The following is a 115,172-nucleotide window of genomic DNA, read 5'->3' on the forward strand; positions in this document are numbered from 1 at the left end:
GTAGAAAAAGGAACCCTCCCCCAAAGCTGGCAAGAAGCTTACATAACTTTGATCCCTAAAGGAGATAAAACAAATGATCAGGTGGAAAATTTCAGACCAATATCCTTATTGAATACAGATTACAAAAATTTTGCAGGGGTTTTAGCAAACAGGATTAAAGGGGTACTAAATAGAATAATTGGAATGAATCAACAGGGATTTTTACCAAATAGAAAAATGAATAAGAATATTCGGATATTATTGGATTTAACAGAATATTTAGATTGGAACCCGGGACAAAAAGCGGCCTTTATTTTTTTAGACGCGGAAAAAGCATTTGACCACGTGAATTGGAAATACATGATTGGAGCGTTAGAACATATTGGAATAGAAGGTAATTTTTTAAAAGGTATACAGGCAATTTACAATAAACAAAAGGGCAAATTAATAATAAATGGGGAAGTAATAGAAGAGATTGAAATAACAAGGGGCACACGACAAGGATGCCCGCTTTCACCCCTCTTATTTGTATTATCGATTGAGTATTTGTTAAAAGAAATCAAAGACGATGAAGGAATAGGAGGCATAAAAGTGAGGGGAAATGTTCATAAAGTTATGGCATTTGCTGATGACGTAATTATTACGTTAGAAGATCCCATAGATAACATTCGGAATCTAGAAAAGAATTTGGATAGGTATGGAGAAATATCGGGCTTTAGGATAAATGCAAAGAAAACGAAAATAATTGTTAAAAATATGAGGAAGAAAGACGAGGAAGAACTAAGCAAGAAGATAAATTGGGAGATTGTTAAGAAGACAAAATACTTAGGAATAGAGGTCACGGCCAATAATGTAAATTTATTTGAAAATAATTATGGAAAAAATGGAGAGAAATCAAACAAGATTTAGAAAGATGGAATAACCTAAAATTATCCTTCTCGGCAAGAATAGCAGCAGTTAAAATGTCGGTGCTGCCTAAAATGCTATTCCTATTCCAAATGATCCAAATTATAGGGAAGAGAGAGACATTTGAAATGTGGAAGAAAGATCTGAGCAAATTTATATGGGCAGGAAAGAAGGCAAGGATACAATTTAGATTACTAACTGACACAAAAGAGAGAGGAGGCTGGGGAATGCCGGATCTTAAATTATATCATGCGGCAGCGGGGATTTGTTGGATTAGCGAATGGATTAAATTGGATAATAAAGAATTGTTAAATGTGGAAGGCTTCAGGAACAATCAGGGATGGCACGCTTATTTGCTGGAGGAGAAAAAGGGGGGATACAAGGAGTTTACGGACCACGTCATTAAAAAAACCTTATTAAAGATCTGGAAGGAATATAAAGAAATTTTAGAACCAAAAACACCTAAGTGGGCCTCCCCCCACTTGAGATGACATCTTTATTTAGTAAAAACAAAGAAGGGAAATGGATGACGTATCAGGAGCTCCTAATAAAGGAGAATGAACAATTAAAATTAAAACCATACCAACAAATAAAAAAACATTGCACAACCTGGTTACAATATTGTCAGGTGCAGAGTCTATTCCAGAAACATAAAGAGATTGGGTTTCAAGAAGGGAATTCGAAATTGGAGGAGTATTTGATAGTAAACAAAGAAAAATCATTAGCTAAAATATATAATTATCTCTTGGAATGGTTGGTTAAAGCAACTATGATAAAGTGGGCACAAGACATTGGGAGACCCATCTATATTAACCAGTGGGAAAGATTGTGGAAAGAAGGGATGAATTTCACGGCATGTACGGGAATAAAAGAAAATATGCTAAAATTAATGTATAGGTGGCATATCACCCCAGAAAAAATTGAAAAAATTTATAAGAGAAATTCAAACAAATGTTGGAAATGTCAAGAAGAGATTGGAAATTATTATCATTGTTGGTGGCAGTGCAGTAAAATTTAAAGAATTTTGGAATCTGATATATGAAAAGTTAAAGAAAATGTTAAAAACAACATTTGAAAAAAAACCAGAGATATTTTTATTAAGTATGACACCTGAAAATTTCCCTAAAGATAGAGAAAATATCCTCCTCTATGCGGGTGCGGCAGCCAGACTCCTGATAGCTCAGAACTGGAAGGGGGGAAAAGTCCCGACAGTATTGGAATGGCAGGAGAAATTAGTAGAATTCATGAATCTCTCCAAAATGACATCAGCAATCAGAAATAAACCCAAACAGAGTTTAAAAAAGAATGGAAATATGTTGAGGATTATTTAAAAAAAGAAGGAATGAATATTGATTTGGTGATCTGCTTAGATTGAAAGATATGAAGGGGAATATAGGAAATGTAGATAGGATATTAGGTAAGCCAAGAGAAAGAAATTTAATAAAGGAAAGCGGTGCGCAAGCATTAGGAAGCAACTACTAGTAGTATCACCATGTTTGTTTGCCTTTTTCACTTTTTTTTTCTTTTCTTCTTTCTTCTTTCTTTCTTTCCCCCCCCACCCTTTCTTTTGCTCTCTTTTCCTTCCCTCCTTTTCTCCTTTTTTGGTACTTGAAGAGGAGTATTTGTATTATATTATGATTTGTATGGTTTATGTTTTTGTGTGTGTGTGTGTGTGTGATTAGTTTGATACAATTAGTTTGGTTCATTTAACTCATTTTTTGTTTGTTGTTACGATTATTTTGTTTTTATGTATCATTTTAAGAAATGGAAATAAAGATTGTTTTTTATATTTTTAAAAAATGAAAGTAATGGAAAGTGGATTAATCCGTTCCAGACAAAGAAAAACACCCCCTAAAACAGCAATTTAACACAAATTTTACTGTCTAACGAGACCATTGATCCATAAAATGAAGGCAATAACCGATGTACAGTGCTACCTCATGTTAAGTACTTAATTGGTTCCGGAAGTCCGTACTTGACCTGAAGCGTACTTAACCTGAAGCAAACTTTCCCATTGAAAGTAATGGAAAGTAAACATTTCTGGGTCTACAGAGTACTTAACTTGAAACTACTCAACCTGAAGCGTACTTAGCCCAAGGTATGACTGTACTGTCTTATTTATTTTATAGTACAGTGCATTTATAATTGCTTTCATTTTATGAATAAATGGTCTTTTTAGATAGTAAAATTCATGTTAAATTGCTGTTTTAGGAGTTGTTTTTAAAAGTCTGGAACGGATTAATCTGTTTTGCATTACTTTCTGTGGGAAAGCACGCCTTGGTTTTGGAACACTTTGGTTTTTGAACAAACTTCCAGAACTGATTAAATTTGAGAACCAAGGTACCACTGTAGTCAGTTTCTTCAGTCAGTCCTCACTGACTATATACCCACAATGGGTTACCTTTCAGTTTTTGTGTGAACGTAAACAAAGATCCTTGGAGACTCAGGCAGAAGTTGAACAAACAAGATTTTTTTACAAAACAAAGTTGAAAAAAGCAAAGGATGTGTCAGGGGATATGTTCTTTCAGGAAACAGTTACCTTAATAATAAATTCTACTAAATTTAGTGTATGTTACAGGCTTCTAAACAAGGTAGTAAACGCACAGCTTCTTTTAAACTTCTGTTGCTTCTTTTAAGTTATTTCTCTTCGATGTTACAAGTGTGTAGAGAGGATGGCCAATGCTGAGCTTATTTCCAGTTATTTCACTTCAGCTCCTTAACTTAGCTGTTGCAGCTTAATATTTTGATTCTTAAACAAGGTGGTACTTTCTGTCAGTTTCCACACTCCTGCTGTTCTGGCAGTATAGCAGACCAGGGGTCACCACACCCTTCATAAGTGGTTTGGGTTTTTTCTCTTTCCAGAAGATCTTTCCCTTCCTGACTGAAATGAAACCCAAGTAGACAGTATCCTCACAGCTTCTCCTTCTCCTTGCTTCCAGCCTTCCAGTTCACTCTTGTCAGAATACTCTCACAAGACACTAGTCATTCTAAGCTCAGAGACCCTTTTCTCTAGCTTTGGATAATTTCCTCAGAGTGGATTTCATACACAGACCAGAACCAACCCTCCTTCCTCTCCCACAAAACTTTCCCTCCGCTCTCTCAGAAACTGCTCATTTTATTTTCCCTCCAAAAGTGCTGGCTCCACCCCCTGTCTTGGTAGCCGATCAGAGAGAGGCTCCAGCCCTCTCATGGAATTCTGAAGGCACTGCACCCCCTGACTCCAGCTCAGGTGCCCATCACAGATAACGTCTACAATTACTAATTACACACAATCAACAAACCTTGGCTGGTTTGACGGTTGATTCAAAGCAGCTAAGAAAGCTCTAGCTAAGACAAGACATAAGAATCCATCAGAGGAACCCATGGAATATTTGATCAAACGTAGGTTGGAATACAAGAGTGCTCCACAACAAGAAAGTTGAAAATATGAAACCCTTGGGACTAGCTAATGGAACAGAGGGAAGACAAATGCTGGGAGCTGGCGGCCCAGAGTTAAATTTAAGACAGATCATAAGAGGAAGCCTGAATGGCAACCAGTCTCCTGTAATGAGATGAAAACCCTCATTTCTTGCCTGAAATCAAACACAACATCCCCATGAGGTCATGGAATGGTGGATAGAATAAAAGGTGGGGAAGTGGGAAAGAAAAGAGGTAAAACAGATTACAAAAGCAAAACACTGTAGGTCATAAGATGGACTAATCCTAGCCTATCCACTAACAATATAGTATTTCAAGCACATTAATGAGCAGCACAGGGAATGGTCAGTTTCCCAGTGGTATGGAAGATGCAGTTATGGACCCCATGGCGAGGGTCAGTGGGGACAAAGCTGCTTGGGCAGCTGTCTTGCACACACACCCAGTGACGGAGCTTCATGCTCTGGGGTTGGGTGGGGCTGGTGTGCGTCTTGGGGGCATGGCATGCCACCTGTGGGGCGCGGTGCCCAGCGCAAGCGGAGGAACAGCTGCGATACAGGGGCTGCTTTGCTTAAAGGAACGTCTGATGGAAGGAAACCAAAGCCTTTATTTCATTCATATATATATATATATATATATATATATATATATATATATATATATATTCTTGGGTTACAAAAATACGTGCATTGTGTCCATTTTCAGGTTGTAGAGTCTTTTCTACAGAGCAGTTACATTTGGTGGGGGAGAAATCAAGGCCTTCATCCACATCCCTCACCGAATGACTCAGAGACTTCTCTCCCTCTCCCCCTCCCTTTCACATTCCTCAACCCCTTTCACAATTGTCCCTCAGCCCTGATTTTTTCACACCTTCCTTTAGAACAGTTCTATGACCTAAAAGATGCAGAAAAGCACCTTCATTGGTCACCTTCCACGTATGTCACAAGCTTCTATTATTATAACTATTACCCTGCCCTTCACCCAAAGGTACCAGGGTAGGAAACTAAAGCATTTGAAAGTTTAAAACAACTCACAATCGCAGAAAAAGGAGGGTCCTTAAAAAAATACAGCAAACCCACAATTTATGCTCACGTTTACTTGTACGATCGCTACCTTCCACAAGCAACCGGGGGGGGGGGGGAACAAATTTGAAATATGCAGGGGGAAATTCAAAATATATACAGTAAGCAGTAGGAAAACATAAGGAAGGGGATGAGAGAGCAGGAAGCAACACTTTTCAATCCTATCGCCCACTGCACTTGCCCAGAGAGAGGGTTTGGGCGTCATCTGAGGGTATGAGTTGGCAGAGTGAGATTGGGCCTAGCAGGAGCACACAGAGCGAGGGAGGAGAGGGGATCCAGAATGAGAGGGAAAGGTGGTCTGAGTGAGCACTGAGCAGAGGAGGTGTGGAGATGGTTCCATCTGAGAGCATGGCCCCAGAATGCAAGGGAGGTGCATCCCCACCCAGAAACATGTGTTTGCACCAAAATGACTTTGCTTGCACCAAAAGGCTCTCTCGAGTGTGGTGTAGTGGTTAAGAGCGGCAGACTCGTAATCTGGTGAACTGGATTCCTGTCTCCGCTCCTACCCCTGCAGCTTGTGGGTGACCTTGGACTAGTCACACTTCTTTGAAGTCTCTCAGCCCCACTCACCTCATTAAGTGTTTGTTGTGGAGGAGGAAGGGAAAGGAGATTGTTAGCTGCTTTGAAACTCCTTCGGGTAGTGATAAAGCGGGATATCAAATCCAAACTCTTCTTCTTCTTCTTCTTCTTCTTCTTCTTCTTCTTCTTCTTCTTCTTCTTCTTCTTCTTCTTCTTCTTCTTCTTATCTTCCACAGCCAGTGAAGAAATTCAAAGCCAGCACCTGTTTTAAGAACCGCTTCAACCACAAGAACATGCACATGTCTGGGGAGGCTGCATATGAGCACAAGCAGGAGTCAAATACATCCCCTGAGCACTTAAAACAACGGATAAGCAACGAGGGATATGTGCCAGAACAAGTTCTTAATGTCGGGGCTTGTCTGTGGGGGGAAATGTCTAAATAAAGCCTTGTAATACCGTGTTTCCCTTTAAAAAAAAAGGCGTAGTCATAAAGTAATCCGTAGCAGGCTTTTTAAACATTTGTTAAATAGAAGACACCCCCTGGAAATAAGCCATACCTCCGCGCTGCGCTGTGTGAGACCGCGAGCGCCCAGCCAGCCAGCGGGACCCAGCAGCAGCGCTGTCCTCGTCCTCGTCCTCCTGCTGCTGCTGCTGCCCGGCTGGGCTCCGGCTGTCCCCGCCCAGCCTCCTCCGCGACCCCCAGGGGGCTCGCCTCCACCTGGACCGACCGACAGCAGCAGCGGGAGGACGAGGACGGCGCTGCTGCTGGGTCCCGCTGCCTGGATTCCTAGAGAGGACAGGAAGTGGAGGGCGGGGGAGGGTGAAGTCCTCCAGAGCAGAAGCCCTCCCCTGCCCAGTCCCTTCCTGCAAGCAAAGAGGAAGCTGCTTTCTTCTCTCTGCTTTGCAAAAACTTCCTCGGTGCCCCTCGTGGAATCTGGTGAGTCTCTTCTCTCTTCCCCTTTAGGGTGCAACTGGGAGAAGGGCGTCCCAGGGCTGCAAGGGAGGAGGGAAGGGCCACCCCCCCGTTCAGCTCATGCACGATGTCTTTTACAGCGAGAATAGTCATTTTGTAACAAACTGCAAACGCTAGTCACAAAAAAATAGGATTTTGGGTGGGGGTTCAGCTTTATAGTTATAGTTTGAGCAGGGATGGAGTCTTGGTGCCAAACTGCAGCTTAAGAAAGGTAAATAATCCCTTTGCCCAAGAAACTGCGGTAGGGTGAATCCCCTTACTACCACATTCTTTTCAATGAAACTTTGTTTTTTCTTGCTCCCACACTGTCTTTCTTATTTCCCCAAATTTCAAGTTTTCTTCCTGTGATGTTTCTTCTTCTCCCCTGCCTCGTTCTGTGTTAATTCTTATTTTCTCTTCCCTCTTTCATTTCCTTTCATTCATTTTGGGGGTGGGAAGTATGCTGGATGCTTTTGGGGGGGGAGTCAGAGCTTAGAATAAACCCCACTTACACTCCCATATTTTATTTTTCCCCCCCATGTACACATAAGAGTGTAAAAAGATGGTGACTTACAGCACCATCCTATGCTTGTCTACTCAGAAGCAAGTCCAATTCAGTTCAATGGGACTTCTAGATGGGTTGATACAGGATCTCACAGGATTCAATCCCACGGACATGCTTAATTGGGGCTGAGGAGCTCAATGGGACTTACTTCTAAGCAATCCTCTATGCACTTTGGAGTAAGAACCACTGAATTTCATGGATCAGACTCCTAAATATATATGCATATATATGCATAATTAACCAAGTAATGTGGAGAAGCAGGGTTTGAACTCTCTAACCCCTACACTAGCTGTCCACATAAAGTTATTTACACTCTCAACCATTTATTTGGAAACCTGAAAGTTTAACTTAACTGGGAAGCTTAAATGGGACTGACTGAGCTCAATGGGACTTATTTCTCTCGCTTTCCTTCTCCCTCCCTCTGGCTTCCTTCCTTCCTTCCTTGGGATCAGGGCTTCTCCGGTAGGCAGCATGAAGCCTCCCTTCACAGCACTGTGGTCAGGGAAGTTGGAGGCAGCCCAGAAGCTGCATCTTAGAGCCCCTGCACCCAGAGGCGTAGCAAGACCAGGTGGTACCCTGTGCGATAGGCAGCTCAGGGTAGGCTTGGGAGTCTTGGGCGGGCACCAAATGTAACCACCACAGCGATGATACCTGGGGTGGTCCAACCCCCCCCCTTCCTACACCTCTGCTCATACCACCACTTGCTGTGTCAACAAATATGACAGCACCACTTCAGAAGGTTGCAGGGTGCACATTACAGACTGAGACTTTAGTAGGTAATTGTCAGGGTCGAGACAGATGAGGAGGAATGGTGGCACACATACCCTGGCGAGGAGGTACCCGCAGAAGAATTTGAGGAATTCCTGCCTGATGAAGACTGGAAGTGGCACTCCTCTGAGGAGGAGGAATCTGACAGAGGGGGGGAAAGATCAGAGCTGGGAGAAGTTGGGTCAGAAGCAGGTCCCAGTCAGGGAGGGAATCAGCCGGCCCCCTCCATTCGCAGCTCGACAACGCAGAGCAGAGAAAATAAGACTGCAATTAGAAACAGCTGCAGCTCGTAGAAAGCGTGGGAGCGAATCAGATACTTAAGGGGAGGTTGGATGCCCCATTTTTCAGCGCCTGCAACTGCCGTGCTGAAGGCATAGTTGAAAACGCTCGCTGTGTGTTTATTCCTGTATTCTGACTCCTGGCTAACCCTGACCTCGGCTTCCTGACTGAACGGACTTTGGCTTTATCTGACCCTGACTGCTGGCTTTGACCTTCACCTGGCCCTGACTGCTGCTCTTCAGTGCACCAACTTGTCGGCGTCCTAACAGTGATGCTGATTTCCTACTTGCAGGGAGTCATTTGTTTTAATGATTTTAAAAGAGAGGGGAACATTTCGTTCCTGCCTGCAGGTTTCCCATAGGAACTGGGTTGGCCACTCTGAGAACAGGATGCTGAACTAGATGAGTCTATTGCCTGATCCATCAGGGCTCTTGTTCATCAACTCTGGCATTTTCAGTGAGGGGAGAGACTCCATCAGGCAAGGCCTCCTTCCACCTGCCTTGCTCTACCCTGTAGTCTCTGCTTCTCAATGTGTATGTTGATATTATTGTTTTATATTATTCTAATGATTGTTGTATGTTATTTTTTGATGTAGGTTGCCTACATGAAAAGGTTATATTTTATTATCACATTTTTGTATTGCATTAGATTGTTATATTCTGCTGGAAGCCGCCCAGAGTGGCTGGCATATAAATAATAAATTATTATTATTATTATTATTATTATTCAGTTAAAAGGATCAGGTGGTAACTAATGGAAAATACTCTGCCTGAGAAAGCTATTATCAGACAGACTAGACAATAAAGGGCTAAATGGACAAAGAGTAGTATCTAGTAAAAACAAACAAACAACTTTCTTCACTTTATTAATGCAATACTATGGTGTCAACATATTATGAAGTTAACCATTCCTGGTAACAGAGGAGTGGGGAGAGGAGTAAACAGAGGAAATTGGAACCACTAGAAATATTTAGAAATGGGGTTTCTCTTGGGAAGGGGCTGCCCCATTTGTGCTTCTCCAGGGGCAGGAGAATCCCTGCAGGGCCTCTGAGAATCCCTTTGCTTCTTCCTCTCTCCCAGGACCCTGCAGCTTGTTTTGGCTCCTTGACTCTTCAGGAAGGATGAAAGAGATGGATCTTGCAAAGGTAGCGAGGATGGAAGGGGGAAGATGGACGGTTGACCTGATCAGGTTGTCTCCTGCATCCCTCCTCAAAACTTCTGAGTGTTCCTCTCTAGGGCTCTCAGAGAGATCTGGTGAGTTCTAGGGGAGTGGAGATGGGGACATGGAGAGATGGAGCCAGAGAGGTATTGGGGCTTGCACAGTTTGGGTTTGGGGGGAGGCAGGCAAGCAGATAGAGATGGAGAAGGGGGGCACTCTTTTGGGCTCCTCCACCTGCCTGCCTGCCTGCACCTTTGTCATCTGCAGGCAATTTGAGCTAGGAATACATGACAGCTCCTCGGCCACCACAATGTATTGGCGGCTCAAAATATCTAATACCAGTGCCGTGATCTGAATGCCTTACCAATGTCAGACAACTTACCGCTCCATCACACAGCAGTAGAAGCAATGACTCTTTAAAGTAACGTGATCCTGCTTTGCAGTTTGAATGCAGATAGGGCCTCTCTGTGTTGCCATTTTCTTTTCTTTTTGGAATAACTTTTTATTTGCTTTTTAAAACAAGGAACATATTGTGAGGGACAGGGGATATCGCGAAGTCCCTCCCCTCCTGAGTTCAAGCCCAGCACTGACCACAGGGGAAAGCAGAGGGAGCTCTGATTCCAGTGGGGAAGCAGGAAGTCGGGTCCGAGGCTCAGGCAAGGTAGCGGAGCCAGGGTCCCAGGTGGGACAGGAAGGGGCAAGTAAGGGGGGGGAGACCCATCCCTCCAACGCCAGAATTACGCAGAAAGAGGAGGGGCAAGAGAATGGGGCTTCCGAGGCTTTTGTGCTGGGGAAAGACGCGCCAAAAGTCATTCGGAGGTTCTGATACCGACTGACCACATCACTCCGTGTAAATAGCAATGACTTCAGCACTGTAAATACGCAGCACCAATAAAAGAATAAAATGCAGAGCTGCGTAGCGTCGTTACTCTGAAGTAGCCTACTCCGGCCACTGTGACAGCAACCTCCGAATCTTTTTTGGGCTACTTTGGAGTTGCCGGGATGAGCGTGTCAGAGGCGGAGAGATGGCGGCAGATCGCGGAGCAAGCACAGGAGGAGCTGCAGCAGCTGACGCTGCAGGCACAGGGAGAATTAAAGGCAGCTAAAGAAGAGACTAAGAAGGTCCAGGAAGACCGGCTACAACTTGCGGAACAGGTGAGAGCGCTTCAGGAAAGAGAGCAGCAATTAAGGGCGGTGGCGGTAGACCTCCAAAGCAAGCTGGATGCAGAGAAAGACAAGGCGGGAGGGGCCCCCCAAGTCCAAGTGCTGCCAGGAAGGAGAGCCGGGACCCTAGTAAGCAAGTTCAATGGAGACCCGAGGGAATATCATGGCTTTGAGACTGAGATCGTGTATGCTCTTGAGCTGCACCATAATGAGTTCCCCGATGATGAGCACAGAGTAGCGTTTATTGTGGAACATCTTACCGGAGCAGCCAGGGAGTGGCTAAGACCGTTAATCGCAACCAAGAATCCTTGCATGAAAAATGTCCAACAATTTCTAGAAGGTTTGAGGACGATGTATTCGTCCGATAGTCATATGGACCAGACTAAGGAGGAACTTCATAATTTACGCCAAGGAAATATGACAGTTCGCGCATATTGGGCGAAATTCACCATGCTGGTGCACAGACTGGGGTGGGTTTTGGAGTCGCCTCCTATGCAAGCGGCGTTCTACTTGGGTTTGCATGAGGAGGTGAAGGATGAGCTCTCGAGAGGTCCAAAGCCCAGTACTATGGATCAGCTGAGCAAAGCGGCTCTGGCGGTGGGGGTGAGACAGGAATCCCGGTGGAACGACAAGCAAGCGGCGCGCGCAAAGCGGGCTTGGTTCCCACGGTCGCAGGAGAAGCCACTCCCTCAACAACCCTTTCAAGCCACGCCTGGGGCCAGCCAGGACCAGGAGCCCATGCAGATTGATAGCGCGCGCGCGCGGGCTTTTCAAACCCCAGCGGCGCCAAGACGCAAGGAGGGAAGGGGCGGGAATTGCTTTCTCTGCAACTCCCCCCAGCATCTCGTCAGAGACTGCCCACATCGCAGGGAGTGGCAAGGAAAGGCGGGAACGGTGGTGCCCTCCCCCACTGACGCAGCACCACAGCAGGGAAACGGGAAAGCCTGGCTGCAGGAGACAAGGGGCAGCAGCCAGGCACAGTCAGCAGACAACAGCCCCAACCCACCCACCCGCACAGAGAGGAGCAGAGCCAGCCCACCCCTCCCAGAGCAGGAGTGGTTCTAGAAGTCACGCTAACGCTCCCAAATGGCTATCCACTGACAGTCCTAGCCTTAATTGACAGTGGTGCCTCAGCCAACTTCTTCTCGAGAAACTTTGCAGAAGAGCACCAGATCCAGCTTCTGCAGCTGGATTTTCCTCTGCACGTGGCAACCATTGACGGCAGAGAGCTGCTGGGAGGGGCCATCACACATCAAACCCCCCCCATGAGAATGACTGTGGGAAGGCACTCAGAGACACTGGCGTTCAACGTCACCACCATCTCAGACCCCCCCATCGTCTTGGGTATGAGCTGGCTGGCGCGCCACGACCCCTCCATCAGTTGGCACCAGAGGTGCATCACGTTTGGGTCGGACTTTTGTCTGGAACATTGCATGCAGCACCAACCAGGGGAGGGGCCTCCGATAGCCACGGTGGCCACCATGCATGTCAAAGGGGGTGAGGCGATACCCAAGCCGTACTGGGACCTGCAGGAGGTCTTCAGCGAAGCGGAGTCCGACCACCTACCCCCGCACAGGCCTTTTGACTGCCAGATCAACCTGGTGCCAGGGGCGACGATACCCCCAGCCAAGCTGTACGCCATGTCAGACCAGGAACTGGAGGATCTGCGCGCTTTCATCGACAAGAACCTCAAGCGGGGGTTCATCAGGGAAAGCAAGGCAGCAGGGGGCAGCCCGGTCTTCTGGGTGGACAAGAAAGACACGCAACAGCGCCGTCTTGTGGTGGACTTTAGACGGCTGAATTCGGTGACAGAGCCAGTGGCTTTCCCCATGCCCAGAGTGGACGATCTCCTGACAGCGGCACGCAGGGGCAAGATTTTCACCAAGCTGGACCTATGGGGGGCGTACAACTTGATCAGGATCCGGGAAGGCGATGAATGGAAAACCACGATGTTCACGCCTCTGGGCTCTTTTGAATATCTGGTGATGCCCTTCGGTTTGCAAGGGGGCTCAGCATGCTTCCAGGCCTTCATGCACCACGTCCTGGGGTCCCTCCTCTTCAGGAAATGCTTGGTCTTCCTAGATGACATCCTTATCTATTCAAATGACCCAGTGCAGCATGTGAAAGATGTCAGGGAGGTGTTGCAGCGCCTGAAGCAGAACCACCTGTATGTGAAGCTGGAGAAGTGCAAGTTTCACACCAAAGAGGTGGACTTCCTGGGCTACAAGCTGTCAGACAAGGGGCTGGCGATGGACAAGGACAAGGTGCAGGCCATCCTGGACTGGCACAGCCCCAGGACGCGCAAAGATGCCCAACGCCTACTAGGCTTTGCCAACTTCTACAGGAAGTTCATCAAGAATTTCTCTCGCGTTACGGCTCCCATCACTGACTGCCTGAGAGGCAAGCAGAAGTTCAGGTGGACACCAGAGGCGCAAGCAGCGTTCGAAAGCCTCAAGAGGGTGTTCGCCTCAGACCAGAACCTGTTCCACGTGGTTCAGGACGCGCCCCTACGCGTGGAGACAGATGCTTCTGATAAAGCTGTGGGCGCCATTTTGTTGCAACTGGACGCCAACAGGGAGTGGAGACCCTGTGCCTTCTTCTCCAGGAAGCTGACACAGCCTGAACGCAACTACACAGTGTTTGATAGGGAACTTCTCGCGATCCACGCTGCGTTCCAGCACTGGCGACACTTCCTGGTGGGCGCAAAGCACCCCATCCAGGTGTGCACAGACCACAAGAACCTGGAGTTCTGGAGAACTGCCAGGGTGCTCAACCAGCGGCAGATACGGTGGGCAGAGTTCTTCTCGAACTTCAACTTCTCCATCCACTACATCCCGGGAGAGCAGAATGTCAGGGCGGATGCCCTCTCCCGCAAGCCAGAGTACATGGAGGAGGAGGCGCCACCAGCACCCAGGCACATTTTCCCCCCGTCAGCATGGTCATGCGGAGCAGCAATGGTGAGCGAGGCAGAACTCACAGCATTGACGGCAGCGGATGAATTTGCCAACCGCATCTTCAGAGAACTGAGAGGGGGGAGGGAGCAGGCAAAAGACTTTGCAGAACGCAGGGGGCTGCTTTTCTACAAGGGTGCACTGTACCTGCCCACCACCCAGCTGAGACGTACAGTCCTCAAGCAGATGCACGACAACCCAACGGCGGGTCATTTTGGAAGGGACAAAACCGCCCACCTAGTCATGAGACACTTCTGGTGGCCAGGGGTGCGGGAAGATGTTCGAGACTATGTACGGGGCTGTGACACCTGCCAGCGGGCAAAGGTGGTCAGAGCAGCGCCACCAGGATTGCTGGAGCCCTTAGCCACCCCACACAGGCCATGGGAAGTGGTGTCCATGGACTTCATCACAGATCTGCCTTCTTCCAGGGGCAAGACCGCAGTGTTGGTGGTGGTGGACCTCATGTCCAAAATGTGCCACTTTATACCGTGTGCCAGGGCGGTCTCGGCAGAAGAGACAGCCAGACTGTTTGTGGACCACGTATTCCGACTGCATGGCTTACCTTTAAGAGTTATTTCGGATCGTGGCCGCCAATTTGTTTCCAGGTTCTGGCGGCGGCTCATGAACCTCCTGCAGGTGGAGGTCAGCTTGTCGACAGCTAGACACCCGCAGACCAACGGACAGGCGGAGAGAGTCAACGCCATTCTGCAGCAGTACCTGAGATGCTACGTCAGCCAGCGGCAAACAGACTGGGTGGATCGACTGCCACTGGCAGAATTTGCCTACAACAATGCGGTGCATGTCTCCACAGGGGTGTCACCCTTTAAGGCCAATTACGGGCGCGACCTCAGATCTTTCCCAGAGAGGGAGGGGGAGGAGGAGGAGGAGGGCCCACAGGCTGAGGATTGGGCAGAGGAACTGGAGACGGTGCACCAGCAGCTCAGAGAACACTTGGAGAGGGCCAAGGAAGCGTACAAAAGGGGGGCAGATCGCCACAGGCGACAAGGGGAGGTCATCAGGGTGGGGGACAAGGTTTGGTTGTCCTCGGCGGGCCTTCCCACCAGAGGGAGGTGCAAAAAGCTGGCGCCCAGAAGGCTGGGTCCCTTCACAGTCACGCAACAGGTCAACCCGGTGGCATACAGGCTGGCACTGCCAGAGGACATGAGGGTGCATCCAGTGTTTCATAGATCGCTGCTGTCGCCGTACAGGGAAAGCAGCAGGCTCCGAGACAGCGAACACACCCCCGAGGGAGGGGGGGAGAGGGGAGGCAGGGAGCAACTCAATGAAGCCACGGCCATCCTTGATTCACGGAGGGGGGTGGGGGGCCTGGAGTACCTCATGGCATGGGAGGACGCTCCGCCCTCCCAGAATGAATGGGTCCCCGCCACTCAGATACAGGAGGAATTCTTGGTGGAAGAATTTCACGCCCTCTTTCCCCACAGACCCAAGCCCTGGCACATGGAAAGGGAGGGGGAGGAGGAGGAGGCACGGGAGAGCAGCTCACCATGGCGCTGGGAGGCGGAGTTTGAGGAATCGGGAGACGAGAGATGGGTGTCACCAAGATCCACCCAGTCAGAGGCAGAAGCAGATTGGCAGCACATTTTTACCCCCACCAGCTCAGACGCCACGGACTTTTTGGGATTCCAGTCCTCCCAGGCGGAAGGGGGGGCCTCGCAGGACTGGGCGGAGGTGTTCACACCAACGGGCTCGGAAAGCACTGAGTTCCTAGGCTTCCAGTCGTCACCGACACCTGGGGGGGACCTGGGGAGGGGAGAAGGGGAGCTTGGGAGGGGGGTGGATGTGAGGGACAGGGGATATCGCGAAGTCCCTCCCCTCCTGAGTTCAAGCCCAGCACTGACCACAGGGGAAAGCAGAGGGAGCTCTGATTCCAGTGGGGAAGCAGGAAGTCGGGTCCGAGGCTCAGGCAAGGTAGCGGAGCCAGGGTCCCAGGTGGGACAGGAAGGGGCAAGTAAGGGGGGGAGACCCATCCCTCCAACGCCAGAATTACGCAGAAAGAGGAGGGGCAAGAGAATGGGGCTTCCGAGGCTTTTGTGCTGGGGAAAGACGCGCCAAAAGTCATTCGGAGGTTCTGATACCGACTGACCACATCACTCCATGTAAATAGCAATGACTTCAGCACTGTAAATACGCAGCACCAATAAAAGAATAAAATGCAGAGCTGCGTAGCGTCGTTACTCTGAAGTAGCCTACTCCGGCCACTGTGAGACATATGAATAATAAATGATACAAACAGGTAGACCGGGACTTCTCATGTCATTTGTATCTCTCAAAACTAGCAGAATATCTATAACATGGTTCATCATTAGTTGGCAGTTTATGAGTTCTTGGTTCATGAACACATAGCTTGATGTCTATTAAGGAGCTGTTGTGGTTGTTGTGCTTAGATTAAGTTTGAGTAATAGTCAGTTTCCCTCTTCTGTTAGCAATGAAACAATTCAGAGTTGCTCTCCTCAAGAACATGGGGGGGGTTCAAACTGAAGAAAGTGATTTACATCTAAATTTAAATTTACACTAACCAGATTGAGGTAAATGCTGATGGGGAGTGTGCAAGTGATGGCGTTGCTGTTTCTTTCAAAGACAAGACGTGGACATTGCTGGATCCTGACCAAAGAACTCTGCATAAGGAAGTCATGGAGGAGAATAGTGGAATCATGGACCCTCTAGGTAAAACTCCCCTTTGGATCATAAGATCAGTTTTTAAATTCCATACATACCTCTATGTGATGAACCTCCACTACTTGGATAGAGACCAACAGCATCTGGGATTCTTGCATCCCCACTGTGAGCCCTGAATGGAGGGATATCAACTCTTTTCTCTGTGAATATTCTTTGTCTAGTCATCCCTTTCTAAACAATGACCAGACTTGTCTGAACTGCCCAGGCCTTCTTAAATGTCGGCTTGAGAGTTTTTTGGGAAGTTGGAAGTAACTTCTGTCAGGTTTGTTGTTTTTGCTTTTGCTTCTGTCTGCATTTGGTTGACCAAAGAGATGACTGACCTTTCAGATGGAGTGGACTCCATGATGGAGCCAAACAAAATCTATCCTGGATGAAAGCCAAGCAATATGTCAGTTAATACCACCAACAAAGGCAGTGAAAACTATAGTAAGGCCTCACCTCTAACTCTCTTCAACTCTTCCTCTATCATAAGTGTCACAGTGGCCGGAGCAGGCTACTTCAGAGTAACGACGCTACGCAGCTCTGCATTTTATTCTTTTATTGGTGCTGCGTATTTACAGTGCTGAAGTCATTGCTATTTACACGGAACGATGGGGTCATTACGTTGCAGAACCTCCGAATGGCTTTTGGCGCGTCTTTCCCCAACACAAAAGCCTTGGCAGACCCATCCTCTTTCCCCTCCTCTTTCTCCGTAATTCCGGAGTTGGGGGGATGGGTCTCCCCCCCTTATTTGCCCCTTCCTGTCCCACCTGGGACCCTGGCTCCGCTACCTTGCCTGAGCCTCGGACACGACTTCCTGCTTCCTCACTGGAATCGGAGCTCCCTCTGCTTTCCCCTGTGCTCGGGGATGGGCTTGAACTCAGGAGGGGAGGGACTTCGCGATATCCCCTGTCCCTCACATCCACCCCCCTCCCAAGCTCTCCTTCTCCCCTCCCCAAGTCCCCCCCAGGTGTCGGGGACGACTCGAAGCCTAAGAACTCAGTACTTTCCGAGCCCGTCGGTGTGAACACCTCCCCCCAGTCCTGCGAGCCCCCCCCCTTCCGCCTGGGAGGACTGGAATCCCAAAAAGTCCGTGGCGTCCGAGCTGGTGGGGGTAAAAATGTGCTGCCAATCTGCTTCTGCCTCTGACTGGGTGGATCTCGGTGACACCCATACCTCGTCTCCCGGTTCCTCAAACTCCGCTTCCCAGCGCCATGGTGAGCTGCTCTCCCGTGCCTCCTCCTCCTCCCCCTCCCTTTCCATGTGCCAGGGCTTGGGTCTGTGGGGATAGAGGGCATGAAATTCTTCCACCAAGAATTCCTCCTGTATCTGAGTGGCCGGGACCCATTCATTCTGGGACTGCGGAGCATCCTCCCATGCCATGAGGTACTCCAGGCCCCCCACCCCTCTCCGTGAATCCAGGATGGCCGTGGCCTCATTGAGTTGCTCCCTGCCTTCCCTCTCCCCCCCTCCCTCGGGGGTTTGTTCGCTGTCTCGGAGCCTGCTGCTTTCCCTGTACGGCGACAGCAGCGATCTATGAAACACTGGGTGCACCCTCATGTCCTCTGGCAGTGCCAGTCTGAAGGCCACCGGGTTGACCTGTTGCGTGACCGTGAAGGGGCCCAACCTTCTGGGTGCCAGCTTCTTGCACCTCCCTCTGGTGGGAAGGCCCTCCGAGGACAGCCAAACCTTGTCCCCCACCCTGATGACCTCCCCCTGTCGCCTGTGGCGATCTGCCCCCTTCTTGTATGCTTCCTTGGCTCTCTCCAAGTGTTCTCTGAGCTGCTGGTGCACCGTCTCCAGTTCCTCTGCCCAATCCTCAGCTTGCGGGCCCTCCTCCTCCTCCTCCCCCTCCCTCTCCGGGAAAGATCTGAGGTCGCGCCCGTAGTTGGCCTTAAAGGGCGACACCCCTGTGGAGACGTGCACTGCATTGTTGTAGGCAAATTCTGCCAGTGGCAGGCGATCCACCCAGTCCGTTTGCCGCTGGCTGACGTAGCATCTCAGGTACTGCTGCAGAATGGCGTTGACCCTCTCCGCCTGTCCATTGGTCTGCGGGTGTCTAGCCGTCGACAAGCTGACCTCCACCTGCAGGAGGTTCATGAGCCGCCGCCAGAACCTGGACACAAATTGGCGGCCTCTATCCGAAATAACTCTTAAAGGTAAGCCATGCAGTCTGAATACGTGGTCAACAAACAGTTTGGCTGTCTCTTCTGCAGAGACCGCTCTGGCACACGGTATAAAATGGCACATTTTGGACATGAGGTCCACCACCACCAACACTGCGGTCTTGCCCCTGGAAGAAGGCAGGTCTGTGATGAAGTCCATGGACACCACTTCCCATGGCCTGTGTGGTGTGGCTAAGGGCTCCAGCAATCCTGCTGGCGCTGCTCTGACCACCTTTGCCCGCTGGCAGGTGTCACAGCCCCTTACATAGTCTCTGACATCCTCCCGCACCCCTGGCCACCAGAAGTGTCTCATGACTAGGTGAGCGGTCTTGTCCCTTCCAAAATGCCCCGCAGTTGGGTTGTCGTGCATCTGCTTGAGGACCTTACGTCTAAGCTGGGTGGTGGGCAGGTACAGTGCACCCTTGTAGAAAAGCAGCCCCCTGCGTTCTGCAAAGTCTTTTGCCTGCTCCCTCCCCCCTCTCAGATCTCTGAAGATGCGGTTGGCAAACTCATCCGCTGCCGTCAGTGCTGTGAGTTCTGCCTCGCTCACTACTGCTGCTCCGCAGGACCATGCTGACGGGGGGAAAATGTGCCTGGGTGCTGGTGGCGCCTCCTCCTCCATGTACTCCGGTTTGCGGGAGAGGGCATCTGCCCTGACATTCTGCTCCCCCGGGATGTAGTGGATGGAGAAGTTGAAGTTCGAGAAGAACTCTGCCCACCGTATCTGCTGCTGGTTGAGCACCCTGGCATTTCTCCAGAACTCCAGGTTCTTGTGGTCTGTGCACACCTGGATGGGGTGCTTTGCGCCCACCAGGAAGTGTCTCCAGTGCTGGAACGCAGCGTGGATCGCAAGAAGTTCCCTATCAAACACCGTGTAGTTTCGCTCTGGCTGGGTCAACTTCCTGGAGAAGAAGGCACAGGGTCTCCACTCTCTGTTGGCGTCCAGTTGCAACAAAATGGCGCCCACAGCTTTATCAGAAGCATCTGTCTCAACGCGTAGGGGCGCGTCCTGAACCACGTGGAACAGGTTCTGGTCTGAGGCGAACACCCTCTTGAGGCTTTCGAACGCTGCTTGCGCCTCTGGTGTCCACCTGAACTTCTGCTTGCCTCTCAGGCAGTCAGTGATGGGAGCCGTAACGCGAGAGAAGTTCTTGATGAACTTCCTGTAGAAGTTGGCGAAGCCTAGTAGGCGTTGGGCATCTTTGCGCGTCCTGGGGCTGTGCCAGTCCAGGATGGCCTGCACCTTGTCCTTGTCCATCGCTAACCCCTTGTCTGACAGCTTGTAGCCCAGGAAGTCCACCTCTTTGGTGTGAAACTTGCACTTCTCCAGCTTCACATACAGGTGGTTCTCCTTCAGGCGCTGCAACACCTCCCTGACATCCTTCACATGTTGCACTGGGTCATTGGAATAGATAAGGATGTCATCCAGGAAGACCAAGCAGTTCTTGAAGAGGAGGGACCCCAGGACGTGGTGCATGAAGGCCTGGAAGCATGCTGAGCCCCCTTGCAACCCGAAGGGCATCACCAGATATTCAAAAGAGCCCAGAGGCGTGAACATCGTGGTTTTCCATTCATCGCCTTCCCGGATCCTGATCAAGTTGTACGCCCCCCTCAGGTCTAGCTTGGTGAAAATCTTGCCCCTGCGTGCCGCTGTCAGGAGATCATCCACTCTGGGCATGGGGAAAGCCACTGGCTCTGTCACCGAATTCAGCCGTCTAAAATCCACCACAAGACGGCGCTGTTGCGTGTCTTTCTTGTCCACCCAGAAGACCGGGCTGCCCCCTGCTGCATTGCTTTCTCTGATGAACCCCCGCTTGAGGTTCTTGTCGATGAAAGCGCGCAGATCCTCCAGTTCCTGGTCTGACATGGCGTACAGCTTGGCTGGGGGTATAGTTGCCCCTGGCACCAGGTTGATCTGGCAGTCAAAAGGCCTGTGCGGGGGTAGGTGGTCGGACTCCGCTTCGCTGAAGACCTCCTGCAGGTCCCAGTACGGCTTGGGTATCGCCTCACCCCCTTTGACGTGCATGGTGGCCACCGTGGCTATCGGAGGCCCCTCCCCTGGTTGGTGCTGCATGCAATGTTCCAGGCAAAAGTCCGATCCAAAAGTGATGCATCTCTGGTGCCAACTGATGGAGGGGTCGTGGCGCGCCAGCCAGCTCATGCCCAAGACGATGGGGGGGTCTGAGATGGTGGTGACGTTGAATGCCAGTGTCTCTGAGTGCCTTCCCACCGTCATTCTCATGGGGGGGGGTTGATGAGTGATGGCCCCTCCCAGCAACTCTCTGCCGTCAATGGTTGCCACGTGCAGAGGAAAATCCAGCTGCAGAAGCTGGATCTGGTGCTCTTCTGCAAAGTTTCTCGAGAAGAAGTTGGCTGAGGTACCACTGTCAATTAGGACGAGGACCGTCAATGGATAGCCATTTGGGAGCGTTAGCGTGACTTCTAGAACCACTCCTGCTCTGGGAGGGGTGGGCTGGCTCTGCTCCTCTCTGTGCGGGTGGGCGGGCTGGGGCTGTTGTCTGCTGACTGTGCCTGGCTGCTGCCCCTTGTCTCCTGCAGCCAGGCTTTCCCGTTTCCCTGCTGTGGTGCTGCCTCAGTGGGGGAGGGCACAACCGTTCCCGCCTTTCCTTGCCACTCCCTGCGATGTGGGCAGTCTCTGACGAGATGCTGGGGGGAGTTGCAAAGAAAGCAATTCCCGCCCCTTCCCTCCTTGCGTCTTGGCGCCGCTGGGGTTTGAAAAGCCCGCGCGCGCGCGCTATCAATCTGCATGGGTTCCTGGTCCTGGCTGGCCCCAGGCGTGGCTTGAAAGGGTTGTTGGGGGAGTGGCTTCTCCTGCGACCGTGGGAACCAAGCCCGCTTTGCGCGCGTTGCTTGCTTGTCGCTCCACCGGGATTCCTGTCTCACCCCCACCGCCAGAGCCGCTTTGCTCAGCTGATCCATATTACTGGGCTTTGGACCTCTCGAGAGCTCATCCTTCACCTCCTCATGCAAACCCAAGCAGAACGCCGCTTGCATTGGGGCTGACTCTAGTTCCCACCCCAGTCTGTGCACCAGCATGGTGAATTTCGCCCAATATGCGCGAACTGTCATATTTCCTTGGCGTAAATTATGAAGTTCCTCCTTAGTCTGGTCCATATGACTATCGGACGAATACATCGTTTTCAAACCTTCTAGAAATAGTTTGACATTCTTCATGCAAGGATTCTTTGTTGCGATTAACGGTCTTAGCCACTCCCTGGCTGCCCCGGTAAGGTGCTCCACAATAAACGCTACCCTGTGCTCATCATCAGGGAAGTCATCATGGTGCAGCTCAAGAGCATACACAATCTCAGTCTCAAAGCCATGATATTCCCTCGGGTCTCCATTGAACTTGCTTACTAGGGTCCCGGCTCTCCTTCCTGGCAGCACTTGGACTTGGGGTGCCCCTCCCGCCTTGTTTTTCTCTGCATCCAGCTTGTTTTGGAGGTCTACCGCCATCGCCCTTAATTGCTGCTCTCTTTCCTGGAGCGCTCTCACCTGTTCCGCAAGTTGTAGCCGGTCGTCCTGGACCTTCTTGGTTTCTTCTTTAGCTGCCTTTAATTCCCCCTGCGCCTGCTGTGCCAGCTGCTGCAGTTCTTGCTGGGCTTTCTCCGCGATCTGCCGCCATTTCTCCGCCTCTGACACACTCATCCCGGCAACTCCAAAGTAGCCCAAAAAAAGATTCGGAGGTTGCTGTCACAGTGGCCGGAGCAGGCTACTTCAGAGTAACGACGCTACGCAGCTCTGCATTTTATTCTTTTATTGGTGCTGCGTATTTACAGTGCTGAAGTCATTGCTATTTACACGGAACGATGGGGTCCTTACGTTGCAGAACCTCCGAATGGCTTTTGGCGCGTCTTTCCCCAACACAAAAGCCTTGGCAGACCCATCCTCTTTCCCCTCCTCTTTCTCCGTAATTCCGGAGTTGGGGGGATGGGTCTCCCCCCCTTATTTGCCCCTTCCTGTCCCACCTGGGACCCTGGCTCCGCTACCTTGCCTGAGCCTCGGACACGACTTCCTGCTTCCTCACTGGAATCGGAGCTCCCTCTGCTTTCCCCTGTGCTCGGGGATGGGCTTGAACTCAGGAGGGGAGGGACTTCGTGATATCCCCTGTCCCTCACAATAAGCATTCATTAACATTGTTCAATAATCTGGAGCTCCATTTCTTCCTGAGGCTCTAATTAGCTTCTCTCTTCATTGCAGATGGTGATGAATTGGAAGGGAAGAACAAGGGGGACCACAACAGAATCCACATAGCGGAGAAGTCAGATAAATATTCAGAGTGTGGAGAGAACATCCGTCAGAGCTCCCAATCCACCTCCCATCAAAGAAAGAGCTTAATTAAAAGGAATAGTCTCACATCACACGAAAGAACACAGAGTAGGGAGAAATTGTATCAGTGCAGAGTATGTGGGAAGAGCTTCAATCGGAAGTATAGTCTCACTTTGCACCAAAGAATTCATACAGGGGAGAAACCTTATCAATGCTTGGAATGTGGAAAGAGCTTCAGATACAGGGCATATCTCATTTGCCATCAAAGAATTCATACAGGGGAGAAACCCTATCAGTGCTTGGACTGTGGAAAGAGCTTCAGTCACAGGAACAATCTCACTTGCCATCAAAGAATTCATACAGGGGATAAACCGTATCAGTGCTTAGAATGTGGGAAGAGCTTTCGTCTGAGTGGTGATCTCACTTTCCATCACAGAATTCATACAGGGGAGAAACCCTATCAATGCTTGGAATGTGGAAATAGCTTCAGTCACAGTAATAGTCTCACTGCCCATCGAAGAATTCATACAGAGGAACAACCCTATCAGTGCTTGGACTGTGGAAAGAGCTTCAGTCAAAGGAGCACTCTCAAGACCCATCAAAGAATTCATACAGGGGAGAAACCCTATCAGTGCTTGGAATGTGGGAAGAGCTTCAGTAACAGTGCTATTCTCACTGCCCATCGAAGAATTCATACAGGGGAACAACCCTATCAGTGCTTGGACTGTGGAAAGAGCTTCAGTCACAGACACAATCTCACTTCCCATCAAAGAATTCATACAGGGGAGAAACCCTATCAGTGCTTGGAATGTGAAAAGAGCTTTAGACGCAGCCACCATCTGACTTCACATCAAAGAATTCATACCGGGCAGAAACCCTATCAGTGCTTGGAATGTGGAAAGAGCTTTCGTCAGAGTGGTGATCTCAATTCCCATCAAAGACTTCATACAGGCGGGAAACCGTATAATTGCTTGGAATGTGGAAAGAGCTTTCGTCTGAGTGGTGATCTCACTTCCCATCAAAGAATTCATACAGGGGAGAAACCCTATCGATGCCTGGAATGTGGAAAGAGCTTTAGTCTCGGCCACAGTCTCACTTCCCATCAAAGAATTCATACAGGGGAAAAACCCTATCAGTGCTTCGAATGTGGAAAAAGCTTCAGTCAGATCCACAGCCTCACTTCCCATCGAAGAATTCATACAGGGGAGAAACCCTATCAGTGCTTCGAATGTGGAAAAAGCTTCAGTCAAAGTGCCCGTCTCACTTCTCATCAAAGCATTCATACAGAGGAGAAACCCTATCATTGCTTGGAATGTGGAAAGCGCTTCAGTCGGAAGGATATTCTCACTTCCCATCAAAGAATTCATACAGGGGAGAAACCCTATCAGTGCTTGGAATGTGGAAAGAGCTTTCGTCAGAGTGGGGATCTCACTTCCCATCGACGAATTCATACAGGGGAGAAACCCTATCAGTGCTTGGAATGTGGAAAGAGCTTCAGTCAGAAGAATAGTTTCACTTCTCATCAAAGAATTCATACAGGGGAGAAACCCTATCAGTGTTCGGAATGTGGAAAGAGCTTCAGTCGGAAGGATAATCTCACTTCCCATCAAAGAATTCATGCAAGAGCGAAAACGTCTTAGTGTTTGCAATGTGGGAGAAGATTCTGTCATGGCCCACCAAATACAGGGTTGAAAGCATATCAGCACATGGAACGTGTATAAAATTTCACTTGTTAAAAAGTCAATTTAAAATTTCACAGCAGGGTGAATTATGAAATTATAGATTCAGAATCTAGTCCAACCCCCTCCAGAAATTTCATTTCAAGCATCCATGACAGATGGTCATCCAACGTCTTCTTGCAAAACTCCCAATGAAGGTCCACCCCCTTCTGATAGAGTTCCTTTTCACTGTCAGGTCTTACTATTACAGATAAAATATTAAAAAAGACTTTGGAGAAGACTTCCGGTGTGATGGCCTATGGCGTTTGACTGCTTTCCTAGGACACGGCACCCCAGTCGTGCAATTAAACAATGTGAATCTGGGGGTAATTATCCCTGTTGAACCCCGCAGGGACGGGGCGAATGTGCCTTCATCCGCGGGGTCGTCCGATATCTGCTGCTTGCTACAATCGAATGCAGGGGCAGGGGCTCTGGATGTTTAGCATTGCACCAATTGGAAACTCTCCAATGCCAACGCCATGAGCGGGAGCATTCCTGTTTTTCAATAAAGATTTGAATTCGGGCTTTGACAGGACTTTCATCGCTCTGCTACAGAATATGTGATGTGAACGTCTCATTTTTTTTATACTTGCTACTGTTGGGCCAATGCCCTCCCTCACTTGTCTGAATGGTGAGGAACTTAGCCTATAGTAGCAGAGTACAGCAGAACCAAACTGTCATTGGAACGCAGTATCAAGATTTATTTACAAAAGAAAATAATAAGTCAACAGAACGGGGAGCTGACTCACACACCCATATACTTCAGCAAAAGCCAGGTGCAACCACCAGAGGGGAGGAGGGCAACGCCCAGCGGGGAGAGGGAGGAGATATATAATAGCTCCCATTCTCGCACAACAATATATTAGGTAATTAAAACAAAACAAAAAATGAGAAAAATATCCTTCCACTTGCACCTTAGGGACCAACTATGTTTGTTATTGGTATCAGCTTTTGTGTGCATGCAAACTTCTTCAGAAGATTATGCAATCAGGCAATTAAAGGCAGCATGTCACATTATGCAATCAAAGAACGAAACATTGCAATACTGACAGCTACTTCATGATTTGGCAAGCCTCATGGAGAAAGATTCAAGTAATTAAATGGAATGCAAGTGAAACTTTATAAATAAATTGAGAATTTGATGTTTAATGGCGCGATCCTTTGTGGAGGGCTCTAATTAGAAGTGGCAAGGTATCAACTTGTTTGAAGTTATGAAGAGACTTTGTTCAAATACATGATTAAATATGTTTTCGGCTGGGAATGATAAAATGGCACAAATGATGGTGCATTAGGAAAAAAGGAGCCCCTCTCAAAGGGGACAGAAGACAACCAACAAATTACAGCTGGGGAATATTTCACACAAGAAACCACATCTGCTCGCATGGACTTTTGCCATATAAGGATTTATAAAAGTGAAGGCCAGTCTTTGATCTTTGGAAGGTTCCCCTAGGGCCCGGGGGGAGCAAACCTGAATTGTAGAGGAACCAAATAATTATTACCGGTGACTGTGAAATATATCAAATGGTATGGGCTTTTAAGGAAGATTCTTCGGTTTGGGAAAATATCAGTTCGTTAAAAGACACGAAAGACCGCTGTGTCTTAATTTTAACTAAACCAAAGAAAGCTGGAGGACAGCCCAGAGTCCTGGAAGAGAAGACGGTGGAATGAAATAGGGCCTCCTGAGGAGGATTTGCACCAAAAGCAATTGATGGACAACAGGAAGAAGAACAAAATTTTACTCGAACATGTTAATTTGCATATAGATATGTTAAATATGATGAAAGTCGCAAACCAGTGGCTGTCAAGATAAGATAAAGGATTAAGGTCAGCTTAAAATCTATTTGAAATAAACAACAAAGAGACTTGAAATCATTGGCAGGATTTGAATAAATGTACACAATTTTATTAGCACAAAAATGAATTGGAACAATAGGAAAATAATATTTACAACTGTACAACATGCAGAAACTGATTTATTAAAACAGTTAAGGGAGCAGGGGAAACTGTGAGGGGGGAGGGAGGGAAAGGGGGGAAATGTAATTGACTGCACTGCTGATAATTTGTATGGCTTTTGTATTTTTTTTCTTTAATAAAAAACTTTATTTAAAAAAGATTGGTATGATATTGGGTATAAGTAAGAGAGAGAAAAGCTGGAACAAGAAATAAATAATAATAATTCTCCTGGCCAGCCAGAACATTATTTTATTGTCATAATTACAGACATACTTACTGGTTTGGACGGAAGTGATTCTTATTCCAGGGGAAGTGGTGACTGTGAGATGACAGGTGCTCTCGCCAATATTGTCCAAACATCCAGTAAATATTTGACACAGCAGACCAATAGTTTACCCGCTGAAGTAGGTGTATTGGGAGGTTAGGTTTAGGGCCGTGTGGTATTGCTTTATTGTATGTGGGATCCCTATAAAGGGAACTTCTTCCTCTAGGTGGGTGGGAGACTGGTCAAGTTACCATCAGTTGAATGCAACATTTAAGTTAGACCTTAAAAAATGGATTTGCAGAACAAAACTCACTGTTTGAAAGGGAGCTATTAGGCTCCAGGGTTAAAACGTTATCTAAAATGTATAACATATTACTTGAGTGGGATACAAAGAATGAAATGTTGGAATCATCAGTGATAAGCTGGGCCAGAGATGTAGGACACAACACTGACTTTGCTTTATGGGAACAGCTGTGGAAAGCAAATTTAAGATTTACAGCTTGCTACATGCTAAAAGAAAACTTCATGAAGGTGATGCGGAAGAGGTCAACCAAGATGATCAAGGGTCTGAAACCAAGCCTTATGAGGGGTGCTTATAGGAACTGGTGGAGGGGTGGGGGTGGGGGTTCAAATCTATTTTAATATACAGTGGTACCTCAGTTTTCAAGCAGCTTAGTTCCCGAACAACTTTGAACTCGAACGGTGCAAACCTGGAAGTCAGTGTTCCGGTTTGCAAACTTTGCTTTGGAAGGCGCACATTCTCCTAAGCTTCTGTTTCTACTACCGTGTTTCTCATATTATAAGACATGTCTTATATTTATTTTTTCCTCCAAAAAACACACTGTGGCTTATTTTCAAGGGATGTCTTATTTTTTTCCTCCTCCTCCTGGCGCGGCCGGCATTGCTGCTGCGCCTATCACTATGTCTTATTTTCGGGGTATGGCTTATATTCCTTGAATGTTTAAAAATCCTGCTATGGCTTATTTTATGGGTATGTCTTAAAATATGAGAAACAGGGTATTGCGCTGCTAATTTGCACCCCCCCATTGTAATCAAAGCCTTTTTCCTCCCATTTGTCCTGTTGTGATGCTAATTTGGGTGTCCCCCCCCCCCCGCATTGTATTCAAAGCCTTCCATTTCCAATTCAGTGTTCTGAGTTGATATTTGGAGCTTCTATTTGGTCCTTTTTTCGTTTTTGTGACTGTGGCTTGTTCATCATTTTTGATTGATTGTGTTATTGCGGCAATGTATAAAAGCGGCCCCTCCAAACAATGGCTATCATGAGTGCAGGTAAGAAAAATATTAATTTACAGTAGTGTCTTTATTTTATAGTACAGTACATTGATTATTGCTTTCATTTTATGGATCAATGGTCTCGTTAGTAAAATTCATGTTAAATTGCTGTTTTAGGAGTTGTTTTTAAAAGTCTGGAACATATTTTAAAAAATTGCATTACTTTCTATGGGAAAGCACGCCTTGGTTTTGGAACACTTTGGTTTTTGAACAGACTTTCAGAACGGATTAAGTTTGAGAACCAAGGTACCACTGTAGTCAGTTTCTTCAGTCTGACTATATACCCACAATGGGTTGTCTTACAGTTTGTGTGTGAACATAATCAAAGATCCTTGGAGACTCAGGCAGAAGTTGAACAAACAATATTTATATCACAGAACAAAGTTGAAAAAAAGCAAAGGATGTGTCAGGAGATAATGTTTTTTCAGGAAACAGATACCTTAATAATAAATTGTACTAAATTTAGTGCATATTACAAGCTTCTAAACAAGGTAGTAAACACACAGCTTCTTTTAAAGTTCTGTTTGCTCATGTGAACTAAGGCTTGACTTCACATTCCACACATCCAACTTGTTTCTCTCCTGTGTGAGTTCATTTATGTACTCTTAAGTGATCGACTTTGACTAAACCCATTTTCACATGCCATGCATTTAAATGTGTACAGTGGAACCTCGGTTTATGAACACCTCAGTTTACAAATTTTCGGTTTACGAACGCCGCGGCCCCCTCTGGAACGGATTAATTCACTTTCCATTACTTTCAATGGGAAAGTTTGCTTCAGTTTATGAACGCTTCAGTTTATGAACATACTTCTGGAACCAATTACACCCATGCTTCGGGTTAAGTACGCTTCAGGTTGAGTACTCTGCGGACCCATCTGGAACAGATTAATCCACTTTCCATTACTTTCAATGGGAAAGTTCGCTTCAGTTTATGAACGCTTCAGTTTATAAACAGACTTCCGGAACCAATTGTGTTCATAAACCGAGGTACCACTGTATTCCTCTGGTGTATAGTAAGGTTGTCCTTTGATCTGAACTACGTTCCACACTTCACACAACCCTAGAATACCTCTTGAACACTGAACAGATCTTTATGGATCAAAAAGGAACACATATGTTGATATACAACCTGAGGCCACTGGGTACAAGGGTGAGGCTGCATATGAGGGGCAGGAGGTGTGTGTCTTGTATTAACATTTTTGTACATTTTTAATGCCAATACAATAATATATATATATATATATATATATATATATATATATATATATATATATATTATATAAAGGTATTTGTATGCCAGTGATCTATATTGGAATCATAGAATCTTACAGTTGGAAGGGACACCCAAGGGTCATCTAGTCCAACCCCTGCAGTGCAGGAATCTCAGCTAAAGCATCCATGACAGAAGGCCATCCAACTTCTGCTTAAAGATCTTAAAGACCTCCAAGGAAGTGGAGTCCACAACCTACTGAGGGAGACCAATCCACTTTCGAACAGCTCTTAGTATCAGAAGGTTTCTCTGTATGTTTAGTCGGAATCTCCATCCCTGTAACTTGAAGCCCTTGGTTCGAGTCCTTGTTAACTTGGGGGTTGGACTGGATGGCCCTTGTGGTTTCTTCCAACTCTATGATTCTATTGAAATAGGAATCGGGGTACACAATCCAGGTTTAAGGGGTCCAGAAATGAACAGAGAGGGGACACACTCATTGCCCACTCAGAAGCCATATTTTTACCTGACATCGGGAATCAGGTCAAAGGGGAGACTGCCTGAACCAAGGGAAAGAATAATCCCTTCTTGCCCCAGACTTGCCCCAGGATGCTCTCCACCCTAGTAAACATTCCACGATTATCATAAACCCTGCTATCAACACCCTAGAGGGGCACACATAACAAAAGTCAAGTCAGGATGTCTGGAATGACAGCTATCACGATCGTTACACAAAATCCCGTTCTGGCTGCTGACGAAGCGTCTCCGTCTCCCTCCCAGAAGAGATTATCGGTTCCAGGAAACGCAACCGATCCTGTGTTAATAAACTATGTCAATTGAAAGGATTAATTGTTTTATACTATATAGCCAAAGCCTTTTCTCCATGCCCTCTCCTAGGCTGAGATTTCGTTGTATTTTATAACCATGTTACAAGCTGTCAAAACGTTCCTTGAAAATGTCAATACGAAGCTGCTATGTATCCACTGTGTTCCCTCCTTCCCGCTACAATAATTGTATAACTCCTTCCCAGAACAGCCCTGAAGTGTAACTTTTGATACCTTTCAATTGATATTGTATCCACTAGACAAAACGTTCCTGCAAGCTTCATTTCTATTAACTTTGTATATTCCGTTGCTCAGTATATGTTTATGGACAAATTTATATGAACCCCTATATACCCTATGGACTTTTTACTCTCTACGCTTTCCACCTTGTCATTCCTTATCCCACACTGCCACCTAGCCAGTCTTCGACAAAATGACACTAATACACAAGCTCAAGGAAGAAAAACAACTTTATTTAGATTTTTGATATCGCTGACGTCTGCATCAACTGGACTATCACCAGGAACTGTCACCTTTTGTTTTTCCTCATCAAGGACTATCAACTTGTTTGTCCTCACCGGATAGCCCTCCTCCCAAATCCATTTATCGCCTTTCATACAATTGTGTAACATGTACAGAAAAACCTATAAAACTGTAAACCTTCCTTTGTTCTGGGTTCTTCACTCCGTGCTGCTGCGTGAGCGAGGAACCCTGTTGCAACAGTTTTTTTTAATTCTTTAATAAACTGTACTTTGCTTTTGACAGCCTTAGTTTGGTCTCTGTCATTCTACGGCCAGCGGCAACATCGTGCCTGCTTGCCTGGATCCTTGGGCTCTCCCTGGGTCAGGATCCATTTCTCTGGGTTCATAGGAACCAGCTTAAATTTTACAACAATTTGGTGACCACTTCAGGGACCCAGTTTTTCCTTGAGCCCCGGACTTTCTGGGGAAAGGAGACCCAGCGCGCTCCTGCCTCTTGCAGGGGGAAACCCGACTTCAGGGTCCGGAGCTCAGGGGAGTGATTGGGAGCCTAGCGGGACCAAGCCAAGGCAAAGCAAAGCTTTGGGAAGGGTTGGTTTTTTTCCAGGAACCTGATCGTTGAGGAAAACCGAAGCTTCAGGAGTCATTCGTTGTGAGTATTAAACAGGGACATTTTGGGGTGGGCTGATTACTGCAGCAACTAAAAATCTAAAACTTCACTCTTCACTGTTCTCTCCTTTTCTGCTTCTTATCTTGGGCTCTAGTTGCAGCTAAGCTGTAAAGGCATAAGGGATAAAGAAGAATTGGAGCCTTTTGGGATCCGTCCTTTCGTTAAAACGAAATCCCTAGAAGGACGGACCCAGCTCGCTCCTGCCAATCTGCGCAGGGGTTCTGAGCAATCTACCCAACCTTATTCCGTGTTCCTCTGCTCTTAATCTTCGGGTGAAGATGCCCCTCTGCCATGGCGACCCTTGTTGGGTATGACCCATGATCAGAGATTGCAAGTGCGCCCATTCCTTTTCCTACTTTGTATTCCTCAGTTCCGACCTGACATTGCGTAGGCAAGCGTTCAGTAGGATCTGAGTCTAGTGTGTAAGAGGCAGGAAAGTTGCTGCAGGACCCTAGGCAATTAATGACCAGGAGGGGGTCCTTAGGTATCTAGCCACACCAGCCACTTAGTTAGCAAGTGCACGCAACAGGTAGGCAGGAGACGGTATCGTCTGTTGAGTGAGTCCTTAGACTCAGGAGTTTAAGGTATAGAGTGTCCTGGATTGGAGGGTCTTCTGCCCGCACTGTAGTATAAATAGGCCAGAGAGTTGAACATGGGCACCCAATCTTCTAAGGAATTCCTACCCCAAACTCCCAACCGGAGCAAAGCACAGTGGAAGCTGGTAGGGACTTTGAGGGAGAAACCCCTTTACAATTTGTCCTCCAAAGTTGGAGTGATATCCCTGGAGCAGACAAGCTAGACAGAAACCAATTGCAAAAACTTTGTAAGAAAAAAACATTGGGTCCGATTTACTATGGACCACCCAGATGAGGGGAAATGGCTACCAGGAGGTTCCTTTAACATACAGAGAATGTCCACTTTAAAATTGACCCTGGAAGACCAGTACCCCCTTCAGAATGTTTACACGTTACATGTTGTCTGTTATGTGTGTTGTCTGTTAAATGTATGTGCGTCTGTTCCTTGTGTCTGCTATAGTTCGTTGTTTCCCTTAAAGTAAATGAGAGATGTAATCCAGGTTTAGAAAATTAGGGGTTTGTGTTTAAAATTTGGCCATGACACCCACAGACTGCCTTTTTAAAGCACGCATAGTTTAAAATAATATAATAATAAGGCAAGCTTGCTTAAATAATCTTATGTAAGGGCTTGATCAACCCAAAAACAATGGCAAATATTTAAAAGAGTGGAGGTAGTGTGTAAAGGTTTGTTTTAAAGAGGCTGTAGAAGGCCATTTTTTCCTCTCCAAAAGTAAAAAGAGGGGGCAGGATGAAGGAAAATAAAGAGTTGTAAGTTTGAAAATGCTTGCTCAATGCTTTGAAAATATTTTGAAACTTGAAAATGTTCACTTCATGAGGTGTACAAATGTTTGTTATTGAGAGAGGCTCCAAAGGAGAGTCTTTCTCCAAGTGACTAGAGGAATATTGACTAAAGGAAAATTGAACAGCTATTCCTATAAAGGTGAATTGTCTATCTGAGTCTAGTTTTAGCTTCAATTGTGTTGGACAGAAGGGTTATTGTTGGGCTCCTGGTATCAGTCTCTTAAGGAAAAAACTCATCTGCTAAAGGGTTCTGTATAAAGTTGGTATTTTCATTCAAATCTTGTGAATCCTGTATCTTAGAGGGTTAGACTAAATGACCTCAGGGTCCCTTCTAACCCCCATTTTAGAGCTATGTGAAAGGCAATGTGTCTGATGTGGTGATGGGTTGAAATTCAGCCCAGCTCTGCTTTCTGGCAAGGAAAGATTATTGGTTTTCCGAGTTGGAACAAGAGTGTCATTGTTGTTTTTTATGGAGTGATTATATAAGTTTTTATCACTTTGTCTATTAAGGTTTAAAGTTTAAGCACATATGAAAGTCTTGAACATTTCCCAATCTTTATCCAATCTTAAGGTTTGCTAAAGGCTTCTATATAACGTTGGTACTTTTAATCTTCCCCTTCCTTATTTTTCCCTTAGTACACACGTGTGCTTCCGTGATAGGGCATAGCCTGTGTTTCCTTCCCAGTCAGGCATCTGTACTCAAATGTATGTGTATCCTAAGGGCGGTGATAGTGTTGAGATCCCCATAATTCAGAAGGGGTGGACTAGATTACTCAAGCACTGAAAAGTGAGTTTAAACTCTGGTGGCTTAGTGAAATGGCCTGAATTCAGTCAAGCTTTACTCTTTGGTGGAGAAAGATGGAAAGATAGATTTTTAAAGTTTGGCATGAAGAGTTTGAGCTGCCACTTAGAAAGAGGTAGAGATGGTATATCATACATTGAAAATATCTGGTGTTTCCCCCCCCCCATATTGTCAGCTATTTTTTTAACTGCAAAACTCCAGCCAACAGTTCAAGCACATACAAATTCATAATCAAGCAGAATGAGCCTTGACCATCCCTGTAAATAAAGGGCCAGAAATTTTTGTCTGGAATTGGTAAGGCTGAAAATCAACGAGAATGCAAAGGATTTTATGAATTCTGGCTCTATGGCCATTCCCCATACATAAGGGGGCAGAGAATTTAGTCTGCCATGGCTGTAATAAATTATTTAAAACATCTACAGGTTTACCACTCCCATCAGCCCATCACCCATTCCCACCCAACCCCACCACCCTCTGTATATATATATAGGGTCTGACACTTCTGTTTCTAGTGTATCTGAAGAAGTGTGCATGCACACGAAAGCTCATACCAAAATATAAACTTAGTTGGTCTTTAAGGTGCTACTGAAGGATTTTTTTTTATTTATTTTTTTTGCTTTCTATGGGAAAGCGCACCTTTGTTTTGGAACGCTTTGGTTTTCGAACAGACTTCCAGAACGGATTAAGTTTGAGAACCAAGGTACCATTGTAGTCAGTTTCTTCAGTCAGTCCTGACTGACTATATAACCAGAATGGGTTTTCTTAACAGATTTTGTGTGAACGTAAACAAAGATCCTTGGAGACTCAGGCAGAAGTTGAACAAACAAGAAATATTTATTTTACAGAACAAAGTTGAAAAAAGCAAAGGATGTGTCAGGAGATAATGTTCTTTCAGGAAACAGTTACCTTAATAATAAATTGTACTAAATTTAGTGCATGTTACAGGCTTCAAAATTAGGAAGTAAACGCACAGCTTCTTGTAAACTTCTGTTGCTTCTTTTAAGCTATTCCTCTTCGATGTTACATGTGTCTTCAGAGGATGGCCAATGCTGAGCTTATTTCGAGTTATTTCACTTCTGCTCCTTAACTTAGCTGTTGCAGCTTAATATTTTGCTTCTTAAACAAGGTGGTACTTTCTGTCAGTTTCCACGCTCCTGCTATTCTGGCAGTATAGCAGACCCAGGGGTCACCACACGCTTCATAAGTGGTTTGGGATTATTCTCTTTCTAGAAGATCTTTCCCTTCATGACTGAAATGAGACCCAAGAAGACAGTATCCTCACAGCTTCTCCTTCTCCTTGCTTCCAGCCTTCCAGTTCACTCCTGCTGTGGCAAGGCTACCTGAAGAAAGCATGGTTACAGGTAGGTAGCCGTGTTGGTCTGGATCGAAATAAAATAAAAAAATTCCTTCAGTAGCACCTTAAAGACCAACTAAGTTTTTATTTTGGTATGAGCTTTCGTGTGCATGCACACTTCTTCAGATACCTGAAGAACTTAACCTGAAGAACTTCACGTATCTGAAGAAGTGTGCATGCACACGAAAGCTCATACCAAAATAAAAACTTAGTTGGTCTTTAAGGTGCTACTGAAGGAATTTTTTTATTTTATGAAGAAAGCATATTATTGTACCTGTACCTCACAATCTGGTGCCTTATTCCTGAAACTAACTGTATGCTTCAAATTAGTGTCTTGTTCAAAAAGGCAATAATCGCTGTGCCTAACTGCTGCATTAACAGAGAGCATATATCTAGCCGAGAAAACATACTGAGAGAACATATATATTTAGCTGTGTTCACAGTCTGCAAAGGAAGGCATCCATCACCTAGTCACAAGATGTTTGGCAAAAACGATGTCCAAGTTGAAGTTGGGTGCTTTCCACACAGGTTGTCTGATAAAGATAAGGGGCTTTTTGCCTTGCCTGCCAAAAGGGGATTTTTGGCTATGACTGTGTATACCATGAGGCCTAAATAGGGTAAGAGTAATGGAAATGCTGTGCCTTGGCAGAAAAAATCAGAAGTAATCCTAAAAGGCTATAGGAAGGGCGATGTCCAAGCTTATTGGTTTAATTTTGCTGCAATATATGAATATGCATTTCTGATGTTGTATGCTGAAAAGGTATATACAGTGGTACCTCGGTTTATGAACACAATTGGTTCTGGAAATCTGTTCATAAACTGAAGCGTTCATAAACTGAAGCGAACTTTCCCATTGAAAGTAATGAAAAGTGGATTAATCTGTTCCAGACGGTCTGCGGAGTACTTAAACTGAAGCGTTCATAAACTGAAGCGAACTTTCCCATTGAAAGTAATGGAAAGTGGATTAATTCGTTCCAGACGGGTCCACAGAGTACTCAACCTGAAGCGTACTTAACCCGAAGCATGGGTGTAATTGGTTCCGGAAGTCTGTTCATAAACTGAAGAGTTCATAAACTGAAGCGAACTTTCCCATTGAAAGTTATGGAAAGTGAATTAATCCGTTCCAGATGGGTCTGCGGCGTTCGTAAACCAAAAATTCATAAACCGAGGTGTTCATAAACCAAGGTCCCACTGTACTGTAAACTCTGGGCACTGTTGCCCTGGGTCCAGACTTTGGGAGAAGACTCCTCTTGGCCTGTTGCTGTTAGGAATAAACTTACTTTCTATTTCTCCAACTGCTGCATCTGTGATCCTTGAGAGGCCTCATACCTTAGGTCCCAGGTATCCCAGCAACACTGTCTGAATACTCTTACAAGACACTAGTCTTTCTAAGCTCAGACCCTTTTCTCTAGCTTTGGATAATTTCCTCAGAGTGGATTTCATACACAGACCAGAACCAACCGACCCTCCCTCCTCTCCCACAAACCTCTCCCTCCACTCTCAGAAACTGCTCATTTTATTTTCCCTCCAAAAGTGCTGGCTCCACCCCCTGTTTTGGTAGCCAATCAGAGAAAGGCTCCAGCCCTCTCATGGAATTCTGAGGCACTGCACCCCCTGACTCTGGTCCAGCTCAGCTGCTCATCACAGATAGCTTCTACAATTACTAATTACACACAATCAACAAACTTTGGCTGGTTTGACGGTTGATTCAAAGCGGCTAAGAAAGCTCTAGTTAAGACAATTAAGACATCAGAATCCATCAGAGGAATCCACGGAAAATTTGATCAAACGTAGGCTGGAATACAAGAGTGCTCCACGACAAGAAAGCTGAAAATACGAAACCCTTGGGACTAGCTAATGGAACAGAGGGAAGACAAATGCTGGGAGCTGGTGGCCCAGGGTTAAATTTTAAGACAGATCATCCGAGGAAGCCTGAATGGTAACCAGTCTCCTGTAATGAGATGAAAACCCTCATTTCTTGCCTGAAATCAAACACAACATCCCCATGAGCTCATGGAATGGTGGATAGAATAAAGGTGGGGAAGGGGGGGAAGAAAAGAGGTCAAACAGATTACAAAAGCAAAACACTGTAGGTCATAAGATGGACTAATCCTAGCCTATCCACTAACAATATAGTATTTCAAGCACATTAATGAGCAGCACAGGGAATGGTCAGTTTCCCAGTGATATGGAAGAAGCAGTTATGGACCCCATCGCGAGGGTCAGTGGGGACAAAGCTGCTTGGGCAACTGTTTTGCACACACACCCAGTGACAGAGCTTCATGCTCTGGGGCTGGAGAGCAGGCAGGGGTGGTGCTGGTGTGCGTCTTGGGGACATGGCATGCCACCTGCGGGGTATGGCACCCAGCGCAAGCGGAGCAGCAGCCGCAATGCTTTTCTTAAAGGAATGTCTGATGGAAGGAGACCAAGGCCTTTATTTCATTAATATACCGTGTTTCTCATATTTTAAGTCATCCCTACAAAATAAGCCATGGCAGGATTTTCCCGAGTTGAAGAAATATAAGACATACCCCAAAAATAAGCCGTAGTGGTGGGAGCAGGTCTGGATGGCGCCATGGAAGAGGAAGATGCCTGTCAGCGCCCGGAACTGGCTGCTGCTGCCCCTCCAAAATGTCCAGCAGCATGCACCGCGCCAAGCGCTGACCCGGCGGCGGGACTTGCCAGAGCCGCAGTGCGTGCTGCTCCAAGCCCCAACCCGGCGGCAGGACGCAGCAAGAGCCGCAGCGCGCGCTGCTCCGAGCCCCGACCCGGCGGCAGGACCCGGCAAGAGCCTCAGCGCGCACCGCTGCTCCAAGCCCCAACCCGGCGGCGGGACGCAGCAAGAGCCGCAGCGCGCGCTGCTCCGAGCCGGGATCCGGCAAGAGCCGCAGCGTGCGCCGCGTGAAGCCCCGACCCGGCGGGACCCAGCAGCGTGCCCTGCTGAAGCGCCGACAACGCGCCCAGCAGCGCAGCAGCAGCCAGTTCCGGGTGCCGAGCCGCGACAGGGGAGGTACCATACTGTAATTTTTTAAAAAAATAATAAGACACCCCCCGAAAATAAGCCATAGGCTTATTTTCTTGAGTAAAAAAGATTATAAGACATGACTTATAATATGAGAAACACGGTATATACAGTGGTACCTCTACTTACGAATGGAGCTCCGCCCGCCATCTTGGATGAGGTTCAGATAGGATTTTTTCTACTTACGATTTTTTAGATAGGGTTGCTTCGACTTACGAATTTTTTCTCCCAATGCATTCCTATGGGATTCGACTTACAATTTTTTTCGACTTACAAATGTGCGTTCGGAACGCATTAAATTCGTAAGTAGAGGTACCACTGTATATCTATATATAAAATATTTTCTTGGGTTACAAAAATACATGCATTGTGTCCCTCAGCCCTAATTGTCCCTCAGCCCTTATTTTTTCACACCATCCTTTAGAACATTTCTATGACCTAAGAGATGCAGAAAAGCACCTTCATTGGTCACCTTCCACGTATGTCACAAGCTTCTATTATTATTACTATTACCCTGCCCTCCACCCAAAGGTACCAGGGTAGGTTACAGAAATTAAAACATTTAAAAAGTTTAAAACAACTCACAATTACAGAAAAAGGAGGGTCCTTAAAAAATACAGCAAACCCACAATTTATGCTCACTTTACTTGCACAATCACTACCTTCCACAAGCGACCAAAAAATAAGCAAACAAATTTGAAACATAAAACTTTTTTACTTCCAGCAGCACCTTAGAGACTGCACCCCAATTTCCTGTACATAAAGGAGGCAGTAGTTCCCAATTTCTTTCCCTGGGTTGCAGATATGTTTATTTGGTGCATGGTCATTTCACTCATATAAGAGAGTGGATGATTTTCCGCTAATGACCAGAAGGAAAGCACACAAATAATAATAATAATAATAATAATAATCCATATTTGTGAAATATTTTTGATCAGAAATCTGCACCCCACAGGTGCTGTTGGAAGGATTTTTTTTATTTTGTTTCGACTATGTCAGACCAACATGGCTACCTACCTGAAATTCAAAATATGCAGGGGGAAATTCAAAATATATATAGCAATCCGTAGGAAAACATCAGGAGGGGGGTGAGAGAGCGGGAAGCCAACACTTTCCAATCCTATCGCCCACTGCACTTGCCCAGAGAGAGTGTTTGGGCGTCATCAGAGGGTCTGAGTTGGGAGAGTGAGATTGGGCCTAGCACAGGGGACCGGATGTGGCCCAATTGCCTTCTAAATCTGGCCCACAAACGCTCCGGGAATCAGCATGTTTTTGCATGAGTAGAATGTGTCCTTTTATTTAAAATGCATCTATGAGCAAGTTTGCAGATGACACCAAATTGGGAGGGGTGGCTAATACCCCAGAGGACAGGATCACACTTCAAAATGACCTTAACAGATTAGACAACTGGGCCAAAGCAAACAAGATGAATTTTAACAAGGAGAAATGTAAGGTACTACACTTGGGCAAAAAAAATGAAAAGCACAAATACAGGAAGGGTGACACCTGGCTTGAGAGCAGTACATGTGAAAAGGATCTAGGAGTCTTGGTAGACCACAGACTTGACATGAGTCAGCAGTGTGATGCAGCAGCTAAAAAAGCCAATGCAATTCTGGGCTGCATCAATAGGAGTATAGCATCTAGATCTAGGGAAGTAATAGTACCACTGTATTCTGCTCTGGTCAGACCTCACCTGGAGTACTGTGTCCAGTTCTGGGCACCACAGCTCAAGAAGGATACTGACAAGCTGGAGCGTGTCCAGAAGAGGGCAACCAAAATGGTCAAAGGCCTGGAAACGATGCCTTATGAGGAACGGCTTAGGGAGCTGGGTATGTTTAGCCTGGAGAAGAGAAGGTTAAGGGGTGATATGATAGCCATGTTCAAATATATGAAAGGATGTCATATGGAGGAAGGAGAAGGATTGTTTTCTGTTGCTCCAGAGAAGCGGACACGGAGCAATGGATTAAAACTTCAAGAAAGAAGATTCCACCTAAACATTAGGAAGAACTTCCTGACAGTAAGAGCTGTTCGGCAGTGGAATTTGCTACCAAGGAGTGTGGTGGAGTCTCCTTCTTTGGAGGTCTTTAAGCAGAGGCTTGACATCCATATGTCAGGAATGCTTTGATGGTGTTTCCTGCTTGGCAGGGGGTTGGACTGGATGGCCCTCGTGGTCTCTTCCAACTCTTTGATTCTATGAGTTATTTGTGGGGCATAGGAATTCGTTCATTCCCCCCCCCAAAAAAAAAATATAGTCCGGCCCCCCACAAGGTCCGAGGGACAGTGGACCGTCCCCCTGCTGAAAAAGTTTGCTGACCCCTGGCCTAGCAGGAGCACACAGAGCAAGGGAGGGGAGGGGATCCAGAATGAGAGGGAAAGCTGTGAGCGAGGATAGGAGGTCTGGAGATGGTTCTGTCTGAGAGCATGGCCCCAGAATGCAAGGCAGCTTCCTCCTCAACTGGTGGGAAGCTAAAAAGCAGGGAGGTGCATCCCCACCCAGAAACATATGTGTTAGGGCAAAATTCTGGGTGCGAGAATGCTCAGCCACCCAGCTCATCAGGCAAGGGCCTGTGGTCATTGTGGAATATAAAAGGAAGGAGTCCAGCCACGATCTGGAGCAAACAGCAAGGTTTATTACTGCGCAGCAGGTTCAATGCCAGACTGAACACCGTGAACAGGGCTGCAAGAACTTTTAAAACTTCCCACCACCACCCCATAATGCACATCGAAAGCATCATACATACATCACTTGTGACAGGGTAAAACGTCAGAAAAGGGGAAGGTGCAAGGGGTATTAGCATACAGGTAAACAGGAGGTAAACAGGATTAACATAAGGTAACAATGCACGATGTTCCAGGACATTGATAAGCAAGTACCAGTAAGTATCTGGGAGGGGATCCTTGAGTACCTGGCGGGGAAAAACAATGGGTCCAGGTGTGTGCATTGCCTCTGGCTTCGGAGGGTCGGGAATTGCAGGAGATGGTACCTGAATGTATTATGGATATGCAGAGGAGCACCACCCTGGCTACATGACCTCTTGCTTAAAGGATTATGGCTGTTCCCTGCACCCCTGGGAGCCCTTGGCCAGAGTTGCAAAAGGGGGTTTCATTTAGAAATACAGATACAGTACAAGGTATTCATTCATAAAGAAATATGGTTACATAGAGTCTCAGGCAACAGAGAAAGGGTAGGAAAGGCAGCCTTTATTACACAGGGCTTGATCTTGAGGGGTTCGTGTTGGTGCGATACTAGAGTGGTGTTGTAGGATCAGACGGGGTCCCCTTGAGGGCATTTGTGCCAATCTTGATTTCCAAATGAAGCCTCGTTTGGGTGCCCCCCCCCCTATAAAATTCCCTAACAATGTGCTTGCACCAAAAGGACTTTGCTTGCACCAAAAGGCTCTCTCCAGTGTGGTGTAGTGGTTAAGAGTGGTAGACTCGTAATCTGGTGAACTGGGTTCGCATCTCTGCTCCTCCACATGAAGCTGCTGGGTGACCTTGGGCTGGTCCCACTTCAAGGAGGAGTCAAATACTTCTGCTGAGCACTTAAAACACCGGATAAGCAACGAGGGATATATGCCAGAACAAGTTCTTAATGTCGGGGCTTCTCTGTGGGGGGAAATGCCTGAATAAAGCCTTGCAATAGGTGACTGAGTTGCCACTTCTTTTTAGCTACTGACGCCTAACTTGTAATTGTATCCTGAACTGCAGAATCTTCTTGTTTGGTGCTGTGATTCTCCACGTGTTCATGAAAATGCGCTCTGGGATTTTGCAACCTTTAGAGAACCTCTTGCTCTTCATCCCTGGCACGTTCTCTTCTGGCGTAGCCAGGATTTTTGTTTGGGGGTTTGAGTGCAGAACCTCAGTTTTCAATGTATTTTTCTAGTTTTTTATTGACTGGGGGCACCTGCCCCCCGTGTGCTCTTGAGAAGGCTGCTTTAACATTCAGTTATTTAGGGCTCCAGATGTACACTGCAGAACAGTAACGGGAACCCCCTTCTCCCTTGTATTTAGTCTGCATAAGATTGGGGGGGGGGCCTTAATGCAAAGTCCTTGGCACAGATGGAGAAGGGAGGGCAGCCCCTAGAGCGCAGGCGCAGAAGCAGGAAGCCGGCAGGCCGGGAGAGGGAGGGACAGTCTCGGTGCCCTCGGCTTGCCAAAGGTTAAAAGGAGCAGAGCTGGATTCCTAGAGAGGACAGGAAGTGGAGGGCGGGGGAGGGCAAGGTCCTCCAGAGCAGAAGCCATTTCCTGCCCAGTCCCATACTGCAAACAAAGAGGAAGCTGCTTTCTTCTCTCCGCTCTGCAAAAACTTCCTTGGTGCCCCTCCTGGAATCTGGTGAGTCTCTTCTATCTTCCCGCTTATGGTGCAACTGGGAGAAAGGGGTCCCAGGGCTGCAATGGAGGAGGCGAGCCCCTCGCCCCGTTCAGCTCATGCATGGTGGGGGGAGGGAAAGACCCCCAAGTCAGGGACAGGGAGCAGAGGGTCCTCCCCCAATTCCTCTCTGCCAAGCCAGGGAGGGGCTGAGTGTCCAGCAGGTCTGCAACTCTGTTCTTCCTTTGGACGGAGATGCTGCCTTCCTTTTTGGGGAGGAGTCTTTGGGGCAACAAAAACAGGGCATGGAAATAAGCCCCCTTCAGATTTAGAGGAGAGTCGCCTTTCATAACACAGATAAGCATCCCAGGAATCCGAGGGAGGAGAAGCCCTGTGGGGAGTGGGGAGATACAGCCCCCCCCCAAGTGTGGAGACTGGATGGGAGACACTCTCCCACCATCTACTCAACTACAATTCCCAGAGTTCCCTGGCAAGAGAATTGGTGACCACTCTGGGAATTGCAGTCTTTGGACAGCAGGACTGAAGGGGTCTCCTTGTCTTGGGAGGAGTCACTAGGGCCAGGTGAGATCTGGTTTCCAACCTTGTGATGGATCAGCATGTGCCACTCTCTTGAGCAATCCAGTCTTGCTCAGCTAAATATTTTCAGGAAGACCCATGCCCCTCCTGCCCTGGCACGGCACTGGGGGGAAGCTGCCGCCGCCATCAGCATCCTGGGTGAATAGTAATATGTTAATAATAATATTTACCTGCCATCCATCTGACTGTGTTTTCCCAGACACTCAGGGCGGCTTCCAGCACATATAAAAATATAATAAAACATCAAACATTAAAAACTTCCTGATACAGGGCTGCCTTCAGATGTCTCCTAAAAGTTGTGTGGCTATTTATTTCCTTGACATCTGACGGGAGGGTGTTCCACAGGGAGGCAGAATGGTAACTGGTTTTTGCACCAAGTTCTGTCCATAAGCCCCACTGAGTTCAATGGGGTCTACTCTCAGGTCACTACTGTGCATACCATGCTAGCCTTACGAAGTGGGGTGAGGCGCAAACGGATGAAATTGGAATCACGGGGGATGTTTAAAATGGGGTTTCTGTTGGGAAGGGGCTGCCCCATTTGTGCTTCTCCAGGAGCAGGGCAATATCTAGGGCAGGAGAATCCCTGCAGGGCCTCTGAGGCTCCCTTTGCCTCTTCCTCTCTCCCAGGACCCTGCAGCTTGTTGTGGCTTCTCAACTCCTCAGAAAGGATGAAAGAGACTGAATCTGTAAACCTAGCAAGAATGGAAGGGGGAAGATGGACGGTTGACCTGGTCAGGTTGTCTCCTGCATCCCTCCTCACAGCCTCTGAGCGTTCCCTCTCAGGGACTTCTGAGAGATCTGGTGAGTTCCAGGGCAGTGGAAATGGGGACATGGATGGATGGAGCTGGAGAGATATCGGGGTTGCTCAGCTTGGGGGTGGGAGGAAGCAGGAAGTCAGGCAGATGGAGATTGGGAAGGTGAGCACATTTTTGGGCTCCTCCACCTGCCTGCCTGCGCCTTTGTCATCTGCAGGCAATTTGAGCTAGGAATACATCACAGCTCCCCAGCCACTACAATGTATTGGCAGCTCAAAATGTCTAAAACCAGTACCGTGATTGAATGCTCTACCCATGTTAAACAACTTATTGATCCATCACGCAGCACTAGAAGCCATGACTTTAAAGCAGAGGATCCCGGCACTGTCTGTACGGTGCTGGAGCAACACCGGCGGCAACCCACTATGTACAGCGTATGTAGCGATGCTGCACATGCGCGCTACATAGTGATGCCCCGTCCCCTGCATGCATGTCATGTTTGCCGCTCCAGGTGCCCGAGAAGCTTCCTATGCCGAGAAGCCCACTCACCACGACAAGGTGTTGATCCAGCGAGTGAGAAATACATTTTTGCTAATTTAACCGGGGTCAAATACCACCTATACATCATTTTCATGTAGTTCTCCTTCAGTAAAGAACATGCAGAAAATATCAAATATAATTTCCAATGCCTTTCCCAATCCTTCATTAATATATTATGTCCCACATCCTTCGCCCATTTTATCATAAAACATTTGACCTGTTCCTCTTTAGTGTCCCATTCCAAAACAGATTGTTCATTTTTGACAGCATTTTGAATACTATTTCTCTCCGAAAACTTGACACGATAACTAAATTCTTTCCTTTTTTTATTTTTAAAAGTTTCATTTAGTTGGAAATATTGTATCCATTCTATTACATTTTCTCTTACTTCTCGAAAGTCTTTTAATTTTAATTGGTTCTCAATTTCTGTTAACAGCTCTATATGTTGGGCAATTTATCCTCATATTTACTTTTTTCAAAGATATTGCTTCTAATGGGGAATGTCACCATGCTGTTTTTTTTTCAAATAAATTTTTATATTTTGTCCAAACTTTAAGAATAGAGGTTCTTATTATGACTATGAAAACCTTTATGAACTTTTGCCTTATGATACTGTCAGGATCGCCTAGTGCTGCTCACGAGTAACGAGACCTTCAGCCAGTTTGCCTTTCATAGTTTTATTGGTGCAAAACTACAGTGCAGAGCTCTAAAAACTACGATCCATCCTATTGACTCGCAGAATCTCCGAGTGATTGCTTCCGCCCCCCCCCCCCCGCCAGCAGAAATTCTTTGATACCCCCAGTCTCTGCCTCCCCTCTGTCCGTTTCACCCCTCTACATAGTTGGGGCGACGGAAGAGGTGTACCCCCTTCTGAGCGCGTCTCCCGGGCATTGCTGGGTCTTTGGGCAACATCCTCAAGCCCATGCATCTCCCGGTTACTCATGGCTAACCCCTCCTCAATGTGGGAGGAGCTGCTCTGCGCAGAAGATGTGTCTGAAGCCAGGTGGCTCCGGGGCTCTCTATACCTGTCAAAGCCCTCCCTCCACCCCACGGGCTGTTCCCTGACAGATATCATAGATAAGCATGCCTGGTGTTGCAGTTTACAGGCTTGGGGACAGGATGGTGACTGGTTTTTGCACCAGGTTCTGTCCATGAGCCTCACTGAGTTCAATGGGATCTATTGGTCACTACTGTGTAGACCATGCTGGCCTTACAAAGTGGGGAGAGGAGTAAACAGAGGAAATTGGAACCACCGGGAAAGTTTAGAAATGGGGTTTCTGTTGGGAAGGGGCTGCCCCATTTGTGCTTCTCCAGGGGTAGGGGAATATCTACGGCAAGAAAAACTCTGCAGGGCCTCTGAGGCTCCCTTTGCTTCTTCCTCTCTCCCAGGACCCTGCAACTTGTTTTGGTTCCTTGACTCTTCAGGAAGGATGAAAGAGATGGATCTTCCCCCACTGCCGCTTCTCGCCGCGCACAGCCGGCATGGGGTGCAGTTTCGGAGGTTTCCGAACCTGCGCCCCATATCGGAGAAGGCAGGCAGGAGGTGGTGGCGGCGGGAGAAGAGAACTTCTCCCCTCCGCCGCCTCGCACACAGCCGGCATCAGACGGGGCTTCGGAGACCTTCTCTGAAGCCCCGTCGCATGCCACCACCACTCCCCCAGAGCCCATAGGAACGCATTGATTAAGTTTCAATGCATTCCTATGGGAAACTGGGACTTGCTAGACGAAAAATTCGTTACACGAATTGACCCGTGGAATGAATTAATTTCTTCTTGCAAGGCACCACTGTACAGAGTTGGTCTCCTCAAGAACATGGGGGGGGGTGTGGCGATTCACCACCGAGACAAGACCCAGCATGTGAGGGGTTAAGCTTAGAGCAGATAGAACCCTTGGGGGCGGGCTCAGCCCAGGGATAAAAACCCCTCCCGAGTGGCAGTTAGGGGGGAGTGAGTTGAGGTTGGAGTCAGTTGAGGTTGAGCTAGGAGTGGTTGGTTATATGCAGAGAGAGCTAATTTAATATATTGAGGAAGGAGAATAGGTGGTGATTTAGTCAGACGGGATACAAAGTTGGGAGATTATTAATAAATATTTACTTAGTTGACTTTAGCGGTAATAGGCCGGTAATTTATAATTAGAGGTAATAGGCCGGTATAGGAACCATCTGAAATTTAGAACAACCTAAGATTTGTACTTCAACCATTAAGCATATGAACACACAATAAAGCAACTTCGTTTTATTTTATCTGTATCCTGGTCTGTGGTGTTTTGGTGGAGGTGTTTATTTTGTAGTTGGCACATCACCAATCGACCGTAAAACGTCCAGTGGTGATGTGCAGGTCAGAGTGACCGCTACAGGGGGTGTTTGATTTCAAACTGAAGAAAGTGATTTACGTCTAAATTTAAATTGAGACCAACCAGATTGATGTAACTGCTGATGGGGAGTGTGCAAGTGAAGATGTTGCTGTTTCTTTCACAGACAAGGCGTGGACGTTGCTGGATCCTGTCCAAAGAACTCTGCATAAGGAAGACATGGAGGAGAATCGTGGGATCATGGACCCTCTGGGTAAAACTCCCCTTTGGATCATAAGATCAGTTTTTAAATTCCATACATACCTTTATGTGATGAACCTTCACTACCTGAATGGAGAACAACAGCATCTGGGATACTTACATCCCCACTGTGAGCCCTGAATGGAGGGATATCAACTATTTTCTCTGTGAATATTCTTTGTCTAGTCATGCCTTTTTAAACAATGACCAGACTTATCTAAACTGCCCAGGCCTTCTTAAATGTCGGCTTGAGAGTTTTTAGGGAAGTTGGAAGTAACTTCTATCAGGTTTGTTGCTTTTGCTTTTGCTTCTGTATGCATTTGGTTGACCAAAGAGATTACTGACCTTTCAGATGGAGTGGACTCCATGATGGAGCCAAACAAAATCTATCCTGGATGAAAGCCAAGCAATATGTCAGTTAATACCACCAACAAAGGCAGTGAAAACTATAGTAAGGGCTCACCTCTACTCTCTTCAATTCTTCCTCTATCACAAGCATTCATTAACATTGTTCAATAATCTGGAGCTCCATTTCTTCCTGAGGCTCTAATTAGCTTCTCTCTTCATTGCAGATGGTGATGAATTGGAAGGGAAGAACAAGGGGGACCACAACAGAATCCACATAGCGGAGAAGTCAGAGTATGGAGAGAACATCCGTCAGAGCTCCCAATCCACCTCCCATCAAAGAAAGAGCTTCGTTCGGAGGGATAGCCTGACTTCACACAAAAGAACACACAGTAGGGAGAAATTGTATCAGTGCAGAGTATGTGGGAAGAGCTTCAATCGGAAGTACAGTCTCACTTCGCATCAGAGAATTCATACAGGGGAGAAACCTTATCAATGCTTGGAATGTGGAAAGAGCTTCAGACACAGGGCGAGTCTCACTTCGCATCAAAGAGTTCATACTGGGGAGAAACCCTATCAGTGCTTGGACTGCGGAAAGAGCTTCAGTGACAGGAACAAACTCACTTGCCATCAAAGAATTCATACAGGGGATAAACCGTATCAGTGCTTAGAATGTGGGATTAGCTTTCGTCTGAGTGGTGATCTCACTCGCCATCACAGAATTCATACAGGGGAGAAACCCTATCAATGCTTGGAATGTGGAAATAGCTTCAGTCACAGTAATAGTCTCAATGCCCATCGAAGAATTCATACAGAGGAACAACCCTATCAGTGCTTGGACTGTGGAAAGAGCTTCAGTCAAAGGAGCAATCTCAAGACCCATCAAAGAATTCATACAGGGCAGAAACCCTATCAGTGCTTGGAATGTGGGAAGAGCTTCAGTAACATTGCTATTCTCACTGCCCATCGAAGAATTCATACAGGGGAACAACCCTATCAGTGCTTGGACTGTGGAAAGAGCTTCAGTCACAGACACAATCTCACTTCCCATCAAAGAATTCATACAGGGGAGAAACCCTATCAGTGCTTGGAATGTGAAAAGAGCTTTAGACGCAGCCACCATCTGACTACACATCAAAGAATTCATACAGGGCAGAAACCCTATCAGTGCTTGGAATGTGGAAAGAGCTTTCGTCAGAGTGGTGATCTCACTTCCCATCAAAGACTTCATACAGGGGGGAAACCGTATCACTGCTTGGAATGTGGAAAGAGTTTTCGTATGAGTGGTGATCTCACTTCCCATCAAAAAATTCATACAGGGGAGAAACCATATAAATGCCTGGAATGTGGAAAGAGCTTTAGTCACAGGCACAGTCTCACTTCCCATCAAAGAATTCATACAGGGGAAAAACTCTATCAGTGCTTGGAATGTGGAAAAAGCTTCAGTCACAGGCACAGTCTCACTTCCCATCGAAAAGTTCATACAGGGGAGAAACCCTATCAGTGCTTCGAATGTGGAAAAAGCTTCAGTCAAAGTGCCCGTCTCACTTCTCATCAAAGCATTCATACAGAGGAGAAACCCTATCATTGCTTGGAATGTGGAAAGAGCTTCAGTCGGAAGGATATTCTCACTTCCCATCAAAGAATTCATACAGGGGAGAAACCGTATCAGTGCTTGGAATGTGGAAAGAGCTTTCGTCAGAGTGGGGATCTCACTTCCCATCGACGAATTCATACAGGGGAGAAACCCTATCAGTGCTTGGAATGTGGAAAGAGCTTCAGTCACAGGGTGAGTCTCACTTCCCATCAAAGAATTCATACAGGGGAGAAACCCTATCAGTGTTTGGAATGTGGAAAGAGCTTCAGTCGGAAGGATAGTCTCACTTCCCATCAAATAATTCACGCAAGAGTGAAAACGTCTTAGTGTTTGGAATGTGGGAGAAGATTCAGTCATGGCTCACCAAATACAGGGTTGAAAGCATATCAGCACATGGAATGTGTATAAAATTTCACTTACTAAAAAGTCAATTTAAGATTTCACAGCAGGGTGAATTATAGAATTATAGAATCAGAATCTAGTCCAACCCCCTCCAGAAATTTCATTTCAAGCATCCATGACAGATGGCCATACAACGTCTTCTTCAAAAAACCCCAATGAAGGTCCACCCCCTTCTCATAGAGTTCCTTTTCACTGTCAGCTCTTACTATCAGAGTGAAAATATTTAAAAAGACTTTGGAGAAGACTTCCGGTGTGATGGCCTATGGCCTTTGACTGCTTTCCTAGGACACCGCACCCCAGTCGTGCGATTAAACAATGTGAATCTGGGGGTGATTATCCCTGTTGAACCCCGCAGGGACGGGGCGAATGTGCCTTCATCCGCGGGGTCGTCCGATACCTGCTGCTCGCTACAATGGAATGCTACAGTTGGGCCAACGCCCTCCCTCACTTGTCCGAATGGTGAGGAACTTAGCCTGTAGTAGCAGAGTACAGCAGAAGCAAACTGTCATTGGAACGCAGCATCACGATTTATTTACAAAAGAAAATAATGGTATGGTCTCTTACGGAAGATTCTTCAGTTTGGGAAAATATCAGTTCGTTAAAAGACCCGAAAGACTGCTGTGTCTTGATTTTAACCAAACCAAAGAAAGCTGGAGGACAGCCCAGAGTCCTGGAAGAGAAGACGGTGGAATGAAGTAGGGCCTTCTGAGGAGGGATTGCACCAAAAACAATGGATGGACAACAGGAAGAAGAACAAAATTTTACTCTTACATGTTAATTTGCATATAGATCTGTTAAATTTGATGAAAGTTGCATACCAGTGGCTGTCAAGATAAGATAAAGGATTAAGGTCAGCTTACAATCTATTTGAAATAAACAGCAAAGAGACTTGGAATCATTGGCAGGATTTGAATAAATGTACACAATTTTATTAGCACAAAAATGAATTGGAACAATAGAAAAGTAATATTTACAACTGTACAATATGCAGAAACTATGATTTAATAAAACAAGGGAACCATCAGACAGCACTAGATGTCATGACTCTTTAAAGCAAAGGATCCCGGCACCGTCTGTACGGCGCTGGAGTGGCACCGATGGCAACCCACTATATACAGCACATATACAGCACATGTGCGGCGTCGCTACATACGACACATGTGTTGTAGGTAGCAACGCTGCGCATGAACGCTCCGTAGTGACATCCCACCCACTGAGTTCAGTGGATCTATTGGTCACTACTGTGCAGACCATGCTGGCCTTACAAAGGCTTCCGGAGAAGACTTCCGGTGTGATGGCCTATGGCCTTTGCTTTCCTAGGACACCGCACCCCAGTCGTGCAATTAAACAATGTGAATCTGGGGGTAATTATCCCTGTTGAACCCCGCAGGGACGGGGCGAATGTGCCTTCATCTGCGGGTCGTCCAATATCTGCTACTCGCTACAATGGAATGCAGGGGCAGGGGTTCTGGATGTTTAGCATTGCACGAATTGGAAACTCTCCAATGCCAACGCCATGAGCGGGAGCAATCCTGTTTTTCAACAAAGAATTGAATTCGGGCTTTGACAGGACTTTCATCACTCTGCTACAGAATATGTGATGTGAGCATCTCATCTTTTTTATACTTGCTACTGTTGGGCCAACGCCCTCCCTCACTTGTCTGAATGGTGAGGAGCTCAGCCTGTAGTAGCAGAGTACAGCAGAAGCAGACTGTCATTGGAACGCAGCATCAAGATTTATTTACAAAAGAAAATAATAAGTCAACAGAACGGAGAGCTGACTCACGCATCCGTATCCTTCATCAAAAGCCAGATGCAAGCACCAGAGGGGAGGAGGGCAACGCCCAGAGGGGAGAGGGAGGATATACATAAATAGCTCCCGTTCTCACACAGCAATATATGTTGCCCCGCGGAGGACCTTAAGGTCCACAAACAACAATATTCTGGAGATCCCAAGCCATAAGGTGGCTATATTGGCCTCAACTAGGGCCAGGGCCTTTTCAGTATTGGCCCCAACTTGGTGGAACGCTCTTTCACAGGAGACCAGGGCCCTGCGGGATTTGTCATCTTTCCGCAGGGCCTGCAAGGCAGAGCTGTTCCGTCTGGCCTTTGGGTTGGATTCAGTCTGTCCCCTGTGTTTTCCTCCCTAATGGTTTGGATTTATGGACTACTTAAAATGAGGATGCTTTTTAAATTTTAATCTGTATTTTAATTAATTCTTTTCTTTTCTTTTATGTCTTATTGTAATTTTATTGATGTTAGCCGCCCTGAGCCTGGTTTTGACTGTGGAGAGTGGGGTATAATTAAAAAATCCTTCCAGTAGAACTTTAGAGACCAACTAAATTTGTTATTGGTATGAGCTTTTGTGTGCATGCAAACTTCTTCAGAAGATTAGGTAATTAGGCAGTTAAAGGTAGCATGTCACACTATGCAATGAAAGAATGAAACGCTGCAATACTGACAGCTACTTCATGATTTGGCAAGCCTCATGGAGAAATATTCAGTTAATTAAATGGAATGCAAGTGAAACTTTATAAAAAAAACATGAGAATTTGATGTTTAATGGCGCGATCCTTTGTGGAGGGCTCTAATTAGAAGTGGCAAGGTATCAAATTGTTTGAAGTTATGAAGAGACTTTGTTCAAATACATGATTAAATATGTTTTCGGCTGGGAATGATAAAATGGCACAAATGATGGCGCATTAGGAAAAAAGGAGCCCCTCTCAAAGGGGACAGAGGACAACCAACAGATTACAACTGGGGAATATTTCACACAGGAAACCACATCTGCTCGCATGGACTTTTGCCATATAAGGATTTATAAAAGTGAAGGCCAGTCTTTGATCTTTGGAAGGTTCCCCTAGGGCCCGGGGGGAGCAAACCTGAATTGTAGAGGAACCAAATAATTATTACCGGTGACTGTGAAATATATCAAATGGTATGGGCTTTTAAGGAAGATTCTTCGGTTTGGGAAAATATCAGTTCGTTAAAAGACACGAAAGACCGCTGTGTCTTAATTTTAACTAAACCAAAGAAAGCTGGAGGACAGCCCAGAGTCCTGGAAGAGAAGACGGTGGAATGAAATAGGGCCTCCTGAGGAGGAATTGCACCAAAAGCAATTGATGGACAACAGGAAGAAGAACAAAATTTTACTCGAACATGTTAATTTGCATATAGATATGTTAAATATGATGAAAGTCGCAAACCAGTGGCTGTCAAGATAAGATAAAGGATTAAGGTCAGCTTAAAATCTATTTGAAATAAACAACAAAGAGACTTGAAATCATTGGCAGGATTTGAATAAATGTACACAATTTTATTAGCACAAAAATGAATTGGAACAATAGGAAAATAATATTTACAACTGTACAACATGCAGAAACTGATTTATTAAAACAGTTAAGGGAGCAGGGGAAACTGTGAGGGGGGAGGGAGGGAAAGGGGGGAAATGTAATTGACTGCACTGCTGATAATTTGTATGGCTTTTGTATTTTTTTTCTTTAATAAAAAACTTTATTTAAAAAAGATTGGTATGATATTGGGTATAAGTAAGAGAGAGAAAAGCTGGAACAAGAAATAAATAATAATAATTCTCCTGGCCAGCCAGAACATTATTTTATTGTCATAATTACAGACATACTTACTGGTTTGGACGGAAGTGATTCTTATTCCAGGGGAAGTGGTGACTGTGAGATGACAGGTGCTCTCGCCAATATTGTCCAAACATCCAGTAAATATTTGACACAGCAGACCAATAGTTTACCCGCTGAAGTAGGTGTATTGGGAGGTTAGGTTTAGGGCCGTGTGGTATTGCTTTATTGTATGTGGGATCCCTATAAAGGGAACTTCTTCCTCTAGGTGGGTGGGAGACTGGTCAAGTTACCATCAGTTGAATGCAACATTTAAGTTAGACCTTAAAAAATGGATTTGCAGAACAAAACTCACTGTTTGAAAGGGAGCTATTAGGCTCCAGGGTTAAAACGTTATCTAAAATGTATAACATATTACTTGAGTGGGATACAAAGAATGAAATGTTGGAATCATCAGTGATAAGCTGGGCCAGAGATGTAGGACACAACACTGACTTTGCTTTATGGGAACAGCTGTGGAAAGCAAATTTAAGATTTACAGCTTGCTATATGCTAAAAGAAAACTTCATGAAGGTGATGCGGAAGAGGTCAACCAAGATGATCAAGGGTCTGAAACCAAGCCTTATGAGGGGTGCTTATAGGAACTGGTGGAGGGGTGGGGGTGGGGGTTCAAATCTATTTTAATATACAGTGGTACCTCAGTTTTCAAGCAGCTTAGTTCCCGAACAACTTTGAACTCGAACGGTGCAAACCTGGAAGTCAGTGTTCCGGTTTGCAAACTTTGCTTTGGAAGGCGCACATTCTCCTAAGCTTCTGTTTCTACTACCGTGTTTCTCATATTATAAGACATGTCTTATATTTATTTTTTCCTCCAAAAAACACACTGTGGCTTATTTTCAAGGGATGTCTTATTTTTTTCCTCCTCCTCCTGGCGCGGCCGGCATTGCTGCTGCGCCTATCACTATGTCTTATTTTCGGGTTATGGCTTATATTCCTTGAATGTTTAAAAATCCTGCTATGGCTTATTTTATGGGTATGTCTTAAAATATGAGAAACAGGGTATTGCGCTGCTAATTTGCACCCCCCCCATTGTAATCAAAGCCTTTTTCCTCCCATTTGTCCTGTTGTGATGCTAATTTGGGTGTCCCCCCCCCCGCATTGTATTCAAAGCCTTCCATTTCCAATTCAGTGTTCTGAGTTGATATTTGGAGCTTCTATTTGGTCCTTTTTTCGTTTTTGTGACTGTGGCTTGTTCATCATTTTTGATTGATTGTGTTATTGCGGCAATGTATAAAAGCGGCCCCTCCAAACAATGGCTATCATGAGTGCAGGTAAGAAAAAAAATTAATTTACAGTAGTGTCTTTATTTTATAGTACAGTACATTGATTATTGCTTTCATTTTATGGATCAATGGTCTCGTTAGTAAAATTCATGTTAAATTGTTTTTTAGGAGTTGTTTTTAAAAGTTTGGAACATATTAATCTGTTTTGCATTACTTTCTATGGGAAAGCACGCCTTGGTTTTGGAACACTTTGGTTTTTGAACAGACTTCCAGAACGGATTAAGTTTGAGAACCAATGTACCACTGTAGTCAGTTTATTCAGTCACTCCTGACTGACTATATGCCCACAATGGGTTATCTTACAGTTTTTGTGTGAACATAAACAAAGATCCTTGGAGACTCAGGCAGAAGTTGAACAAACAAGATTTATATTACAGAACAAAGTTGAAAAAAGCAAAGGATATGGAATCTCAGCTAAAGCATCCATGACAGAAGGCCATCCAACTTCTGCTTAAAGATGGAGTCCACAACTTACTGAGGTAGACCATTCCACTTTCGAACAGCTCTTACTGTCAGAAGGTTTCTCTGTATGTTTGGTCGGAATCTCCATCCCTGTAACTTGAAGCCCTTGGTTCGAGTCCTTGTTAACTCTTTTTATTAAGCCATTTCCCACCTCAAGTATTTGTTGAGGGAGGGAGGGGAAGGTTCATCTCGAAGGTGGATGCCTTAATGTTTATAAAGGCCAAATCCTTGCTATTCAATCTCACAAATCATGTGCTGGTGTCCCTGTGTCAATTCTCTGAGAGGATGCAAGACGGGGGCGCCGTCAGAAGCTGTTTCGACATCTCTTGCCCCCTGTGGTTCCTTTGATGGCTCTTTAGAATATACTTATCGTCAAACCTCTTCCCGCACTCGGGGCCCTGATATGGCTCCCCCCTCCCCCCCCCGTGTGCATTCTCTGGTATGTGAGAAGGCGCGTTGTCTCTTGTAGGGTTTGTCCCCGTGTGCTCTTGAGAAGGCTGCTTTAACATCCAGTTATTTAGGGATCCAGATGTACACTGCAGAATAGTAACGGGGAACCCCCATCTCCCTTGTATTTAGTCTGCATAAGATTGGGGGGGGGGGCTTGATGCAAAGTCCTTGGCACAGATGGAGAAGGGAGGGGGCAGAGATGGAGAAGGGAGGGCAGCCCCTAGAGCGCAGGCGCAGAAGCAGGAAAACGGCAAGCAGGGAGAGGGAGGGGGCGGTCTCGGTGTCTTCCCGTAAAAGGAGCAGAGCTGGATTCCTAGAGAGGACAGGAAGTGGAGGGCGGGGGAGGGCAAGGTCCTCCAGAGCAGGAGCCCTTCTCTGCCCAGCCCCTTCCTGCAAACAAAGAGGAGGCTGCTTTCTTCTCTCTGCTTTGCAAAAACTTCCAAGGTGCCCCTCCTGGAATCTGGTGAGTCTCTTCCATCTTCCCCTTTAGGGTGCAACTGGGAGAAGGGGGTCCCAGGGCTGCAAGGGAGGAGGCTCATGCATGGTGGGGGGGAGACCCCCAAGTGAGGGACAGGGAGCAGTGGGTCCTGCCCCCAATTCCTCTCTGCCAAGCCGGGGGGGGGGGCTGAGTGTCCAGCAGGTCTGCAACTCTGTTCTTCCTTTGGACGGAGATGTTGCCTTCCTTTTTGGGGAGGAGTCTTTGGGGCAACAAAAGCAGGGCATGCAAAAAAGCCCCCTTCAGATTTAGGGGAGAGTCGCCTTTCATAACACAGATAAGCATCCCAGGAATCCGAGGGAGGAGAAGCCCAAGTGTGGAGACCCTCTCCCACCACCTACCCAACTACAATTCCCAGAGTTCCCTGGCAAGAAGTGTGGATTGGTGACCACTCTGGGAATTGCAGTCTTTGGACTTCGGGGCAGCAGGACTGTAGGTGCCTCCTTGTCTTGGGAGGAGTCCTAGGGCCAGGTGATATCTGGTTTCCAACCTTGTTATGGATCAGCAGCTAAACATCTGCCCCCTCCCCACTGAGCATGTACCACTCTCGTGAGCAATCCAGTCTTGCTCAGCTAAATATTTTCAGGAACACCCATGCCCCCTATGCCCTGGCAAGGCACTGGGGTGAAGCTGCCGCTGCCATCAGAATCCTGTGAATACCCTGTTTCTCCAAAAATAAGACGTAGCCATAAAATAAGCCATAGCAGACAGTGGTACATCGGGTTAAGTACTTAGTTCGTTCTGGAGGTCTGTTCTTAACCTGAAACTGTTCTTAACCTGAAGCACCACTTTAGTTAATTGGGCCTCCCGCTTCCACTGCGCCGCCAGAGCACAATTTCTGTTATTATTCTGAAGCAAAGTTCTTAACCTGAAGCATTATTTCTGGGTTAGAGGAGTTTGTAACGTGCAGTGTATGTAACCTGCAGCGTATGCAACCCGACGTACCACTGTACTAATAATACTATATACCAGCCACGCATCTGACTGGGTTTCCCTGCACTGGGTTTTCCAGTACATATAAAAACATAATAAAATATCAGACATTAAAAACTTCCCGATACAGGGCTGCCTTCAGATGTCTGCTAAAAGTTGTGTGGTTCTTTATTTCCTTGACATCTGATGGGAGGGTGTTCCACAGGGAGGGTGCCACTACTGAGAAGACCCTCAGCCTGCTTCCCTGTAACTTCTCTTCTTTCAGTGAGGGAACCGCCAGTGTCCGAGCTGAATGATAGGGGTGGAGACTCTCCTTCGGGTATACTGGGACAAGGCCATTTTGGGCTTTAAAGTCAGCACCAACACTTTGAATTGTGCTCGGAAACATACTGGGAACCAATGTAGATACTTTAGGATTGGTCTTACATGGTCCCAACAGCCACTCCCAGCCACCAGTCTAGCCTCCACATTCTGCAGAACACTAAGTGAATGACACAGAAGTTGCTGGAGACTAAAGTTAGAAAAGCTTTGATTGCTACAAATGGTATAAGGAAACATGATAAGGAACTAAGGGGAAAGATGGTGTTGACCTGGAGTGGTTACAAAAACTATTATGGTCTCTCCCCAAGAGCCACGGGCCCTCCTCCGACGAGAGCTTCTCTAAAGAAAGCACAAGCAAAAATCACTCAATTTTACATGAATGAGGAGGTGGCTAAGAAACAGCAGGAGCCAGATACTATTACCAAACTTATAGGAAATAAATAAATTCCTTCCAGTAGAACCTGAGATACTCAGTTTGTCATTGGTATGAGCTTTCGTGTGCATGGTCTCTAAGGTGCTACTGGAAGGAATTTTTTAATTTTATTTTTTGCTTCTTCCTCTCTCCCAGGACCCTGCAGCTTGTTGTGGCTTCTCAACTCCTCAGGAAGGATGAAAGAGACTGAATCTGTAAATCTAGCGAGGATGGAAGGGGGAAGATGGACAGTTGACCTGGTCAGGTTGTCTCCTGCATCTCTCCTCACAGCCTCTGAGTGTTCCCTCTCAGGGACCTCCGAGAGATCAGGTGAGTTCCAGGGGAGTAGAGATGGGGACATGGAGGGATGGAGCTGGAGAGATATCGGGGCTTGCTGAGCTTGGGGGTGGGAGGAAGCAGGAAGGCAGGCACATGGAGATTGAGAAGGTTAGCACATTTTTGGGCTCCTCCACCTCCCTGCCTGCGCCTTTGTCATCTGCAGGCAGTTTGAGCTAGGAATACATCACAGTTCCCCCGGCCACCACAATGTATTGGCACCTCAAAATGTATACAACCAGTACCGTGGTTGAATGTTAGACAACTTATCGATCCGTCACACAGCACTAGAAGCCATGACTCTTTAAAGTAACCGGATCCAGCTTTGCAGATTGAACGCAGATTCTGTGTGTTGCCTTTTTATTTTCTTTTTGGAATGACTTTTATTTGCTTTTAAAAACAAGGATCATAAAGGACTAATACAAATATGTACACTGAGTCTTCTCAGTCTTCTCATATGATTCTCAAAAATAGCAGAATAGATTTACAGGAATATCTATAACATATTGTTCATCATTGGTGGTCGGTGTATGAGTTCTGAGTTCATGAATTGGTTTAAATTGGGTGTTGGGAAGGAGAGATAGGAGAGAGCAGAGTACATTCAACATCTCCTAGCTGAATGCTGAGTCAGGAGCTCTTGTGGCTGTTGTGCTTAGAATAAGTGTGAGTCATAGTCATTTTTCCTCTACTGTTACCAATGAAGCAATACAGAGTTGGTCTCCTCATTATGGGAGACTTAAATGGAGTAACAAATCCGGAAGTTGATAGAACAGCAAACAGAAAGAAAAAACAGAGAGAATAAATTACCAAAAAATTTCTGTGGAATGGTGGATAATTTAGATTTGATTTATTCGTGGAGGTACAGACACCCCATTCAAAAAGAATGTAGACTCGATGGAATATGGGTATTGAAGGACTTAAGAATAAGAATAGGCAAAGTAGAGATACAACCCAAGACAATAGCAGATCACAATCTGGTGACATTAATTTTAAATGAAAAGGATCAAGAATTTTTTTTTAAAAAAGGAGAATGAATGTTTTTCTATTAAGGAATGAAAAAGTATTACAAGGAGCATGTAAATTAATGAAGGAGTATTTTGAATTAAATTGTAATGGAGAAGTAGATTTAAAAACAGTTTGGGAAGCTGGAAAAGCAGTGGTAAGGGGTTATTTTTATATGCCTGCTGTCTTTGTCCATGGAGTTTTCTTGGCAGGGATACTGGAGTGGCTTGTCAGTTCCTTCTCAAGTTCCTTCTCCTTTTCACCGAAGAATTGATGCTTTTGAATTATGGTGCTGGAGGAGACTCTTGAGAGTCCCATGGACTGCAAGAGAGTCCCATGGACTGCAAGAAGATCAAATCTATCCATTCTCAAGGAAATCAGTCCTGAGTGCCCACTGGAAGGACAGATCCTGAAGTTGAGGTGACAGCAGTCACGAAATTAGAAGACGCCTGCTTCTTGGGCGGAGAGCAATGACAAACCTAGACGGCATCTTAAAAAGCAGAGACATCACCTTGCCGACAAAGGTCTGTATAGTTAAAGCCATGGTTTTCCTAGTAGTTATGTATGGAAGTGAGAGCTGGACCATAAAGAAGGCTGATCGCCGAAGAATTGATGCTTTTGAATTATGGTGCTGGAGGAGACTCTTGAGAGTCCCATGGACTGCAAGAAGATCAAACCTATCAATTCTTAAAGAAATCAGCCATGAGTGCTCACTGGAAGGACAGATCCTGAAGTTGAGGCTCCAGTACTTTGGCCACCTAATGAGAAGAGAAGACTCCCTGGAAAAGACCCTGATGTTGGGAAAGATTGAGGGTGCTAGGAGAAGGGGACGATAGAGGATGAGATGCTTGGACAGTGTTCTCAAAGGTACAAACATGAGTTTGACCAAACTGCAGGAGGCAGTGGAAGAGTGCCTGGTGTGCTATGGTCCATGGGGTCACAAAGAGTCGGACACGACTAAACGACTAAACAACAACAAAGGGGTTATTTTATTCAACAGAACTCGATATTCAGAAAAGAAAAAAAATGAATTTGTTGGAGGAAATAAAGAGAAAAGAAAAATTATTATATAAAACCAGGAAAATGGGAAACAAATGGGAATGGAATGGGAAACAAAAGATGAACAGATAAAAGAAGTAATGATTAGATGGGCACAAGATTTGGGGGAAACGATTATGTTAGAAAGATGGGAATTATTTTGGAAAAGGGATATAAATTTTACCCCAAATTATGATTTGAAAGAAAATGTGCTTAAAATGCAATATAGGTGGTATTTAACACCGGCAAAGATATATAAAGGCAGTAGTAATATTTGTTGGAGGTGCCATAGTGAAATTGGAACATTTATACACGTCTGGTGGCATTGGAAAGAAATCAAGAAATTTTGTGAAGAAATCTACAAAGAGCTTTAAAAAGTAGTTAAGTACTCCTTCAGGAAGGACCCAGAGATATTTTTATTAGGAATGTTAAATGATGATATTAAAGAAAAAGACAGATGCATAATGATGTATGCAACTGCAACCACTAGCAGGGCTGTCTTAAGCACCTTTGGCGCCCTGGCGCCGTGGTGCGACGGATCCCTCTGCCGCCCCCCGCCGCCCTGTTTTCCAGCGCAACAGGCGGGTGGGCGGGCTCAGCGTGCAGCGCGACCGCCGAGAGCACTGCTGCGTGACAGGTGGGCGCGCGGGCTTGCTGCGCGGCCGGCGGGCGGGCAGGCGGGCTGCATGGCGCCCCCCCTGGCGGGCTGGCGTCGTGGCGCCCTGCGCCACCCAGCCTGGCCGTAGAGCCGGCCCTGACCACTAGACTCCTAATCGTGAAGAATTCGAAAAGTATGTAATAAATAAAATTAAGGTTGATGAAGAAATGACGGAAGACCCAAAGGAAATTAGGAGAGCCTTCAAAGATATTATAGAAATTTATATAGCAGAGGAAAAGAAGATGGTAAGAAGATAAAAGAGTACTTGGAGAAATATAAATTAATGCAAATTCCCGAAAAAGAGAGAAAGAAATTGAATGCTTCAATAACAGTACAAGAGATTCAAAATGCGATAAAGAAAATGAAACAAGGAAAAACTCCAGGACCGGATGGACTATCAGCAAAATATTATAAAGTTTTAAATGGACAATTAACACCTGTTTTAGTAGAAGTAATGAATAACATACTTATAGGAGGAAGGATCCCAAACACTTGGAAAGAAGCATATATAACTTTGATTCCAAAACCAGGCGCAGATGGATTATATGTGAAAAATTACAGACCAATGTTGAATAATAATTATAATATTTTAGCAGACATAATGGCAACAAGATTGAAAGAGATATTGAAGGAGATGATTCATAAAGATCAAGCAGGATTTCTACCTGGTTGACAATTAAAGGATAATGTAAGACATATTATAGACGTAATAGAGTATTTGGAGACCAGAATAGATAAACCTGCAGTTTTAATGTTTATTGATGCAGAAAAAGCTTTTGATAATATATCTTGGCAGTTTATGAAGAAGAACCTGGAATTGATGGAAGTAGGGGGATCCTTCCTGAATGGAATAGAAGCAATCTATTCAAAACAAAGAGCAGAATTGATAATAAATAATGTTTTAACAGATTACTTCGAAATTACGAAAGGAACTAGACAAGGATGTCCACTATCGCCGTTATTGTTCATCACGGTTCTGGAAGTATTGCTAAATAGAATCAGAGAAATCCAAACAATCAAAGGAATTAAAGTAGGTGCAAAAGAATTTAAATTAAAGGCCTTTGCAGATTATTTAGTTCTTACCTTGGAAAACCCCAAAGAAAGTGTTGCAGAAGTGATAGAAGCAATAGAAAAATTTGGACAATTAGCGGGATTTAAACTAAATAAACAAAAAACGAAGATGGTGACCAAAAATTTGGAAAAAGAAGAAAAGGAACAATTACAGCAGAAACATGGTATTGCAATAGTAAAAAAGGTACAATATTTGGGAATCTGGATGACAGCAAAAAAAATAAACTTATTTAATGACAATTATGAACCAACATGGAAAGAGATAAAGAAAGATCTAGAAATATGGAACCGAATGAAGTTGTTGTTCCTTGGGAGAATAGCTGCAGTAATGATGAATGTATTACCCAAAATGTTATTTTTGTTTCAAACGATTCCTATAATAAAGGGGACAAGATAATTCAAAGAATGGCAAAAAGATTTGCAGAGATTTGTCTGGCAGGGGAAGAAACCAAGAATAAAATATAAAAATTTGGTGGATAGAAAAGAGAGAGGTGGACTCTCCATGCCGGACATCAGACTATATTATGAGGCGTCCTGTCTCTGTTGGCTAAAGGATTGGATAACACTGGGAAATACAGACTTATTAGATTTGGAAGGTTACGACAACAGATTTGGTTGGCATTCATATCTTTGGTATGACAAGAAAAAAAGTTCATAAAGGTTTTACAAATCATGTGATAAGAAAGTCTTTGTTTGATGTATGGGAAAGAAATAAACCGCTGTTAGAGAAAAAGATTAATATGGAAGGGAGGAGGCCAACCTACAGAAAATCCGAACATGGCTGGAAATTGAAATCTTATGAGGAAATTAAAGACTCTTTGACTAGTTGGTTGCAATACCATCAAGTAAATGATATATTCTCAAAGGATAAAAAATAGGCTTTGAGGACAAAAGGTCTTGTCAGGAGTATGGGCAGGAGTCAGACTCTGGGGCCTGTAGTGCCTTGCAGGACTGGGGCCTGCCTCAGCTTGTGCTGGGGAAGCAAGGCGTGGCCACACAGGTGAAGGCATCAGCTTGTGCTGGAGAGGCAAGGAGTAGTCACCCAGGTGAGGCCACTTGAGATCTCACTGCACCTGGTGGCAGGAGCTGGGAGGGATAAAAGCCCAGCATTTCCCTTCAGCTCTTTGCCACAGCAACGCTATCCCTGCCTGGTTGCATCTGGCCTCCTGCTCCTTGGACCCTTGCCTTGCCGACGTCTTGATCTTTGCTCCATGGACCCTTGCCTTGTTGACGTCTTGATCCTCGCTCCGTGGACCCTTGCCTTGCTGACGTCTTGCTCCTTGCTCCTTGGACCCTTGCCTTGCCGACGTCTTGATCTTTGCTCCTTGGATCCTTGCCTTGCCGACGTCTTGATCCTTGCTCCATGGACCTTTGCCTTGCCGACGTCTTGATCCTTGCTCCTTGGACCCTCGCCTTGTCGACGCCTTGCTCCTCGACCCTTGGACCTTCGCCTTGCTCCTCGACCCTTGGGCCTTCACCTTGCTTCTTGTTCCTGGGACCTTTGCTTCGCCTTCGCCTTGCTTCTTGTTCCTTGGACCTTCGCCTTGCTTCTTGTTCCTTGGACCTTCGCCTTGCTTCTTGTTCCTTGGACCTTCGCCTTGCTTCTTGTTCCTTGGACCTTCGCCTTGCTCCTTGCTCCTGGGACCCTTGCTTTGCCTTTGCCTTGCTCCTCGACCCTTGGACCTTCGCCTTGCGTCTTGTTCCTTGAGCCTTCGCCTTGCTTCTTGTTCCTTGAGCCTTCGCCTTGCTTCTTGCCCCTTGGACCTTCGTCTCTGCCTTGCTCCTTGACCCTGCAACTGCCTGCTGCTGGACCCTCAGCCCTGCACCTGTTCCTGCTTCTTCACCACCATCTTGCCTCTGGTCCTGACGCCCGCCGACCGGACCGTGACAGTTTGCTGTGGCCCACCCACGTCCCGGCCAGGGTGCGAGATGGACAGAGCCCAGCCTATGGACCTCGCCACTGTGCTGAAGCACCTCCACATGCAGGTAGCTACGCTCCAGGGGGAGGTGTGAGCTCTTCGAGCAATCCCTGCTGCGGCCCCAGCCCAACGGACTCTCCCCGTCCCAGTGCCACATAAATTCAGGGGGAGGCGTGGGGCTCCTCCAGCCACTACCCCCCCCCCAGGCTGTGGTCCTGGGTAGTCCCTGGTTGATCCGGCATGACCCCGCCATTTCATGGGCGCAGCGGACACTGTCTTTTTCATCATCCTTCTGCCAGGATGTCTGCGCTCAACCCCCAGTGTTACCTCCATTGCCACAAGCGCCGGGGGCGTCTCACCAGCCGACTCTTACTTCTTCCACCTTACAGGGGACTGCCCCTGACGGAATAGCATCTCCGGATGTCCGGTTAATCCCGGAGCCCTACCGGGACTTGGTGGACGTGTTTGAGAAGGAAGGGACCGAGACTTTGCCCCCCCATCGGACTTATGATTGCCCCATTGATCTGCAGCCAGGAGCAGAGATACCCTTTGGCCGCATTTATGCCTTGTCGGCCCCTGAACTTGGGGCCCTCCGAGGGTACCACCCATGCAACCATCCCTGCACCCCCACGGTTTCTCTCGTGCCTTCCGCCAATGATCGGGTCTCCCACATCCAGGGGACACAAGCCGACCTGGCACAGCACCTAGAGAGGGCCAAAGCGGACTATGAGGTGCAAGCGGATCGACGGCGGTGGCAAGGACCTGTGTTCCAGGTTGGGGATAAGGTTCGGCTGTTCCTGGAACATCACCGCACCGGACGTCGGCCCATGAACTTGTCGTCCCCTGAACTCGGGGCCCTCCAAGAGTACCACCCATGCAATCATCCCTGCACCCCCGCGGCTTCTCTCGTGCCGTCCGCCAATGATCGGGTCTCCCACATCCAGGAGACACAAGCCGACCTGGTACAGCACCTAGAGAGGGCCAAAGTGGACTATAAGGTGCAAGCGGATCGACGGCGGTGGCAAGGACCTGCGTTCCAGGTTGGGGATAAGGTTCGGGTCTTCCATCAGAGGTTCCCAGGTAGCCTGGGCCATGACCAGGGGTGGAACCCCGTTTTCCCTATGGGGGGGAGTACTGTCAGGAGTATGGGCAGGAGTCAGACTCTGGGGTCTGTAGTGCCTTGCAGGACTGGGGCCTGCCTCAGCTTGTGCTGGGGAAGCAAGGCGTGGCCACACAGGTGAAGGCATCAGCTTGTGCTGGAGAGGCAAGGAGTAGTCACCCAGGTGAGGCCACTTGAGATCTCACTGCACCTGGTGGCAGGAGCTGGGAGGGATAAAAGCCCAGCATTTCCCTTCAGCTCTTTGCTACAGCAACGCTATCCCTGCCTGATTGCATCTGGCCTCCTGCTCCTTGGACCCTTGCCTTGCCGACGTCTTGATCTTTGCTCCATGGACCCTTGCCTTGCCGACGTCTTGATCCTTGCTCCGTGGACCCTTGCCTTGTCGACGTCTTGATCCTCGCTCCATGGACCCTTGCCTTGCTGACGTCTTGATCCTTGCTCCTTGGACCCTTGCCTTGCCGACGTCTTGATCTTTGCTCCGTGGACCCTTGCCTTGCCGACGTCTTGATAGAATCATAGAATCATAGAGTTGGAAGAGACCACAAGGGCCATCCAGTCCAACCCCCTGCCAAGCAGGAAACACCATCAAAGCATTCCGGACAGATGGCTGTCAAGCCTCTGCTTAAAGACCTCCAAAGAAGGAGACTCCACCACACTCCTTGGCAGCAAATTCCACTGCCGAACAGCTCTTACTGTCAGGAAGTTCTTCCTAATGTTTAGGTGGAATTTTCTTGTAGTTTGAATCCGTTGCTCCGTGTCCGCTTCTCTGGAGCAGCAGAAAACAATCTTTCTCCCTCCTCTGTATGACATCCTTTTATATATTTGAACATGGCTATCATATCACCCCTTAACCTTCTCTTCTCCAGGCTAAACATACCCAGCTCCCTAAGCCGTTCCTCATAAGGCATCGTTTCCAGGCCTTTGACCATTTTGGTTGCCCTCTTCTGGACACGTTCCAGCTTGTCAGTATCCTTCTTGAACTGTGGTGCCCAGAACTGGACACAGTACTCCAGGTGAGGTCTGACCAGAGCAGAATACAGTGGTACTATTACTTCCCTTGATCTAGATGCTATACTCCTATTGATGCAGCCCAGAATTGCATTGGCTTTTTTAGCTGCTGCATCACACTGCTGACTCATGTCAAGTTTGTGGTCAACCAAGACTCCTAGATCCTTTTCACATGTACTGCTCTCAAGCCAGGTGTCTCCCATCCTATATTTGTGCCTTTCATTTTTTTTGCCCAAGTGTAGTACTTTACATTTCTCCTTGTTAAAATTCATCTTGTTTGCTTTGGCCCAGTTGTCTAATCTGTTAAGGTCATTCTGAAGTGTGATCCTGTCCTCTGGAGTGTTAGCCACCACTCCCAATTTGGTGTCATCTGCAAACTTGCTCAGGATGCCCTCAAGCCCATCATCCAAGTCATTGATAAAGATGTTGAACAAGACTGGGCCCAAGACAGAACCCTGTGGCACCCCACTAGTCACTACTCTCCAGGATGAGGAGGAGCCATTAATGAGACCGGACCGTGACAGGTCTAAATTTCAAATAGAATTGCTGGAAGGCAGAATAAAATTGTTGTCTAAAATGTATAATCTGTTTTTAGAATGGTATGCAAAACATGAATTGACAAAGGAGGTGATGATAAAATGGGCAAAAGATTTTGGGCATAATATTGAATATGGTGCGTGGTCGAAATTATGGAATCAAACATTGAAGTTTACTGCATGTACTGCCCTGAAAGAGAATGTTTGGAAGATGGATGTATAGATGGATGTATAAATTAGCTAAAATGTATAGAATGAGCAATAAAACGTGCTGGAAATGTAATGAGAAGGAAGGGGATTTTTATCATATGTGGTGGAAATGCGAAAAAGTTTTTAAAAAATTGGGAAATGATATATAATGAACTGAAAAAGGTTTTCAAGTACACTTTCCCCAAAAAACCAGAAGCATTTTTGTTAGGAATTATGGGACAAGAGATCACAAAGGAGGACTGTACATTATTCGTGTATGCGACAACTGCGGCTAGGACATTATTAGCCCAAAAATGGAAAACCCAGGACTTACCGACGATTGAAGAGTGGCAGACAAAAATGATAGACTATGCGGAATTAGCGAGACTGACTAGCAGGATTCGGAACTAGGGGGAAGCAAGGTTCCAAAGGGACTGGAGTAAATTTGTGGACTATATGGAAAATAACTGTAGAAGTTTAAAGACACTTGCAGGACTGAAATAAATCCTACAAATTGACTTTAAATGGGAGGTATAAAGGAACTGCGAGATAAGAACTGAATAGAAAACCAAATGAGGGGAGGGAGGGAAGTCAAGCTCGGCAGAGCATTGAGAATGAGAGATTTGGAAAGAATTGTTACAAAGATTGATGTATGTGTAGTATTGTATTTTTTAATGTTTGTTTGTTTTGTGTATTGTCTTATATGTGCTTTAATTGGAAAATGTAATAAAATGCTTTATATAAAAAAAAAGAATTTGAAAAGTAAGAGAGTACCAAGTAAGAATGATTGGCAAACAAAATTGATAATATATCAGAATCTGGCGGAAAAAAACGGGAAATAGACACAAAACTGATCAAAAAATAGACAAAGATTGGAAAAATTTTAAGGATTATAAAATGCATTTTATAAAAAAAGAAAAAGAAAAAGCTGATCTCAAAGCAGACTGTTGAAGGGCCCAAAATAAATAAAAGGAAGGAAAAAATGACATACAGGTATACACAAGAACTGAGAAATGTAAAGCACAATACAGAAAAGGCTGGAAGTCACCACAAGGTGGGGGTGGGGTGGGAATTGGAATATTTTGTTATATTTTCTTTTATTATTGTTTGTATTTATGTTCCTTTTTCTTGTTTTGTATTAGTTTTGTAATTTGAAAGGAAAATTAAATTTAATTTAAGAAAAACCATGACTGACCTTTGAGATGGAGTGGACTCCATGATTGAGCCAAACAAAATCTATCCCAGATAAAAGCCAAGCAATTCCAGCCAACTAAGGCAGTGAAAATTGTTCAATAATCTGGCGCATCATTTCTTCCTGAGGCTCTAATTAGCTTCTCTCTTCATTGCAGATGGTGATGAATTGGAAGGGAAGAAGAACAAGGGGGACCACAACAGAATCCACATACAGAAGAAGTCAGATAAATATTCAAAGTGTGGAGAAAACGTCCGTCAGAGGTCCCAATCCACCTCCCATCAAAGAAAGAGCTTAATTCGAAGGAATAGCCTCACTTCCCATCAAATAATTCATACTGGAGAGAAACGCTATCAGTGCTTTGAATGTGGGAAGAGCTTCAGTCGAAAGGACAGTCTCACTTTGCATCAAAGAGTTCATACCGGGGAGAAACCCTATCAGTGCTTGGAATGCGGAAAGAGCTTCAGTCAACGCCCCCATCTCACTTCCCATCAAATAATTCATACAGGGGAGAAACCCCATCAGTGCTTGGAATGTGGAATGAGCTTCAGGCACAGTAATAGTCTCACTAAGCATCAAAGAATTCATACTGGGGTGAAACCCTATCAGTGCTTCGAATGTGGGAAGAGCTTCAGTCGAAAGGACAGTCTCACTTCGCACCAAAGAGTTCATATAAGGCAGAAGCCCTATCAATGCTTGGAATGTGGCAAGAGCTTCAGTCGAAAGGACAGTCTCACTTCCCATCAAAAAATTCATACAGGGGAGAAACCCTATCACTGCTTAGACTGTGGAAAATGCTTCCGTCTGAAGCAAAGTCTCACTTCCCACCAAAGAATTCATACAGGGGAGAAACCCTATCAGTGCTTGGAATGTGGAAAGAGCTTTCGTCTGAGTGGTGATCTCGCTACCCATCACAGAATTCATACAGGGGAGAAACCCTATCAGTGCTTCGAATGTGGGAAGAGCTTCAGTCAGAGACGAGGTCTCACTTTGCATCAAAGAATTCATAGAGGGGAGAAAAGATATCAGTGCTTTGAATGTGGGAAGAGCTTCCTGGACGGGGCCTATCTCATTACCCATCAAAGAATTCATACAGGGCAGAAACCCTACCAGTGCTTGGAATGCGGAAAGAGCTTCAGTCAACACCACCATCTCACTTCCCATCAAAGAATTCATTCAGGGGAGAAACCCTTTCAGTGCTTGGAATGTGGAATGAGCTTCAGGCACAGTAAGAGTCTCACTAACCATCAAAGAATTCATACAGGGGATAAACCCTATCAGTGCTTGGAATGTGGAAAGAGTTTTCGTCAGAGTGGGGATCTCACTTCCCATCAAAGAATTCATACAGGGGATAAACCCTATCAGTGCTTGGAATGTGGAAAGAACTTCAGTAACAACTCCAATCTCATTTCCCATCAAATAATTCATACAGGGCAGAAACCCTATCAGTGCTTGGAATGTGGAAAGAGCTTTAGTCACAGCCACCATCTGACTTCCCACCAAAGAATTCATACAGAGCAGAAACCCTATCAGTGCTTGGAATGTGGAAAGAGCTTCAGTCGAAAGGACATTCTCACTTCCCATCAAAAAGTTCATACAAGAGAGAAAACTACTTAGTATTTGGAATGTGGGAGAAGCTTCAGTCACAGTGCCACTCTCATAGATCACCAAATAATTAATCCAGCATTCAAATCATATCAGCGTATGGAATGTGGATAAAATTTCACTCGTAAAAAAGTCAATTAAAGAACTCACAAGAGGGTGATTCCCCCCCCCCAATTTTTAAATTTATTTATTTCAATATTCATTAAAACAATACAAAGCTTCTTCGAAAGAGTCCAAATACATTCTTTACACTCTTTGCATATTCCATTGCTTAGCTATAGAAAATCAAAAATCAGAATACAAAACAGAAAAAAAGAAAATAAAAAATTAAAGGAGGAATATAAAGAGAAAAATTTCGAATAAAAATAAAATAAAATCAATACAAAAGAATTCATATTGTAACATAATGCTTCCATCGCATTCGGCACAGTAGTTCACATTCAATCTTTGTCTTCCTGTCAATTAGTATTATAATATAATTCAAACATTGAAACCTATCTGTCGATCATAATCTTTTTAGATTTCACATCCTTACAAGGTTATTCTAAACATAGCCATGTTTTAATCCCCTTGCCCGTTTTCTTTAAATAATCGTTTAAGCATTCCCATTGTTTTTTAATCCTGTCTTTTGGCTTTTTATAACTGTGAGTTTCGCCAGTTCCAGGTATTCACATAATTTATTCATCCATTCTCCTTTTGTTGGTATAAGGTTTCCTTTCCAGTTTTTGGCAATTAACATTCTAGCAGCTGTCGTTGCATATAAGAAAATATTGGTGTGGTATGTCCTTACCTAAAATGCCCAGAAGATAGGCTTCTGCTTTTTTAGAGAAATATATTTTTATTAACTTTTGAATTTCAGTGTGTACCATTTCCCAAAACTTTTGCACGTCTGGACATGCCCACCACATATGAAATAGGGTTCCAACCGTACTTTGGCACGTCCAGCATTAGTTATTCATATTTTTGTTCATTTTCGCTAGTCTGTCCATGGCCAAGTACCATCTGTGATGGAGTTTCATAAAGTTCTCTCTTAAAGAATAGCAGGCTGTAAACTTTATGTTATTCATCCAAAATTTCTTCCAATCATCTAATTCTATTTCATATCCTGTCTTGTTCCCATTTATACATGTTTTTATTTTTCACTTCATGTTCTATTTCTGATTCCCCTAGAAGCCTATACATTTTTGAAAGTAATTTTTCATTACAATTCAGAATTTCCTTTTCAAATCGCGTTACTCTATTTTCGAATCCCCTTGTTTTTTAATCTTTCTCGAATGTTGCCTTGATTTGAAAATACTCTAACCACGTTATTCCCTTTTCTTTTAATTCCTCATAATTTTTCAATGTAATATTTCCATTTCCATTTTCCATTATCTCTCTATATGTTGGCCAATTTTCTTTTTTATAACAGTTTAAAGTTGTGTTTGCTTCCACTGGCGACAACCACCAGGGTGTTTTTCCTATTATTCCTTCTCTTGTTCTCTCCCAGACCTCTATCAACGCCCTCCTAATCGTGTGATTTTTAAATTCTTTATGGATTTTACCCTTTTCGTACATCAGGTAGCCATGCCAGCCATAAATTTTGTTGCATCGTTCCAATTCCAAAATATCAGGTGTTCTCAAGACAAACCACTCTTTTAACCAAGTCCAAGAAGCCGCTTCAAAATACCTTTTCAAGCCCGGAAGTGAATTATAGAAAGTTAGATTCGGAATCTATTCCAAACCCCTCCAATGCAGAAATCTAATTTCAAGCATCCATGACAAATTTCACTCATAAAAAAGTCAATTCAAGAATTCACAACAGGGTGAATTATAGAAAGGTAGATTCAGAATCTATTCCAATGCAGAAATCTAATTTCAAGCATCCATGACAGATGGCCATCCAACTTCTTAAATACCTCCAATGAAGGAGAGTCCGCTCCCTTCTGAGGAAGTTCCTTTTCACTGCTGGCTCTTACTATCGGAAAATTCTTCCTCATCTTTATGAGAAATCTCCTTTTCTGTTGCTTGAATCACCTCTTCAGATTCCTTCATGACCTTGAGAAGGACTTCTGTAAGTCTGAGAATATCCAGGGGATTGGACCATGCTCTATATTTGGTGGGAAACCCATAGAAAGGAGTCCAATATAGGGCCTAAGTCATCTAGGCATTGGTCAGATTGTCATAATTACACACATGCTTATCTGTTTGGATGGAAGTGATTCTTATTCCAGGGGAAGTGGTGACTGTGAGATGACAGGTGCTCTTGCCAATATTGTCCAAACGTCAAGTAAAACTTTGACACAGCAGACCAAGAGTTTACCCGCTGAGGTAGATGTATTGGGAGGTTAGGTTTAGGGCTGTGTGGTATTGCTTTATTGTATGTGGGATCCCTATAAAGGGAACTTCTTCCTGTAGGTGAGAAGTTACCATCAGTTGAATGCAACATTTAAGTTAGATTTTTAAAAATGGATTTGCAGAACGAAACTCACAGTTTGAAAGGGAGTTATTAGGCTCCAGGGTTAAAATGTTTTCTAAAATGTATAAGCTCTTACTTGGGTGGGATACAAAGAATGAAATGATGAAATCATCAATGATAAGCTGGGCCAGAAATGTAGGACACAATATTGACTTTGCTTTAAAGTTTATGGGAACAGCTGTGGAAAGTAAATTTAAGGTTTACAGCTCTCTACATGCTAAAGGAAAACTTCATGAAGATGATGCAGAGGAGGTCAACCAAGATGATCAAGGGTCTGAAACTAAGCCTTATGAGGAGTGCTTGAAGGAACTGGGGGGGGGGGGGTTAAATCTATTTTTTTGGAATGCTTCGGTTTTCGAACAGACTTCCAGAATCGAATAAGTTTGAGAACCAAGGTACCATTGTAGTCAGTTTCTTCAGTCAGTCCTAACTGACTATATAACCACAATGGGTTACCTTACAGTTTTTGTGTGAACGTAAATAAAGATCCTTGGAGATTCAGGCAGAAGTTGAACAAACAATAAATATTTATTTTACAGAACAAAGTTGAAAAAAGCAAAGGATGTGTCAGGAGATAATGTTCTTTCAGGAAACAGTTACCTTAATAATAAATTGTACTAAATTTAGTGTATGTTACAAGCTTCTAAACAAGGTAGTAAATACACAGCTTCTTTTAAACTTCTGTTGCTTCTTTTAAGTTATTCCTCTTTGATGTTACAGGTGTCTAGAGAGGATGGCCAATGCTGAACTTATTTCGAGTTATTTCACTTCTGCTCCTTAACTTAGCTGTTGCAGCTAAATATTTTGATTCTTAATCAAGGTGGTACTTTCTGTCAGTTTCCACGCTCCTGCTATTCTGGCAGACCAGGGGGTCACCACACGCTTCATAAGTGGTTTGGGATTCTTCTCTTTCTAGAAGATCTTTCCCTTCCTGACTGAAATGAGACCCAAGTAGACAGTATCCTCACAGCTTCTCCTTCTCCTTGCTTCCAGCCTTCTAGTTCACTCCTGTTGTGGCAAGGCTACCTGAAGAAAGCATATTACTGTACCTGTACCTCACAATCTGGTGCCTTATTCCTGAAACTAACTGTATGCTTCAAATTAGTGTCTTGTTCAAAAAGGCAATAATCACTGTGCCTAACTGCTGCATTAACAGAAAGCATATATTTAGCCGAGAAAACATACTGAGAGAACATATATCTTTAGCTGTGTTCACAGTCTGCAAAGGAAGGCATCCATCACTTAGTCGCAAGATGTTTGGCAAAAATGATGTGCAAGTTGAAGTTGGGTGCTTTCCACACAGGATGTCTGATAAAGATAAGGGGCTTTTTGCCTTGCCTGCCAAAAGGGGATTTTTGGCTTTGACTGTGTATACCATGAGGCCAAAATAGGGTAAGAGTATGCTGTGCCTTGGCAGAAAAAAATCAGAAGTAATCCTAAAAGGCTATAGGGAGGGTGATGTCCAAGCTTATTGGTTTAATTTTGCTGCAATATATGAATATGCATTTCTGATGTTGTATGCTGAAAAGGTATATACTGTAAACTCTGGGCACTGTTGCCCTGGGTCCAGACTTTGGGAGAAGACTCCTCTTGGCCTGTTGCTGTTAGGAATAAACTGACTTTCTATTTCTTCAACTGCTGCATCTGTGATCCTTGAGAGGCCTCATACCTTAGGGTCCCAGGTATCCCAGCAACACTGAATACTCTCACAAGACATTAGTCTTTCTAAGCTCAGAGACCCTTTTCTCTAGCTTTGGATAATTTCCTCAGAGTGAATTTCATACACAGACGAGAACCAACCCTCCTTCCTCCTTCCTCTCCCACAAAACTTTCCCTCCGCTCTCTCAGAAACTGCTCATTTTATTTTCCCTCCAAAAGTGCTGGCTCCACCCCCTGTTTTGGTAGCCAATCAGAGAAAGGCTCCAGCCCTCTCATGGAATTCTGAGGCACTGCACCCCCTGACTCTGGTCCAGCTCAGCTGCCCATCACAGATAGCTTCTACAATTACAGTGGTACCTCTACTTACGAATTTAATGCGTTCCGAACGCACATTTGTAAGTCGAAAAAAAAGGTAAGTCGAATCCCATAGGAATGCATTGGGAGAAAAAATTCGTAAGTAGAAGCAACCCTATCTAAAAATTCTTAAGTAGAAAAAATCCTATCTAAATCACATCCAAGATGACGGGCAGAGCTCCATTCGTAAGTAGAAACATTCGTAAGTAGAGTTATTCGTAAGTAGAGGTACCAACCAACCCTCCTTTCTCCTTCCTCTCCCACAAAACTATCCTTCCACTCTCTCAGAAACTGCTCATTTCATTTTCCCTCCAAAAGTGCTGGTTCCACCCCCTGTCTTAGTAGCCAATCAGAGAGAGGCTCCAGCCCTCATGGAATTCTGAGGCACTGGCTCTTGTCCAGCTCAGCTGCCCATCACAGATAGCTTCTACAATTACTAATTACACACCATCAAGAAACCTTGGCTGTTTTGACGGTTGATTCAAAGCAGCTAAGAAAGCTCTAGCTAAGACAATTAAGACATTATAATCCATCAGAGGAACCCACGGTGCTAAATAACAAGAAAGCTGAAAATACGAAACCCTTGGGACTAGCTAATGGAACAGAGCGAAGACTAATGCTGGGAGCTGGTGGCCCAGGGTTAAATTTTAAGACAGATCATCCGAGGAAGCCTGAATGGCAACCAGTCTCCTGTAATGAGATGAAAACCCTCATTTCTTGCCTGAAATCAAACACAGCATCCCCATGAGGTCATGGAATGGTGGATAGAATAAAAGGTGGGGAAGGGGGGGGAAGAAAATAGGTAAAACAGATTACAGAAGCAAAACACTGTAGGTCTTAAGATGGACTAATCCTAGCCTATCCACTAACGATATAGTATTTCAAGCACATTAATGAGCAGCACATGCTACTGAGGAAGAGCGGAGGACAAGTACAAGTAGATTCAGAGCTGATGAAGCGGCTGGGCCAAAGCCGAAAGGACGCTCAGTTGCGGATATGCCTGGAAGCGAAAGGAAAGTCCGATGCTGTAAAGAAAAATATTGCATAGGAACCTGGAATGTAAGAACCATGAGTGGAGGTAAGCTGGATGTGGTCAAAAATGAGATGACAAGAATAAATATCGACATCCTGGGCATCAGTGAACTAAAATGGAAGGGAATGGGCGAATTCAGTTCGGGTGACTATCATATCTACTACTGTGGGCAAGAATCCCGTAGTAGAAATGGAGTGGCCCTCATAGTCAACAAAAGAGTGGCAAAAGCTGTAATGGGATGCAATCTCAAAAATGACAGAATGATCTCGATACGAATCCAAGGCAGACCTTTTAACATCACAGTAATCCAAGTTTATGCACCAACTACCGGTGCTGAAGAAAGTGAAATTGACCAATTCTATGAAGACCTACAACACCTTCTAGAAATGACACCAAAGAAGGATGTTCTTCTCATTACAGGGGATTGGAATGCTAAAGTAGGGAATCAAGAGATAAAAGGAACAACTGGCAAGTTTGGCCTGGGAGTTCAAAATGAAGCAGGGCAAAGGCTAATAGAGTTCTGTCAAGAGAACAAGCTGGTCATCACAAACACTCTCTTCCAACAACACAAGAGACGACTCTACACATGGATATCACCAAATGGGCAGCATCGAAATCAGATTGATTATATTCTCTGCAGCCAAAGATGGAGAAGCTCTATACAGTCAGCAAAAACAAGACCTGGAGCTGACTGTAACTCAGATCATCAGCTTCTTATAGCAAAATTCCAGCTTAAACTGAAGAAAGTAGGAAAAACCACTGGGCCAGTAAGATACAATCTGAATCAAATCCCTTATGAATACACAGTGGAAGTGAGGAACAGGTTTAAGGATTTAGATTTGGTGGACAGAGTGCCTGAAGAACTATGGATGGAGGCTCGTAACATTATACAGGAGGCAGCAACGAAAACCATCCCAAGGAAAAGGAAATGCAAGAAAGCAAAATGGCTGTCCAACGAGGCCTTACAAATAGCGGAGGAGAGGAGGCAAGCAAAATGCAAGGGAGATAGGGAAAGATACAGGAAACTGAATGCAGATTTCCAAAAAACAGCAAGGAGAGACAAGAGGGTCTTCTTAAATGAGCAATGCAAAGAAATAGAGGAAAACAATAGAATGGGGAAAACCAGAGATCTGTTCAAGAAAATTGGAGACATGAAAGGAACATTTCGTACAAAGATTACCATAATCAAGGACAAAAGTGGTAAGGACCTAACAGAAGCAGAAGACATCAAGAAGAGGTGGCAAGAATACACAGAGGAATTATACCAGAAAGATATGGAGGTCTCGTACACCCCAGATAGTGTGGTTGCTGACCTTGAGCAAGACATCTTGGAGAGTGAAGTCAAATGGGCCTTAGAAAGCACTGCTAATAACAAGGCCAGTGGAAGTGATGATATTCCAGCTGAACTATTTAAAATTTTAAAAGATGATGCTGTTAAGGTGCTACACCCAATATGCCAGCAAGTTTGGAAAACTCAGCAATGGCCAGAGGATTGGAGAAGATCAGTCTACATCCCAATTCCAAAGAAGGGCAGTGCCAAAGAATGCTCCAACTACCGCACAATTGCGCTCATTTCACACGCTAGCAAGGTTATGCTTAAAATTCTACAAGGCAGGCTTAAGCAGTATGTGGACCGAGAACTCCCAGAAGTGCAAGCTGGATTTCGAAAAGGCAGAGGAACCAGAGACCAAATAGCAAACATGCGCTGGATTATGGAGAAAGCTAGAGAGTTCCAGAAAAACGTCTACTTCTGCTTCATTGACTATGCAAAAGCCTTTGACTGTGTCGACCACAGCAAACTATGGCAAGTTCTTAAAGAAATGGGAGTGCCTGATCACCTCATCTGTCTCCTGAGAAATCTCTATGTGGGACAAGAAGCTACAGTCAGAACTGGATATGGAACAACTGAGTGGTTCAAAATTGGGAAAGGAGTACGACAAGGTTGTATATTGTCTCCCTGCTTATTTAACTTATATGCAGAATTCATCATGCGAAAGGCTGGACTAGATGAATCCCAAGCCGGAATTAAGATTGCTGGAAGAAATATCAACAACCTCAGATATGCAGATGACACAACCTTGATGGCAGAAAGCGAGGAGGAATTAAAGAACCTTTTAATGAGGGTGAAAGAGGAGAGTGCAAAATATGGTCTGAAGCTCAACATCAAAAAAACCAAGATCATGGCCACTGGTCCCATCACTTCCTGGCAAATAGAAGGGGAAGAAATGGAGGCAGTGAGAGATTTCACCTTCTTGGGCTCCTTGATCACTGCAGATGGTGACAGCAGTCACGAAATTAAAAGACGCCTGCTTCTTGGGAGAAAAGCAATGACAAACCTAGACAGCATCTTAAAAAGCAGAGACATCACCTTGTCGACAAAGGTCCGTATAGTTAAAGCTATGGTTTTCCCAGTAGTGATGTATGGAAGTGAGAGCTGGACCATAAAGAAGGCTGATCGCCGAAGAATTGATGCTTTTGAATTATGGTGCTGGAGGAGACTCTTGAGAGTCCCGTGGACTGCAAGAAGATCAAACCTATCCATTCTTCAGGAAATCAGCCCTGAGTGCTCCCTGGAAGGACAGATCGTGAAGCTGAGGCTCCAATACTTTGGCCACCTCATGAGAAGAGAAGAATCCTTGGAAAAGACCCTGATGTTGGGAAAGATTGAGGGCACTAGGAGAAGGGGACGACAGAGGACGAGATGGTTGGACAGTGTTCTCGAAGCTACGAACATGAGTTTGACCAAACTGCGGGAGGCAGTGCAAGACAGGAGTGCCTGGCGTGCTATGGTCCATGGGGTCACGAAGAGTCGGACACGACTAAACGACTAAACAACAACAACAACAATGAGCAGCACAGGGAATGGTCAGTTTCCCAGTGGTATGGAAGAAGCAGTTATGGACCCCATGGCGAGGGTCAGTGGGGACAAATCTGCTTGGGCAACTGTCTTGCACACACACCCAGTGATGGAGCTTCATGCTCTGGGGCCGGAGAGCAGGCAGGGGTGGCGCTGGTGTGCGTCTTGGGGGCATGACATGTCACCTGTGGGGCGTGACGCCCAGCGCAAGCGGAGCAGCAGCATTTTCAGGTTGTAGAGTATTTTCTACAGAGCGGTTACATTTGGTGTGAGAGAAATCAAGGCCTTCATCCACACCCCTCACCAAATGACTCAGAGACTTCTCTCCCCCTCCCTCTCCCCCTCCCTTTCACATTCCTCAACCCCTTTCACAATTGTCCCTCAGCCCTAATTTTTCCACACCATCCTTTAGAACAGTTCTATGACCTAAGAGATGCAGAAAAGCACCTTCATTGGTCACCTTCCAGAATGCAAGGGAGGTGCATCCCCACCCTGAAACATGTGCTTGGGAGTGGGGGGGGGGGCCTTGATGCAGAGTCCATGGCAGCCCCTAGAGCGCAGGCGCAGAAGCAGGAAACCGGCAGGCCGGGAGAGGGAGGGGCTGTCTCGGTGCCCTCGGCTTGCCAAGGGTTAAAAGGAGCAGAGCTGGATTCCTAGAGAGGACAGGAAGTGGAGGGGGGAGGGCAAGGTCCTCCAGAGCAGAAGCCCTCCCCTTCCCAGTCCCTTTCTGCAAACAAAGAGGAGGCTGCTTTCTTCTCTCTGCTTTGCAAAAAAACTTCCTCGGTGCCCCTCGTGGAATCTGGTGAGTCTCTTCTATCTTCCCCCTTAGGGCGCAACTGGGAGAAGGGGGTCCCAGGGCTGCAAGGGAGGAGGGAAGGGCCACCCCCCCGTTCAGCTCATGCATTGGGGGGGTGAGACCCCCAAGTCAGGGACAGGGAGCAGAGGGTCCTGCCCCCAATTCCTCTCTGCCAAGCCGGGGGGGGAGGGGCTGAGTGTCTAGCAGGTCTGCAACTCTGTTCTTCCTTTGGACGGAGATGCTGCCTTCCTTTTTGGGGAGGAGTCTTTGGGGCAACAAAAACAGGGCATGGAAATAAGCCCCCTCCAAGTGTGGAGTGTGGAGATACACCCCCCTCCAAGTGTGGAGACTGGATGGGAGACCCTCTCCCACCACCTACCCAACTACAATTCCCAGAGGATTGGTGACCACTCTGGGAATTGCAGTCTTTGGGCAGCAGGACTGAAGGGGTCTCCTGGCAACTCTCAGCGTCCTGAACCAATTCTGGTTCCCAGGATTCTTGGGAGGAGTCACTAGGGCCAGGTGAGATCTGGTTCCCAACCTTGTGATGGATCAGCAGCTAAACATCTGCCCCCTCCCCACTGAGCATGTGCCACTCTCTTGAGCAATCCAGTCTTGCTCAGCTAAATATTTTTAGGAAGACCCACGCCCCTCCTGCCCTGGCAAGGCACTGGGGTGAAGCTGCCACCGCCATCAGCATCCTGTGTGAAGAATAATAATAATATTTAAAGGTAAAGGGACCCTTGACCATTAGGTACAGTCGTGACCGACTCTGGGGTTGCGGCGCTCATCTCGCATTATTGGCCGAGGGAGCTGGTGTACAGCTTCCAGGTCATGTGGCCAGCATGACAAAGCCGCTTCTGGGGAACCAGAGCAGTGCACGGAAACGTCGTTTACCTTCCCGCTTGGAGCGGTACCTATTTATCTACTTGCACTTTGACATGCTTTCAAACTGCTAGGTTGGCAGGAGCAGAGACCGTGCAACGGGAGCTCACCCCATCACAGGGATTCAAACCGCCGACCTTCTGATTGAATCATAGAATCATAGAATCATAGAATCATAGAGTTGGAAGAGACCACAAGGGCCATCCAGTCCAACCCCCTGCCAAGCAGGAAACACCATCAAAGCATTCCTGACAGATGGCTGTCAAGCCTCTGCTTAAAGACCTCCAAAGAAGGAGACTCCACCACACTCCTTGGCAGCAAATTCCACTGCCGAACAGCTCTTACTGTCAGGAAGTTCTTCCTAATGTTTAGGTGGAATTTTCTTTCTTGTAGTTTGAATCCGTTGCTCCGTGTCCGCTTCTCTGGAGCAGCAGAAAACAACCTTTCTCCCTCCTCTATATGACATCCTTTTATATATTTGAACATGGTTATCATATCACCCCTTAACCTTCTCTTTTCCAGGCTAAACATACCCAGCTCCCTAAGCCGTTCCTCATAAGGCATCGTTTCCAGGCCTTTGACCATTTTGGTTGCCCTCTTCTGGACACGTTCCAGCTTATCAGCATCCTTCTTGAACTGTGGTGCCCAGAACTGGACACAGTACTCCAGGTGAGGTCTGACCAGAGCAGAATACAGTGGTACTATTACTTCCCTTGATCTAGATGCTATACTCCTATTGATGCAGCCCAGAATTGCATTGGCTTTTTTAGCTGCTGCATCACACTGCTGACTCATGTCAAGTTTGTGGTCTACCAAGACTCCTAGATCCTTTTCACATGTACTGCTCTCAAGCCAGGTGTCTCCCATCCTGTATTTGTGCCTTTCATTTTTTTTGCCCAAGTGTAGTACTTTACATTTCTCCTTGTTAAAATTCATCTTGTTTGCTTTGGCCCAGTTGTCTAATCTGTTAAGGTCATTCTGAAGTGTGATCCTGTCCTCTGGGGTGTTAGCCACCCCTCCCAATTTGGTGTCATCTGCAAACTTGCTCAGGATGCCCTCAAGCCCATCATCCAAGTCATTGATAAAGATGTTGAACAAGACTGGGCCCAAGACAGAACCCTGTGGCACCCCACTAGTCACTACTCTCCAGGATGAGGAGGAGCCATTGATGAGCACCCTTTGGGTTCGGTCAGTTAGCCAGTTACAAATCCACTGAATGGTAGCATTGTCTAGCCCACATTTTACCAGCTTCTTTACAAGAATATCATGGGGCACCTTGTCAAAGGCCTTGCTGAAATCAAGATAGGCTACATCCACAGCGTTCCCTTCATCTACCAGGCTTGTAATTCTGTCAAAAAATGAGATCAGATTAGTCTGACATGACTTATTTTTCAGGAACCCATGCTGACTTTTAGTGATAACAGAGTTTCTTTCTAGGTGCTCACAGACTGTTTGCTTAATGATCAGCTCTAGAATCTTTCCTGGTATTGATGTCAGGCTGACTGGGCGGTAATTGTTTGGGTCCTCTCTTTTCCCCTTTTTGAAAATAGGGACAACATTTGCCCTCCTCCAGTCTGCTGGAACTTCGCCTGTTCTCCAGGAATTTTCAAAGATTATTGCCAGTGGTTCTGAAATCACCTCTGCCAGTTCTTTTAATACTCTTGGATGTAGTTCATCTGGCCCTGGAGACTTGAATACATCTAAACTAGCCAAGTATTCTTGTACTACCTCCTTACTTATTCTGGGCTGTATTTCACCTGCTGAATCATCTGCTCCATATTCTTCAGGTCGGGCGTTGTTTTCTTTCTTGGAGAAGACTGAGGCAAAGAAGGCATTGAGGAGTTCTGCCCTTTCTCTGTCCCCTGTTTGCATTTCACCATCTTCTCCTCTGAGTGACCCCACTGTTTCCTTGTTTTTCCTTTTGCTACGGACATACCCATAAAAGCCCTTTTTGTTGCTTTTAACCTCTCTAGCGAGCCTGAGTTCATTCTGTGCTTTAGCTTTTCTGACTTTGTCTCTACACGTGCTGGCTATATGTTTGATTGGCAAGCCCTAGGCTCAGTGCTTTAACTCACAGCGTCACGCGTGTCCCATATAATAATATTTATCTGCCACCACTTTGACTGGGTTTCCCCAGACACTCAGGGCGGCTTCCAGCACATATAAAAACATAATAAAACATTAAATATTAAAACCTTCCTGATACAGAGCTGCCTTCAGATGTCTCCTAAAAGTTATGTGGTTCTTTAGTTCCTTGACATCTGATGGGAGGGTGTTCCACAGGGAGGGCGTCACTACCAAGAAAGCCCTCTGCCTGCTTTCCTGTAACTTCTCTTCTGGCAGTGAGGGAACCACCAGAAGGCCCTCGGAGCTGGACCTCAGTGTCCGGGCTGAATGATGGGGTTGAATACATTCCTTCGGGTATACTTGGCCGAGGCCTTTTAGGGCTTTAAAGGTCAGCACCAACACTTTGAAGTGTGCTCAGAAACATACTGGGAACCAACATAGATCCTTTAGGATCGGTCTTACATGGTCCCAACAGCCACTCCCAGCCACCAGTCTAGACTCCGCATTCTGCAGAACACTAAGGGAATGACACAGAAGTTGCTGCAGACCAAAGTCAGAAAAGCTTTAATTGCTGCAAATGGTATAAGGAAACATGATAAGGAATTAAGGGAAAAGATGGTGTTGACCTGGAGTGGTTATAAAAATTATGGTCTCTCCCCGAGAGCCACGGGCCCTCCTCCGAAGAGAGCTTCTCTAAAGAAAGCACAAGCAAAATCACTCAATTTTACGTGAATAAGGAAAATGAGGAGGTGGCTAAGAAACAGCAGGAGCCAGAATATTTCCAACCTTATACGGTCTCTCAGCAGCTATAATGATGAGCAGAAAGAGGTTTTGGGCCCAGCCAGCTCAGCTGCAAAGTCATCTCTTGCATTGAGACGTGGGGGCTCCTACATGTAATAGCTACTCGGCTATTTTCTGCCCATGCTCTGGGGTTGCAGATTTCAGGCTTGGGGACAGAATGCTGGCTGGTTTTTGCACCAAGTTCTGCCCATAGGCCCCACTGAGTTCAATGTGATCTACTCTCAAGTCACTTCTGTGCAGAAAGTGCCAGCCTTACGAAGTGGGGGTGAGGCGCAAACAGATGATATTGGAATCACTGGAGATGTTTAAAATGGGGTTTCTGTTGGGAAGGGGCTGCCCCATTTGTGCTTCTCCAGGAGCAGGGCAATATCTAGGGCAGGAGAATCCCTGCAGGGCGTCTGAGGCTCCCTTTGCTTCTTCCTCTCTCCCAGGACCCTGCAGCCTGTTGTGGCTTCTCAACTCCTCAGGAAGGATGAAAGAGACTGATCCTGCAAACATAGCGAGGACGGAAGGGGGAAGATGGACAGTTGACCTGGTCAGGTTGCCTCCTGCATCCCTCCTCACAGCCTCTGAGCCTTCCCTCCCAGGGACCTCCAAGAGATCTGGTGAGTTCCAGGGGAGTGGATATGTTTTTTAACAAAAAAAGGAGAGTTTTTTAAAATTAAAAATACCAATTTATTGTTTGCTGACAGGAAGCAGTGCCTCAGAGGATACTTCCAAAAGCTGAGCGCCTCACTATGGTTGCCCAGAGGCTTATATACTTTATTTCTGGCTGATATACATGAAGCATTACATATTCATTAGCTAATTGTTCAACAACATCCTTCCTCACTCCTTTTAAAGTTAACTTCCCCTTTTCTCACATAAGCTCTATTGTTCTGAACAAACTTTATTGGTTCTTCCAAGCAACATTCCACAGATAAGATAAGCGGAGCTTTACCGTCACTGGTTAGTACAAAGAGAATAGTCTTCTAGCAAATGTCCATGGCAATGGAGAGGGGAACAACATCCTGTTGTACGGAACAAACTGTTTCTCACAATATGGGTTTTCTCAGGTCACTACCATGCCATCCTTTCAAAGTGGGGGTAAGGTGCAAACAGATGATATTGGAATCACTGGAGATGTTTAAAATGGGGTTTGTGTTGGGAAGGGGCTGCCCCATTTGTGCTTCTCTATGAGCAGGCCAGTCTGTAGGGCAGGAGAATCCCTGCAGGGCCTCTGAGGCTCCCTTTGCTTTTTCCTCTCTCCCAGGACCCTGCAGCTTGTTGTGGCTTCTCAACTCCTCAGGAAGGATGAAAGAGATGGATCCTGCAAAGGTAGCGAGGATGGAAGGGGGAAGGTGGACGGTTGACCTGGTCAGGTTGTCTCCTGCATCCCTTCGCACAGCCTCTGAGCGTTCCCTCTCAGGGACTTCCGAGAGATCAGGTGAGTTCCAGGGGAGTGGAGATGGGGACATGGATGCATGGGGCTGGAGACATAATGGGACTTGCTCAGCTTGGGGGTGGGAGGAAGCAGGCAGGCAGGCAGATGGAGATTGAGAAGGTGAGCACATTTTTGGGCTCCTCCACCCACCTGCCTGCTTGTGCCTTTGTCATCTGCAGGCAATTTGAGCTAGGAATAGATCACAGCTCCCTGGCCACCGCGATGTATTAGCAGCTCAAAATGTCTAAAACCAGTACCGTGATTGAATGCTCTACTCATGTTAGACAACTTGTTAGACAACAATGTTAGAGGATCCTGGCACCGTCCGTACGGCGCTGGAGTGGCACCGACGGCAACCCGCTATGTACAGCACATGAGCGACAGCGCTACAAACGAGGCATGTGTCGTATGTAGTGATGCTGCACATGCGCGCTATATAGTGATGCCCCGCCCCCTGTGTGCATGTCATGTTTGCCGCTCCAGGTTTCTAAAACCAGTACCGTGATTGAATGCTCTACCAATGTCAGACAACTTACCGATCCATCGGGCAGCACTAGAAGCCATGACTCTTGAATCTGCTTTGCAGATTGAACGCAAATGGGGCCTCGGTGTTTTGCCTTTTTTCTTTTCTTTTTCGAAAAACTTTTTTATTTTCTTTTAAAAACAAGGATCATATAGGACTAATAAATGATACAAATATGTAGACTGAGTCCTCTCAGTCTTCTCATATGATTCTCAAAAATAGCAGAATAAATTTGCAGGAATATCTATAACAGTGTTTCTCAACCTTTTTTGGGCAAAGGCACACTTGTTTCATGAAAAAAATCACGAGGCACACCACCATTAGAAAATGTTAAAAAAATTAACTCTGTGCCTATATTGACTATATATAAAGTAATTCTCCCACGGCACACCAGGCGGAACAGTGGTTGAGAAACACTGATCTATAACATATTGTTCATCATTGGTGGTCAGTGTATGAGTTCTGAGTTCATGAATTGGTTTAAATTGGGGGTTGGGAAGGAGAGATAGGAGAGAGCAGAGTACATTCAACATCTCCTAGCCGAATGCTGAGTCAGGAGCTCTTGTGGCTGTTGTGCTTAGAATAAGTGTGAGTCATAGTCATTTTTCCTCTACTGTTACCAATGAAACAATACAGAGTTGGTCTCCTCATTATGGGAGACTTAAATGGAGTAACAAATCCAGAACTTGATAGAACAGCAAACAAAAAGAAAAAACAGAGAGAATAAATTACCAAAAAATTTCTTTGGAATGGTGGATAATTTAGATTGGATTGATTCGTGGAGGTACAGACACCCCATTCAAAAAGAATGTAGACTCGATGGAATATGGGTATTGAAGGGCTTAAGAATAAGAATAGGCAAAGTAGAGATACAACCCAAGACAATAGCAGATCACAATCTGGTGACATTAATTCTAAATGAAAAGGATCAAAAAATTAATAAAAAATGGAAAATGAATGTTTTTCTATTAAGGAATGAAAAAGTATTACAAGGAGCACGTAACTTAATGAAGGACTATTTTGAATTAAATTGTAATGGAGAAGTAGATTTAAAAACAGTTTGGGAAGCTGGAAAAGCAGTGGTAAGGGGTTATTTTATTCAACAGAACTCGATCCTCAGAAAAGCAAGAGAAAATAAAAAAAAAATGTTTTGAAGGGCAGAATATGGGAGCATAATTGATCAAGAGATGGAATATCATATCCAATATTGGCAATACAAAAATTTTGAAAGGGCCAATAAGCCAGGCAAGTTGTTAGCGTGGCAGCTAAAAAAACGGAAAAATGAGAGATTAATAATTAGATTAAGAGTAGAAGAAAAAATTATAGATAAACCAAAGGAAATTATGAAAGTTTTTGAAAAAAATTATACAGCCTTGTACAAGAGAGAGAAAATTAGTAAACAGGATATAGATTAATTTATTTAAAAAATCATAAATTTCCAAAGATACCCATAGAGAAAATTAAATTATTGAATGAGGCATTTACTGAAACAGAAATAAAAAAGTAACTCAAATAATGAAGATAGGGAAAGCGCCTGGGCCCGACGGAATCCCAATAGAGTATTATAAAAGCTTAGAAGAAATATTAATAACACCACTAAAAGATTTAATGAATGAAAAAAAGGAATTATGCCAGATACCTGGAAAGAAGCATTGATAACACTACTACCAAATCAAAATACTGATTTAGAATTACCAATCAATTATAGACCTATATCATTGTTAAATTGTGATTATAAAATTTAAGCAGGAGTATTAGCTGAGATATTCAATTTAATATTAGAAGATATAATCCATGGAAATCAGGCGGGATTTGTGAAAGGAAGACAAGTGAAGAACAACATAAGAAATATAATAAATATTTTTGAATGCTTAGAAAATGAGAGAGGGAAACAGGCTGCAATAATGTTAGTTGATGCTGAATTAAGAGAATATAATGAAATAAAATTACATCTGAATGTCTGGTTAGAGTATTTTCAAATTAAAGATTCCAAAAATATTTTAAAAATTTGCTTCGAAATTTCAAAAATGGATAATATATTATTAGAGGGGGGAAGGAAATATGTTTAAAATTATATAAATTGTTATTGAAATGGGAAACAAAAGATGAACAGATAAAATAAGTAATGATTAGATGGGCACAAGATTTGGGGGGAACGATTATGTTAGAAATATGGGGGAAATTATGGAAAAGGGATATAAATTTTACCCCAAATTATGATTTGAAAGAAAATGCTTAAAATGCGATATAGGTAGTATTTAACACCGGCAAAATTGGCAAAGATATATAAAGGCAGTAGTAATATTTGTTGGAGGTGCCATAGTGAAATTGGAACATTTATACACTTCTGGTGGCATTGCAAAGAAATCAAGAAATTTTGTGAAGAAATCTACAAAGAGCTGAAAAAGTAGTTAATTACTCCTTCAGGAAGGACCCAGAGATATTTTTATTAGGAATGTTAAACGATGATATTAAAGAAAAAGACAGATGTATAATGATGTATGCAACTGCAACTGCTAGACTCCTAATTGTGAAGAATTGGAAAAGTAAGAGAGTACCAAGTAAGAATGATTGGCAAACCAAAGTGATAATATATCAGAATCTGGCGAAGAAAATAGGGGAAATTAAGGGGTTATCTGATCAAAAAATAGACAAAGATTGGAAGATTTTAAAGGATTATATAATGTATTTTGTTTTTTTTAAAAAGCTGATCTTATAGCAGACTTATAGCAGGCCAGAAATAAATAAAAGGAAGGGAACAAATAGACATACAGGTATACACGAGAACTGAGAAATGTAAAGCTCAATACAGAAAAGGCTGGAAGTCAGCACAAGGTGGGGGTGTGGTGTGGTGGGAATTGGAATCTTTTCTTATATTTTATTTTATTATTGTTTGTCTTTATGTTCCTTTTTCTTGTTTTGCATTAGTTTTGTAATTTGAAAGGAAAATAAAATTTCAATTTTAAAAAAAGACTGACCATTGAGATGGAGTGGACTCCATGATTGAGCCAAACAAAATCTATCCCAGATAAATGCCAAGCAACTCCAGCCAACAAAGGCAGTGAAAACTATAGTAAGGCGTCACATCTAAGTCTTTTCAGTTTGTCCTCTATCAAAAGCATTCATTAACATTGTTCAATACTCTGGCACTTCATTTCTTCCTGAGGCTCTAATTACCTTCGGTCTTCATTGCAGATGGTGATGAATTGGAAGGGAAGAACAAGGGGGACCACAACAGAATCTACATAGAGGAGAAGTCAGATTCAGAGTGTGGAGAGAACATCCGTCAGAGCTCCCAATCCACCTCCCATCAAAGAAAGAGCTTAATTCGAAGGAATAGCCTCACTTCCCATCAAATAATTCATACTAGAAAGAAACCCTATCAGTGCTTTGAATGTGGGAAGAGCTTCAGTCGAAAGGACAGTCTCACTTTGCATCAAAGAGTTCATACCGGGGAGAAACCCTATCACTGCTTAGACTGTGGAAAGAGCTTCAGTGACAGGAACAAACTCATGACCCATAAAATAATTCATACAGGGGATAAACCGTATCAGTGCTTAGAATGTGGGATGAGCTTTCGTCTGAGTGGTGATCTCACTTCCCATCACAGAATTCATACAGGGGAGAAGCCCTATCAATGCTTGGAATGTGGAAATAGCTTCAGTCACAGTAATAGTCTCACTGCCCATCGAAGAATTCATACAGGTGAACAACCCTATCAGTGCTTGGAATGTGGGAAGAGCTTTAGTCAAAGGAGCACTCTCAAGACCCATCAAAGAACTCATACAGGGGAGAAACCCTATCAGTGCTTGGAATGTGGGAAGAGCTTCAGTCACAGTACTAGTCTCACTGCCCATCGAAGAATTCATACAGGTGAACAACCCTATCAGTGCTTGGAATGTGGGAAGAGCTTTAGTCGCAGCCACCATCTGACATCACATCAAAGAATTCATACAGGGCAGAAACCCTATCAGTGCTTGGAATGTGGAAAGAGCTTTCATCAGAGTGCTCATCTCACTTCCCATCAAAGAATTCATACAGGGGAGAAACCGTATCACTGCTTGGAATGTGGGAAGAGCTTTCGTCTGAGTGGTGATCTCACTTCCCATCAAAGAATTCATACAGGGGAGAAACCCTATCAGTGCTTGGACTGTGGAAAGAGCTTCAGTCACAGTAATAGTCTCACTGCCCATCGAAGAATTCATACAGGGGATAAACCGTATCAGTGCTTGGAATGTGGGAAAAGCTTCAGTCAAAGCACCCATCTCACTTCTCATCAAAGAATTCATACAGAGGAGAAACCCTATCAGTGCTTCGAATGTGGAAAGAGCTTCAGTCGGAAGGATAGTCTCACTTCCCATCAAAGAATTCATAAAGGGGAAAAACCCTATCAGTGCTTCGAATGTGGAAAAAGCTTCAGTCAAAGCACCCATCTCACTTCTCATCAAAGAATTCATACAGAGGAGAAACCCTATCAGTGCTTCGAATGTGGAAAGAGCTTCAGTCACATCCAAAGCCTCACTTACCATCGAAGAATTCATACAGGGGAGAAACCCTATCAGTGCTTCGAATGTGGAAAGAGCTTTCGTCTGGGTGGAGATCTCACTTCCCATCAAAGAATTCATACAGGGGAGAAACCCTATCAGTGCTTGGAATGTGGAAAGAGCTTCAGTCAGAAGAATAGTTTCACTTCTCATCAAATAATTCATACAGAGGAGAAACCCTATCATTGCTTGGAATGTGGAAAAGGCTTCAGTCAAAGGGGCAATCTCAAGACCCATCAAAGAATTCATACAGGGAAGAAACCCTATCAGTGCTTGGAATGTGGAAAGAGCTTCAGTCAGAAGAATAGTTTCACTTCTCATCAAATAATTCATACAGAGGAGAAACCCTATCATTGCTTGGAATGTGGAAAAGGCTTCAGTCAAAGGGGCAATCTCAAGACCCATCAAAGAATTCATACAGGGAAGAAACCCTATCAGTGCTTGGAATGTGGAAAGAGCTTCAGTCGGAAGGATAATCTCTCTTCCCATCAAAGAATTCATGCAAGAGCGAAAACGTCTTAGTGTTTGGAATGTGGGAGAAGATTCAGTCATGGCTCACCAAATACAGGGTTGAAAGCATATCAGCACATGGAATGTGTATAAAATTTCACTTACTAAAAAGTCAATTTAAGATTTCACAGCAGGGTGAATTATAGAATTATAGATTCAGAATCTAGTCCAACCCCCTCCAAAAAATTCATTTTAAGCATCCATGACAGATGGCCATCCAACGTCTTCTTGCAAACCCCCCAATGAACGTCCACTCCTTTCTGATAAGAGTTCCTTTTCACTGTCAGGTCTTACTATTACAGATAAAATATTTAAAAAGACTTTGGAGAAGACTTCCGGTGTGATGGCCTATGGCGTTTGACTGCTTTCCTAGGACACGGCACCCCAGTCGTGCAATTAAACAATGTGAATCTGGGGGTGATTATCCCTGTTGAACCCCACAGGGACGGGGCGAATGTATCTTCATCTACGGGTCGTCTGATATCTGCTGCTTGCTACAATGGAAGGCAGGGACAGGGGCTCTGGATGTTTAGCATTGCACGAATTGGAAACTCTCCAATGCCAACGCCATGAGCGGGAGCATTCCTGTTTTTTCAACAAAGATTTGAATTTGGGGTTTGACAGGACTTTCATCGCTCTGCTACAGAATATGTGATGTGAACGTCTCATCTTTTTTATACTTGCTACTGTTGGGCCAACGCCCTCCCTCACTTGTCTGAATGGTGAGCAACTTAGCCTGTAGTAGCAGAGTACAGCAGAAGCAAACTGTCATTGGAACGCAGCACCAATATTTTTTTACAAAAGAAAATAATAAGTCAACAGAACGGGGAGCTGACTCACGCACCCCTATACTTCAGCCAAAGCCAGGTGCAAGCACCAGAGGGGAGGAGGGCAATGCCTAGGGGGGAGAGGGAGGAGATACATAAATAGCTCCCATTCTCACACAACAATATATGTTGCCCCGCGGAGGACCTTAAGGTCCACAAACAACAATATTCTGGAGATCCCAAGCCATAAGGTGGCTATATTGGCCTCAAATAGGGCCAGGGCCTTTTCAGTATTGGCTCCAACTTGGGGGAACGCTCTTTCACAGGAGAATGCTTTGAATGTGGGAAGAGCTTCAGTCGAAAGGACAGTCTCACTTCGCATCAAAGAGTTCATACCGGGGAGAAACCCTATCAATGCTACAAATGTGGAAAGAGCTTCAGTCGGAAGAATGGACTCACTTCCCATCAAACAATTCATACAGAGGAGAAGCCCTATCACTGCTTAGACTGGAAAATGCTTCCGTCTGAAGGAAAGTCTCACTTCCCATCAAAGAATTCATACAGGGGAGGAACCCTATCAGTACTTTGAATGTGGGAAGAGCTTCAGTCGGAAGAAATATCTCACTTACCATCAAAGAATTCATACAGGGGAGAAACCGTATCAGTGTTTAGAATGTGGGAAGAGCTTTCGTCTGAGTAGTGATCTCACTTCCCATCAAAGAATTCATACAGGGGAGAAACCCTATCAGTGCTTGGAATTGTGGAAAGAGCTTCTGTCAGAGGTCAGGTCTCACTTTGCATCGAAGAATTCATAGAGGGGAGAAAAGATATCAGTGTTTTGAATGTGGGAAGAGCTTCCTGGACGGGGCGCATCTCATTACCCATCAAAGAATTCATACAGAGCAGAAACCCTTTCAGTGCTTGGAATGTGGAAAGAGCTTCAGTCACAGCCATAATCTCACTTCCCATCGAAGAATTCATACAGGGGAGAAACCCTATCAGTGCTTAGACTGTAGAAAATGCTTCTGTCTGAAGGAAAGTCTCACTTCCCATCAAAGAATTCACACAGGGGAGATACCCTATCAGTGCTTGGAATGTGGAAAGAGCTTCACTCGGAAGGACAGTCTCAGTTCCCATCAAATAATTCATATAGGGGAGAAACCCTATCAGTGCTTGGAATGTGGGAATGGCTTCAGTCACAACTCCCAACTCAATTCCCATTGAAGAATTCATACAGGGGAGAAACCCTTTAAGTGCTTGGAATGTGGAAAGAGCTTCACAAGGAAGGACTGTCTCACCTCCCATCAACGAATTCATACAGGGGAGAAACCCTATCGGGGGAAACGCATGGAGAGGAGTCCGATATAGGGCTTAAATCATCTTGGGATTGGTGAGATTGTCATAATTACACACATACTGGTTTGGACGGAAGTGATTCTTATTCCAGGGGAAGTGGTGACTGTGAGATTGCAGGTGCTCTCGCCAATACTGTCCAAACGTCCAGTAAAACTTTGACACAGCAGACCAGTAGTTTACTCTCTGAGGTAGATGTGTTGGGAGGTTAGGTTTAGGGCCATGTGGTATTGCTTTATTGTATGTGGAATAGGAGGAGTCAAATACATCCGCTGAAGCTCTTTGACTCCTCCTTTCGACTGAAGCTCTTTCCACATTTGAATGTGCAATGAGCTTCAGGCACAGTAAGAGCCTCACTTACCATCAAAGAATTCATAATGGGGAGAAACCCTGTCAGTGCTTCAAATGTGGGAAGAGCTTCAGTCTAAAGGACAGTCTCACTTGCCTTCAAAAAGTTCATACAGGGGAGAAACCATATCAGTGCTTGGAATGTGGAAAGAGCTTTGGTCGCAGGCACCATCTCACTTCCCATCAAAGAATTCATACACACACACACAAAAAGAATTCATACAGGGCAGAAACACCATCTGACTTCCCATCAAAGAATTAATAGAAGAGAGAAAACTTCTTAGTGTTTGGAATGTGGGGAAAACTTCAGTCACAGTGCCACTCTCATGGCCCACCAAATAATTAATACAGGGTTCAAAGCATATCAGCGTATGTAATGTGGATAAAATTTCACTCATAAAAAAGTCAATTCAAGAATTCACAACAGGGTGAATTATAGAAAGGTAGATTCAGAATCTATTCCAATGCAGAAATCTAATTTCAAGCATCCATGACAGATGGCCATCCAACTTCTTAAATACCTCCAATGAAGGAGAGTCCACCCCCTTCTGTGGGAGTTCCTTTTCACTGCTGGCTCTTATTGTCATAATTACAGACATACTTACTGGTTTGGATGGAAGTGATTCTTATTACAGGGGAAGTGGTGACTGTGAGATTACAGGTGCTCTTGCCAATATTGTCCAAACGTCCAGTAAAACTTTGACACAGCAGACCAATAGTTTACCCGCTGAGGTAGATGTATTGGCAGGTTAGGTTTAGGGCCGCTTGTTATTGCTTTATTGTATGTGGGATCCCTATAAATGGAACTTATTCCTCTAGGTGGGAGGGAGACTGGTCCAGTTACCATCAGTTGAATGCAACATTTAAGTTGGATTTTTAAAAAATGGATTAGGTTCCAGGGTTAAAACATTATCTAAAATGTATAACATATTACTTGAGTGGGATACAAAGAATGAAATGATGAAATCATCAATGATAAGCTGGGCCAGAGATGTAGGACACAACACTGACTTTGCTTTATGGGAACAACTGTGGAAAGTAAATTTAAGGCTTACAGCTTGCTACATGCTAAGGGAAAACTTCATGAAGATGATGCAGAGGAGGTCAACCAAGATGACCAAGGGTCTGAAACCAAGCCTTATGAGGAGTGCTTGAAGGAACTGGGGGGTGGGGTAACTATTTTAAGTGAAGTTTGCCGAAACCTACACTTGCGACATGGGTTGCCATACATCCAGATTTTCCCGGACATTTCAGTAATTTCCGCCCAGACGCTGCTTACATTTCTGGATGTGTGGCAACCATATCTACATACAGTGGTACCTCCATTTTCAAACAGCTTAGTTCCCGAACAACTTTGAACTTGAACCCTGCAAACCTGGAAATCAATGTTCCAGTTTGCGAACTTTGCCTCGGAAGTCGACCGTGCTCCTGATCTTCTGTTTTTACTGTTGCACTGCTAATTTGTGTCCCCTTGCATTGTAATCAAAGTCTTCCATTTCCGATTGCAGTGTTCTGAGGTGATATTTGGAGCTCATATTTGGTGCTTTTGTTTTTGCTAAAAAAAATATGTGTTTATATTTGGCTTTTTCGTTTTTGTGACTGTGGCTTGTTCTTCGTTTTTGATTGATTGTGTGACTGCGGCAATGTATAAAAGCGGCCCATCCAAACAATGTGTATCATCAGTGCACGTAAGATTTTTTTTTTTGATTTTTTAAATCTACAGTACTGTCTATTTTAAAGTACAGTACATTGATTATTGCTTTCATTTTATGGATCTATAGTCTCGGTAAATAGAAAAATTCATGGTAAATTGATGTTTTAGGAGTTGTTTTTAAAAGTCTGGAACATATTAATCTGTTTTGCATTACTTTCTATGGGAAAGCACGCCTTGGTTTTGGAACGCTTTGGTTTTCGAAAAGACTTCCAGAATGGATTAAGTTTGAGAACCAATGTACCACTGTAGTCAGTTTCTTCAGCCAGTCCTGACTGACTATATAACCAGAATGGGTTATCTTACAGTTTTTGTGTGAACATAAACAAAGATCCTTGGGGACTCAGGCAGAAGTTGAACAAACAAGATTTATATTACAGAACAAAGTTGAAAAAAGCAAAGGATGTTTCAGGAGATAATGTTCTTTCAGGAAACAGTTACCTTAATAATAAATTGTACTAAATTTAGTGCATGTTACAGGCTTCTAAACAAGGTAGTAAACGCAAAACTTCTTTTAAATGTCTGTTGCTTCTTTTAAGTTATTTCTCTTCGATGTTACAAGTGTGTAGAGAGGATGGCCAATGCTGAGCTTATTTCCAGTTATTTCACTTCAGCTCCTTAACTTAGCTGTTGCAGCTTAATATTTTGATTCTTAAACAAGGTGGTACTTTCTGTCAGTTTCCACACTCCTGCTATTCTGGCAGTATAGCAGACCAGGGGTCACCACACCCTTCATAAGTGGTTTGGGATTCTTCTCTTTCTAGAAGATCTTTCCCTTTGTGACTGAAATGAAACCCAAATAGACAGTATCCTCACAGCTTCTACTTCTTGCTACCAACCTTCAAGTTCACTCCTGTCTGAATACTCTCACAAGACACTAGTCTTTCTAAGCTCAGAGACCCCTTTCTCTAGCTTTGGATAATTTCCTCAGAGTGGATTTAATACACAGACCAGAACCAACCCTCCTTTCTCCTTCCGCTCCCACAAAACTATCCCTCCACTCTCTCAGAAACTGCTCATTTTATTTTCCTTCCAAAAGTGCTGGCTCCACCCCCTGTCTTAGTAGCCAATCAGAGAGAGGCTCCAGCCCTCTCATGGAATTCTGAGGCACTGCACCCCCTGACTCTGGTCCAGCTCAGCTGCCCATCACAGATAACGTCTACAATTACTAATTACACACAATCAACAAACCTTGTCTGGTTTGACGGTTGATTCAAAACAGCTAAGAAAGCTCTAGCTAAGACAAGACATAAGAATCCATCAGAGGAATCCACGGAACATTTGATCAAACGTAGGTTGGAATACAAGAGTGCTCCACGACAAGAAAGCTGAAAATACGAAACCCTTGGGACTAGCTAATGGAACAGAGGGAAGACAAATGCTGGGAGCTGGTGGCCCAGGGTTTAATTTTAAGACAGATCATCAGAGGAAGCCTGAATGGCAACCAGTCTCCTGTAATGAGATCAAAACCCTCATTTCTTGCCTGAAATCAAACACAGCATCCCCATGAGCTCATGGAGTGGTGGATAGAATAAAAGGTGGGGAAGGGAGGAAGAAAAGAGGTAACAGATTACAAAAGCAAAACACTGTAGCACATTAATGAGCAGCACAGGGAATGGTCAGTTTCCCAGTGGTATGGAAGATGCAGTTATGGACCCCGTGGCGAGGGTCAGTGGGGACAAATCTGCTTGGGCAGCTGTCTTGCACACACACCCAGTGACGGAGCTTCATGCTCTGGGGCCGGAGAGCAGGCAGGGGTGGGAGTGGTGTGCGTCTTGGGGGCATGGCATGCCACCTGCGGGGTATGGCACCCAGCGCAAGCGGAGCAGCAGCCGCAATACAGGATCAGCAGCTAAACATCTGCCCCCTCTCGTGAGCAATCCAGTCTTGCTCAGCTAAATATTTTTAGGAAGCCCCATGTCCCTCCTGCCCTGGCAAGGCACATCATCCTTTAGAACAGTTCTATGACCTAAGAGATGCAGAAAAGCACCTTCATTGGTCACCTTCCACGTATGTCACAGGCTTCTATTATTACAACTATTACCCTGCCCTCCACTCAAAGGTACCAGGGTAGGTTACAGAAATTAAAACATTTAAAAAGTTTAAAACAACTCACAATAACAGAAAAAGGAGGGTCCTTAAAAAATACAGCAAACCCACAATTTATGCTCACTTTACTTGCACGATCGCTACCTTCCACAATTCAAAATATATACAGTAATCTGTAGGAAAACATCAGGAGGGGGGTGAGAGAGCGGGAAGCCAACACTTTCCAATCCTATCGCCCACTGCACTTGCCCAGAGAGAGTGTTTGGGCGTCATCAGCGGGTCTGAGTTGGGAGAGTGAGATTGGGCCTAGCAGGAGCACACAGAGCAAGGGAGGGGAGGGGATCCAGAATGAGAGGGAAAGGTGTGAGCGAGGAGAAGAGGTCTGGAGATGGTTCCGTCTGAGAGCATGGCCCCACAATGCAAGGGAGGTGCACCCCCACCCAGAAACATGCGCTTGCACCCAAATGACTTTGCTTGCACCAAAAGGCTCTCTCCAGTGTGGTGTAGTGGTTAAGAGTGGACTCGTAATCTGGAGAACCGTGTTCGCATCTCTGCTCCTCCACACGCAGCTGCTGGGTGACCTTGGGCTTGTCACACTTCTTTGAAGTGTCTCAGCCTCATCTCACAAAGTGTTTGTTGTGGGGGAGGAAGGGAAAGGAGAATGTTAGCTGCTTTGAAACTCCTTTGGATAGTGATAAAGAGGGATATCAAATCCAACCTCCTCCTCCTCCTCCTCCTCCTCCTCCTCCTCTTCTTCTTCTTCTTCCACAGCACCTGTTTTAAAAACTGCTTCAACCACAAGAACACGCACACTTCTTGGGAGGCTGCATATGAGCACAAGGAGGAGTCAAATACATCCCCTGAGCACTTAAAACACCGGATAAGCAACAAGGGATATGTGCCAGAACAAGTTCTTAATGTCGGGGCTTCTCTGTGGGGGAAAATAAAGCCTTGTAATAGGTAACTGAGTTGCCACTTCTTTTTAGCTACTGAAGCCTAACTTGTAATTGTATCCTGAACTGGGATTTTGCAGCCTGGAGAGAACCTCTTGCTCTTCGTCGCTGGCATGTTCTCTTCTGGCGTAGCCAGGATTTTTGTTTGGGGATGTGTGTGCAGAACCTCAGTTTCCTATGTATTTTTCCAGATTTTAATTGATTGGGGGCAGCTGCCCCTCCCTGCCCCCCCCCCCCACCCGGTGTGCTCTTGAGAAGGCGGCATTAACAGATGTACACTGCAGAATAGTAACGGGGAACCCCCTTCTCCCTTGTAGTTATTCTGCATATGACTGGGGGGGGGCTTGATTTCAGAGTCCTTGGCACAGATGGAGAAGGGAGGGCAGCCCCTAGAGCGCAGGCGCAAAAGCAGAAAAACGGCAGGCAGGGAGAGGGAGGTTAAAAGAAGCAGAGCTGGATTCCTAGAGAGGACAGGAAGTGGAGGGCGGGGGAGAGCAAGGTCCTCCAGAGCAGAAGCCCTCCCCTGCCCAGTCCCTTCCTGCAAACAAAGAGGAGGCTACTTTCTTCTCTCTGCTTTGCAAAAACTTCCTCGGTGCCCCTCCTGGAATCTGGTGAGTCTCTTCTCTCTTCCCACTTAGGGTGCAACTGGGAGAAGGGAGTCCCAGGGCTGCAAGGGAGGATGCGAGCCCCCCCCCCGTTCAGCTCATGCATGGTGGTGGTGGGGGAAGACCCCCAAGTCAGGGACAGGGAGCAGAGGGTCCTGCCCCCAATTCCTCTCTGCCAAGCCGGGGAGGGGGGGCTGAGTGTCCAGCAGGTCTGCAACTCTGTTCTTCCTTTGGACGGAGATGCTGCCTTCCTTTTTGGGGAGGAGTCTTTGGGGCAACAAAAACAGGGCATGCAAATAAGCCCCCTTCAGATTTAGGGGAGAGTCGCCTTTCATAACACAGATAAGCTCCCCAGGAATCCGAGGAAGGAGAAGCTTTGTGGAGATACAACCCCCCAAGTGTGGAGACCACTCTGGGAATTGCAGTCTTTGGACAGCAGGACTGAAGGGGTTTCCTTGCAACTCTCAGCGTCCTGAACCAATTCTGGTTCCCAGGTTTCTTGGGAGGAGTCCTAGGGGCAGGTGAGATCTGGTTTCCAACCTTGTGATGGATCAGCAGCTAAACATCTGCCCCCTCCCCACTGAGCATGTACCACTCCCGTGAGCAATCCAGTCTTAGAATCATAGAATCATAGAGTTGGAAGAGACCACAAGGGCCATCCAGTCCAACCCCCTGCCAAGCAGGAAACACCATCAAAGCATTCTTGACATATGCCTGTCAAGCCTCTGCTTAAAGACCTCCAAAGAAGGAGACTCCACCACACTCCTTGGTAGCAAATTCTACTGCCGAACAGCTCTTACTGTCAGGAAATTATTCCTAATGTTTAGGTGGAATCTTCTTTCTTGTAGTTTGAATCCATTGCTCCGTGTCCGCTTCTCTGGGCAGCAGAAAACAATCTTTCTCCCTCCTCTATATGACATCCTTTTATATATTTGAACATGGCTATCATATCTTGCTCAGCTAAATATTTTTAGGAAGACCCATGCCCCTCTTGCCCTAGCAAGGCACTGGGGTGAAGCTGCCGCCACCATCAACATCCTGTGTCAATAATAATAATAATAATAATATTTACATGCCACCCATTTAACTGGGTTTCCCCAGGGAGTCTTCCAGCACGTATAAAAACGTAATAAAACATCAAACATTAAGAATGTCCCGATACAGGGCTGCCTTTAGATGTCTCCTAAAAGTGGTGTGGTTCTTTATTTCCTTGACTTCTGATGGGAGGGTGTTCCACAGGGAGGGCGCCACTATCGAGAAGGCCCTCTGCCTGCTTCCCTGTAACTTCTCTTCTTGCAGTGAGGGAACCGCCAGAAGGCCCTTGGTGCTGGACCTCAGTGTCCGGGCAGTGTCCGGGAGCGGTCTTACATGGTCCCAACAGCCACTCCCATCCACCAGTCTAGCCTCTGCATTCTGCACAACAGTAAATGGATGACACAGAAGTTGCTGCAGACTAAAGTTAGAAAAGCTTTAATTGCTACAAATGGTATAAGGCAACATGATAAGGAATGAAGGGAAATGATGTTTTTGACCTGGAGTGGTTACAAAATTTCTGATCTATCCCCAAGTGCCACGGGCCCTCCTCCAAAGAGAGCTTCTCTAAAGGAAGCAGAAGCAAAAATCACTCAATTTTACGTGAATAAGGAAAATGAGGTGGCTAAGAAACAGCAGGAGCCACATACTATTACCAACCTTATAGGGGGGAAAATTCCTTTCAGTAGCACCTATATAGACCAACTAAGTTTGCCATTGGTATGAGCTTTCGTGTGCATGCACACTTTTTTCAGATACATACCTTCTTCAGGTATATGAAGAAGTGTGCATGCACACGAAAGCTCATACCAATGACAAACTTAGTTGGTCTCTAAGGTGCTACTGGAAGGAATTATTTTATTTTATTTTTTGTTTCGAGTACGTCAGACTAACATGACTACCTACCTGCAACCTTATAGGGTCTCTCAGCAGCTATAATGATGAGCAGAAAGAGGTTTTGGTCCCAGCCAGCTCAGCTGCAAAGTCATCTCTTGCATTGAGACTTGGGGGCACCTACATGTAATAGCTACTTGGCTATTTTCTGCCCATGCTCTGGTGTTGCAGTTTTAATGCTGGGGGACAGAATGCTGGCTGGTTTTTGCAAGAAGTTCTGTCCATAAGCCCCAATGAGTTCAATGGGGTCTACTCCCAGGTCACTACTGTGCATACCATGCTAGCCTTACAAAGTGGGGTGAGACGCAAACGGATAAAATTGGAATCACTGGAGATGTTTAAAATGTGGCTTCTGTTGGGAAGGGGCTGCCCCATTTGTGCTTCTCCAGGAGCAGGGCAATATCTAGGGCAGAATCCCTGCAGGGCCTCTGAAGCTCCCTTTGCTTCTTCCTCTCTCCCAGGACCCTGCAGCTTGTTGTGGCTTCTCGACTCCTCAGGAAGGATGGAAGAGACTGAATCTGTTAACCTAGCGAGGATGGAAGGGGGAAGATGGACAGTTGACCTGGTCAGGTTGTCTCCTGCATCCCTCTTCACGGCCTCCAGGTGTTCCCTCTCAGGGACTTCCGAGAGATCAGGTGAGTTCCAGGGGAGTAGAGATGGGGACATGGAGGGATGGAGCTGGAGAGATAATGGGACTTGCTCAGATTGTGGGTGGGAGGAAGCAGGAAGGCAGGCAGATAGAGATGGATAAGGTGAGCACATTTTTGGGCTCCTCCACCTGCCTGCCTGTGCCTTTGTCATCTGCAGGCAATTTGAGCTAGGAATACATCACAGTTCCCCAGCCACCACAATGTATTGGCAGCTCAAAATGTCTACAACCAGTACCGTGGTTGAATGCTCTACCAATGTTAGACAACTTATTGATCCATCACGCAGCACTAGAAACCACGACTCTTTAAAGTAACCTGATCCTGCATATGGTTCATCATTAGTGGTCAATGTATGAGTTCTGGGTTCGTGAATTGGTTTAAATTGAAACAAAAAAGGCGGAAACAGGAGAGAACAGGGAACATTCAGCATCACATAGCCGAATGCCTTGTCAGGAGCTCTTTTTCCTCTACTGTTACTGTCACAGATGGGTGTTGGCTACTCCCGAGTAAGCACTCCACACATCCTCTGGATTTTTCAGAGTTTTATTGTGCATGCTATATACAGTGGTGAGATGTCTCAAATCATGTCTGCTCTGCATGGGGGAGAAGCCCGCAATGGCGTCCTGCGGGCTCTGACCCCCCCCTTTTAAGACTGGGCATCCAAACGCCCCTCCTCCTTGCTCTACGGGTCCTCCGTGGTGCCAAACCAGGCTCCTGAGGTGCCGTTCTACCTACCTTCTCCCTTCCAGCCCCTGCTGAAGCTAGCTCCACCCCTGCTTCCCTTCTCCCAGCCTGGAGCTGAGCCTCCAGGACTCTGCAGAGCCCTGGACCCTTCTTAACCCTTCCTGTTCCTGGTTTTCCCTCCCAGACTTGCTGCTGCTCTCTCATCTGATGGAAGTCAGCAGAGTGGGCTGCTCTCTGCAAGCCCTCTCTCTTACATCCACCCCCCTCCCCCCTTCTGAGGCTTGGGTTGCCTAGTCTGGTGTCTGTAAAGAGGGCTGGAAGCCTGACAGGTCTTCCTCCTCTGCTGTAGTGTGTGTAAAATCCTGTTCCCAGTCGGTGCTGGGTGGCTGGTCCGTGTAGTCCCCTCCGTTGTCATCCTCCTCCTCCCTCTGGGAAATTGCTTCCGATTCCTGGAGGGCTCCGTGGATCTGCGTCTCCCAAGCTCCCCACCTGGGATCGCCCTCCCCCTCTGTGTCCCCTGTGCTACTGACGTGTGGTGGTTCGGGTCTGTGGGAGAAAGGGGCGTGCAGTTCCAGCGTGCGGCCCTCCCCTTGCATGGTGTGCGTGGGTGCCTCCGCGTTTTGGGAAGCAGGAGTGTCCTGCCTTGCCATCAGACATTCTAACCCCCCTCCCCCCATCGGTAGCCTGGGCTCGCTGTGGCACTGTAGGCCTCCTCCTCTTCCCTTCTGTCTGGAACCTCTTGCCTGCCTTCTCCCTCCACCCTTCTGTCTGGTGTCTTTTGTGTGATTTCCTCCCCCTCCCTCCTGTCAGCGTCTTGTGTTGGATGTGTGTCACATCCTCTGAACCTTGGGTGTCATTGCTAAAGAGTAAGCCCTCTTTCTCTGCAAGCCCTGCCCCCTCCCTGCCCCCTCTTCCTCCCTCAAGTCCCTCCATATGTTCTGGGTAAAAATGTCCTCTTTGGTGAGTTTGCTCAGTTCCTCTTTCCTTTTCACGATGGCCACAGTGGCTGCGCGCTCTTGGTTTTCTCCTCCTTTCCTGCAGTGCTCCTTGCCTTCTGCATCTCCAAAGGTGAGATCTCCCTGACGCTGGCTGCCCACAGGGTCATGGTCCATTAAGTCAAAAGCTAGCACTTCTGAGTGCTTGTTCACTGTCATTTTCAGAGAGGGGGTCTGTTGCGTGACCCCACTCCCCTACAATTCCCTGCTGTCTATGGTCGAGACGCTCATGGGCAGCTTCCTTGGGAAAAGGGAAATCTGATTCTGCCTAGCAAAGTCCACCGACAGGAAATCGTTCCTGCTGCCCCTGCAGAGACGCCCAACTGTCTCCTGGGTCTGGCCTCTTGGCAGCTGCAGACTCACTTCCATCACTTTGCCATGCTGTGGGGTGTTATAGGAGGGCTCTGTTGCTGTTCCTCCGCCTGGCCACTCCCCTCCTGATCTGGCAGCCAGGCTGGCGCGTTTCCCCACGCTCCAGTTTGCATTCTGAGCGCCTCCATGTCTGTGCTTGCCTGCTCTCGCCATTCCTTCCTCTGGGGGCGGTGTTCCCCCAAGTGGCTGGACGCATTGTAAAGGAGGCATCTCCAGCCTATCTCTTCCTTTTGTTTTCCCGCGTCAGCGTTTGAAAGCACCCGCGCGCGGGCTTTGTCCCTCTGCATCACATCTGGTGGGAGGGGTCTGTGCTGGGCTGCAGCTGCCTCACCAGGACTGTGTGGGAACTTGGGGTGGCTGCCTTTCCCCTCCGTCTGTCCCCTCTGCCCGGACTCGCATTGCACCCCCTCCTGCGCTTTCACGGCACCATGCCTCTCAGCCTCAGAGCCAGCTTGTGCTGGGGGTCGCCTTTCAAAGTGCTGGCCCATGACGGCACCCTGCTCCTCAGCCCTCCCGAGTGTCCTCTCTGCTTATCCAGCCTCCGCTCCTCCGGCTTGGCTGTGTTCAGAGCTGCTCGGTTCACTAAGCCTGGCTTCCCCTGTGACCGGGCGCCTACCTGGTGCTTGAGCCATTCCATAGTTGCAGGGTGCTGGCTGTGGCTTGCTCTCTGCTGCTCCCCTCAAGCGTGCCAATCCTCCCTTGGCATCTCTCTCTTCCGCTTCAGATGCTGCCAATTCCATGCCTGCTGCCACCTTCGCCGCTCTCTCCCCTTGGGGTAGCCATCAAAGATTGCGGGCCTGCTGTCACAGATGGGTGTTGGCTACTCCCGAGTAAGCACTCCACACATCCTCTGGATTTTTCAGAGTTTTATTGTGCATGCTATATACAGTGGTGAGATGTCTCAAATCATGTCTGCTCTGCATGGGGGAGAAGCCCGCAATGGCGTCTTGCGGGCTCTGACCCCTCTTTTAAGATGGGGCATCCAAACGCCCCTCCTCTTCGCTCTACGGGTCCTCCGTGGTCCCAAACCAGACTCCTGAGGTGCCGTTCTACCTACCTTCTCCCTTCCAGCCCCTGCTGAAGCTAGCTCCGCCCCTGCTTCCCTTCTTCCAGCCTGGAGCTGAGCCTCCAGGACTCTGCAGAGCCCTGGACCCTTCTTAACCCTTCCTGTTCCTGGTTTTCCCTCCCAGACTTGCTGCTGCTCTCCCATCTGATGGAAGTAAGCAGAGTGGGCTGCTCTCTGCAAGCCCTCTCTCTTACAGTTACCAATGAAACAATACAGAGTTGGTCTCCTCATGAACTTGGGAGGGTGGTACAAAGTGAAGAAAGTTCTGCATAAGGAAGTCAAGGAGGGGAATCGTGGAATCATGGACCCTCTCGGTAAAATTCCATACATACATACATACATACATACATACATACATACATACATAGATACCTCTATGTGATGAACCTCCACTATTTGGATTGAGACCAACAGCATATGGGATTCTAACATCCCCACTGTGAGCCCTGAATGGAGGGATATCAACTCTTTTCTCTGTGAATATTCTTTGTCTAGTCATGCCTTTTTAAACAATGACCAGACTTGTCTGAACTGCCCAGGCCTTATTAAATGTCGGCTTGAGAGTTTTTTGGGAAGTTGGAAGTAACTTCTGTCAGGATTGTTGTTTTTGCTTTTGTTTCTGTCTGCATTTGGTTAACCCAAAGAGATGACTGACCTTTGCGATGGAGTGGATTCCATGAATGAGCCAAACAAAATCTATCCCAGATAAAAGCCAAGCCATTCCAGCCAAAAAAGGCAGTGAAAACTATAATAAGGCCTCACATCTACAGTAACTCTCTTCAGTTCTTCCTCTATCACAAGCATTCATTAACATTGTTCAATAATCTGGAGCTCCATTTCTTCCTGGGGCTCTAATTAGCTTCTCTCTTCATTGCAGATGGTGATGAATTGGAAGGGAAGAACAAGGGGGACCACAACAGAATCCACATAGCGGAGAAGTTAAATAAATATTCAGAGTGTCAAAAGAACATCCGTCAGAGCTCCCAGTCCACCTCCCATCAAAGAAAGGACTTCATTCAGAGGGATAGGCTCACTTACCATCAACGAATTCATACAGGGGAGAAACCCTATCAGTGCTTCGAATGTGGGAAGAGCTTCGGTCACAGGCAGAATCTCACTTCCCATCAAAGAGTTCATACAGGGGAGAAACCCTATCAGTGCTTGGAATGTGGGAAGAGCTTCGGTCACAGTCAGAAGCTCACTTACCATCAAAGAATTCATACTGGGGAAAAACCCTATCAGTGCTTGGAATGTGGGAAGAGGTTCAGTCGAAAGGACAGTCTCGCTTCCCATCAAAAAGTTCATACAGGGCAGAAATCCTATCAGTGCTTGGAGTGTGGAAAGCGGTTCAGCTGGAAGGAAAGTCTCACTTACCATCAAAGAATTCATACAGGGGAGAAACAATATCAGTGCTTGGAATGTGGAAAGAGCTTCAGTCACAGGCAGAGTCTCATTCCCCATCAAAGAATTCATACAGGGCAGAAATCCTATCAGTGCTTTGAATGTGGGAAGCGGTTCAGCCGGAAGGAAAGTCTCACTTTCCATCAAACAATTCATACAGGGGAGAAACCCTATCACTGCTTAGAATGTGGAAAATGCTTCCGTCTGAAGGAAAGTCTCACTACCCATCAAAGAATTCATACAGAGGAGAAACCCTATCAGTGCTGGGAATGTGGGAAGAGCTTTCGACTGAGAGGTGAGCTTGCTTTGCATCAAAGAGTACATACAGGGGAGAAACCATATCAGTGCTTGGAATGCGGGAAGAGCTTCAGACAAGGCTCCCATCTCACTTCCCATCAAAGAGTTCATACAGGGCAGAAACCATATCAGTGCTTGGAATGTGGAAAGAGCTTCAGTCAAAGTTCCCATCTCACTTCCCATCAAAGAATTCATACAGGACAGAAACCCTATCAGTGCTTGGAATGTGGAAAAAGCTTTAGTCACAGGCATGCTCTCACTTCCCATCAAAGAATTCATTCAGGTGATAAACCGTATCAGTGCTTGGAATGTGGGAAGAGCTTCAGTCATAGGCAGAGTCTCCATTCCCATCAAAAAGTTCATACAGGGGAGAAACCATATCAGTGCTTGGAATGTGGAAAGAGCTTTCGTCGGAGTGGGGAGCTCACCTCTCATCAAAGAATTCATACAGGGCAGAAACCCTATCAGTGCTTGGAATGTGGAAAGAGCTTTCGTCTGAGTGGGGAGCTGACTTCTCATCAAAAAGTTCATACAGGGGAGAAACCATATCAGTGCTTCGAATGTGGGAAGAGCTTCAGTCACAGAAACCATCTCACTTCCCATCAAAGAATTCATACAGGGGAGAAACCATATCAGTGCTTTGAATGTGGAAAGAGCTTCAGTCAAAGCCAGAGTCTCACTTCTCATCAAAGAATTCATACTGGGGAGAAACCCTATCAGTGCTTCAAATGTGGGAAGAGCTTCGGTCGGTTGTCCAGTCTCACTTCCCATCAAAGAATTCATACAGGGGAGAAACCCTATCAGTGTTCTGAATGTGGGAAGAGCTTCCGGGAGAGGAGTAAGCTCACTTCCCATCAAAGAATTCATACAGGGGAGAAACCCTATCAATGCTTAGAATGTGGGAAGAGCTTCAGTCGGAAGGATAGACTCACTTCCCATCAAAGAATTCATACAGGGGTGAAACCCCATCACTGCTTAGAGCCTTAAACTGTGGAAAATAGAATAGAATAGAATAGAATAGAATAGAATAGATCTTTATTGTCATTGTCCCCTTGCAGGAAACAACAAAATTCCTCGGTTGCTGTATCAACTCAAATAAAGCTCTCCACATAATTTAAAAAATACTGATAAACACATTACAATACAGGACTGTTGTTGTTTGGTCGTTTAGTTGTGTCCGACTCTTCGTGACCCCATGGACCATAGCACGCCAGGCACTCCTGTCTTCCACTGCCTCCCGCAGTTTGGTCAAACTCATGTTGGTAGCTTCGAGAACACTGTCCAACCATCTTGTCCTCTGTCATCCCCTTCTCCTTGTGCCCTCCACCTTTCCCAACATCAGGGAGTCTTCTCTTCTCATGAGGTGGCCAAAGTATTGGAGCCTCCGCTTCACGATCTGTCCTTCCAGTGAGCACTCAGGGCTGATTTCCTTCAGAATGGATAGGTTTGATCTTCTTGCAGTCCATGGGACTCTCAGGAGTCTCCTCCAGCACCATAATTCAAAAGCATCAATTCTTCGGCGATCAGCCTTCTTCATGGTCCAGCTATCACTTCCATACATCACTACTGGGAAAACCATAGCTTTAACTATATAGACCTTTGTAGGCAAGGTGATGTCTCTGCTTTTTAAGATGCTGCCTAGGTTTGTCATTGCTTTTCTCCTAAGAAGCAGGTGTCTTTTAATTTCGTGACTGCTGTCACCATCTGCAGTGATCAAGGAGCCCAATAAAGTAAAATCTCTCACTGCCTCCATTTCTTCCCCTTCTATTTGCCAGGAGGTAATGGGACCAGTGGCCATGATCTTGGTTTTTTTGATGTTGAGTTTCAGACCACATTTTGCGCTCTCCTCTTTCACCCTCATTAAAAGGTTCTTTAATTCCTCCTCACTTTCTGCCATCAAGGTTGTGTCATCTGCATATCTGAGGTTGTCTGCCCCTTCGAAATCCAGCTTGCACTTCTGGGAGTTCTTGGTCCACATACTGCCTAAGGCTGCCTTGTATAATTTTAAGCATAACCTTGCTAGCGTGTGAAATGAGCGCAATTGTGCGGTAGTTGGAGCATTATTTGGCACTGCCCTTCTTTGGAATTGGGATGTAGACTGATCTTCTCCATTCCTCTGGCCATTGCTGAGTTTACCAAACTTGCTGGCATATTGGGTGTAGCACCTTAACAGCATCATCTTTTAAAATTTTAAATAGTTCAGCTGGAATATCATCACTTCCACTGGCCTTGTTATTAGCAGTGCTTTCTAAGGCCCATTTGACTTCACGCTCCAAGATGTCTGGCTCAAGGTCAGCAACCTGGGGTGTACGAGACCTCCATATCTTTCTGGTATAAATCCTCTGTGTATTCTTGCCACCGCTTCTTGATGTCTTCTGCTTCTGTTAGGTCCTTACCACTTTTGTCCTCTATTATGATAATCTTTGTACGAAATGTTCCTTTCATATCTCCAATTTTCTTGAACAGATCTCTGGTTTTCCCCATTCTATTATTTTCCTCTATTTCTTTGCATTGCTCGTTTAAGAAGGCCCTCTTGTCTCTCCTTGCTATTTTTTGGAAATCTGCATTCAGTTTCCTGTATCTTTCCCTATCTCCCTTGCATTTTGCTTGCCTCCTTTCCCCCGCTATTTGTAAGGCCTCATTGGACAGCCATTTTGCTTTCTTGCATTTCCTTTTCCTTGGGATGGTTTTTGTTGCTGCCTCCTGTATAATGTTACGAGCCTCCATCCATAGTTCTTCAGGCACTCTGTCCACCAAATCTAAATCCTTAAACCTGTTCCTCACTTCCACTGTGTATTCATAAGGGATTTGATTTAGATTGTATCTTACTGGCCCAGTGGTTTTTCCTACTTTCTTCAGTTTAAGCTGGAATTTTGCTATAAGAAGCTGATGATCTGAGTTACAGTCAGCTCCAGGTCTTGTTTTTGCTGACTGTATAGAGCTTCTCCCATCTTTGGCTGCAGAGAATATAATCAATCTGATTTCAATGCTGCCCATATGGTGATATCCATGTGTAGAGTCGTCTCTTGTGTTGTTGGAAAAGAGTGTTTGTGATGACCAGCTTGTTCTCTTGACAGAACTCTATTAGCCTTTGCCCTGCTTCATTTTGAACTCCAAGGCCAAACTTGCCAGTTGTTCCTTTTATCTCTTGATTCCCTACTTTAGCATTCCAATCCCCTGTAATGAGAAGTAAGTCTTCATAGAATTGGTCAATTTCACTTTCTTCAGCACCGGTAGTTGGTGCATAAACTTGGATTACTGTGATGTTAAAAGGTCTGCCTTGGATTCGTATCGAGATCATTCTGTCATTTTTGAGATTGCATCCCATTACAGCTTTTGCCACTCTTTTGTTGACTATGAGGGCCACTCCATTTCTTCTATGGGATTCTTGCCCACAGTAGTAGATATGATAGTCATCCGAACTGAATTCGCCCATTCCCTTCCATTTTAGTTCACTGAGGCCCGGGATGTCAATATTTATTCTTGCCATCTCATTTTTGACCACATCCAGTTTACCTCCATCCATGGTTCTTACATTCCAGGTTCCTATGCAATATTTTTCTTTACAGCATCGGATTTTCCTTTCACTTCCAGGCATATCCGCAACTGAGCGACCTTTCGGCTTTGGCCCAGCCACTTCATCAGCTCTAAATCTACTTGTACTTGTCCTCCGCTCTTCCTCAGTAGCATGTTGGACGCCTTCCGAACTGAGGGGCTCATCTTCCAGCGTCATAACTTTTATATGCCTGTTGTCTTTGTCCATGGAGTTTTCTTGGCAGGGATACTGGAGTGGCTTGCCAGTTCCTTCTCCAGGAGGATCACGTTTAGTCAAAACTCTCCACTATGACCTGTCCATCTTGGGTGGCCCTGTATGGCATAGCTCATAGCTTCTCTGAGTTATTCAAGCCCCTTCGCCACGACAAGGCATTGATCCATGGAGGACTATACAGGACTATAAATAAAAATGTAAATGTTCGTTTGTTCAAAATCTAAAAACTCTGAAAGTTATTCACCAATTGCTTTGAAATTTTGATACAACGTTGCATTCAATTATGCACGTTTATATATTATATATATTATATAGATGTCACACGTGTGGCAGGTAAAAACATGTTTTTTTTTTTTAAAAAAAGAAACGCCAACTGTTGGACGTAAAAGCAACACATGCTATACTAAATATTTTACCTCGTCCGGAATAGCTGCAACATTGCTACCAGGTGCAAGAACTGCTCATTCCGCTTTGAAATTACCATTGAACATACAATTAATTGAAATTCCCACGTGCAACATTTCCAAAGCATCCAGAATGGGGGAAGTATTTCCAGAAATGCGAACAGGGAAGGCAAGCAGGCGGGCTGTCTGCCTGCTTGTGTTCGCCGAGGAAGCGCAGTCCCATGCCGGCGGTGCGCGGCAAGGCTGCCGGGGGGAGCACTTCTTTCCCCCGCCGCCTCACCGCGCACCTCCAGCATGAGACTGGGCTTCGGAGCAGCGGTTGGCGGAGCGGCGGTTGGCCGTTGTCCCTCCGTCCAATCCCTGCGTCTCTGGGGGACATGCGCAGTGACCCAGGGACACACGGGACAGCTTGGACGCAGGGACAACTTGGACTTTATTATATAGGATAAGTCCATCCAGTTGCACGTTTTTATCTTTCCTTTAGCTAGCTTCCATTCTTCCTTTGCTGTCTTTTGATTTTCTGGCACATTTTCTTTTTACATATTCATATAATTTCCAAGTATCAACACATTATACCATTTGCGTCCATTCTACTGATCTTATCTTGAGTTTCAAGTTAATTTCTCAATATACTCCATAAGTTTTTTCCATTCCCTGTCAAATACTTCGTCTCCTTGATGCCTAATTTTCCCTGATAATCTGGCTATTCCTGCATATTCTGTTATTTTTTTTACTCACAGTTTTAAAGGGAGTAATTAGGCTCCAGGGTTAAAACGTTATCTAAAATGTATAAGCTCTTACTTGAGTGGGATACCAAGAATGAAATCATTAAATTATCAGTGATAAGCTGGGCCAGAGATGTAGGACACAACACTGACTTTGCTTTATGGAAACAACTGTGGAAAGTAAATTTAAGATTCACAGCTTGCTACATGCTAAGGGAAAACTTCATGAAGGTGATGCAGAGGAGGTCAACCAAGATGATCAAGGGTCTGAAACCAAGCCTTATGAGGAGTGCTTGAAGGAACTGGGGGGGGGTATATATTTTAAGTGAAGTTTGCAGAAATCGACACTTGTGACATGGGCAGATTTTCCTGGACATTTCAGCAATTTATACCCAGAGGAGAATATTAGCCGCTTTGAGACTCCCTTTGGGTAGTGATAAAGCGGGATATCAAATCCAAACTCCTCCTCCTCCTCTTCTTCTTCTTCTTCTGTAAAAAGGTCTTCAAGAGATTACGTAAAGTTCAGGTAGTCAGCGCCTGTTGAATCTCAGAAGGGATGCTGAGCCACAGGACAAGGGCAGCCCATCATTTTGGCAGTGAAAGGGGGAGGATAAAACTCAACTGACTCATCACACACCTTGAGCTGTCCAGATTCACTCTCCCTCCCTCCGTGCATCTTACTTCATACACATTGTAGATTATACCTTCATTACTTTAATACATAGCTAAACAAATTTACATATGAACACCAGAACATTGTATGCACTCCGTACATTTAAAATTGCTTTTCCCCTTTGAGTTTTTTGTGATGTGAAGGAGTGAACCGAGTGAAATACTTTCCATACTCCATACATTTCAATGGGTTTCCCCCTGTTTGTTGATGTTTTGCATGGCTTCTAATATCGGTGAACGTCTTTCCCTTTGTGAGTTTGTTGATGCAAAGTATGCTGTGCCTTCTAACAAACTCTTTCCACACTCCGTACATTTAAATGGTTTATACCCTGTGTTAGTTTGCGCATGTGAACTAAGGCTTGACTTCACATTCCACACATCCAATTTGTTTCTCTCCCGTGTGAGTTCACAAGGGAATCCCAGGGAGGGGAAGCCTTCTCCCTTTCCTATTATTCGGGGGTGGGCTTCTTCCCCGGGCCCCCGCCACCAAGGTCGCTAGGGGTTGTAAAGCAAGCCAGACCATTTAGCACCGACCCCATTCATTCCAGCAGCTGGCCATCACCCGCTCACTCCAAGCCCTGCGAAAAATATCACCATTATTATTATTATTATTACTACTACTACTTATGGTGCTGGAGGAGACTCTTGAGAGTCCCATGGACTGCAAGAAGATCAAACCTATCCATTCTGAAGGAGATCAGCCCTGAGTGCTCACTGGAAGGACAGATCGTGAAGCTGAGGCTCCAATACTTTGGCCACCTCATGAGAAGAGAAGACTCCCTGGAAAAGACCCTGATGTTGGGAAAGATGGAGGGCACTAGGAGAAGGGGACGACAGAGGACAAGATGTTTGGACAGTGTTCTCGAAGCTACGAACATGAGTTTGACCAAACTGCGGGAGGCAGTGGAAGACAGGAGTGCCTGGCATGCTATGGTCCATGGGGTCACGAAGAGTCGGACACGACTAAACAACTACTACTACTACTGCCCTAAATATCAGGGTGGCTCACAGCCGGAAACTATGGTACTAAGCACATGCTAAAAACTAGAACAAAGGTAAACCAAACCAGAGAGAACTTGATGCAAGACAGACCCAAAAAAGAAAATACCGTAACAGAACACCACTAGTAATCACATACAGCTCCCAAGTTAAAACAGTACAACGCATCATCGGAGATCTACAACCTCTCCTGGACAATGACAGCTCCCTTTCTCAAGCTCTGGGAGGAAAACCTTTCATTGCCTACAGACAGCCACCCAATCTTAAACAACTCCTCACCCACAATAATTCAACCACCAGACTTAACATGGACACTGGTACCAGAGCCTGCAATAAACCCAGATGCCAACTTTGCTTAAGTGATTGACTTTGACTTTTCACACGTCATACATTTAAATGTGAATTTGTTAAATGTGAATTTGCCTGGTGTATAGTAAGGTTTTCTTTCAATCTGAACTACGTTTAGGGCTGCCTCTACCCCTCGTGGTTCAAGTGGCTCGGGGTGCCAGGGCACCCAGCTCTGAAGGGGGCAAACCTGAGTGTCCGGGGAGGAGAGTTGTAGTCCAGGGAGAGCAGAGCCCGTCCAAGCACTGCAGGCTCTTCTACTGCAAGCTCTGCGTCCAGGCCCAGTGAGGTGATGATGAGGCGGCCACCAGCTTTCGAGGGGCCCTCCCACCCAGCGCGCATTGCCCACCCAACCCCCGGCACCTGCCTTTGCTCAGTTGCTGCCTTGTGCTCTGCTTTGATGCAAGGTGGCCGGTGGGCTTGTGGGAAAGAGGGAGGTGGGCAACGGCAAAAGGGAAGTGGAGTGCAAGGGGGCGAGTCAGGGGGGCGGTGGAAGAAGAGAGGCACCCCCTGTGGCGATTAGCCCCAGAGCCAGGCCCGAACAAGTAAGGGTTAAATTTTGTGCCAGTTAGAACCCAGAGGGGCGGGCTCAGCCAGGGTATAAAAAGCCCCTCCCTGTGGAGTTGGTAGGAGAGTCAGGAGAGAAGAGGGAGAGTTAAGAGAGGGAGAGCTAAGAGTCCGAAGTGAGAGCTGGGTCTGGGAGTGATAGGTGTAGCATTGGTGGTAGCTAGCAGACAGGATCATAGAATCATAGAGTTGGAAGAGACCACAAGGGCCATCCAGTCCAACCCCCTGCCAAGCAGGAAACACCATCAAGGCATTCTTGACATATGCCTGTCAAGCCTCTGCTTAAAGACCTCCAAAGGAGGAGACTCCACCACACTTCTTGGCAGCAAATTCCACTGTCGAACAGCTCTTACTGTCAGGAAGTTCTTCCTAAGGTTTAGGTGGAATCTTCTTTTCTTGTAGTTTGAATCCATTGCTCCGTGTCCGCTTCTCTGGAGCAGCAGAAAACAACCTTTCACCCTCCTCTATATGACATCCTTTTATATATTTGAACATGACTATCATATCACCCCTTAACCTTCTCTTCTCCAGGCTAAACATACCCAGCTCCCTAAGCCGTTCCTCATAAGGCATCGTTTCCAGGCCTTTGACCATTTTGGTTGCCCTCTTCTGGACACGTTCCAGCTTGTCAGTATCCTTCTTGAACTGTGGTGCCCAGAACTGGACACAGTACTCCAGGTGAGGTCTGACCAGAGCAGAATACAGTGGTACTATTACTTCCCTTGATCTAGATGCTATACTCCTATTGATGCAGCCAAGAATTGCATTGGCTTTTTTAGCTGCTGCATCACACTGCTGACTCATGTCAAGTTTGTGGTCTACCAAGACTCCTAGGTCCTTTTCACATGTACTGCTCTCAAGCCAGGTGTCTCCCATCCTGTATTTGTGCCTTTAATTTTTTTATTTTTTATTTGCCCAAGTGCAGTACTTTACATTTCTCCTTGTTAAAATTCATCTTGTTTGCTTTGGCCCAGTTGTCTAATCTGTTAAGGTAATTCTGAAGTGTGATCCTGTCCTCTGGGGTATTAGCCACCCCACCCAATTCCGTGTCATCTGCAAACTTGCTCAGGATGCCCTCAAGCCCATCATCCAAGTCATTGATGAAGGTGTTGAATAAGACTGGGCCCAAGGCAGAACCCTGTGGCACCCCACTAGTCACTTCTCTCCAGGATGAAGAGGAGTTATTGTGAAACTTGTTGTGTTTATTAATTAGCTGTTTTTAGCAGTAGTAGGCCGGTAACTTTATAGCGGTAATAGGCCGGTATAGGTCATCTATTATAAGTTTATTGAACACTGTTTATTATCCAGCAACCGCAAGCCTTTGTACACAATAAAGCAACTTGTTTATTCACATCCTCCTCGTCTGTGGCAAATAAAACGAGCAGGTACCAGTTAGCAGTCTGGTGGGGTACCATTTGTCATTGGTGTAGTACTCATAGACCGTGAAACGTCCGGGGGTGCTGCACAGTTGTGCAGAGACTGTGACATAAAGTGGTGGCAGTGTCGGGATTCGAGAAAGATTTGAAGTTGTTAGCAAAAGGCGGGAGGTGTAGAGATTGAATGGAATTAAACGTAAAGTGTTGAGCCTCTACAATCCAGTCAGGAAGGGGATCGCATACACCTGGAAAGGGAGTGGGTGAATTCAGGAAAGGATTGCCTTGCCCCTAGGGTGTGATTGCTCCTAAAGCTGAGGGATTGTGAGAGGAATACAAACTTGCGTTGCATTTGAAACTATTTCTGGCGGAAAGGTTTTTAGTAAAAGGTCAGGATAAAGTACACTGAATAAAGTTGACTGAAAGAACTTTATGTGTGACTTTAGACCTAAGCTGAGGAAACCAAGCCTGAAGAAATCGTGAGCGGAAACATTTCAGATTCAAGTGGTAGGGACTTTACCTACTTTCTATCTCTGGGCTAACAACATCTGCACAGCTGTCGTCACATACCGTACATAAAAAATAGTCTTTTCTGCTCTCTTGGAATTTCAGCACCTACAATTCCTAATATAAAAGCCTCTAGGATGTTTTTTTGGGGGTAAAAGTTATTTTGAACTTTTTTTTCAGTTCATTGTATATCATTTCCCATAATGCTTTTATGATCTTACACGTCCACCACATATGATAAAAAGTGCTTTCTTTTTCTTTACATTTCCAACAGGTATTTGTACCTACAATTCTACGATTCTATGCAGCCCTTCATTTGAGAAATCCTGGGTTATGCTTTGGGGGCTTATAACACAGGCAAAACACCCCCACATGTCCTGAGACGGTTGTTTTCCTACCTGAGCTGGCTGCACACCTGCTGCTTCCATGCCACCACAAAGAGGGGGCATTTGCAGGGGCATGCAGGACGTCCCTCCGGGCCCTGCAAGGTGGTGGAAACAGAACGTTGAAAGCAGATTTGTTGTTGCTTTTTGTGATTGGAACTTGGAACGTTCTGTCACCCCACGTGACTCCAGCAGCAGCGCCTCCCTCTTCCTCCTCCCGCAAGAGGAGGAGAGGAGAGCAGAAATTGCGTTTGAGTGGCAAGCGAAATGCAGTATTCCGGGAGAGGAAAAACCAATGGTCTGGGGTTGCAGCAACTCCTGGCTGGATGGATGGGGAGGCCACGCCGATCTCTCTCTCTGTTTCACACACACCATTTCCTTTTTCTTTTTTTTACAAATTTAAACAGATAAATGTATATTTTGTATTTGAACTTAAAATTGACTCCCCCCCCCCACGGTTCATTTCATTAACTCTTTTCTAATACATAATCTATTCTCCCCTCCCCCCTTTCTCGTTTTCCCAGTTTTATATCAAATTATTGTTAATTGCTCTTTAAATACTCCATTAGCCTGTCCATGTTGCATCAGTTCAGGGCCTATGCACTTACCTGTTGATTTTATTGCATTGCATATGAGTGTGCAAGTATAGCTGACAAGCGACCCAAAATAAGCAAAGAGATGGAACAATATGAAATTTACTGCATGTACTGTTTTAAGAGAAAATATGATGAAAATGATGTACAGGTGGTACTTACCGCCAGTAAAACTTGCTAAGATTTACCATAATCAAGATAATAAGTGTTGGAAATGTAAAAAGGTGGAAGGAACAGTCTATCATATGTGGTGGACTTGCCCATTAGTTAAGGACTTCTGGGATAAGATTTATAATGAATTAAAAAAGGTGTTGAAAAACACCTTTGTTAAGAAACCAGAGTCCTTTCTATTGGGTATAGTAGGAAAAGAATTACCTATGAAAGATGTAAATCTGTTTTTATATGCCACAACCACAGCCAGAATATTGTTAGCAAAGGACTGGAAGACTCAGAAGATACCTACAGTGGAGGAATGGCAAATGAAGATGTTGGACTATATGGAACTTGCTGACCTGACTGGAAGACTATGCGACCGGGGAGAGGAGAAGGTGGAAGAAGACTGGAAGAAATTCAGAATTTACTATAAAAAATATTGTAGAATTGAAGTATGAGGAGAAATATAAGCAATTGTGAAGTTGCAGGTTAAGAAATTAAGTGAGAGATATTTGAAAATAGGTTAGAATATTATAACGGATAGCAAAGTTGAGGAAAGAATTAATTGTAAATGTATTAAGTTTAGAAAATAAGATATAGAATCTGCTAAGAATGTTATGCAATGAACCGTTAGAAGGGGGACTTGGGAAAGTCCACTATTGAGAAAAAGGGAATGGACAGTTAGATGTTTTTTTTAAAATAATTCTTCATTGTTTTTATCTTTCATTATTGTTTTCTGTTTTTTAATATGGGTGTTATAATAATGTATGATTATACAGATGTTACTTTCTTCTTTTTATAAAATTTAATAAAAAACAATTTTTAAAAAAGAGAGATGGAACAATTCCCCTATGAGGAAAGTTTGCAGCTTTTGTGGGCTTTTTAATTCAAAGCAGGGCAGTCCAACCCCTCAGACCAAGCGGGTAGCAATAATACCTTGACATGGGACCCAGGGGCCACTCACCGAATTAGATTTGTTGTTTAGT

General features: G+C 45.5%; 4 protein-coding genes and 1 pseudogene across 6 annotated transcripts; all 5 read left to right on the forward strand.

The window, feature by feature from the left end:
* Positions 1 to 6,705: 6,705 nt before the first annotated feature.
* Positions 6,706 to 26,591, forward strand: LOC132591274 (uncharacterized). The gene is made up of 4 exons (XM_060269154.2): positions 6,706 to 6,837; positions 9,544 to 9,717; positions 16,336 to 16,422; positions 22,800 to 26,591. The coding sequence occupies exons 2-4, from the start codon at positions 9,585 to 9,587 to the stop codon at positions 24,506 to 24,508; spliced, it is 1,929 nt and encodes a 642-aa protein (XP_060125137.2). The 5' UTR covers positions 6,706 to 6,837; positions 9,544 to 9,584; the 3' UTR covers positions 24,509 to 26,591.
* A 15,456-nt stretch (positions 26,592 to 42,047) lies between these two features.
* Positions 42,048 to 92,690, forward strand: LOC118081209 (uncharacterized). The gene is made up of 6 exons (XM_088664283.1): positions 42,048 to 42,166; positions 43,367 to 43,540; positions 46,511 to 46,597; positions 57,092 to 57,265; positions 67,162 to 68,595; positions 86,994 to 92,690. The coding sequence occupies exons 2-6, from the start codon at positions 43,408 to 43,410 to the stop codon at positions 88,529 to 88,531; spliced, it is 3,366 nt and encodes a 1,121-aa protein (XP_088520409.1). The 5' UTR covers positions 42,048 to 42,166; positions 43,367 to 43,407; the 3' UTR covers positions 88,532 to 92,690.
* Positions 81,785 to 86,416, forward strand: LOC148687198 (uncharacterized). Its single transcript, XM_088664257.1, has 3 exons — positions 81,785 to 82,124; positions 82,772 to 82,945; positions 86,394 to 86,416. Exons 1-3 carry the CDS (start codon positions 81,800 to 81,802, stop codon positions 86,399 to 86,401), a joined length of 507 nt encoding a protein of 168 aa, XP_088520383.1. The 5' UTR covers positions 81,785 to 81,799; the 3' UTR covers positions 86,402 to 86,416.
* LOC148687199 (uncharacterized) lies at positions 88,863 to 93,217 on the forward strand (annotated as a pseudogene). Its single transcript, XR_015948293.1, has 2 exons — positions 88,863 to 88,874; positions 89,561 to 93,217. The product of XR_015948293.1 is annotated as an uncharacterized LOC148687199 (transcript).
* Positions 93,218 to 96,189: 2,972 nt separating this feature from the next.
* On the forward strand, positions 96,190 to 112,530 carry LOC118081506 (uncharacterized). 2 transcript variants are annotated; one of them, XM_060269087.2, is made up of 3 exons: positions 96,190 to 96,311; positions 98,693 to 98,866; positions 102,876 to 112,530. In XM_060269087.2, the coding sequence occupies exons 2-3, from the start codon at positions 98,734 to 98,736 to the stop codon at positions 104,681 to 104,683; spliced, it is 1,941 nt and encodes a 646-aa protein (XP_060125070.2). In that variant the 5' UTR covers positions 96,190 to 96,311; positions 98,693 to 98,733; the 3' UTR covers positions 104,684 to 112,530. The 2 variants fall into 2 exon arrangements, with proteins under 2 accessions (XP_060125070.2, XP_088520010.1); XM_088663884.1 differs by lacking the exon at positions 96,190 to 96,311 and adding an exon at positions 96,687 to 96,826.
* The last annotated feature ends 2,642 nt before the right edge of the window (positions 112,531 to 115,172 follow it).

Source organism: Zootoca vivipara, chromosome 2 (assembly GCF_965207765.1).
Source record: "Zootoca vivipara chromosome 2, rZooViv2.hap1.1, whole genome shotgun sequence".
NCBI classification, from domain to species: Eukaryota; Metazoa; Chordata; class Lepidosauria; order Squamata; family Lacertidae; genus Zootoca; species Zootoca vivipara.

Bases quoted from the DNA above. Each gene is read 5' to 3' on its own strand.
- LOC118081506 (XM_060269087.2), top strand. From the start codon at position 98,734: ATGGAAGAGACTGAATCTGTTAACCTAGCGAGGATGGAAGGGGGAAGA. The intron at 98,867-102,875 runs GTGAGTTCCAGG...TCTTCATTGCAG, and splicing joins AGGGACTTCCGAGAGATCAG to ATGGTGATGAATTGGAAGGG.
- LOC148687198 (XM_088664257.1), top strand. From the start codon at position 81,800: ATGATATTGGAATCACTGGAGATGTTTAAAATGGGGTTTCTGTTGGGA. The intron at 82,125-82,771 runs GTGAGTTCCAGG...CCTCTCTCCCAG, and splicing joins AGGGACCTCCAAGAGATCTG to GACCCTGCAGCTTGTTGTGG.
- LOC118081209 (XM_088664283.1), top strand. From the start codon at position 43,408: ATGAAAGAGACTGAATCTGTAAACCTAGCAAGAATGGAAGGGGGAAGA. The intron at 43,541-46,510 runs GTGAGTTCCAGG...TTTCTTTCACAG, and splicing joins AGGGACTTCTGAGAGATCTG to ACAAGGCGTGGACGTTGCTG. The intron at 46,598-57,091 runs GTAAAACTCCCC...CCTCTCTCCCAG, and splicing joins TGGGATCATGGACCCTCTGG to GACCCTGCAGCTTGTTGTGG.
- LOC132591274 (XM_060269154.2), top strand. From the start codon at position 9,585: ATGAAAGAGATGGATCTTGCAAAGGTAGCGAGGATGGAAGGGGGAAGA. The intron at 9,718-16,335 runs GTGAGTTCTAGG...TTTCTTTCAAAG, and splicing joins AGGGCTCTCAGAGAGATCTG to ACAAGACGTGGACATTGCTG. The intron at 16,423-22,799 runs GTAAAACTCCCC...TCTTCATTGCAG, and splicing joins TGGAATCATGGACCCTCTAG to ATGGTGATGAATTGGAAGGG.